Here is a 142837-nt window from a genome sequence, read left to right as displayed (position 1 = left end):
GAAAGGCCACCATGTTTCCTCCTTAGGCTGGGATCATGTCAATGGCTTTATACAAACTGACCTGTATGTGCTTCCACACAATCTGTGGCTTGGGGGATGACTGAAAAGCACAGCTCCAAACATGAGTCCTTTGTCCACCTTTTTGCTGCAGGCTGCCTTATTCCTAGTATTTCTGGAGACCATTCTTGACCATACCTCTCCACAGCACACAGTAACAATTCAGAGGATTGTGTCCCACTTACTCTTCTTGGCAAATGTGCTAAACTTAAGAGTGAAGGGATGAAAGCTGAAGGGACAGTGCAGAGCAGTGTTGTGTGTGGACTTTGGACTGAAAGGTGCTACACACTTTGCTTTGGCAATGCCTGTAGTCTGTAGATTTGCTTTTTTCCTAATTTGTTCTTGGTGAAAGCTTTGCAAGATTTAATTTTCCATTGTGCTTGAAAGGAAGGAAATACAGACCTGTAGCTGTTCTGAATCACAGTAACTGAGAACTGATGTATGTAAACTTTCAGTAGCTTTTGAGGTTGTTTGGTTTTTTTTGTTATTCTTAAGGGTGCCTTAATATTGTGTATTTGCACTAAATGTTACTTAAAAGTCAACCTTGAAAATTGTCCTTTGATACTAGTTTGAGATTGTAAGATTTTGTGTATTTTCTTGTGACTTATCTTTCCAGTGGCTTTTAGAGGAAAAGCGATAGGTGCACCCCCCAAAAAAACCCTTTCATGGCTTTCCAAGAAAAACAAAAGCAAGGGCTAAAACCTGTCGGTAGATAGGAATGGAACCATGGATTTGACCTCTCCATGAAGCAGCAGCAAAAGAACTCTGGATCTTTTGTAATGTTCATCTGGGAAAAAAAATCCTGGACTCAGTATTATGGAGCATACTTAACAAAGCCAGCCTTTAAAACATTTAAAAAACATTTTAAACCGGCACCTGACCTGTGTTGAAGTGCTCTAAACTTCTGTTGCATCAACTTCAGTGAATTGCAGCCCTGTCTGCCTTGTGGAAACACTTGAATGTCATGCTCTGTGCCTTGCTGAGCCAACAGCAGCTTGCTTCAGCCAGGGTTAACTAACCATGGGGGCTGAAATAGAAGAAGGTACCTGGCAACGTGTGAAGGCTCCTTTGTGGGATGGATGGTGTGATTGATGGCGGAATGTGGCACACTGTCCTGCACAGAATGTACTATACTAAAGGAACTTGAAACTAACAAGTAAGTTTGTTCTTGGTGTGTGCACCACAGTAACTGAACTCAGGAGATCTGTTCCCTGCCCCATGGGAAAGTGCAGCCTGGTTTCTGGGAGGGAGGACCTGGCTCTTGTCTCACTGCTGTGATACCTGTTCGCTGCTAAGGCACTTCCGTGTTGTCTCAGCAAAGTCCTATAACTTCTCTTTCTAACAGGGTCAGGAAACTCCCTTGCTCAGAGCTTATTAATGTTTGCCTTGCTTTTTAGTCCCAAAGCACCTCTAAAGGAAAAAAATACAAATTCATTTCAAGCAAATGCAGCTGCATTTTTGCATTAGTGCAGCAGTAATGTCTGTGGTTGTTTCCTCTTGCGTTTTTTCATCAACTGAAATTAGTAGATGGGACTTCAGTGGTGCATCACCATCAGCCATGTCATTGCTTCAGATAAAGCTTCAGCAGCCAAGGTAGGAAGAACTGGAACATTTGCTCTATCCCTAGAAGTGTTTGCGCTGCCATGAGGAAGCCTGTGGTTTCCCTGATGCTTCCACTGTTGTTACTGGAACAGCTCTTATGATCTGCTGCACCCATTAACTGCCTGAGATATTTGTCTCCTGTCCAGCTGCTGAGTATCTTTAGAAGAAATCAAATGGGGGTATTGCTGTTTCCCCACTGCTCATAAGGGAGAAGTGTTGAGGAGTAATGGTGCTCCCTCAACTACTTTCCCTCAGTTTTCCCATGATTTGTGCTTCAGTCCAGCTGTTCCTTGGAACCTAAGCCATCAAAAAAGCTTTGTATTTATTTTGTAGGTGGAATTTTCTGCCTTTTAGTGGAAATTTCTCCTTAGGTTGGTTTAGCTGCAACACAAACCCTTGCTTTCTGCAGAAGGATGTACAGGTGGGGTGGGGGTGCTGGGATGTCCCTACCTTCCTGCTTAAGTGGTAGAGTGACATTTTGCTTGTGCTGGGGAGATGATTAGGGTAAGCTGTTGACAGCCTTGAGCAAATTATCAAATGAGTTCTCTGGAACATGAATGCATAAATTGTTGGCAAGCCCTTTGTATTGCAAGTAGGTAAAAGATGGCCTGTCACTTATGGTCACTCCTTTACTTTGTTCAAAGAATTTCTAAAGATTTGTACAGGGAACTTTTGGAAGCAGATGTTACCACAGAGGAAAATAAATACATGAGTTTTTTGGGAAGTCAGTAACCTTGACAACCAAACCTCCCTCCCTCCCTCCATGCCTGCCTTCCTCCCTCCCTTCCTCCCTTCCTTCCTTCCTCCCTTCCTTCCTTCCTCCCTTCCTCCCTCCCTTCCTCCCTCCCTTCCTCCCTCCCTCCCTCCCTTCCTCCCTTCCTTCCTTCCTTCCTTCCTTCCTTCCTTCCTTCCTTCCTTCCTTCCTTCCTTCCTTCCTTCCTTCCTTCCTTCCTTCCTTCCTTCCTTCCTTCCTTCCTTCCTTCCTTCCTTCCTTCCTTCCTTCCTTCCTTCCTTCCTTCCTTCCTTCCTTCCTTCCTTCCTTCCTTCCTTCCTTCCTTCCTTCCTTCCTTCCTTCCTTCCTTCCTTCCTTCCTTCCTTCCTCCCTCCCTCCCTCCCTCCCTCCCTCCCTCCCTCCCTCCCTCCCTCCCTCCCTCCCTCCCTCCCTCCCTCCCTCCCTCCCTCCCTCCCTCCCTCCCTCCCTCCCTTCCTCCCTTCCTCCCTTCCTCCCTTCCTTCCTTCCTTCCTTCCTTCCTTCCTTCCTTCCTTCCTTCCTTCCTTCCTTCCTTCCTTCCTTCCTTCCTTCCTTCCTTCCTTCCTTCCTTCCTTCCTTCCTTCCTTCCTTCCTTCCTTCCTTCCTTCCTTCCCCAGATTTCACCCTTACAGAAACTCAGGGAGATGGGGAGGGTTTGAAGGGAAAGCTAGGGACTTCTCTGTTTTTAAACTTTGCAAGGTGATCTGTATTAGGCATAACTGGCAGGTTTTGGGGAGCTGGGGGCTGCAAGGATGACCCCTGGAAGGGGGTTCTGAGCTGCCCTGTGCTGGTTCCAGCCAGCTCCGAAACAGATGGAAACAATCCGTTGCACACCCAAACTGCAGCTGGTCAGAGAAGCACATGGTGCTTCTGCTTGAATGTATTTAAGAAAGGGTGGTAGCTGCAAGGGACAAGAGTCACAGAAAGGAGACATAGGAGGAGGCACACGAGAAGACACAGAATGGCACATATGAAGACATGGGAGGACATGTGAGGATGCAAAAAAAAGGAGATGTGAGGAGTCACAAAAAAGGACATGAGAAGGTGATATGGGGCAGGAGGCACAAAAGGACTTGTGTGAGGACAAGTGAAAGAAAGCACAAAAACAAAGATAGTAGATGCTGAAGGAGGTGTGATAGGAGATACAAGAGGACATGCAAAAGGATATGTGAGGAGATATGTGAAGAGACATATCTCAAGTCAAGGGAGGAAGACGTGGAGGAGACATGTGGAAGGGGTCATTTTTGGTTACATGGCTGGAGATGCTCTCTTGAAAGGAGGCACTCTGTGCTGCAGCAGGTGCCCTTGGGGGATTGTGAACCCCTGAGGGACTGTGGCCCATGGAGAACTTGTGCCAGGGCAGGTACACACCGAGGGACTGCAGGCTGTGGGGGACCCATGCTGGAACAGGGGTGCAGTAAGAAGCAAGGAGCAGCGGGGGAAAAGTAACAGCCAAGAGTAACCGTTGGGCACTGACTCAGGTCTGTTGCCTCACCAAAGGAATTGGGACAGACTGAGCATAAACCACAGTGAAAACAAGGGAAGTTGAGACTGGGAAGTGGGGAGGAGATGTGTGGGACTGAAGATCAGCCTGGGGGAAGAGGAAGAAAGGTATAACACAAAATGTTCGTTTAATTGTTGGTTAGTAGTCCTTCTTCTTCTTCCCTTTTCCCTTGGCCCCCCCCCCCCCCCCCCCCCCCCCCCAGGAATTAGAAGTTTATGTTGATTTGAAAATTACAAGGACATTGCCAGGGTATGCAGAGATGCAGTCAGGAAAGCAAAAGCTCAGCCTGAGCTGACACTGGCCAGAGATGTCAAAAACTTCAAGAAAGGGTTCTTCAGTTACATTAACTACAAGCAGAAACAGAGGAGTAATACTGGCCCACTATTAAACAGGAGAGGTGAACCAGTCACCAGCAATGCTGAAAAGGCAGAGGTCCTCAACACCTTCTTCACCTCTGTCCTTACCAGTGCTGTTGGATCCCAGGCCATAGGAACAAAAGCCCAGGTTGATGCAGACCCTGACCCACCATCAGTGAAGGAAGAGTTGGTGTGTCACCTATTACAGGAGCTTGACCCATACAAATCAATGGGCCCAGATGCCACCCACTCTAGGGTGGTGAGAGAGCTGCTGATGTTGTTGTACAAGCTCTCCATAACCTTTGAGAAGTCGTGGAGATCTGAGGACTGGAGGAAGGCTAATGTCACCCCCATCTATAAGAAGGGTCCAAAGGAGGACCCAGGTAATTATAGACCCAGTAGTCTTCACTTCAGTCCCTGGGAAGGTCATGGAGCAAATCCTCCTGGGGACAGTCATGGGTCAATTGAAGCACCTGATTGGGAAAAGCCACCATGGATTTAGCAGGGGCAAATCCTGCTTGACAAACCCAATTGCCTTCTACGACAAAGTGACCCGCTTGGTGGATGCAGGGTGAGTGGTGGACATTGTCTGCCTGGACTTCTCCATGGCTTTTGTTATGGTCCCCCACAGCCTCCTCCTGGAGAAACTTACTCATTATGGCCTTGACAAGTGGTCCCTGCAGTGGGTGGGGAACTGGCTGACAGACCATACCCAGAGGATTATAGGAAATTGCTAGGCCACTCTCCATCATCTTTGGTAAGTCATGGGTAACAGGAGAGGTGCCTGAGGACTGGAGGATAGCAAATGTCACACCAGTCTACAAGAAGGGCAAGAAGGAGGACCCGGGTAACTATAGACCAGTCAGCCTCACCTCCATCCCTGGAAAGGTGATGGAACAACTTGTTCTTGTCACTATCTCCAGGCATATCAAGGATATGGGGGTCATCAGGAGCAGTCAGCATGGTTTTATCAAGGGTAAATCATGTTTGACTAACCTCATAGCCTTCTATGAGGAAATTACTAGGTGGATAGATGATGGTAGAGCGGTAGATGTGGTATACCTTGATTTCAGTAAAGCATTTGACACTGTCTCCCACAGCATCCTTGTAGATAAGTTGATCAGGTATGGGTTTGGTGATCAGGTAGTGAGATGGATCAAGAACTGGTTGAAAGGAAGGAGTCAGAGAGTTGTAGTCAATGGGGCAGAATCTGGTTGGAGGTGTGTGACCAGTGGAGTCCCTCAGGGGTCGGTACTGGGACCGGTGTTGTTCAACATCTTCATCAACGACCTGGATGAGGGTATAGAATGTACCCTCAGCAAGTTTGCTGATGACACTAAGCTGGGAGGAGTGGCTGACACACCAGAAGGCTGTGCTGCCATTCAGAGGGACTTAGACAGGCTGGAGAGTTGGGCGGGGAGAAACATGATGAAGTTCAACAAGGGCAAGTGTAGAGTTCTGCATTTGGGGAAGAAAAACACCATGCACCAGTACAGGTTGGGGGCTGACCTGCTGGAGAGCAGTGTAGGAGAAAGGGACCTGGGAATCCTGGTAGACAGGAGGATGACCATGAGCCAGCAATGTGCCCTTGTGGCCAAGAAGGCCAATGGCATCCTGGGGTGCATTAGAAAGGGTGTGGTTAGTAGGTCAAGAGAGGTTCTCCTACCTCTTTATTCTGCATTGGTGAGGCCGCATCTGGAGTATTGTGTCCAGTTCTGGGCCCCTCAGTTCAAGAAGGACAGGGATCTGCTTGAGAGAGTCCAGCGCAGAGCTACAAAGATGATTAAGGGAGTGGAACATCTCCCTTATGAGGAGAGGCTGGGGGAGCTGGGTCTCTTTAGCTTGGAGAAAAGGAGACTGAGGGGTGACCTCATTAATGTTTACAAATATGTAAGGGGTGAGTGTCAGGGAGATGGAGTTAGGCTTTTCTCAGTGATGACCAGTGATAGGACAAGGGGTAATGGGTGGAAATTGGAGCATAGGAGGTTCAAGGTGAATATACGAAAAAATTTTTTTACTGTGAGAGTGACAGAGCACTGGAACAGGCTGCCCAGGGAGGTTGTGGAGTCTCCTTCACTGGAGACATTCAAAACCCACCTGGATGCGTTCCTATGTGATGTACTCTAGGTGACCCTGCTCTAGCAGGGGGGGTTGGACTAGATGATCTTTCGAGGTCCCTTCCAACCCCTAGGATTCTATGATTCTATGATTCTATGATTCTATGAAATAGTTCCTCCTCCATCTGGCAACCGGTCACTAGTGGGGTCCCCCAGGGACTGATATTGGGTCCAATGCTGATTAACATCTTCTTAAATGACTTGGATGTTGGGATGGAGAGCACCCTGATGAAGTTTGCTGACGACACCAAGATGAGTGGCGAGGTTGACACTCCAGAAGGGAGGGCCACCCTCCAGGATGACCTGGACAGACTGGAGGAGTGGGCTCGCAGGAACCTTATGAAGTTCAACCAGAGGAAATGTAAGGTCTTGCACCTGGGAGCATATAACCCAGGAGTGCAGTTCAGACTGGGATCCACCTGGCTGGAGAGCAGCCCTGTGGAAAGGGACCTGGGGGTCTTGGTGGATAACAGGGTCAAGATGAGTGAGCAGTGTGCTGCAGTGGCAAAGAAGGCCAATAGAATGCTGGGCTGCATCAACAAGGGCATCATCAGCAGAGATCAGGAAGTCATCATCCCACTCTATTTGGTGCTTGTGAGACCATACCTGGAGTATTGAGTTCAGTTTTGGACCCTGTTCTACAAAAAGGATGCAGACAGGCTGGAGAGGGTCCAGAGAATGGCCACGAGGATGACCAGAAGACTGGAGAACCTGCCATATGAGGAGAGTCTGAGAAAACTGGGTTTGCTCAGCCTTGAGAAGAGAAGGCTTCAGAGACACCTTATCACAATGTTCCAGTGCTTAACAGGTGGTTACCAAGAAGATGAAGACTCCGTATTTACAAGCAGTTGCATGGAAAAGCCAAGGGGTAATGGGCACAAGTTGTTCCTGGGGAGATTCCCATTGGACACAAGAGGTACATTTTTCACCATGAGGACAGTTCATCATTGGAATAGTCTCCCAAGGGAAGCGGTGGGTTCCTCCACATTGGGCAGTTTTAAGTCTCAGCTTGACAAGGTGCTGAGCCATTTCATATAAACTATTGTAGTACCTCGAAAGGTTGGGCCAGATGAACCTTGAGGTCCCTTCCAACCTGGCATTCTATTATTAAATTAAATTCCCCATGTCAAGAATGTTTTGCCCATGGCAGTATATTAATTATGTTGAAATGCAAAGTGGATTAGCAACGACACAGCCAAACATTACCAACCTCCAGGTGGACACAAACTGGCTAGAATTTTCCCTCTCTGTACGTGCTCTTGTGTTGCTGCATTGATGCTTTGGTGTCTTCCCAAGTAGAGCTTTCCAGAGAAGAGCCAGCACCAGACAGTTACAGGCGTTCACGAGTGGTGATCTTTGAATAAGTTGTATTGGCAAGGGGCAAAAGCCATAAAATAGATGCAGTTTTATTTGCAAACCCTAATATTCAGGCTGTAAATTCTCACTGTGGGAAAGAGCTGGAGTAAATATTTGCTGTTGATGTGCTGTTTCGTCAGGGTGGAGTTGGAGTCATCTCTTTTCCTCCACCCTCAAACTCTTTGCTACCAGTCTAGCAGTAACTATACCACTCACCACACGTGTAACATGGTTGGAAAAAATCTCCCTCACTACTCTTCCTTCCAAACATGAGTGGAGTGAGAGAGAAAAAAGGGAGAGAGTCAGAGGCAGGGGAGATGTCAGGGTCTTGCCATTTCTTGCAACTATATGAAAAGAAAGTGTGTGTTACCCCCTTGGGTCTGAAGGGAAGCAGAGGGTACGACGGGGAAGGGCAGCTCACCATGACATGAGTGTTCCCAGGCACACCAGTGCCTGGTGCTACCAGCCAGGTGATGTGTTAGGGTCCACAGGTAGAGTAGAAACATTCCAAAGAGGTCTCTTGGAAAGGCTAAAGATGTCTTGAAAAATCATAAGAGGATAAAGACTTTTGTTCAAATGGAGGAAAAAAATTGAGAGATAAAAGATTCTCTGTGGACATTTATATTTTTTTTTAGCTGAAGAATCATCAACCTGAAATGGAAAATTCTGTTCTTTCATTAAGCTGACCTGTAGTTACCTGTAGCAAGCATAATGTGACTCTCTCTTACATTCTGCACATTTTTGGTTTGTCTCACAGAACCTCAGTTTTCATTGTTGGATTATATTGATTTTATTTCTTTTAAATTATGCAAACTTTTACCAAAAGGGAAACAGGGATTGAAGCAGAGAGGGCAGTAAAATGTTTTGCATCTTTTAGACAATTATTTTTTTTTCCTTTAAAGATCTTTCTGAAACTTGACTAGTTTTTTCTGTATTAAGAGCTTGGCACCATTTTGATTATGCAAGCTTTGAGGAAGGCATTGGCACATTGGTGATAGTGCCCTTCAATTAGACTCTGCAGCAATGCACCTTATTTCAGACTGTGAAAAACTGTTGGACTTCCTAGGAGATAAACTCAGCTCTGCTCTACCATCAGCTGCAACAAATCTCTTTATGGTTAAATCTACACTTCAGACTTGAGATATCTAAACCTAGGGGCTGGGCAAGGCAGTCACACTAGGCTTGTAAAAGCAGAAATAGCACTGTGTACCCCAGCTCAGCTGCCTGACAGGAGGCTCAGCTGCCTGACAGGAGGATGTACGGGTGTTCCCTACACTTGCATGTATTGCTGGAGAAGGTCTCTCTCTGTGGGCAGAAGAGGTGGGGAAAGAGGAGAGTGTGTCTTTTAAAGGTTACTGCTGTACTGAAGGCTTAACAGTCATAATGTTCAATTCTCTTTCACAAAGTGTGGTTTTAAGTAGTGAAAGAAGGGAAAATACATGTGTTGGGTTTTTTTCAGTTAGGGAAAGTATTAAGTACTTTAAGTCTAGAGGCTTAAATATAAAATGAAGAACATGATTGAGAAGTGTTGTGTGAAGGAACATAGTAAATACTACCACGGTTTGGAGCTTTGTAGCAAATATGGGACATAGGTGGTTATTGACTAAATGGAAAGGAAACCAGTACCATTCTGGGAGCTCAGACCTCTTGATGGGAACAGATGATAGCACTGGGGTTTTAGATGAGTTCTTACTTTTGGGGAAGGCTGGCAGGTGGCTCTCAACTGGGGAAATGAAACACCTCAGAAGCAGCTGTCCCACTCACTGTCCGGTGTCAGGATTATTAGTATGGCAGCAAATTGGAGGACAGAAGAGAATCTAAAATTCTAGTATCTAGGATTCTTCTTGTACATGTCTGATTTCAAAATAACAGTCTGATTCAATTAAAGATAGAATAAATGCTCCGTTTCCTTACAAGTGGCAAGCACAGTGTGCATCTAGGGAAGTGAGGCAGTCTTCTTTTGAGTTAAATGGAGAAGTTTGACCGTATTTTGTTTTTGAAGGAGAGTAATCTTTGCTAACGGACACTATATCATACCAGACCCAACACAACAGCTTGAGAGAGGTGAGACTGCTGCTGCTCCCTGTCCAGACAGTAGTGAGGCTGAAGACCTGGTCAGCAGGCAGACGCACACAGTGCACACATACACCCTACTTATCTATGTTACCTATGCATGACTGGCCACACAGATCACAGGCAGACACTCGGAGCACCCATGTGAATGTGGACAGCACCAACAGCCCCATCCTGCTCCCCTCGCTGGCTGGACAGGTTGGAAGTCCACAGGTGAGAATGTACATAGACATATGTGGATCCCTCCAGTAGCCAGGCTTAGACACTCAGCCCAGTAGTTGTCCCTGGATCCCAGTCTCCTCAGTTGCTGGCACCTGGACATACAAGTCCCAGGGCCCCAGCCCTGCTCCAGCTGCTAATACATGCTGTCAAACACAGAGCTGGCCAGGACTTCCCGTGTGCTTTAGCCCTTAGAGACACTCGGGTGCTCTCACACCTGGAGCTGGCCCTTAGGAATCCACTCGCACTCCTGGCTCCAAGGCCACTTTGCATGCTCAAAGGCTGGTCCACTTGATCTTCACTAGTCATTGCACCCTTGCACACCCACACTCGCTGCAGTTGCTGGCACCACAGATACGTGGTCCCTCCAACCCCTGGTCTGACCCCAGCTGCTGTGTTCCTACCCTGATATGTACATGTGCACACAGAATAGAGAACTCTTGCCCAGGAAAGAACTGGAAAGGAATTTAATAAGATGACAAGAGAGATTATGCTGATCAAGCACACAGGGAAAGGGTCAACTAAGTGCTGGACACTTCCACGTTGCTGAGTCAACTCTGTGGATTAGCAGATGGTGCTCATTCAGCACCGTGACCAGAACCTTGGGGACCAGGCAGCTCTGCTCACGGGGCTCTGATTTTTGCAAGGAAACTGTGTGTATATTTAGGGGAGGTCAAGTGCATGAGTCACACAATTTGCAAAACAAAAAAATAATGATGAGGTAAAGGCAACTAAATAAAATGTGAGATGTTTTCTAAAGGTTATGTTAAACAAATGCAATTTAAAAAAAAATCAAACCAGAGTTTTAATAAGTGATGTTAAGTGAATGCAATTATAAAACATCCAAAAACATTTTCTAAAAATAATAATAAACAAATGCACTACTAAAACACCAAAACACAGTTTTTAAAAGTGATTTTCAGGACTGTGACCTGAAATGAGCTGTTTGTAACGTGTTTGATTTTCATATTACTAATTGTGTGACTCATACACTGGAATTCTCCTATATACACACACAATTTCCATGCAATAAACAGAGCCCCATGACCAGAGCTGCCAGTTCCCTGAGGTTCTGGTTACTGTGCTGAACAATTGTTGCCTGTTGGTCCCTGGCCAATTGTCCTAGACAGGGTGCATAGCACAACCGTACTGACCAGCAAGCTCTTTAGTTGCATCTTACCCTTTTTATCCCCTTACACTTCTGTTTCCCCCCTCTTGTCCCTCCCTAAATCACCTAAGCCCCTCCCTTGTACCACCTGGTCCCTTTGGTTCCTTTGCAAAGTATCTTATATTAAATCCTGTGTGAATTAAACTGTTCTTCCCTTGCATCCCATAATACAGCCCATCCCTAGGCAGTAACCCCCTTAGTCTAAAATACGATCTGGAGAGCTGCTTCTGGTGACTGTGGTGGAGAGTTTCATGCCTGGACACTGGGGCTGAGGCTCTGCTGGCTTCTGTGATGGGCCTGGAAATAGCCTGGCAGGGTGTATTTGAGCTCCCTCTCCTGAGCTCCCTCTCCTGCCATTATCTCTCTGAGCTTTTTGTGAGTGTGCAGCTGAGCTTTGTCGTGCTAACCTCACAACCTGAACGTGGGTGATGGTTTCTGGTGGGGCCCTGTAGGCTCTGTGGCATCATGGAGAAACCAGGATGCTTTTTTAAAGGTGACCTATAGGTGTAATTCAAGCATGCCAGCATGAAGGAGAGTTCAGCATGTGGCTCTGCTCATGATACTGTCCAGAGACTGGTGGCCTGCTGTCTTCCCTGTCAACGTCTTTTTCTTCTTTCCTCCCCTTCAGATCACGACGCTTGTCTTGGGAGAGCAGGCTCCAACAGCAGCAAGAATGCTCAGGATGCCCAGCTGCCTGCTAAAGCTGACCAGAGTGGTGCTGAGCCACAAGCTCAGGACTCTGTTTATCCTCACCTTTAAATTCATGTCCTTTGTCTCCATCGTGTTGTACTGGAGAATCACAGAGGACCCTAAGAGCAGGGGCCAGCTCTACAGCTTGCCTGTTGAAATCCACTGTGCTCACTCTATGCCTTCTCCTCCCCACGCCACTGCTGGTGGGCCCCCTTCTTCACCAGGGCATGTGTTTTTTGTGGAGACCTCGGAGCGGACTAACCCAAGTTACCTGTTCACCTGCTCTGTGGAGTCAGCGGCCCGGACGCACCCTGGGACGAGGGTTGTGGTGCTCATGAAAGGCTTGGCAAACGGGAACGCTTCCTTACCCAACCACTGGGGCTTCTCATTGCTGAGCTGCTTCCCCAACGTGGAAATCCGTCACCTGGACTTGCCAGAGCTTTTCTCAGGGACTCCTCTGGCAAAGTGGTACTCGGAGGCTCAGCACCGGTGGGAACCTTATTTCTTGCCTGTCCTGTCTGACGCCTGCAGAATTGCCATCATGTGGAAATTTGGTGGCATCTACCTGGACACAGACTTCATTGTGCTTAAGAACTTAAAGAACCTCACCAATGTGCTTGGTACCCAGTCCAAGTATGTACTGAACGGGGCTTTTCTGTCTTTTAAACCCAAACACAAGTTCATAGAGCTTTGCATGCAGGATTTTGTGGAGAACTACAATAGCTGGATCTGGGGGCACCAGGGCCCACAGCTTCTAACTCGTGTCTTCAAGAAGTGGTGCTCCATCAGAAGTCTTCGGAGCAGTACGAGCTGCAAAGGAGTGAGTACTCTGCCTCGTGAGGCGTTTTATCCCATTCGGTGGCAGGACTGGAAGAAATATTTTGAAGTGGTGAGCTCCTCGGAGCTTCACCACCTGTTTAATAACACCTATGCAGTGCATGTATGGAACAAGAAGAGCCAAGGAACAAGGCTCAAGATCACATCCCAGGCTTTGCTGGCTCAGCTGCATTCTCACTTCTGCCCTGCCACGTATGATATCATGAAGAAGGACTCTGAGCAGCAGTGACTCGTGCAAGGGTCAGCTAGGTGATGTTGCCCAGGATCCCACAGCTCTCCCGCTGTTCCACCATGAATGAACCTTCTTTTGAAGTGGGGTGGTGAAGAGTCAATGATAAAAGCCATTTGTGGGGTGTAGCTGGAGCCTGTAGCTCCAGCTGATGTCTGTGCAGCTCTTTGTCTTCACTTTAACTGCCTGCCAGCAACATTTCGTTTCTCTGCAGGACCCTTCTTCTGCTCTGCTTGGTCAGGTAGAGAAATCTCAGGAGGGGAGCAAGTGCTGGGCCACTCATGGCAGTTTCCATCAGCCTTTCAGAGGAGTTAGGCCACTTTCTATGGCTGTAAACCTGGAAGAGGCCTTTGTAGAAACGCGTATCTCATTGCCTGATTCTCAGGACATCTGAAGTTCAGTCCTCAAAGCAAAAAAAGGATGGGAGAGCAAAAAACAGGAGCTGAGGAGGAAGTTAAGGATGTGCCAGAGGAGGCGTCCTGAGAAAAATGCAGAGGAAAAGAGAAAAAAGGGCTAAACCAACCTCCTTTTCTTTTCATTCCCTTCTCTTCTCAAGCTTTCAGTGAAGGAGACTTTCTCATGTCTGGTTTGAACCCGGAGCAAGATGCTGCAGTCTCTGTTCCATGTCAGAGATCTAAGGACATGGAAATTTGGTGTGAATCAGAACATGAGAATCTGAAGCCAGCTCATCATTTAGAAGGAGCTCTTGCACAACAAGTTCTGTTATAGTAGTGGCAAACTGACACCCTGCCATGAGCAGGAGAGCTCATCCAAATCACACCTTGAATTGCACCTGATACAGGAAGGGCTGGACTATCTTTTTACATTGAGTTTGTCTCCATGCCCAAATGTCCATAACTGCGTCTAAGATGCACCAGATCTTTCAGCACTTGGATGGATCCTGAAGGAAAAGTGTGGTATTTCCAAGTATTTCCAAGGTTCCAGAGAGCTTGGTAGAGAACATGTGCTGTCTAAATTCAAGTCAATTTGTGAGTCATTTATGATGGACCTCTTCAAGTAGCCTGGAATATTACTGCTATTCACTGTTCAGGAGTACAAATCTCTCCCGAGAGGTCTTGAGGAGGACAATGGAAAGCTTTATTCCTCTGCCTGAGCATCTTCCTGAATTGCAGTGGAGAAAGTTAACATGTGTCTCACAAGGTGCTGTTGTGCCTTCACGGGTTCCCAGCACAGAGGCAAGTTTGTTGGACAAACTGTGGGAGAAAACTTGTCCCTTGCCACGATGACCAAAAGGATGTATTGATGCTCTTACAGTTCCTGTCAGGAAATAATGGAGAAAAAGCAGTGAGAAACAAGAATAAGGTGGAGACCATCAGGATCGTTACATCTGTTTCCCAGCACGTTCTGAAGGGGATTGCTGGGGCACTTGAGCTTGGCACTTTGATAGAGTTTAAAACAGATGAGCAGAACATTGGCCATCCCCTTCTCCTACACAACTAAGAGATTATGATCTAACTGTAAAATTTGTCCTGCCTCCAGTATGCCTCCTTTTCTTATACCTAGAAACAGCAGTGGGGTGGTCCAGTGGCCCCTTTGATGACCACAAGTGGGTCAGATTTCCAATGTCACCTGGCCCCAAGGTGACAGCTCTTTCATGTGGTGCTTCCTGCAAGTCCTTTGAGTCTTACTCAAATGACTTCTAGATCTGCAGTTGTCTGAGGCCTCTGTTTCCCACATCAACCATAGCAATGTGAGGTTTTGCTCAGTTCAGCCAAGGCAATTGTCAAAAATGTAAAAGACTTTACATGCAACCTTTCTTGGTTTGTCTCAGGTTTGTTTGTCTCTGATGATGAAAATGAGAACGACAAATTGCCCGTCACCTCTACAAAACAGTTCCCTGTTCTTCAGGGAATATGGCCATGGGAGCTTAAGGAGGTTGTACACTTTCTAATTTTATTTTTTTTTTAACCTGAGCTTTCTGGTGTTGATCAGAGGCCAGTGCTGCTCTCATTGAAAGCTACCTGCCTGTGAGTTGGGCAGGGTGTGAGGTCTGTGCACAAGTGGCTACTCTGGAATGAAGAAGATGCTGGAGACACCCCTCCAGTAGCTGGCACATCATGCCTGTTTGTATGTAGTGCTTCCCCTTTCTTCTGCTCAGCTTTATGGTATATCCTGGAGGTATTATTCAGAATTTTTAATGTCTGCAGCTCTCCCAATACTGAATGTCTTTAAGAAAAAGACTCTGTGGAGAAACAGCAAATCTTCCGGGCTGTATAAGTGTTCTTCAACATGCTAAGTGATAGAACTGAATGCTGGTTTTACTCCTCACTGTCACTGTTCTGGGGGTTCTTTTCACTGCTTTCTTTAGAAGCAACCACAAAATTGTCAGCACTGGCCTAGTGTGTGGTCAATAAGGCAAGGTTTCTCCTTCTACTGGTTCCTTCTGTTTTGGATCCTTTGGGTGGAACAACAGAAACCTTAGTGAGCTAGGAACCCTACCAGAAATAGTAAAATGATGGTTGGTGATCATAAAGGTGGTCAGGGGACTTTACTTTGGCAATACCATGAACTGGTTACGGGTGTGTTTGGGACCCACTGCAATGAATATCTGGCTTAATGTACCACTGCTTATTCTAGGAAAGTGCCTTTTTTGATAAGTGGACTGGGGTTTTTTGTTATTGATTTTATTTGTTGTTGTTTTGGTTGTTTTGGTTGTTTTTTTGTTTTGGTTGTGTTGCTTTTTGTTGTGGTTTTGTTTTTTTTCCCCTGTAGCATCAATGTTACAAGTTTTGATAAGGAGCGGATCAAACCAAAGCAGCCTTTGGGCTTTTCCCCTTTGTCTTGTGGAAGAAAAATAAATACAGTTCTTACTATTACTTCTCTCGCCAACATGTTCCATTTTGTTCTGCGAGGCGTTGGTGGTAACTCTGAGCAATCTGTTACTTATTATGCAGAAAAGCATTTTCAAGTTGTATCCTGAAGTGACTCACTAAAATTAGGAGTGTGGAATGAACATAAGAAAAGTCGAGCATAAGCACACGTAGAAAGAAGGCTCTGCAGACCATGACTACATGCCATCCTTGGGACTTAAGCAGAGGGAACAGAGGGAAACACAGTGTGTGGTACTGATACCTAATCCAGCTAGGTATTATCCCATGATTGATGACCTGCAATCTGGCTGAAGCAAGGCATTTTAGTCTCACTCTGAAGGTCTGGATGTTACGGAACAGGAAACTCCATGGTTTTGCTTTTTCTCTGGGTGATGAGCTACAGCCTCCCTGAGTAGTGATGGCATCTGTGCTTTTGTAGATCCAAAAGCGGAAAGCTTGTGCTGCAGACATTCATTTGCCCACCTGCCTTTTAGAGCCTAATCTAGAGACCCTGGAGTCCAGGGGAGCATTTTCAAACACTGTGAAAGGATCTGGTGTGGTCTGGTGTGCAGAGGGGTTTTATTGTGACTCCTTGAGTCAAGAGCTAGGGAAACAGTTTTCCCTTGAGATGTAAAATGTTGCCTGTGATTTCTTCATTGCTGATACACAGCCAAGGATGTAGTGAGAAGGCACTAGGTATTTCTTGCCCAGTATCCTTTGTCCTTGAGCTTGTGAAGGTGCTCATGAAGCAGTCCTTTTGCTAGCCGGGGGGAATGTGAGAAATATTAAGAACAATCCTGCCAAGTCGCTGCTTGGAAGTAGAGCTATCTTTGTCTAAATTGCACATCTGCAACCCTTGAACAACATATTTAAGATAGCACTGTAGGTAAAACAGTTGTTAGGCTGTTAGGGATTAGAGGGTATTTCCTTGTGGTTTATTTTCCCCTTGCTGTTACATAGGTAAAATAATAAGCAACTCACAGTAATGCAACTCAAATTTAACTTACACCAGCCCTTTTTCCTCATGTCCAGAGTTACAGGTTTTATGACTCAGTCATTCACTCTGGTAGGTACTTGTATGTGATTTCTGAGAAATGGCCCTGTTACTTTTGTTAGGAGTGTGGTTGTACATCTTTTCTTAACCTTCTGCATTTGCTTGATATGGAAGGGTTCTTCCATAGAAGTGCTGGAGCATGTCCAAAGAAGGGCAATGAAGTTAGTGAAGGGTCTAGAGCACGGGTCTTATGAGAAGCATCTGAGGGAACTGGAGTTGCTTAGCCTGGAGAGAAGGAGGCTGAGGGGAGACCTTATCACTCTCTACAGCTACCTGAAAGGAGGTTGAATTGAGGTGGGGGTCAGTCTCCTCCCTAGTAACAAGTGATAGAACAACAGGAAATAGCATCAAGTTGTGCCAGGGGAAGTTTAGATTAAGTACTAGGAAAAATTCCTTCACTGAAAGGGTTGTCAGGCACTGGAACAGGCTGCCCACAGAGGTGGTGGAGTCACCATCCCTGGAGGTACTTAAAAGATGTCTAGATGTGGTGCTTAGGGGCATGGTTTTGTGGTGGACTTGGCAGTGTGCTCAGTTAATGGTTGGACTTGATGGTCTTAAAGGTCTTTTCCAACCAAAATGATTCTATGGGAGGGCTGTGGCCAGCCAGGGCTGTCATGAAGAGGAGGAGGATGTTCTGCAGGAAGTGGGGTGGCAATCGGGGGGCAGTTGAGCAGAGAGGGTTGGGACATGCTTCCTGCCCTCTGGAGTCACCTTCAGCTGGAAGGGTGCTGGGGCTGCACTTGCATAGCAGCAGGTGCCCTGCCCCCATCTCCCCCTGTAGAGGACAGCATTTTGACAGTCCCACCTCAAGATCCTTCTCCTGCTCAGCTTTTCCTAACTGCACAAAACGGGGCAGGGCTGGCCCTCCCTCCTCCTGCTGCTGGAGCCACACAGGCTCCACAGGCCACTGCCATTCCCCTAGGGTAGGGGCAGTGGCTGAGGTGGTGGTGCTGCCATGGTGGAACCTTCTGGAAGGCTCCGTGTGGCTGCATCCCCTCTTCTGGGCACTGGAATGGAGTGGATTTGTGGTGGGTGGGCTGTGCCTCGTTCCCCCTGTTCTTGGGATGGGTAGGAATAACCTGTCTCTGGGAGTGGCATCTCTTGCCCCTGTGGGCTTGTGTCCCCCCCTCCCACTGCCTCGTCAGCCCTTTGCTCGGGTGGCAGAGAGCAGTGCAGCTACAGCCCTGCTAGCAAGAGCTGGCCCAGTGTCTTAACGTGGCCAAATTCTGCCCCTTCCTCTTGTTGGAATTTAGGCAGTTTCTCGGGTCAGTGATTAGAGGGAATTTCCTTGCTGGTTTTCCTGGTGGCTGGGGATGATCTCTGTGCTAGAAGGCTGAGCAGCCCTTGGCCAGAGGTCTCTGATCTCTCAGGGGTCTCTGCCCCTTACCTGCATTATAGGGAAATACAGCATACTTTAAAAGCAATCTCAGCTCCTGTGGCTCAACTGTGGGAAATGCTGATTGGTTTATGGCTTCACAACTGATATTTTTTTCCCTCTTTGTGTTTTAATTACATTTGATTTTTTTTTTTCAGCTTGTGCTGTTCTTCTTTGGAAGAGCATTACTCTGAGGCAAACGTTGCATCTGTGTAGCTGTGCCATTATCAGTGCTGTGCAGGAAGTACAGCCTTTCTGCCTTGCCTTAATCCTTAACTTCATGTCTTTGCAGAAGATTAAGAAAGAGCTACTGCATGCCAGAATATGTTTTGGATTCTTGTAGCCATGAGAGGTTGTTTCCTGCAGACCTTTTCTCCAGGCCTTCCCTACCCTTATATCATGGGCACATCAGTCTTCACCTTTCAGTACTACAGACGATGATCTAAACTGCAGGCTGCATTCTGTGCAGCAGTACCTTTATGGACAAGGTGCTCAGTGGAGTCATCCACCAGCATGTTGCTTTATGTCCACTTCATTGTGGGATCCGAAGGATCCTACAACAGTGTTGGAGCAAGTCATGTTCCCTGCTTCATTTGTCCACCTTCCTATGGGATCCTTCCCTTCCTCCCTTCTCACAGGATTCCTGAGTTAGTTCAGCAACACCCCACTCAGTCCACTACTACCCAGCTGTTTCTGAGGCTGGGAATTGCTGTTTCCAGCTGCTCCCTGTGGACACGGGAAGGGGCATAAAGAACCTGCTATTACCAAAGCTGAGCCAAGCCAGGAATAAAAATTAGGCTGAGCAGCTCTGAAGTTGAGGACAGGGCACCAGCTAAGCCTGCATATGACCTCCTTCTACTGGGAAAGTGAGAAGCAGAGCTGGCTGTGTTCTGGGGTTGGCACCTAACACTTGTTATGTCCCACGCTGGACACAGGGAGTTCTGGGTTAGCTTTTGTGCCATGTTGGGCGTGGGGCTTCTGGGAAAAGATGTCTTAATTATTTCAAGAGTAACTGAGCAAGAATGCAAGCTGATCAGTGTGCCTACCTCCTACAAAGGCATGCAGGCCATTTACCTTGCACACAGCCTTGGACAAGGCAGCAGGCTAATTCAGTGTGCTTACCTTGCACCAGGCAAGGAGCAGGGGTGGAAGTCCATTTGTTTATCTAAGCTATGAGACAACCTGGATGTCAGAAGTGGGATGGCTTGACTGCAAATTTTATGGCTGGCAATTGGTGTGACCTCTGAAATGGAATGAAGGTTCTGCAGACAGGGTGGTAGCAGTTAGCCAAAATTAAAAGTTAGCAATGACACCAGGTAAGTTTGCGTCAAGAGGGAGCACTGGGTTTTCCCTGCCCCTCTCTCAGTTAATAAGCATTACATCCTGCTAAGAACCAACCAGTACATGCTTTATGACCTAGGCCCACATCATCAATAGGGGTCGATGGGTCTGAATCCTCTCTTTCCTCAAAAAACAGATATTTACCCAGGAATTACTAACTTGAGCTCAAATCTTTGCAGTAAGTGCATTTATCATTGGCAATTCCCAACTTGTGATATCCGTTGCCTAACGGATGCCTAAGAGAATAAATTCTCTTTCTGCACAACTTGGTGCATCTGTCTCAGTGCAAACCTCTGGTGGGGCTCTGAAGCAGGCAAACATAGACTGTCTTTTCAACGTTGTGAAACTGTCTCAGTACAAGTCCTTTGTAAGACTCTGAAACAGGCAAATGTTGACTCTAATAGGATGCTGCAATAGGAGGGCCTTCCCCAGCCACCTTGCAGACTCATACCCTTTCACACACAGCACTGCACATTCTGCCTTGCCATGTGCTCATTAAGGTAAAGGTGCAATCACTCATAAAAGCAGGCAGATCTCTTCTCTGGTGGAACATTAGCTTTATGGCTACTACTAACTTCGTTTACTTGTTCATCTAGAGATCTTCTGGTCCAACTCCCCTGCTAAAGAAGAATCCCCTAGAGGACATTACTCAGGACTGCATCCAGGCAGGTTTTGAATGTCTCCAGAGAAGGGGACTGCACAACCACCCTGGGCAGCCTCTTCCAGTGCTCTGTCAGCCTCACCATAACAAAATTTTTCCTCGTATTTAAATGGAGCTTCTTGTGTTCCAGCTTGTGCCCATTGCCCCTCATTCTGTCACTGGGAACTACTGAAAGGAGTCTGGCTCCACCTCCTTGCACCCACCCTTTAGATACTTGTAGGCATGAATAAGGTCTCCCCTCAGCCTTCTCTTCTTCAGGCTTAAAAGTCCCGGCTCTCTCAGCCTTTCCTCCAGGGAGATGCTCCAGTCCCCCAGACATCTTTGTTGCCCTGGCTGGACTCTCTCCCAAAGCTCCCTGTGTCTCTTGAACTGGGGAGCCCAGAACTGGACCCAGTTCTCCAGATGTGGCCTCACCAGGGCAGAGTAGAGGGGGAGAATGATGTCTCTCAACCTATGGGCCACACCCATCCTTATGCACCCCAGGATTCCATTGGCCTTCTTGGCAGCAAGGGCACATTGCTGGCTCATGGATAATTTACTATCTACCAGGACTCCCAGATCCTTCTCCTCAGAACTGCTTTCCAGCAGATCCACCCCTAACCTGTACTGATACATGGGGTTCTTCCTCCCCAGGTGCAGGACCCTACACTTGCCCTTGCTGAAGCTCATTAGGTTCTTCTCTGCCCAACTCTCCATCCTGTCCAGATCACACTGGATGGCAGCACAGCCCTCTGGAGTGTCAGCCACCCCTCCCAGTTAGGTATCACCAGTGAACTTGCTGAGAATACAGTCTGTCCCTTTGTCCAGGTTATTGATGATTATGTTGAACAAGACCAGACCGAGTATTGACCCCTGGGAACACCACTGGTTACAGACCTCCAACTCAACCCTGCTCCATTGATCACAACCCTCTGAGTTCTGGCACTCAACTAGCTCTCAGTCCACCTCACTGTCCACTCATCTAGCCCATAGTCCCTCAGTTTCCTAATGAGGATGTTATGGGAGACAGTGACAAAAGCCTTGCTGAAGTCAAGGTAGATGACATCTGCTGCTCTCCCCTCATCAAGCCAACCAATTATGACATCATAGAAGGCTAGCAGATTGGTCAAGCATGATTTACCCTTGGTAAATCCATGCTGACCACTCCCAATAACTTCCTGTTCTTCAACGTGCTTAGAGATGACATCCTGAACAAGTGGCTCCATCGCCTTCCCAGGGATAGAGGTGAAATTAACCAGCTTGTAGTTCCCTGGGTCCTCCTTCTTGCCCTTTTTGAAGACTGGAGTGATACTGGCCTTCCTCCAGTCCTCAGGCACCTCTCCTGTTACACTGGCTGTAGCTAGCAGCACTGGTAACATGAGAACACTCCTTTGTTATGAATTCATATGCCACCATTCTCAAATAGCCCTGTCACTGGATGCAAGCTAATCCTGCCAAAGGGTTACTGAGAAAATAACACCTCTTGCTAGTGTTTGTTTTGTTGTTGTTTTTTGTACGTTTGGTTTTGTGGGTTTTTTTGCAACTGATGAAGCTACTAAGCAAGCTCACTTAATTGAAATTAGACTAATGATAGAATCATAAATTGAGCATGCCTAGATTCTTTGGAAGCTGTTATGGCTCTGTCTTAATTAATTCAACAAATTTCCTACTCTAAGTATAATAGCATTATTGACCATTTTCCATTCATTTTAGACTCCTGCTTATTGCATTTAGGGATACTGAAGCTGAACTGAAGGCTAATGATGTTGCCATGACTGCCTATGTAATTTTCTGTTTGTTGCCATTACTTATCATAGAACCATAGAATGGTTTGGGTTAGAAGGGACCTTAAAGATCACCCAGATCGAGCCCCCCCTACCATGGGCAGAAACACCTTCTACTAAACCAGGTTGCTCAGAGCCCCATCCAACCTGGCCTTGAACACTTCCAGGGAGGGGGCATCCACAACTTCCCCAGGCAACCTGTGCCACTTTCTCACCATTTCTTCCTAATGTCTAACCTAAATCTACCCTGTTCCCCTTTCAATCCATTGCCCCTCATCCTATCACTACACACCCTTGTAAAAAGACCCCCTCAGCTTTCCTGTAGCCCCTTCAGGTACTGGAATGTCGCTTTAAGGTCGCCCCAGAACCTTCTCTTCTCCAGGCTAAACAACCACAACTGTCTCAGCCTGTCATCACAGGAGAGGTGCTTCAGGCCTCTGATCATCCTCATGGCCCTCCTCTGGACTCACTCCAAGAGCTCCATGTCTTTCCTGTGTTGGGGGCTCCAGAATTGGACAGAGTGCTCTACTTGGGGTCTCAAGAGAGCAGAGTAGAGAGGCAGAATCATCTCCCTGGCCCTGCTGGCCATGCTTCTTTTGATGCAGCCCAGGATGCAGTTGGCTCTCTGGGCTGCAAGTGCACCTTCCTGGTTCATATTGATGAATACACTCCCAAGTCCTTTTCCTGCTCTTAATCGATTCTCCACCCAACCTGCAACTGTGCTTGGGATTTCTCTGGCCCAGGTGCAGGACCGTGCACTTGGCCTTGCCTGAATTTCATGAGCTTGCCATGGGCCCATGTCTCTAGCCTGTCAAGGTCCCTCTGGATCGCCTCTCTTCCCTGCAGTATGTTGAACACCTCACAGAGCTTGATGTCATCAGCAAACTTGCTGAGGGTGCCCTCAATTCCACTGACCATGTTGCCAACAAAGATGTTAAACAGCACTGGTCCCAGTACTGACCCCTGAGGGACACATTACTTACGTACCTCATTAGTTCTCTCTGTTGAAAGAAACAGGCAGTCTATATTTTATTTTTTTTCTGGATAATTTTGGCAAGATGCCATCACATCTATGGCCACATTCGATATGGTGATTTGGGAATCAACAGGTGCAAAACCTGCCGTATTATTTCTTCCCACAATCTCCTCCTTTTTGCAGAAACTTGCTAATATCCTCTGACTGTTTGCTGTGGCTTGCTTTTAATTCTTCTTACCCCACGGAGTGTCTATCCAGAACTGTGTTAGAGTTATATGAGTATTTTAACTTTCTTTTATATCAGGAGAAAACTTAGTTCTAAAAAACATGTACATGAAATTGGATATTGCAGGGTTCACTCTGGGAAGCTGAAGTTGTGATGAAGTACAAAAGATTCAGTTAAGAGTCAGGTGCCACAAAGTATCTTCTGTCTTTAGCTGCAGTATCATATGGCTTTGTACCCACTGCAATTACAATTCCCCTCATCTCCAATATTTGCACATGCTTGGTCTGCCATTCTTTCCTAGCATCAGAAGGAGGAGCTCTAAAACTGTTGCTAAAATGCTAAATTCTAATTCCCCTCAATACTAATGCGATTAGCTGGTGGATTCATCCTTGTTTGGCACCACTCTGCTCTTCCATGTCTAACAGCCTGATTGGTCACCCACTGAATTTTGGCATTGTCAAATCTCACTTCCTCTGCTCTTGCTGGTAGTGCAAATCTGGAGAAAATTGAGATCTTCAGCTGTTTTCTGATGGGTCCCAAAAATACTCCTATCAGGCTGCTTGTGATCAGTGATATTGTTTAGGACCCCCAACAACCACCTGTGTATGCAGCAGCACTTTGCTGGACCTCTTTCTATTTTTGTTACTTGATTTGTAGCAAATTTACACACCCCTACAGTGTTTTTATGTTCATAAGTCCATAAGCTCACTTGAAGGGACATCACTAAATTCAACAGTACTTGGCTCATTCTCCTAAGGACAACTGGGACTGGAGCAATCACAGAATCATCCTGGTTGGAAAAGACCCTGAAGATGAAGTCCAGCCATAACCTAAATCTACCTCTTCAGTGCTTAAATCATGTCCCTGAGCACCACATCTATATATCTTTTAAACACTTCCAGGAAAGGTGACTCCACCACCTCCCTGGGCAGCCTGTTCCAGTGATCAGAGCTGTGTTCCCATGTTTCTACTTTATGTACCACAAACATAGTTTTTTTGATTACTTTAATGGCATAAGGTAGCTGAGGTTGTTATAAAATCATGCAACAAAGACAAGCAATGAAAGACAAAGAGAAAAGGGAAGGTACACCAGAGTGAATTTTCATATAGCCTGTGAAACCAGATTTGGATGTTAATGCCGTATTCTGCCCAATCTCAGGTGTGCCAGATTCTCAGTCCGGTTTAGTTAATAATAGAGGTAGATACAGGTTATGTTTCTTTCACATGTTCCCTTCTTCGGGGATGAATGAAAAAGCCACCTTGTGTTTTCTGTCACTGCTGGGGGAGATTGAGCAAATGCAGGGACTGAGAAGCCAACACAAGGAACACACAAAAAGGGAGGGCCGTGAGAAGGATTTGAGAATAGAGAATCCACCTCATCTACCAGGTGGATGCCATGAGGTTTGGGTCTTCCTCCCAATGACCCTAGGAGTGTGCACTACATGCGGGTAGGCTCACAGGATGGGCACTGGTTATTTTCCTTTCAAGACTGGTTCAAAGGGCTCACAAAACCAGAAGGAAGAGTTTCTCCCTCTGCTTGGGGTTACGTCAGCTGAATACTGTTGGCAGCTGTAGTTCCTCTTTCTGCACTGTGCAAGCACTCAATCACAATTCCAGTTTGCCCAGGGGTCCTCTTGTTGGAAGTACTGTGAATTGATCAAATATTTACATTCTTATTTGACTTATTTTGACTCTTATTCCTGTTTTCTCCAGCCTCACCAGCTGCCTGCTCAGCAGTTCAGCTTCTCTCCTCCCCACAGCCCAGGAGCTGGGTTTGTTGCTTCCCTGCACTCTATACAGGCAGGCCAGCTCAGGAGAGAGCAGCCTGTTCATCAAGAAAAAGAGAGTATTTAACAGCAAGCATGAACTCAGGCAGTCAAAGTTATAGGAACCCAAGTGATCACACTTTCTGATACCTTTGGGCAGGTGATGCTGTCAAGGATCATTTGGCTTTTCTTTTGCAATTTTATTCTTGAAATATTTTAAGCAAAAATGAATCCTTAGTTTGTGGCTGTATTTCTGTTACTTGCTGTTCACCCTCTTTTCCCATTGTAGTCAGCAGGGATGTTTCCTAATAGCTGCCTCATCCCTTTGCACCTTCTCTCCTATATTTTCTGCTCATTTGCAGGTCTGTCTAGCTTTAGAGATTAAATCTGCTAGTTGCCTAGGCATAGGATGTATTAATTAAATCACAGAAGGAAGACAAAAGCAAGGAACTCCTTATTTACATCCTTTGTTTACATTCTACTTTGCAAACAATGTTTGCATTTCTGGAATATACACAGCCATGGTTTTCCTGTAAACTTCTGATCCCCTCTGGCTAAGGCAGTTGTGTATACTGGTTACACTAAGGTTTAGGCCTGGAGGTTTGAAACCTTCTGCAGAAGTAATAATCTGAGAATTATACTGTTCTCATGTAATTATGTAAAAGCAATTCTAATTGCTTTCCATCCAAACTGAGAATGTAACGTTTCATTCTCTGACATTGCTAAACACATGTGCTTAATGATTTTCTACAGTTAGTTTCTTGCCATTTATTATCACTACTTGAACCAGCACTAAGATCTGGTGATGTTCTGTACCAGTATCACTCACCAGCGCACATCTTGTCCTATTATTTGCCAGGTTTCAGGGACTTCTGGTGGTGCTTGTTTTGCTACCAAGGAAAATACCGGTGAAGCACGTTTACAGTTACGGAGGGCAGGAAGCCCCTTTGCTCACTGCAGGGTGCCCTGGTACCCCTTAGAGGCACCAGCAGTAGATGAGAGCATGTGCTGATCCAGCAGCATCAGATTGTTTGAAGTCTTTGCACAGCAGAGTTACAACGTCTTCCATGTCTATTCCCTCTGCACCATGTTTTATGCTTTTTGTGCTTGAAACAAGCAAAACTTGTTACCATATAAATGCCATCCTTTACCTTATGCAGTAAGTTGTCTCTCTGCATTTTAGAAGTTTTGTTTGGACTAGTTTTTTTTGTTTTGTTTGTTTTGCTGCTTTGTTTGTTTCTTTTTAAAAAAATAAAATAAAATTGCATATTTCCAGAATTGCATTGGTTAGTTCAGCTTTGAAATTTAGCAAGCAAGATTGTGAAAATTATATGCAGTATTTTACAAATCTTGTATTGTCAGAAAATATGCATTAGCAGGTTTCTTTCTCTGTTGAAGAAATTCTTGTGGCACGTGAATGTCTAACCAGTCCTTGTCACGTTCTCAGAGGGTCTCAGCATCTGCCTGTTTCTACACTGGAAGGAGAAGGAAAAGCAAGACCTTCCTTTCATTGGAGTACTGAACACGCTGACAGAGCTGACATGTCCACATCAGCAAAAGGACCAGTGACCAGGACTAGGACCAGTGTACAGGGGACATCATCTTCTTTTCACTGGGGCTCTAGCCAATGGATGATGCAGGGTCATGTGTCTAACTCTAGATACATGTGGCTAAGGGACTGCAGGCATTGCTGCCTCTAATGGGAAGACAGCTGCCTATAGCACAGGCTGTTAAAGTTAGGTGAGATAAAGCCTGGGTGACTCTAGTTTGAGCAGAGGCATTTGACAAATGATCTCCAGAAGTGCCTTCCCACTCCAACCCTTCTGTGATTCTGTGACTAGATGGGGCCTGACCTGAGGCCTGGAGAGTTCCAGCAATGGGAGGGCTGGGAGTTGCTTAAGCCGCTTTCCAAAGAGCTTCCCTGGTGCCTGCGTCCTTGTTCTGGGTCTGTCTGTGGTGTGGCAGTGCTGGAAGGATCTGGGGAGGGGAGAGGGGCCTGGGAAGCTACAGAGCAAAAGGCCTAACATTTCTTGAGGAAACTGAATAGAAACTGCATAGAAGCCTAAACTTAGTGGCTGCACGGATAAGGGTGGTGTTTTGTTAACGTGTCAACGTGTAAGGGAATCGTAGAATCGTAGCGTGTGTGGGGTTGGAAGGGGCCTTTAAAGGTCATCTAGTCCAGCCCCACCCTGCAACGCACAGGGACCTTTTTGACTAGATCAGGTCAACTAAGACCATTGCCCCTTGTCCTACCAGGACACACCCTCGTAAACAGTCCCTCCTCAACTTTGCTGTAGGTACTGGAAGGCCGCTGTAAGGTCTTCCTGGAGTCTTCTCCTCTCTAGGCTGGACAAACCCAACTCTCTCAGCCTGTCTTCGTAAGAAAGGTGCTCCAGCCCTCTGATCATCTTTGTGGCCCTTCTCTGGACTCGTTCCAGCAGCTCCATGTCCCTCTTCTGTTGGGGGCGACACAAGGTTGGCCTCCATTGGGTGCAGGAGTAACTCTTACCTGATTTTGGCAGTCTCATTCCATGAAGTACCTGGCAAAGAAGGGAGTATTCCCAAATGGATGGGTATATTCATTGGTCAAAAGAGTGTGTGTTCAAAGGAGCATTCAGGAATGAAGTCTTGGGGTGAGTGGAGGCAGCTCTATGACACTCTCAGCTGAGCACTCATGGCAGTCACCCAAGCACTGCGAGCACTGGGAATTAGCTCTTAGCAAAGGAGCAGAAAAGAGAAAAGGTTTCCTACCGCGGTATAAAACATAATGTGATAATGGGGTTTCCACTTCCTTCCTTTTCTTTCTTTTATTTTTGCTCATTCGTTTCTAATGAGATGAGGCACAGCTGCATGGCCTTTCTATCAGCCAATGCATGAGCTGAACATCTGATGTCACATACTCTGTGACCTGCTCATTTTCTCGATGTGTTCCGACTCCGCCTTTCGCCGCTTCGTTTCTTTTCAGAAAAAGGAAGTGCCGGGCCATGGAGGTGCACGCACTCTCAGAGACACTAGCCTCATGGAAATCTTCTCTAGCTGAGCTGTGACTTTCGTGGTGACTTAAAAGCAGGGTCAGGTGAGTAGTAGTTGCATTTACTGGGGAATGGGGCTTGGAGTTTCACAGGAAGGCAGTGCTCAAGATTTCCTGTGTTTGTTTAGTGCTACAACAGCGCCTAAAGAGTCCTCTCACGCACTACAAAAGCAGAAGTGTATTTCTGACTGCATAGAAGTACGATTGCAGTGGAAGTTCCTCCTCTTACTAAAAATATGCAAGTAGCCTGGACATTCACTTGCTGTTAGATTTTAGCCACAGGTTCCTGCCTTCTCTACGGCATAGACTTTGTCCTCATAAGGCTGTACCTGCTTCCTCTTTCACAGCTTAACAAGCCAAAAATTATTTACAGGATTCAACTGTCTGTGGTGTGGAGGAAGGAAGGAAGAAATAGGTATGTGAAAAAAAGAGTAGGTTTGTTGTTTTTTTTGCTGCCTGTAACACCCAAGACACATCTTGGCGTTTCTCTGCAAGAGAAGAAAATGTTCTGGGAATCCGGAACTGATTATTTGAATATTGGCTGCCCAAGCCCCAGTGCCTAGTGGAGAGTGGTAGCTCCATGTTGTTGCATTTGGAAACTTGCCAGTGTGGCTGACAAGTCATTTTCTGGCTATGTGGAGAGTTTAGTGTGTGACCCAGGGTAATCCAGGGTGAATGACAAATGGGATTTTTCCAGGGGGGGTTCTCTGTCCTGTTCTCTGTCTGGCTGCAGTGGTTTGATTAAAGCTTTTGTTCTTTCCTGACGCTGGCTGCTGTGGAGCATGGGGATTTGGAGATGAAACAACAGAACAGAGGGAGGCAGGAGAAATAATAGAATCACTTAGGATGGAAAAGGCCTTTAAGATCATCAAGTCCAACTCTAAACCTAACACTGCCATGTCCAGCATTAAGCCCTACCCTTAAGTGCTACACCTACATGTTTTTTAAATACCTTCAGGGATGGTGACTCAACCACTTCCTTGGGCAGCCTCTTCCAATGCTTGACAACCCTTTCAGTGAATAAAATTTCCCTAAAATCTAATCTAAACCTCCTCTGGTGCAACTTGAGGCTACTTTCTCCTGTGGTAAATGCCACAATCCTCCTCACTGCTTCTTCATGTGCTTTTGCACTTTGACTTTTGGAGCCTGAGTGGTGGGCCCAGGAGATGCTGGTTCTGCTGCCCTTCACTTTGAGGGGAGGCAAGGGCAGAAAGGCTGATGCTAAGGCTGAGAATGTAGCTAAAATGACATCCCTCTTTGTTACTGCCTTGTTAATCATCTCTTCCTTTCCATCCCTCCCTTCTGCAGGAGGAAAAGGAAGTGAGGGTAGGGCGGAGGGGGTTTTGCATCGTGGTTGGTGACAGCTGGGATAGGTAGCACCGTCCTCCAGAGGAGGTAGAAGTGAGGGCTTGTCAAGGGAATAGGGCTCAGAAGTAACTTTGAAACTCTTTACCTGGGTAGTTCTTATCATCTCCATCTGCCTCCAAAGCTGCCTTGTATCAGTTCCTCTCCCACTATCCATCCCTTCTGTTATGCATGAAGTGCCATGAAAAATGAGCCAGGCTCTCTGTAGGGGTGGGTGTTTGATTTTGAAGGGCAGCAACTGCTGGTTCAACATCCTGGTAGACTGAGGCCTTTTGATAGGAACTGATGACAGCACTGGGGTTTTAGTTACTGTGTTTGGTTTTGGGGAAGGGCAGGTTGTATTGGAAGAATAACCCTCATCAGGACAGCAGTTCCCAAAATGTCTGTTGACAGAACTCCAGGAGCACTCATAAGCAGCACTCCTGTCTCCTCATCCTAAGATTTTTTGCATATATGTCTCATGTCCAGAATGACCTGGAATTCTAGAAGATGAGAGATAGGGTCTCTAATGCTGTTCCTCGAGTTTGTTGTGCACCACCATTAAGGAATGCCATTCGTGTGTCAAATGCTGTATAATCTTCCAAGTGGCAAGTACAACAGACATGGACAATATACATGGATGGACCTGAGGATCATTCTTGGTTTGTGATATACAGAAAGGAGAGACTGGTCCTTGTTGTATGTTTGAAAGAGAGGGATCCAAAAATAGGCAGTAATATCTTATGTGGGACCTGAAGGCCCTGTGACAATACGGAGAAGCCAGGAGGCTGTTTCAGGAATGACCAAAGGGTCATTTAGGCATGCTGCCTTGAGGTGAAGTCAGGAGAGTTCTGTTCTGCTGTGGCACTGTCCTAAGGCCTTGCCGAGGTCTGCTGTCTTGCCTGTCAATGTCTTTTCTTTCCTGCCCTTCAGATCCTGACGGTTGTCTTGGGAGAGCAGGCTGTGACAGGGTCGAGACTGCCCAGGATATCCAACTGCCTGCCAAAACTGGCTACAATGCTGCTGACCCAGAGGCCCAGGGCTCTGTTCATCCTTGCCGTTACATTTGTGTTCCTTGCCTCTGTCATGTTCTACTGGAGAACTGGGGAGGATGCTGAGGGTCAGCTCCACCATTTGACTGCACAAAGGAGGTGTGAACCGTTCTTGCCTTTCCTTCCCTGGCCCACTGCTGGTGGGCCCCCTTCTTCACCAGGGGACATCTTTTTTGTGGAGACCTCGGAGCAAACTAACCCAAGTTACCTGTTCACCTGCTCTGTGGAGTCAGCGGCCCGGACGCACCCTGGGACGAGGGTTGTGGTGCTCATGAAAGGCTTGGCAAACGGGAACGCTTCCTTACCCAACCACTGGGGCTTCTCATTGCTGAGCTGCTTCCCCAACGTGGAAATCCGTCACCTGGACTTGCCAGAGCTTTTCTCAGGGACTCCTCTGGCAAAGTGGTACTCGGAGGATGAGCACCGGAGGGAACCTTATTTCTTGCCTGTCCTGTCTGACGCCTGCAGAATTGCCATCATGTGGAAATTTGGTGGCATCTACCTGGACACAGACTTCATTGTGCTTAAGAACTTAAAGAACCTCACCAATGTGCTTGGTACCCAGTCTAAGAATGTACTGAACGGGGCTTTTCTGTCCTTTAAACCCAAACACAAGTTCATAGAGCTTTGCATGCAGGATTTTGTAGATAACTACAAAGGCTGGATTTGGGCCCACCAGGGCCCAGCACTCTTAACACGTGTCTTCAAGAAGTGGTGCTCCATCACTAATATCCAGAACAACATGAACTGCAAGGGTGTGACTGCTCTTTTCCGAGAAGCCTTTTATCCTATTTACTGGGAGGACTGGAAGAAGTTATTTGAAGCAATCAGCTCCTCAGAGCTTCACAAGCTCCTTAATAACACCTATGCGGTGCATGTATGGAACAAATTGAGCCATGAGACAAGGCTAGAGATCACATCCCAGGCTTTGCTGGCTCAGCTGTATACTCAGTTCTGCCCTGCCACAGCTGCGAAGATGAAGAGCAGTAAAGGTCTGTAATGTGACCTGTGGGCCCTTGGCTGCAGAAACATTCCCCAGCCTGAAGGAAATGGAGTGCCTTTCACCTTCTGCAGAGTTGGCTTCTAGCCCACAGACAGCTCTGTGATTTTTGTACCATTTCCAATATCTGCCTCAGATTCTACATGTTTCAAATAAACACCAGAACCAGAGTGTGGACTCTTCTGTTGTCCTTCAGTAGCCCTTGATGCTGCAGAGTAGGGCAAACTTGTTCATTGGTACCTAGCAGTTGCTCTCTATTGCTGTTCTCTCCATTGAATTTTATCAGGCCTGAAATGCCTCTTGTGTGGTTTCATCAGCTGCAGTGACCAGGACTAGGACCCGTGTCCAGGGGACATCTTTTTCTTTTCACTGGGGCTCCAGGCAATGGATGATGCAGGGTCATGTATCTAACCCTAAGGCAGGTTACACAAGTGGCTAAGTGACTGCAGGCATTGCTGCCTGTAATGGGAAGACAGCTGCCTATAGCGCAGGCTGTTAAAGTTAGGTGAGATAAACCTACTGTGGTTTCCAGGAAACCCAGGCAGAGCCAGTGCAACCTGCTGTTGATCTGATGACCATTTTAACATCTGAATGTGTTTCCTGTATGTCTAGGGCGCTGTCATTGTAAGAATGCATTTGAAATGAACCTCTTATGAAATGAGGAGAGGAGAACAAATACATACTGTGTTTCTGCTAAGTCAAAGTTCATGTGTGGAAGGCAAAATGTAAACAATGTGGGATTGTTGCTCTTTCAGATATGCAGTAGATAACAAATCTGAGAAATATGTGTATCAGTTTTAATATAGCCTTTTCCTAAATTCCATTATCTGCTGAAAAGTATAGTGTTATCATGCACCTGGGAAGGCTGATGTAAGTTTGAGCCAGTCTTTAATAAGAGCAGCAGTTAAGTTTCAGTGTTGGTCAGACACTAAGCCAAGGTACACTATTGCAGACCAAAAGTGAGTTAGTCATGAATTTTTACTCAGAATGGGTTTTATAAACAACACACTGACATACTAGAAAAAAAAGAGGAAAAAAAGAAGAAATCTTGCTTGATGACTGTAACTACTAGTCCTCACTGCTGGTGCTGAGGATTACTGGATATGCTGTTCCAATGTGGCGTCCATGGCGGTAAACAACAATCTGTAGCTCATACTCTTCTATCTTCACTGTTTCACGTGTGACTCTTTCTTTAGCCAGCAGGAAAATTACGGTGTAAAGGGCAAATTCAAACTCTGGGCTGACACCAATAAAGGTGCTTCCAATTGGCTTGACCGAGCCCTTCCAGGTGAACTGGATGCTCAAAACTTGGTCATCCTTGTCAGGCTGAAAGCATAAACAAAACAAGAATAATCTCCATCATTGCTGTGATCAGACAGATACAATTTCTGACTAGATTGTTGAGGGCATTGCAATATCCAGTCATCCTTGCTGTGCCAGGGTGCTACGGCCAGAGCACAGCCTGTTCCCTGTCCTCTGGAGCATTCGTGATCATTCTCCTCAATTAAGCTTTAGCAGTGTTGTGATTCTTTAAACACCAGCACTACTTTTTAAAATAGTTTTTTGCAAAAATAAAAGGAGCTGGATGTGAGGGCATGCTAGTATTTCTTCTGTTTATATACACCTGAACAAATTAGGTTCAAAGGAGTTGAGCCTATGATTGCATCATTGTACCTTGATTCATCACCACAGCTTTTATCTCTGGATCCATTTGTCTTATTTGCAAAGGCACCTTGCTTGTTCTTACCCTGGTTTTGTTCTTCTGAGCGACATATCCCTTGTAGTCAATTTGGTTTTGCTTTTCCTGAAGGTAAAATTGCACCCAGTTGTGCAAACCTAAGATCTGTTTACCACGCCTTGTTTCTCCCACAAAAACATGTTCAAAACCACAAGAATCAGGTCTGTAATAAACCAAAGAATAATACAGAAGTCTTTTATGTGTTTAAACAGTTCAAACTGTCAGAGGTAAAAGGCAAGAAAACGCATAAGCTTGCTTTGCATTTGTAAGCAGTTTTTACATTTGTCTGGATTTGTAGTGTTTTCTTTTGTGCTTTGCACAAAACTTGCAGTAGAATCTAGCCACAAAGTCTAAACTTGTATTTGACAATGAAGATTGCTAGTAAATGCCACACAAGATGCATCACTGCTGCTTGTCTAGATTTTAGCAAGGCTTCTGACACTGTCTCCCATGAACAGCCTCACAGACGAACCAATGAATCACAGGTTAGAAAGGTGGATGAATGTCTGTGGTTGCAGGCCTGAGATCAGTGACACAAGTGTGCTGGGGCAATGCAGTTAGTATCGGCTCAGTAAGTCTTTAAACACAATCTCTGTGGCCAAACACGGACACCGAATTTAGGCCATATTCTGATGATGTCTTGCAGTTCTGTGGCCTAACAGATAGCACTCAGGCTTTTATTTACCTAAATTAGAACAGTGTAGAGATTATCAGGGATCATATTCACCAAATATACCTGTCTCCTTCTTTCCTGGCATACAGCTGGAACCAGATGTCATAGAGCTGAGTTTTGAAATCAGCAAGGTTTGGCTTTGCTAGGTTTTTTTTAAGCAGATATTCATGAGCCAGCTGAAAGATAGAAAACCAAGACATAGACACCATTTACTTTTTAATTCAGTGTTTGCAGCGACTTTAAAAGATCTGTTACTCACTTTCATGACTTCTGTTGCTAAGACAGCATCAAGAAAACAGTTGTTTTCAACTATTTCTTCTGGAGTCACTACTTCTTCTGTACCAGTTGATGTCTCATAGTTGTCCAATAAGGAAATAAAGGCTGCAGAAAAAGAGAAATTTCCAGCATGCTCATCCTGATGAACAGGCTATATGCCTAATCCATACCTGTCATCATCAGAGACAGCCATTATAGAAAGATGCCATACAATATACCTTGACAGCCCTTAGAGAAAGACGGGGTGACTCAGGGCCAGACCACCACTGTACTTCTTTTTAAGGTCAACAGCTCACTACTGAGCTTCCTTATGGAATCAAGGGCTAAAGCAATAATGATCTTCTACCAAAACAAATCATTACTAAAATTGCAGACACAGGCTGATGAACTTCAGCTATGCTGGCAGAAGGCTTTGTGGGCATTGTTTCAGAAGAGGAATAATACAGCATAAACCTACATGAGATGGCTTGAGCTTGAGCACATGGCGACAGAGTGGGTGGATAAGTTTTCTCTTTTGCAGCCCTTTTGCCACCTGCTCCCCACTGTCACTTCATCTGCTCATGCTCTGACAGTCAGTGGATGCCAGGGGCTGGTTCAGCACACAAAGCTGATAGAAAAATACTTGATGTTAAAAACCTAAGTAATTTCCTGCCAGGTTAGTGAGCTGAAGGGACTCTTGCAGAGGGTTCAGTGAGCACCAGAGCTGCCCTCATCAGATACAGGATTGTGTGGCTCAGAGCGGAGTGGGAGGAACAGAGAAAAATGGTGCTCCCCATGATGCTGACTGTTTGATCAGCTTCGTTTAACTCTGTCTGGGGAAAAGAAATATCAGGGAAGGAAGCATACATTCATAGACATATTTGAAGTATTGGCCCCAAAAGAAATGCAAGAAGTAGTGATGGACCTAGTGCTATCTGAAAGGGCTAGAAGCTGTGAGCAAAGGAGGGAAGATGACTGGCATCTTTTTCAATACATGGAATAATATTAAAGCAGTTACAAGAGTCTCACTCATTTCATTTAGCAATGGAAGAACCGCAGATAAATAAATATTTTGGCTAAGGCACAAAAGGATGTTCTTTCTGAGGCTGAGGGTACAGGTAACCTTCATGCAGATGTTGTAGAAACTACCTTCCAATGACATGAGGCCTGATGATCCCCATCACCACACAAATGATGTCTGATTTTAGGCAAACACATAGAAATCAACACAGATTCTTTGTGTCATTTCCACCATCAACAAAAGAATGGGTCTCACTTGCAAAAGTTTTTATGCTTTTAAGGCGTTCTTCATTCACATTATGGAAGAGGTGTCTGGCTGCGCTGTCTTGGATGGCACTGGCACCTTGCTGTGTGGCACCAGCTTTTCCCTAGAAGAAACAGCAGAGGAAAACATGAAAGAAGATGTCCTTAGAGGAAACAGTGCTTGGCTTTACAATATTCAAAATAAAATGCATCATGCTATTCTTTGTTAGGAATGGTCTTTCTATGAAACACCACAAGGCATTACAGAAGAACTGCCAGCATAAAGACAAAAGACATAATCTCTGACATTGTAAGAGCATGACATTTCTCTCTCTCCTTTTCAGAGATGGTTGTGATAGCTCAGTTTAGGTCAGTAACCAGCTGTACTACTCTGCTATATACATCACAAATGAAAGAGTAGTGTAGAGACAAGACTCTCTCCCACTACAAATAAATAAAAAGGAGATTTGTGCACCTTCCTTCTCTTTTCATTTGCAACCCACAGACATACATAATGCATATAGTTGATGAGACCATGCAGTGCAGCAGAGAGAGGTTGTTTCTCTCCTGAGTCCCTGTTCCCCAAGCTAGCAAGTGTAAGTCTCCTCCATGATAACACTTAAGCAATGCAGCTCCTGTGTAGGCTCCCTGAGGCTCAGCCTTTGTTTTCTCTTTCTGATTTCATGACTGCTAGCAACAGTGATTGTCCCAGTGCCAGAGAGATGTTCAGATAGTTCAGTGCAGCTTCACCAGCTTTGGACTTGTGCTTCCTGGTGCTCTGAAGTTCTCAAAGACTTTTGGCTGGCCATGTTTAAAGGCATTTTAATCAGTGTTACCAATAAGCACATATAAAATGGAAAGGAGGCTTTCCTGACAATTTCCAAGTTTCTGTTCAAAAAAAGGGCATTCTCAAGGAAATAAGAGAAAATATGAGTAGCAGTTTGTTAACATGGGCAAGGAGTAACTAGAGTCTTTTTCTGAGAAATGGAGAAACCAGATGGGAGAAGTTTTCCCCACACACATTTTGTCCTGAGGTAGGTACCCTTTTTCAAGTTTATTAATAACAGATAGATATCCTATTTATTTAATAGCAGACATTTAATAGCAGTTTATTAATAGCAAATAGATTAATATGAAGCAACATTGAAATAAAGTGTTTGAGCACTTGTGTAAGTACAAAATTAGATCCTGAATATTCAGTGGCCTGCTGCAATTTGTGGCTCAAACACATGGTCATGTTTGCACTACACTGAGCTAGCAAGGAATGAAATGGTTGCTCATCAAATCTGATACCCCTTCCTCCCTCACAGTTCCCTGGGATTCATAGCAACAACGCTGTAACACTCCTTACCCACATCTCTGTGCTACTCCACAGTCTCCAGAAGAGACCTGGAAAATCCTCAAATTCCTCTCTTATTCTCCCAAGAATTACTATCTCCCCATCTCCCTCACCTCAAGTCACTCAGACCATACACACAATCATACACACAGAGAAACATCCATTGTGAAGGGGATGTCAGGACATCTCTAGTCCAGCTCAAAGTATGGTCAATGCTGCATTCAGACCATATTGCTCACACTGTTTGGACTTGAAAACCTCCAGAGATGGAGATTTCACAGCTTCTCTAGATATCCTGTTCTGGTTGCATTTTTCCTTGGTGAATTTAATGATGTTCCTTCCTTAGCCTATTCCTCCAGCCTGCCTAGGTCCAGCTGAAGAGAAGCCCTGCACTTGAGCATGCCAACTTCATCACCATGGTTTGCTGCCATATGCAACATTGGAAAGGTTGCACTCCATCTCCTCCTTCAGGCCACTGATAAAGATTCTAAATATTACAGGACCCAAGACAGACATCTGCAAGACTCCACTTGTAACCAGTCTCCAGGTAGTCTGGACCATTCACATGTTCTCTATACTGTTCCCTTTCCCAAGTGGTTTTTCATCATTAGGAAGTCTTGCCTATGTCACTAGTGGAAATGACAAAGCACTCTTAGCAAAAGGCAGTTTTGCAGAAGCCTTTTCCTACAGTACCATACTACCCTTAATCCTCATGTGACCTAGCAGCTGGTTACCTGCAAATCAATTGTGTAGTCTTTCCCAGGCATAAGGCGGTTAACATCCATATCCCACATCTCATTGAAAAGTTTAGAAAGTTCATGATTTAAGGCCTTCCTGTCAAGAAATTCAGAGGAACAGACATTAAAAAAGACACATGCTGTTATTTCTGCAAATCACTTCTAGGGTCTTACCTGTCACTCTGTGTTCTGAATGCTCGCTTGTCATCAGGAAAGCTTTCTCTTCCCCCCCACACCTTCCTGGCCATGCTGCTCTAAAAATCACAGAGCTTGTGGTTCATGTTCATACCTAAAGCTTGCAGGTAACCTTTATGGAAACTTAAGCCTTCCCTAAGATTATTTTAAAGTATATTTTAACAAAGTTCTTGTTAATAAGCCTTCCTGTGGCTTTCCATGCACTGAAATAAAAATTAAGACGGTGATGTTTCATTCAGGAGGACTCCATGTACAAACCAGAGGCAAGCAGGAGATTGTTAGCAGCATGCAGCAACACTACACAACAAAACAGGACACAAATAATTATCTCTATGATGTTTTTCTGGCAGCAGTCTTGTGTACAACTCTTCCTAGGTTTCTTTCTGCAAGATTCCACACTAGAGATGCTTTCCTTCACCCATATGGCTATCCTAGCATAAAGTTAGCATGATAAAGGATGCGTAAGACTGTAAATACAGGGTCCGCACAAAACTAAATGATCTCATGCACTGATCTCTGATGGACCTAGAAACCTACCCAGGCTGGTCCTTTCCTCATTTAAATGGAATTTTGTCCTGCATAATAGTGAATAGTTTTGAGAAGTCTATCCATGCATCTATCAACAAGATTTAGGAAGGGCTGTTATTGTGATGAACCACCCAAAGGTCGCTCCAGTTTCAAGGGCATTATGTACACACTAAGGCATAAGATCATGACAAAGAACAAACTGGAGAAGAAAGAGAAGTGGATTAACCTTTAAATGACTGGCAGTTGAATTAATCAGGTACAAACCAGCACATACAGTGAAGCACAGAGAAGAACTGCTTGATAATTTTTAATTTCTCCTCCAAAGCAGATATTCTCAAGAAGAGGGGAAAAAAAGTGAAGAAATCGTCGACAATGGGTATTTCTTTCAAACAGCCATTTGGGCAACTTGCCATGATTTTAACAACTGGTTCTCCTAGTCTGAATCAAGGCATCTTCAAGCCCAGCTCTGAACTTCCTAACTCATTACTGTTATGTCTTCGCCTTCTGACCAGGATGGAGATACTTGCTGCATCCTCCAGCCAGTGGCAAATTCCACGCTCTCTAGCAGAAAGAGCAAACAAATATTGTGGTAAGATCACACAGTCTTCTGACTTGGCAGCCTTGATGTGAGGCAGCTTTGAGAGCCCAAATGAGCAAAACGTCAGCCAGCCGGGCACCAGTGAAACAGAGCATTAACCAGACTCTGACTTCAAATAGTTAACTGCTTGTAGGGTGTAAATCTCTCATCTGAGCCTTTTGTGTGAGCTTATCTGTAGTTTTAGGGAAGAAATACAAGGGTCCTTGAAGAAGAAAGAAGCCGTTCAGTTCAACTGTGACTAGGGATGCCTACTCTTACCAGTTCTACTTCGGAGTCAGCAGAGACAGGAGAAGAGACAGAACTCGGCCAGAGGTTCCTGTGAGGAAGACTCAAGGATGAAGGACCCCCAGGAGAGCCTAATGGACTTAACACGCATGTGGTAACGGGCAGACACTCATGTAAATGATTTCTTGGGAAACTAATGAATATGTAACTTGTTTCTTAGAAATATTACACATAATTAAGTAACAGCTGTATATATATATCTCTCACCCTACACTGTAAGGTGCACATTTTTGGAGGAACTATCCCCTGTGCGTCCGGCGCCATGAATGAAAAAATACTGACTTAACAGTACTTAGACTGTTGGGTGAACTTTGTTTCACCTGGGAGGGTAGGAATAAAAGCCATAGCAGAAAAGAGGACATCCATTAAATGGTGGGAAATTAGAAGCAGAACAGAAAGATTTTACAAGCTTTCTGTCCTGGGCTGCACTTGATGGCTGGCTCAGAAACTGCTGGTCTAAGCTCCATATTGAAGGAAACAGAAAGTAGCAAACTGTGCTGGGAGAACTGGTGCTTTATTTTCACATGAATGAACAATTCTTTATTCTCCAGAATTGCCTGTGTAGGTTTGAGTTGGAGTTTATACAGCCTAAGATTAAAATCCTGAAAAGCATAAGCAAACTGTGCTTAACTCCTTGAGAGTTTGTTGTCCTAAGGCATTCTGAGTTAAGAGCAAAAAGCAGCCAGTATGCATTAATGCACTGGAGGATAAGCTGCAGCAGCTGAGAAGCATAAAGAACACATGCTATTCATATTATACTCAGCATTATTTAGAGTGGGAAAAGCAGCCTCCTCCAGAAGGGCAGGGCAGACAACCAAACTGCTGAGGCAGCCACACGGCAGTCTGCCTGCAGCTGGGAATCTGAGCCATCAGCTACCTCAGCTGGAGGCACTGACAGTCTCCTTTTTGCTCGGGCTCTGTGATACTTTGAGGAGATCATTATTGATGGGAACTCTACAAGATCACTTGAATTTTCAACTGGGCTTGATTAGGTGTCAAAGAAGAACAATTCCTTCTCAAAAAAAAAAAAAGCTTACAAATCAACACTAAACAAAAATGGTCATCTCACCTGCTCAGCTGAAGTCCCAAGAACAGGATCAACAAATCCACAGTAGCTGTTTTTTGAACTTAAAGCACCATCTACATTTATGTTACCGTGGACTGACCTAATTTTATTGGATCACTTTTGTCTTGGGTCTGGACCCTCCTGCTGTCTTCTCCTCTGCATCAGTTTCTCCCAGCTGTTTGAGTACTGCCACATTATGTTAAATACAGTTTTTACTTTGGAAGAAAACGTGGTGGATAGAAGTCTGGTGAACATCCAAGGTATGTGAAGTATTACAGGGGATGCCAGAGTTGCTTTTAAAAATATTGTATTCCATATATATGGTATTTGATATACATAAATTTTAGTAGGTAAGTATTTTGATAAAAGTCACCTATACAGGAAATCAGTAATTTCTTCAATACTACTGCTTGTTCTTTTCTGCTTTTGGACCATTTGTCTTGTGTTTATAAAGGACTGTAGGCTTCTGTTTCCTTGTCTAGAAATGTTATGGAGTGTTGCATAAGCTCATCCTTGCCATAAGGCAAGCTCCAAGTGTCTACTCAGAAGAGGGTCACAGCAAGAGGGTGCCTACAGATTTCAATATGCAGATTTATTTAATAAACATACTTCTATTAAATGAACTCCTGCAGTCAGGAAATGTGTCCCAAACATCCGAAGTCACTTAATTTTATAAACTAAAAGGTTTTTATCTCCTTTTTCTCTGCTGGGTGCTACCACAAAATCGTCGTGGACTTTTTCTCTCCTTTTTATTGCCCTTTTAGTTTGCAAACAGAGCAGAGCACCTGTGCAGGTTGTAACTGAAGGTTTGGATAAAGAAAAATATATCTCTGCCAAAGCAAAGAACTTGTTCAGCAACTTACATAGTCATCTTGTAAAAACTCCTTCTGGACAGTATTTATTTAGAAAAGGCCCATAAACCTAGCTTACACGTGTGAGGTGAGACAACTTCAAAGAGAAGAAGCCCATCACCTTCATGCAAATCCATGACACACAGCAGTCAGGTAAAGTTTTCCTGCAAAAGAGTTTCGTGTATTTACTCTCTGTTCTTTAATATGGCTGCATGTGTGACTCAAACCAGAGATTTTTATCATTAATTCTTAATCCCCTCCCTATGGTGAAACCTCTCAGTTGTTAGATTTGTGCTTTCACATAGAATACATTATTTCTGTGCAGGAAGTCTGGCCAGCTGGATTTTGTCCAGTTGGACTTTTGCTTGGATGTGCTTACGTGCACAAAGCACCACCCCAATAAGAAGAAGACTTAGTCTGCACTTGTAAGAGCTGAGGAAACTTTTGGGGGAGGCTCGGCAATAGTAACTCTAATGCATCAGCAGTGCAGCTAGAGCAAAAGAACCTAACTTCTCCATTTTATTGTAACTTTCAAGTGAAAGATTCACATGGTGTGCCTGTTTTTCCGGGTTGTTTTATTCTATGAAACCTTCATTCTATCCAAAACAATGCCCCAAGAAGAAGTCTTTTATTGCCATTACTCAAGACATGAAGAGAATTAAAGGGTAGGTGGTGAATCATGTGAGCAAGTAACAGTGTCAAAGCAAGAAAAACACGTATTGCAAATGGGTGAGAAGGAGCCCTGCAAAGGTTTGATTGAAATCTTCTCTGAAGTAAATTTATCTTCAGAGATCCTTTGAACAACATCAGATTTTTTAAAAAGCCTTTAATATTGACACAGAGAAGAAAAGCATTTGGAAAGCTGGATGAGCAGCACTTTACAAGGAATTTCCAATAATTTTGAAAAATTAGTTCAAATGTTGGGAAATACATGCATCAGCTTATATGGTTAATAGAAGGTACAAACAATTATCTTGATTTTCCTCTTATGCCAATGTGTGTACCTTTTATTTGAGTCCAGTGATGTTTTCTTAGTTTAAAGTCGGTATTTGAAATACCAAAGGATAAATAAGACAGGTTTCATAGGTGGAATGGAAAATGTATTGTAAAGGCATAAACAAAAGCGGGCAGTTACTTGGCAAATACACTGTCACAGTCCTGGGCATCCCAGTAATGTTGGGAGAACCGATTCTAGGTTATCAGCTATGTTTCAGCAAAAACAGATCTTAGCACCACCTTATTTTAGCTAAAACAGCTTATGATTCAGCTGTCTCACCAACGGTTTACGCTGAGGTTAGATAGGTAGACAGAGTAGAAAGAGGAAGCAGGGTTATTGCAGTGCTGCATTTCACAGAACTCCCTTTTACATGTCTCCCAGACAAATACATCCCATCACCACTGCCCTTAGAGAAGAATTACCATGATTTCTCTCTTACCCATTAGCCATGACAGGAAGAAGTCCTTCTCCTAGCAAATATACTGAGCAGGGAAAGTGGAACGTGGAGCTCAGAAATCCTTCTGGTAGTCCAAGGCATGGAGCTGTCTTCCTCTTATACGCCACTTGCCCACGGGGGACTGTCACTCACACTGACAGGCAGGGCAGGAAGGCAAGGAAGAGACAGAGGCAGGAGGTGCTAAGCCTCACAAGACAACGTGGAGTGTAGAGACAGTACCACGTCCCACGCCTCTCTCAGCACAGGCGCACTCAGACAAGGAAGTCAGGGCCACCTCTGCCAGGATCCTGCTTCCCCTGATTGCCTCAGGCCATCAGTAGGGCTGGGAACAAGGCCACCGCTGCCATCTCCCACTTGCCTTCTCAGATACTAACTTGAGATCCTTGTATCAACTGCTGACATGAGTCATGGCATTGCTTCTGGTGTTTCACTGGATTCTTTGTTAAAAGGTTTTAGATCTCTGCATGAATTTTGGGCTCAGAAATCAGCTCTTCAAGTCTGAAAGCCTCTCTTTGCCCCATCCCTGGAAGTGTTCAAGGCCAGGTTGGATGGAGCTTTGAGCAACCTGGTCTAGTGGAGGTGTCCCTGCCCATGCAGCAGGGTTGGAACTAGATGGTCTGTAAGCTCCCTTCCAACCCAAACCATTCCATCATATGTAAACTGACTGAGATGGATGGGCTATTCTAGTCTTGCTGTTCTACATACATACATATTCTACATGCTGTTCTACATATTTGAAAATAGATGAAAAGAGGATGATAAAACAAGGATAAAAAAATATATATAGATGGGGAAGAAAAATTAAGAACGTGTGCTTGTCCATTGTCGCAGATGAAATATTTGACACGGTTATGATTTAGCAGCAATTCAACATTTATTAGTGGGGTGAGGTGGATCTAAAGGTTGAATTTTAGCAGCACTTAATCATTAACCAATTTAAAGTTTAAGAAGGTGATTATGTAGAATATGTCATAATTAAAACAGCAATTTAATTACAGGTTTGAGAATGACAAGATTCACACTAATTTACTACAAGATATCCTAAATCAAAAAATATATATGTATAAACACAAAACATGCAAACCCACACGAAGATATTTGGATCCAGTGAAATGTAGGTTCCCATTCTTGTGAAGGCAAATGTGTATATTCAAACACATAGATAGTTGGAGAGGTGGATGGAAGAGGCTAACCTGTACTTAAAATTTCCTTCTTCTCAAGCTTGGAGTAAGTAGTCACAATGCATCTGCATCCCCCAGCGGGCAATAATTTAGCCTCAAGAAGTCTGACTTTGCCCTGGCCCTTCGTTGGCTTCGTTGACAGATAGCCTTTAAACCTCAAGGAGTCTATACCTGAGAGGTGTCCCAACTCAGGGGACATGCTGGTCACAGCCTGCTGTGATCCGGCAGGTCCCAAAGGGTCTTGCTTAGGACTTCTATTTATAGGGTCCAAGAGAATTAAATTTGGTCAGAACTTTTCCATTTTGTTTTGGCCACAACTTCCGTTAGGTGATTTTGGTATCTTCCAGAGTAGGCTTGTGATCCAAGCAGGAAGGAGTCTCAGGTATGTTTACCAGGCAATTGGAGTTCAGGTGGAGTTAGGGAATGCCTTAGCATCCCAACTCACAGTATTTGTACCAGCACAGGAAGGTACCAGATTGTCCCAGTCCCCTTTACTTGCAATTAAAGCAAGAACAATGTTGGGTCTGCTGCCATTGTTACTAAAGGCAGAACAATGTTGGTGTTGGCACCACAGTGCAGCCTGAGAGGGGGGAGGAACTGCACCAAAACATCTATTTACAGATTAAATTTCTGGTTGCAACTTTGTGAATATTAGGAGGTGTAATAAGGAAGAAATGTTTTTAAAAGACAGCACTTTTTAATGTTTTTAAAAGACAGGATGCCTGCTACAATTGCAGAGGGGGCAAGACATGCTGCTAGCTCACTTCAAAGTGAAGCTGCTTTCTGACACTGGTAGGGGAAATGAATATATCTCAAAACTGAATATCCTTAATTTTAACAGATTTTTTTTTCTTTGCCATTTTTGTTGCTATTTATTGCAGCTCTGGGTAAGTACAATAAATGACAAAAATACAGTGCCTGTGGTTATCAGCTGAATGCAGGCAGTCTTTTCCAAGGCTTTCATTTAAAATACAAAAGCCAGTGGGCATATTCTATCCCTAACAAAGGTGCAACTCTTTTAGTCACATTAGCAGAAGACCCCCCGATGAAAGCCCAAGCATTGTTATCACTGGAGCCAGTGGATTTAAGTTGATCTTTGATAAAATTACAGGTCAGATCAGTAGCACCGCTCCTGATTTCATAACCAAACCCGTACTTAAGTCTGTTGTAAAACCTCCATGCTATGATTTAGCTGTTGAGCTAAGAAAAACTTAAGGATCCCAAAGAGTGTAAAAAGATGCATTTGCCAACAGAAATTAAACACTGGTCAAGGGCAAATGAGATCAGTGCAGAATCTGGGTCATTCCCAGGTCTAACACAGGCAATAAGGAAACCCAAGTCTCCAGAGAGCCTTGCTAACACCATGGTTTTCTCTACTGAAGGGATCAGGCAATGCTCTGTCAAACCCATTGCACAGGGCAGTTCATGTGTGCTGCACAGGGGCTGAGGTCAGGCTGCCCCCCCCCCTCTGCTCCTCTTTTCTGTCACAAGGGAACTGGCAAAGCATTTGGCGCCGCCCCACTCACATGGAAACGGCATTTCCAAAGAAATGTGGCAATAGGCTTGCCTAAGAGGCTCTGCCTAACCAAGCTGCCACCTCAAGCATTCAGATGGTGACCTAAGCATGAATTCTCAAGCTGGAGCCTCACTTGACAGGTGTTTCCCACCAACCTCCATGGACCCTGTGCCCAGCCTGCAGCTTAGTTATCTCTCCAGTTTCCTACACCTCAGCCTCTCAATCCTCAAGTCCTTCTCTCTAGCCAATGGTGTTACGATCCCTCCACTTACTCAGGAGTTTCTGGTAAAGCAACTATCCTCATAGAGAAAAGAACTACACATCCAGGCAGGCTTTTGTTATAGAAATGCCAGGTATAAATAACTCTGTTCCTGCAGCTGTCTTCACCTAGACTGTGCGGTGACATGACCTGCTTACCTTTAGGCTGGTCTGTTAACCTGCCTGTATTTACCAGTGCTAATTCCTGGGTTTAACAGGTAAGCCACAGCCAGTTTAAAAACGTTCTCACAGCCACATGAGGTGCCTGCAGTCAGCAAAACCAGAGGCTGGGAGAAGTGCTTGGGGACATAGGTGGTTCAGTACCCCTGCATGAGCTGCGGGGCTAAGGGAGGAAATTTGCAGCAAAAACCAAATTAGAGCTGAAGAGTGTATGTGGAATTTCAGTATCAAAGAAACTTGCCTATGCCAAGCTTGTCTGACTTGAAGGACCTCATCCTATGAGACCATTTTTTGAAACAGCACATGGACCCTGATTGATGTGTATGTTTTTAATTTTAATATGAGGACTGTGAAAAATATGCATTCCTTGAGTTTGTAAGGAGAAGCTGTGCCTAGGAGTCATTGAGTTTACTGCAGGTTAAGACATATTAATTAAAGGGCTCTGAAGTGTTTCATGTTTAGCCCAGACACGAAGATGCATTTGCTTATTAGTCATTAATCTGTGCGCATCTATGTAATCCAAAATTTTAGGCCAACTGGCTAAAACACCCTTTCCTGTTGCACAGCTCAGTTCTTGTGCTTTTCAGATAAACATCACTTAATCTGCCTGGTGTGCAGGTGTTGTCTCTGAAGCAGTACAGGCAGGGGGAGTTAAGTCTTGAGAAGCTTTTTTGTTATAATAAGGAATTGTGGTGCTGACATATGGAGGTTCCTCTTATCTCGAAAAGATAGCGAGGCTTCTATTGCTGGCTAGAAAGGGAAGGTTCTGTTATTTTATACCCCTTTCTCCCCCTCCTTCAGTATTTATGGCTTTAGTACGGGGCAAAAAGGTTGTCACATATTTGTTATGATCATAGAATGGTCATGGTTGGAAGGGACCTCTGAAGATCACCTAGTCCAGTCCCCCCTGCTGGGGCAGGATCACCTCCTATGGATCACACAGGAAGACGTCCAGTTGGGTTTTGAACGTCTCCAGGCTCCACAGCCTCTCTGAGCAACCTGTTCCAGTGCTCTGTTACTCTCACAGTAAATCACTTTTTCCTTATGTTTAGTTTGAACCTGCTGCGCTCCAGCTTGTGCCCATTGCCCCCTCTCCTGTCACTGCACACCCCCGAGAAGCGTCTGATCCCATCCTCCCGACACCCCTCCTTTAGACAGCTGTAAGCATTGATGAGCTGGCCGCTCAAGCCTCCTCCGGGCTGAACAGATCCGGCTCTCCCAGCCTGTCCGCATGGGGCAGATGCTCCCGTCCCCTCATCGTCTTAGTGGCTCCGCGCTGGACTCTCTCCGCTTGTCCTCCACGGAGCGGGGAGCCCAGGGCCGGGCGCGGTGCTGCAGATGCGGCCCCAGCGGGGCGGAGAGGAGGATCACCTCCCGCACCGGCTGGCCGCGCCCCTTACCGCGTCACCTCCCGCACCGGCTGGCCGCGCCCCTTACCGCGTCACCTCCCGCACCGGCTGGCCGCGCCCCTTCACGCGCGGTACAGCCGGGCTCACGGGAGCAGCGGCACGAGTGGGCACCAGGCCGGTGCGTGTGCCGTGCGGTGTCCGGGGGGAGCGGGCCGGGAGGCGGCCCGCCCTTCCCGCAGCCGCGGGCACGGCAGCACGGCCCCTCCAGCGCTGCCGTCCCGGCAGCGGGGCTCGGCACCCGCTGAATCCACGCACGCAGCTGAGCCGAGCCGCTTGCTGTAACAACCCCGTTCTGCGCCGAGCAGGGAGCGGGGGGGGGGGGGCGGTGATGCTGCACGGAGCCACCTCGCCTTCCCGAAACGCGGGGGCTACTTGTACACGCGGGGGCGATGCCAAAGTGACCCCCGAGGAGAACCTGCCACTCGCCCCCGGTTAACTCGTGCTCCGCTTTCCTCTGCAGCGACAGCGCTCGGAAGCTTCGCCGCGCACGCTCCACGGGCGGGGCCGGCGTTTGGTCGCCCGGGGGCCCCCCTGCCCTGCGGGGTGCGTGCTGCAGCGTGCCCGCAGCGTCTCTTCCTTCTCTCCGCTGCGGAGAGGTTCTCCCAGAACCGCACTGACTCCCACGAAAACCCGCACCACCCCCGCGGGGCGGAGCGGAGCTCCCCCCCAGCCCCCCCCTCCCGCGTTGGTCGGGAGAGAAGGGGCCCAAGCCCCGGGCCCTTGGGCGAGGAAGGGGCGTCCCCTGCCGGCCCCGCTGGGCAGGGCCCGGGGCCGCTGGGCAGGGCCCGGGGCCGCGGTCGGCAGCGGCTGGGCGGGGATTGATTGGCGGGGCCGGGCGTGACGCGCGGGGCCGGGCCGGGCCGGGCCGTGCCGTGCCGGGCGGGCGGAGCTTTCCCGTCCGTCAGGGGGCAGCGATGGGGGCGCAGCTCAGCACGGTGAGTGCGGGGCGGGCAGCGGGTCCGGTGGGGGTGCCGGCTGCCGCTGCGCTGCCTTCCGCGCGGCGATTGCCATCCCGCTCTCCCTCTCGCCGCTTCTCCGGCCTGGGCCTGGGCCTGGGCCGGCTCCGGCGCCCCGCTCAGGCCCCGAGGCCTGGCCGCGGGCGGAGGGCGAGGAGCGGCCGCTCGGCCCCGGCCCCCGCGGCCCCGGGACGGGCCGTCTCGGGATTGCCTGCGCAGAGCGGGGGCCGTGGGGCGGTGCCCGCCGGGTACCCGTCATCCCGGAGGGAGAAGGAGGGTGCCCATCTTGGGAGCCTGCCTCCCCTCGCCGGCGGTGATGCGCTGCCTCTGGGACCTTATCGTGGCTGGTGCGGGCCTGGGCGTGCCGGCTTCAGCACCCACGGCCCTTGTGCGGGGGCCGCTGGCGCCTGTGCTGGCTGCCGCGGCGTGTGCCCGCTTCTCCTCTCCGCGCCCTGTGTGGTTTTGCGGTGTCCGCGCTGATGGCTTTAAAACCCGCCGGCCCGCTGTTGCGCAGGGGATGGTGCCTGCCGAGCGGTGCGTTTGCAGGGCTGTTCGTCGCTGCAGCCTTCGTCGCTGCCCGCTTCCTGCAGCTGCCTGGCGCATCCTTTCGTCGGATGCTCAGACATCTCTGGTTCTGGGTGTTATGAGAGGAGCAGGACGGAGGTGGATGCCACATGTGCTGGTTCGGGTACAGATGCTTATTAAGTTAACAGAGGAGGATGGGACAGGGGCTAAAGCTGCAGAAGCAAAGAAATGCCTGCCCCTTAAACCTCTCATCAGTTTCTAAAACAGGTGAAAAAAGGTTTAACTAAGACCGCTTAAAATAGAGTTTGAGTGAGGAGGTGGGGGAGAGGGGATTGGAGCTGAGGGTGCAAGATTTTTCTTGCCAAAGAAGCATTTGGTTTCTGATAGCATTTGGTCAGTGATACCTCGTGAGTTTAAGTGTGTTTTGCTCACCACGCCCTGGTGGAAAAAGGGCTGGCAGTCTCCACAGCTTTTCTCTCTCGCTGCCTTTTTAGTTATCCCACAGAGGTCCGTTGCCATTAATAAAAGTTCCTGGTCACTTATTTTGGGGTCTCTGTTAGCAAAGATTTTTGCAACTGGAAACTATGAGTCAGCCAGATCTTCACATAGTGATTCCTGGCTTTGTGGTCAGTCAGGTGCTTTCTCTGCTGCTGTAGATCTGATGCAGCTTCCATGGTTGCAGTGCAGTTACCTCTGTGAATACCTTGACATGCCTTGTGGTAAGAGTATATATTGATCACTTTTAACCCCGAGAATGTATTTCTTAGCAATGGTAACTTTTGGTAATAATTCAGCCTTCAGTTCTTCCCCTTTTTTTCTGCCCACCAGTTGATACCTTCTAAGTAAGGAACTAAAATAGCTATCAGAAGCAGTGGGTGTGCCGTTGCTTTCCTGGCAGAATCCCATGAGGCTTTTGCACTAACGGACCATGAATAACAAATTGCCTTCCACAAGGCTAACACTGTGTTAAAAGTACTTGTCAAAATTGAATAGACTGATCTGTTGCCTTGCTACAAAAAGTGATTATTATGCACATTTGGGGAAAGAGTGTGTTAATCTCATTTATTGAACCACTGTGGTAGTTTTCACTTTGTATCTAATGACCCAAAAATTATTTGCAAAGATGGGAGAAAACATTTATCTCTACGCAGAGGTCGAGAAGCTGACTTGCAGAGATGCTGTTTTGAACTCCACTCTCCTTCTGCCTTCCTTATCCTCTGTTACTGACTTGATTTAGTGTTGGACTTGGAACTGAGCCAAAGTTTTTGAATTCTCATTTTCAGCTGCAAAACTGCAGTTCTTCTAGACCACAGCTGTGCTTTTTTTGGGTCCATTTTAGGTGGCCACATCTGTAAACCAAGCTAGTTTATTTTAACGTATTAATGTCTTACTTGAAGCATCTGCTGCACTTTCAGCTTGCTATGTCTGCCAGGTCTCATTCACCTGTTTCAGTTCTCATTAGGGAGTTCATTTGCCTCTCTTGTCGCTTTCTTCAACAACTCCCTTCCCTCCACCCCCACCTTTTTTTTTTTTTTTGGTGACTCAGTAACAAAAGTTCTTCCTGGGGCTGCAGTAATTTTGTGGATCTGCAGGAACTAAGGAACACCAATCCTGCAAACTTCAGCTTCTTCCAAAACAACCTCTTTGGAGCTATTTTGGTATTTTCAAATAAAAGGGAAAAATTCAGTATGTGTGTGTGTGTGGCATGGTGTACCTTCAAGCTATATCCAGTGTTGATATATTTTAAACCTGTACAGCAGCATTTTAAGAAGAGATAATTTATGCTGCCTTTTTTTTCCCCCCCCCCCCAGTTTTACACTTGTCTCTGGTTTAGTAATAATAATTTGGGACCTTTTTTTTTAACGCTTCCTGAACTGTCACACTCATGAAAATGTCCTCATACAAGACTGGTCAGATCCATCTAAAACAAAGTGAAAGCTGACTGGGGAACACTTTGAGTTCTTCCAAAAATTTGGACATTGCATGCAATCTAAGTATTTGGGCATTTGTTTTTTGTTTGGTTGTTGGGGGCTTTTTTCATTTTGTTTTGCTGTGGTCATGCTTTTTCCCTCTCCTGTGTTAAAGCATTGTATGACAAATTACAGAGTTGGAGAGGATTTTTGTAAGTAGTTGTCCAGTTTATTCTTGCATCCTAAGTTAGGACCAAGACTACCTAGAAAGGTGACTTTGTAGGCTGTTGCAGTGCTTACCTAAGCTCACAAGAACAGGACTGTCCCTGGGAACAGGCACTGGAAATGAAGGCATGGGCCTCTAGCTGAGCACTACAGACTCTGCATTTGTAGCCTGCATGTGACCTATCAGCAGCCCCACAGACCCAGCACGTGCCAGTGCTGTGTGGCACTGGGCCAGGGAGGTGACATCTTCCCTCTGCCCTGTCCACACAGTTGTGTGGTCCTTCCGTGCTCTCCTGGGCCAGCGTGGCCACTCGGTGTCTCCTGGCTTGTCAGTCTGCGCGTGGTTTTGTGAACGGTGAAGGTGTTGTGGTGCTGGGGCATAACCTGCTCCTGTCTTGTGGGGCTTCAGCCCGGGGGTGAAGCTCATCCCTGCAGCAGGCTGCATGACCATGTCTCTGTCTGCCTCCTAGTGCTGTCATAGCAAAGGCCCAAAGCAATGTTGTGTGTTCTGTGGCTCCTCCTTGGCTGAGGAGCTTGTCCGCACATGGGCGCGTTAAATTCCATAGCTGCTTTCCTGGGAAAGGGACCCGGTTCTGCATGCTTGTGTCTTTGTGGAGGTGTAAGCTCTAGTGCCTGGAGCCATACTACAGGTCAGAGGGCCTGTGTGTCTGTGGTGCCAGTGCCCAGCACGAGTGTGCAATGGCCAGCAAAGATCATGATGAACTAGCCAGCAAGTAGGTGAAGTGGCTTGGGGGCCAGGTCCTGTGTGCAACTCTGAGAGTGAGATCACCAAAGACACTGGCTGCTGGAGGGGCCAGGGCTCCTGGCCAGCTTCCAGAGAGAGAATGCGGTCTGCAGTTGGGTGTCAGGCCCCCGACTGATTTGGGAGTCCACAGCAAATGTGATGGTGTGTGAAGGAGTCTGTGTGATGGAGGCTCGCGCATCCATGTGTCAGGAACCGGGGAGACTGGTGTCTGCAGACAACTGCTGCAAAGACTAAGCCAGCTACTGGTGGATCCATCCTATACACATGTGTATGTGTTTCCCGCTAACAGACCTTCATCCTGATCAGTCATGGAGGGGAACAGGATGAGGCCACTGGTGCTGTTTGTGTGAGCATCTGTCTGTGTTGGTCAGCATGGCCAGCCACATGTGTATTTGAGCGTGTGTTGCATGTGTGTTTGCCTGTTGGACATACTCAGCCTTGTTGATGATTGGACCTGGGTACATGCAGCTGCGGCATCCCCACTTTTGTCAAGCTGCTGGGTCTGTCAGCTTGTTATTGGTATGCCAAGTGCCTCGACGTTGGATTGACACCAGCTATTCATAAAGCAAATGTGTGTGCTACATCTGATGGGGTTTTAAAATGCTTCCTCTTCCTCCTCATACTAGTACAAAGAAACTGATTTTTTTTTTAGGTGGTTAGATTTTCATGTCATGCTACCATATTCCTTCTCACCAAAATAATTTCCTCTTGCTGTGCACATGGGTCTAACACTCTTTCTGTATTGTTGCAGTTGAGTCGGGTTGTAACATACCCAATATGGCTCATCTACACCACCATCCTGAGGCTTTTCAGGAATCCCCATCCTGCAATTACTCTGAAGGATCCTGAAGTGAAGTATGCATTGAGGCTGATTGATAAGGAGGTAAGTGCATGTACAGAGCTGAGCATGACCTCTTAATGGATGCTGCAGAATGCTTATAGCTTCTTAAAGCTTGGATGATGTTGCAGCAGGGCAAATACTTGTGTTATAAAGAAAATACTTCTTTATAAATAAATGTTCCTTGCCTACTATAACTGAGTTCTGCAGTTCTGCAAGCAGCTTGTTTCTAAGCAAGCTAGAGTGGATGAACAATGCTGCTTTAGAAATGACCAAACTTGTGGTTTCTGTCATGCATGTCTCGTGTCACAGAGTACATCAGCAGAAATTCCTAAATTCTGCACTGCTAGATTAGCTATGAGACAGAAATTATGCTGTCAGGCAGGGCAGGCAATTTTTTCTTTGTCAGTAGCATTCAGCATAGTAGTTGTCAAAACTATGTTGATAATGATTCCTGTTATTGGATTTAAATACTCTAATGTACTACAGGAAGAAAGATATTGTGTCCAGTTCTGGGCTCCTCAGTTCAAGAGGAAGAGAGAGTTCAACAGAGGGCTAAGAGGATGATTAAGGGACAGGAACACCTGCCTTATGAGGAAAGGCTGAGAGATCTGGGGCTTTTCAGTCTAGAGAGGAGAAGACTGAGGGCGGATCTAATGAATGTCTATAAGTACATGAGGACTGGGCAGCAAGAAGGCAGGGACAAGCTCTTTTCATTTGTGCCCTGTGATAGGACGAGGGGCAATGGACTCAGACTCGAGCACAGGAAGTTCTATCTCAACATGACGAAGAACTTATTTAGTGTGAGGGTTGCAGAGCACTGGAACAGGCTCCCCAGAGAGGTTGTGGAGTCTCCTTCTCTGGAGACTTTCAAGACCTGTGTGGATGCCTTTCTCAGTGATCTGCTCTAGTTGGTGTATTTGTGGTGAGTTGTTTTTTTGTTTGTTGTTGGTTTTTTTTTAATGTGTTTTGTCCTGCTCTGGCAGGGGGGTTGGACTCAATGATCTTCGGAGGTCCCTTCCAACCCCTAATATTGTGTGATTTAAATGATGTAGTCCTGACAGCATGTGACCTGTCTCAGCTTCTCTTTCTCTCTGTTAAAAGTAAAAGCCATTCTGTACCTTCTGGGTGGCTCAACTGGGTTTTCAGAGGAAAGTCATGACTCTTTCAGGGGTGGATCTTGCTATCAGAAGTTGGTAACTGAACTTGTGGGAGTTCCAAAGCCGCAAAAAAAGGTGAAAATCCAGATTTCCCTTGGATAAACTCACCATCAAAAGCATGAGATAGAAATCTTGGCTTTTCAGGTGTGAAGTCACACCTGAAGATACTTTTAGTGTTGACTTTTTGAGTCAATGAGCTAGTCAGAAAGTTAGAAGAAGAGTTTGGGTGAGAAGGACTCTGGAACAGAGCTTTCTTTGAGGTGCAGAGAGAGATAGCTTGGCTTTCGTTTGTTCTGTCTGTCACATAAAATTGTTACTGTTGTTTCAGGTCCTGGTTTCATGGGAACTGAAAGCTTCCCCATGGCTTGGGCTGTGTAGCATTACTGAATTTATTTCCCAATGTGTACTTACTGCATTTATTTCCTGAGGTGCTGCCCCTGCTTCTGAGATTGGAGCTACTTGGAGGTTTCTGCTGTAGCAGTTTGTAACAGAAGAGAATTCACAGTTCACTTAATACTGTTGTTGTGGTTTTTTTCTCTCATTGTGTTGTTATTTTTGTATGCCTTTTTTTAATCCTGGAATGGAGGAACAGCTCTTACATAACCAGGTCAAAACTGCTGCATGCAGTACCTTGATAAACTGAGAATATTTGACTGAATTTTTATAATTTTTTGCCTATATGGAAAATGTGTCTGGGTAACAGAAGTTAATTTTGAAAAATAATAACCTGGTGCAATAAGTGCTAGTAGGTTCTGACATCCTGCCAAAACTTTGGTGCAGACACTCTCATCTTTTGTACTAAACTTTTCCATGTGGCCATACCAGCTGTCTGGGAAAGATGAAATTAGTCAGAGTATTTATTACATGCTTCAGTTTGTATTTTACAAGCTCTTATATTTGAAGTATATGAGAACTCTAATCTAAAACCAGCTGTTACTATACAAGAACATTTTAACTTGGGAAGAGAATCGTGGCTCTCAGTGTGGTTGTGGAGCCTACACAAGACATGTATGTGGTTGGATACAGTTTACCTTCTGTTGCAAGAGGGATTTCAGTACATCTGTAGTGTTGCTTCTTTTGCTTGCCTAGCCTAGCTAAAAACTCATATTTTTAAAGTTTCTGCTGTTCCCGTGTTGGTATTTATCATTACCTTTATGTGACTGTGAAGCTCCTGGTACCTTCACCAGCAGAGCACCAAGGTGATTTGTGTTTAAAACAAAAAATGAACAAATCGGCTCCCTGTTTTGGGAGTAGCTGGGCTTTGTACTTTTTAACCTGATGTATTTTGATGATATAGTTGAGTTTCTGCCTTGCAGAAACTTTTCTTAGTGGACTGTGGTCAATGCAAGGGAACAAGAAGCTTGACTAGAAAAGGAAGTGGCAGGAACCACTCAGACTGATTTCACAGCTGAAGAAAATGGACCAGTGGAAAACTGTGTTGCATGTACTGGACTGCCATACAGTGTTACAAGTATGTGAAATTTCAGAAGGATTCCACAGTTATGTACAAGCAGTTTTTAGATGTCTGCAAACTGAAGTTTGAAAAGCACTGGCTTAGAGGATGCCTAATCATGACATATACATATCTTTTAACGCAGCCTAGAATTTTGTGTATGAAAGCTGGAAATTGAACGTACTGTTTTGTTGAGCTGGTGTGAGCAGAAGCCTTTCTTCCTTTTCCCACTGGTTTGCCTTTTACCCGCTGATGGTATGTTAACATCTGCCCAAACTGAGTAAGCTGTACCTCCCATCTGTGGAATGGAGAAATAGGGATCACAGTGCTGCTTCCTAGTGTTTAGCATAGGAAAAAAACCTGTCATCTTATGGTTAGGTGTGCTAGTGTAGTATATGACTTTACAAAGCCCACTACCTCAGGGTTTGGGGTTTTTTTTGTAATGGTAAGCATAATTAATTTGTTGCCTTTCAGTGGCTTCAGCAAAGCACCTGCAAAACCTGTTCTCCAGCAGCTGAGAGTGTGGAAAGCTCCTCAGCACCTGCAACTCGAAATAGAAATGGGTGCTGGTAGCTGGAGGCCAAAGGTGTGCAGGTGCTTGGGGCAATGCCCAGACAATGGCATTGGAGAACACAGAGGAGATGACCCCATGTTGGAAGCAGGTTCTGCGTTCTGTTTCAAGGCTACCTTTATTCTAACCTTGAACGATTTGCTGGGTGGCATGCTCAGTGTCTTGGCCATGTCACAGAGACAAGGGTAGGCATGCTTATCTAGGTACTAAGGATTTCTTGGCCGTTCCCCACAAGCCTTTTAGTGTTTCTTACAATTATCTCCTGTGGTGCACCAAAACAGTTGTGTTCAGATGCCTCTGGCTAAGCTATCTCGACTTTAAATAATGAGATGATTAACTGGGAATTCAGAACTGGGTTCTTTCTGCATGCTGTTAAAGACAGCATCTTAAAAGATTGTTGGCAAAATCCAACTTTAAAGTAATGAAGCTGGTGCTGTAATTTTCATACAAAACCAGCAGTGGTCAGTGTGAGAGCAGCAGCATTAAGTCCACATTAGCTGTCTTTCTAGGGAAGTTTTCAATGGCAGTTACTGTATCTGAATAGACATAAGTACAGAGAAGCCCTTTCTAGACTGCCACTCAATTCCCTTCTTTCTTCAGCATGTACCTTAAAATTATTTACTGTGAAGAAAGTTTCAACAGTGTGACCAGAACTTGTAAGTGAAGAATAGACAAATGTGATGTGAAAGAAATCTGTCTCCATTGGTTACTTTAAAAACAAACAAAAAAAAGGGTTTTCAGTACTTTTTAAGATGTTAAAGAAATTTTCTCTAGCAGGGATATGTCCCATAGGGCTTTAAAAAAACAAAGTCATTGGATGAGGCGTTAGGCTGTGTGCCAGTTCATTCTGTCTTTTTTTTGTTGTCTTTTTCAGTCTGTGAATCTGATTTTGAATAAATAAAACTTACGTAGTATAAGAAGTAATATTTTATTTAGACAATACCAAAATTTTATTCAAGGTATGACTTTCCTAGTGAAAGATTAGGATAATTATCCCAGCTGGACTGCACTAATTGTAATAATTTTATAATACAGTTCTTAGTCTAAACAGAGTGTTCTTTTCTAGTTTAATTAATTAAGAATTAATTAAAATTTTACAAAGAAGATATTTTTAAGTCTCTTAGCATAGCAAAGGGGACCAGGTTGCTACATCCTAATATTTTTTACATCCACTGGTGTCTTCTGAAATAATCTTCTACATTGAAGTGGTTAATTCATCTGATTTTGAGATATCAAAATCAACTTTTTTTTGGCCTTGAACTCCTGTATATTTGACCTTGAAATAAAAATTAGTCAGTTCTTCAATTCTCATCTTGTTGCCTTCTCACAGACGGCAACATAAATATACAATTTGGAAAGTTAATATGCATATGAGTAGCTTAAGTTTTGCTACTCACATTTAAATATAAATCAAAACAGTATTTGCATTTGTCTGTTTTATTTCTATTTTTGATTCAGTATTACTTCTAAAATATTTTGAGATAAAGTTGTTTTCAGGGGGTTTGAATACAAAGTTGACGTCTGCAGCATTACCACGTACAGAGGAGTTTGTATTTGCATTATGCAAAAATTTCAGTTAGGCTGTTGCTCTCCCCCAAATATTTAATCCTGCAGAAAGCCAGACTGGCTGCTTTGTGAAATCACAAACATGAAATCCAAACAACATAGCTGATTTGTTCTTTTTATTTTCCTCTTTCAGGAAGTTAGTCATGACACAAGAAGATTTCGATTTGCTCTCCCTTCCATAGATCACGTTTTGGGTCTCCCCATAGGTACGTTATGTCTTTCTTTACTGAGAATCCAAGTGGTGTTAATTATACTATAAGAGATTTCATGCGCATTTTTTTCCTACATTTTGAACTTTTGAGTTTTGAATACTGTCCACGTGGCTTGAGCTGGTATTCAGAGCTTTGCGAGATTATCCTCAGGCTGTGTGAGTCATCTGCAGGGTCTGAAATCCAATGTACTTACAGGGAGTGTACATCCAGCTTGTTCTTGTTCAGACAGTAGAAACAAACACTGTTCTTGTATTTTTCCAGTCTCAACTTCCCAGGGTGTTATTTCCATGGTGCTTGATGTCTGTGGGCCCTTTCCACCCTCTGAGTCAGTCTTCTCAGCTGCTTCCCTTCTAACACATGCTGTCTACCAGATGATCTGCTCATTTCTGAGTTTGCAGCCAGTCTCATGGAATTTCTTAATCGCCATGGGGTAGATGTTTCCTTAGGCTTTGCCATGTGATGTATTGTCTTCCATAATAGCTTAGTGCTATTGTTTGCTACTGCTTATATAAAGAAAATTTAATTGTGAGTTGCGTTTAATAGACTTCAGCTTTCACAACCTGTTGCAATGATGCTGTGGATCAGGTGCTTTGTGGTATTCCTCTGCACCTTTCCAGCATTGCAGTCCATTGTGTTTAGGTTCCCTCTTGTCTGGGATACATTATTCTCTCTAAACAGCCATGAGGGCAAGCTATTTTCCCTCCGTTGCCCATAATGAACCCTGAGGAGTGAGCTGTCTCACCTCTCTAATTGTTCTTGTCCTACATGCTACCAGAAAGGAAGCCATCTGGGGTGGGTTTGGCCTGCTGGATGCTACTGCTTCCTCCAGTGTTTTAGTAAAGACAGAGCAAACCAGCCATTTGTTTCAGCATAGCCCAACAAGGTGTGTGCCTGATCTTGCACGGTCCCAGGAGCAAGACAATTGTGCTCCTGAAGGTGCTCTCTAAGGGCTAATCTGTGGCTGACTGAGGGAGTGGTGTATTGCGTGAGACTTGGGAAACAGCAAGAGCTGAGAGCTGGTGAGGGTGGTAAAAGCATCTGAAAGCAGCAGGCTTGGCAGCTGTAGGACAGACCCCGGTGTGCGCTCCGATATTTAGCCCAGTGCCAGCATTTCACTTTTTACCACCAGCTGGAGCATGACAGGAAAAAAAGTGATTCACTCTGATGGAGAGGGGGATTGTGTGGGGCCCCACGAAGAGGCTGCCAGCTTTTGTCCTGTCAGGGCGGGGTAAAGCTGTTAGTAAGAGCATAAGGCATGTTTTCCCTTTGGGAGGAGTACCTTTTTTTGGATGCGTACCAATTCTTGGAGTCGTGCCCCAACAGCAGTCCTGTCTGTCCAGGCTCACAGTCTGAAGTGGTCACCATGGGTCTGTTCCTGGAGAACGGGACAGCAAGGTCACCCCTTGTCTGGAGGAGAAGTGGGAGGAGGCTGCTGCAGGTCCCTTCAGGTCTTCCTTAGCAGGAAACATGCCCTGCTGCTAGGCATCAATAGGCTTTGCTGAGAGGGTTGTTTGAATCACACTTAACATTGTGTCTGTGTGCAGCTTCAAGTGAGTTATGGTTGCTCATTTCCCAAGTCACCAGGTAGCACATCTTCATTCATCCACTAGCTTGCCTCACTGGCCCTCCAGCTTGGCAAACAAGCTTCTGGTAAAATCCCTTCTCTGTGTTCCCATAACAGGCAGAGGAGCTGCACCGTCTTTGAAGAGCTGCATTCATCTCAATACACAGCTTGTTCTGTTGACCTAGTGATGATAGAACAACAAAACCCAAATTGTCACTTTGGTTTCTTCAGGGTGTTGGAATTTTATAGGAAAACCATTCAAAGGAGTTAATTCTAAAATTTTTTTCATGCAATGGTAGCAATGGTAGGTAGAAGACCTCCTGGTAGACATGGGTGATCTGTGGTCAAAGCAAGAACAGACCCAGTTGTAAATAAACTGTAACAGTTTATAACTAACATGTTAATAAAGACATGTGAACAGCACTTGACATTTTTCCCATCCCGTGTCCTTATTACTTGCATCTGTGTGGGGGAGACATATCAAATCTTTTGCAAGAGCTCATGTACAGTTAGGACTTTGGTAAATGTAAATGTGTGAAGCTGTGAGAACAGATATGATTGACACCTCAAATTAGCAGTGGAGCTGTCTGTCTTTCCAGGTAGAATCTGTGCATGGTTAACAACTTTAGTAAGGTGTTACCATGACAGGAAAATGAGAGAGGAAAAGGTCGTGCCCCAGCACAAGGTAGTTAGGAGAACTCTGAGACTGCATTTGCAGTCTGTGCCAACTCAGTACATCCAGAACAAAAGCAAACTGTTTTTTTTCTTCCCTGTGTACAGGGCAGCATATCTACCTGTCTGCACGGATTGATGGAGCACTGGTTGTTAGACCCTACACTCCAGTTTCCAGTGATGATGACAAGGGCTTTGTGGATCTTGTTGTCAAGGTGAGAATGTCGTGCTTTTTTACCAGGCTGGGCAACTTCCAAGCCCACCTTGATGCTTGCAGTGCTGTCTGAAGGCTGATGTGCTGTTGTCTGTTCAGGTGTGCACCACTGCAGGCTTCCACTGTTTTAACAAGTCATCTGCAGTTCCTTACAACCCATAGAGCATTTTGCAATACTTCTTTAGTCAGTGTATCTCATGAGATGCTGCATAATTTTCTGTATTTGCATACTGCAATTTTCCAAAATGTGTGTAGACCTGCAGATACTCACACACCTTTTTAATCCATCTGAAATAAGGAATTAACCCTGCCGTAACTGTCAGTTTCTTCTGAAGCCAATGTAGTATGGTCATTATGATCTTGAAGAGTGATCCTTGTCGTTACTGATCCGATGTTAATGGCTGATGAAATTGGCAGTAATGTGATTTTGAGTCTTGGATATTCACACTGGTTTTCCTTTTAGAATTTTACTCTGAATTTTTGTTCTTCCTTACAATTGATAACAATTAATATTTTGGGAAACTAGATGTGTTTCCTACCTACCTATCTTCATGAGCATGAGGGGAAAATTTAGATCTTTGACTCAGATAGAGTTTCACAAGCCTCTTTCTTCCCGGGGTGACTCTCCATGGTTGCAGATTATGCTGTTCTTGTAGAAGTGTAGCTAGTCTCAGCTTGAACTTTTTCACATCCATAAGATTTAAAACGCAAAACTCAGCACAGTTCCAGCAGTGTTAACCCACTGATACCTGTTGGTGAACAGTTGAATGTTCAACTAGTTGGTATCCACTGTTTTTTGTTGCTCTAACATTGATGTGCAAACAGTTGACATTCCAAGAAGAAGGTCTGGTTATATCCCTTTGCAACTGAGCTGTCAGGGATGTTTCTCAGAAGTTGTTCTGTTTGAAATTACAATAGCTTTTTTTTTTTTTTTCCTTTTGAACTTGGATGTAAACCAAATTGATTGTTCTATGTTACAGAAGTACAGTGGAGAAATTGCCAGTCTGTGTCCACTCTGATCAAAACTGGGCCAAGAGTGACATTGTATTACTGTACAGAAAACTTGGTGCTTCTCCTTTATTGTCAGTCAAGTCTGCATTGATAGTATTTCTCTATGTAGTGATTGTGTTTTACATGAGGAGTTTGGGTACCTAAATATTTGAAGGACAAATGCTCATCTTCAAGCTGTGAGATTAATTTCTTCATTATTATTTTAAACAGATCTACTTTAGAAATGTCCATCCGAAGTTTCCTGATGGAGGGAAGATGTCTCAATACTTAGAAAGCCTGAAAATAGGGGATACTATTGACTTCAGAGGACCAAGTGGCCTACTTGTCTACAAAGGAAAAGGCAAGGCTAACTCAGAAGATAAGATTTATCTGGACTAAACAGTACAGAAAAAACATTGTAAAGTAGTAGTAATACTGGTCACAGTTTTTTTTCCAGCTGGGTTCAAGTCTTTGAATCATAGAATAATTTGGATTGGAAAGGGCCTTTAAAAGTCATCTAGACCAAACCCCCTGCAGTGAGCAGGGACATCTTCAGCTAGATCAGGTTGCTCAGAGCCCCATCCAACCTGACCTTGATTGTTTTCTGGGATGGGGCATCTACCACCTGTCTGAGCAACCTGTTCCTGTGTTTCACCACCCTCATCATAAAAAATTTCTTCCATAAATCTAGTCTGAATCTGCCCTCTTAGTTTTAAAACCATTTTCCCTTGTCCTATTACTACATGTTCTGCTAAAAAGTCCCTCCCCAGCTTTCCTGTAGCCCCTTCAGGCACTGGAAGGCCACTTTATCAGTAGGAAGTACTTTTATGCCGATGTAAAATATCTCACTTCGGCATAGTGCAGCCACAAACGTGTCACAAAAACCTTCTGGCAGTTTTGTGAGCAGCAGAACTCAGACACCTGGTTTTCCAGAGAGCTCTGTATGTTGTCTCTGTGTTATCCTGGATGAAGAGAGGTGTGAATACAACAAATAGAACATTTTGGGCGATTTCAGATTCTCTGTCTCAGCTCAAAAGTAGGAGATAGATATAGATACGGATATAGATATATAAAAACTACCCCGCATATCTCAGTTTTTCCCTTAAAATAACCTGCATGGGGTAAATGAACTCTCTCAGCAGATTAATTCCTTTGTGTAGAACTGTTTCTAGAATCTGGGCTTCTGAATATCACTGGGGATATGGGATGTGTGCAAATAGAAATACAGGTAGTGATGGCTTGAGTCAGGAGTAAGTAATATTCCATGTCAGTGTCTGATGTTATCATGTGTCTTCGTGTGTCTTACAACCTCTGGTCATCTTGCAGGATTTATTTTAATTCGGGACATTTTCACCTTGGTCTGTTTCCTGCTTTACAGAGGGGGAAGGGTGGCAGGGCTGAAACAAAGACAATTAGCAGAATGTTTTGGGAAGGGATCACGGGCACTGTTTCCTGCTTGCCACAATGTTTCTCTCTCTCCAGGCGAGTTTGCTATTCGGCCTGAAAAGAAAGCTGAACCAGTTTCTAAGAAAGTGAAATACGTGGGGATGATTGCAGGAGGGACTGGTAGGTATATCTAAAGATTCGCCCTTGGTTTCTGACAGCTGGTAGATGGATTCATGTTTTCTCTCATTTGCGTTTTCTTTTGCTCTTTCACATTCTTGCGTCATCGATCTGCTCTTCTCTTTCAGGGATCACACCTATGCTGCAGATTATTCGAGCAATCATGAAAGACAAAGATGACCCCACCGTTTGTCAGCTGCTGTTTGCTAATCAGGTAATTCTGTCCTTTTTTCTGTTTATAAAGTTTTACCTAAGTAACAGAACACCACTCAGCAAATGAAATTCTTGCTGTGAGAGCCTGGAACAGAAAGACAAACCGCCAGGGGAGAAGTGAACTGAAATGTTGAAAATTTCCCATACAAAAGCACTATCATGAATTGAGTTTATTTAGTGTTACTACAGAAATGCTGCTTTCCTCCCAGCTATTGCTCACTTTCCTGTGTCTCATTGCTCTTGTTTTAATCCAGTTTGTAAATGTTTTAAAACTCTGCATTCCTTTGTGCAAGTTGTTCATGTTTTGGGCAGACTTTCAGAGCTGTCCTTAGTGGAAACATGAAAGAGATTGACACAAAGGAGGTTTCCTTCAGCAATTTTAAGTCTCCAGTTTTGCAGCAGGGTTTGTATGTGGAATCTTTCTGTCTCAGGACACCTTGGGTAAGGCTAAAATTAACAGTGGTCTCCAGCAGCTCTCTCAGCTACGGGACTGGAATTCTGCATGACTATCTCCTTTCATTCCCCCAGTTCTTCATGAGTTTCTATTGCTCTTTAAGGTGTATCATACTGCTGTGCTGGACTAAGGGAATATCTCTCATCCATGGAATCCTTGCCATAGAGATTTCTTGGATGACCAGGCACCCCAAACAGTGGTGTGCTGCTGAACTGCAACACCCCTTCTTTGCCTGATGTTGTTCTGGAGTTAATCCTTTTGCTTTAAAATTTCTCCATCGTAATGAAAATTTGTTTCTGAATTGTTTGTGGTGAACCTCACTTCATGCCTGTGTTTTTTAGCTTCTTTTATCCTTCCTCTGTCATTCCTCTCTCCTCGGATAATTCAGCGTGTCCTCGTTTCCTTTGTAGCATATCTGAATGGTAAAGCGAGTTTGCTACCCAGAAGCTCTGACCCAAGGGCCAGCAGATGCCCTGTTCTGGTGCTTTAGAAGAGAAAGGCCTCCTGGAGAGCCCTGCGGGTGCCCTCTGGCGCTGGCCGGTGGGGCTGCTGCAGCGGGTCCCTGCTGAGCTCTAGCAGCTGGTGTGAAGTGCAGTCAGCGTCAGGGCAGGAGGGCCGGGACTTGCCATCAGTTAGAACGACTCATACTGGGCAGGAGCTACTTTAGCAGCCTAGGAAATCTCCCCGCAGGGAGGCCTAGGGGAGCAGTTGCCTGCACATGAGCAACAGCCTGTGTAAACATCAGCCCTTGGCTTTAGAGTGTCATTATACCTGGTGACGGTGCACATACAAAGCAGCCTTGTGCCAAACAGTCAGGAAAGCCTGTAGACTAGATTTTTTTTTAATATTTAATATATTACAATATTTTAAAACACGTGTTTTGCTGATCAGCTGTGGTGGATTAGAGATGACAATGTACATGGGCTCATATTGTGCTTCTGACCAGCATTGAATTGGTCAGACCCAGCAATAGCTTTTCTGGAACACATACTGCTGCAGAGCCAGCAACAGGCACCTTCTCAGCAATAGCTGCTGGCACATTCCTCCATACCCCCACAGCTACAGACATAGTCGTGTCCTCAGTGTCAAATTATTAAGGCTGCAGAGGATAGTACCACTTTTAGTCTCTGCCCTTATCCCTCCTTCCCAAACTACAGCTGCTCTTACGGGACTAAGGCTTTATTTTGGCCTTCAGTGCTGTTGCATCAGGGAGGAGCAGAACTTGATACCCTGGGTAATCTTTGTTCCAGTCAGAACTCAATACCCTTTTGGTTGTTTCTTCCACATCCTGTTTAAAAACAAAACAATCTCCAGCTGGCATTGCTGATGAAATTTGAGGTGCCAAAGGTGAAAAGAGTAGCATTTTCCCAATTGAATGCACAGCGTGGAAGGGTAGGGGGATATTTACACGCAGTCATGTTTAATTTTTGATCAAAGTTGCTTTTGTAATAGGAGTGCTAAAAGAAGTCTTTACTCCTCTGATGCTACCACTGATTCTCTGATCAAATGAAGGTTGTGTGTTTCGATACAGGATTTGCTTTGTTTTATTTTTTAGAGGGAAGGCATTGCATGGTCAAGACTTGGGAAAGTTCTGAGCCTTTTATTAGCTCTGCCCCAGGATAGTCATGGAAATAACTTGTATTTGGTCTCTTTAGTCTTTTAAATATAGTTGAATCATCTGTTCCATCTTGCAGGACAGTAGAGTAGCTACTCTGAGGGCTGCACTCAGATGCAGAGTTGTAATCATTGGTTTCCTTACCCTGCAGACTGAGAAGGATATCCTGTTACGTTCCGAGCTGGAGGAGATCCAGGTTCAGAATCCCGGTCGCTTCAAGTGTTGGTACACACTGGACAAAGCACCTGAAAGTAAGATCTAATGCTGCTTCCACTGAAGCTTGAGTTATGAGTATTAATGCATGTATTTGACCAGAGACATCCTATGTCATGTGCCTATTTCTGAGCTCCGTTCTTGCTCACTGAGTCACGTCTGCATGCACCCAGTAGCATCATTTTACACACAGTGATGCACAGAAACTCCTAGATATAATCAGGCAGTGTTTCCAAAGCCTCAAAGCTCACCTCTGGTGAACAACACTGCAGCATTCCTGCCATGACTATGAATGAATATTTACCATTACTTACTTGGTGACCTTCCTTTCTTCTTCTCCACCGACATAAATACAACATGTTCTTACTGTCTTGTGTTTAGAGCATGGTTAAGGCAGCTGCAGTGGTGCATCTCATGGAGATGCGGCCAAGTGCAGACTCCTGCCTACCTGTTATTTCCTGGCAGTTGATGGTAGCTGATCTTAGAATCATAGAATCATGGTTAAGGTTGGAACGGACCTGAAAGATCATCAGGATCCAGCCTTGCTGCTATGATCAGGGACACCTCCCACTAGACCAGGCTGCACAAAGCCTCATCCGACCTGACATTGAACACCTCCAGGGAGGTGGAAACCACAACCTCCCTGTGTAACCTATTCCAGCACCTTGCTACCCTCATGGTGAAGAATTTCCTCCTAATATCCAGCCTAAATCTACCCTATTTCAGTTTAAAACCATTACCCCTTGTCCTATCACTACACTCCCTGGTGAAAAGGATCTTCTTCCCAGGCAATTGCATTGCCTTTGAATTAACAGTATTTCTTAATGAAAATAATGTTCCAGCTTGGTGCTGTCCAGTTTTAAAGATGTGACATAGTTGGCTGGTCTAGGCTGGAGAGGATGAGCTAAGCTGAATGTGCCTCCCTCAGCTGTGCAGGTTTGAGGAAAAAAAGGCTAAATAGTTACTGCTGCTGTGAAAGGCTAAATAGTTTCTGTGTCATTCCATTTTGCTTTCCTTTCTTACCATTCCCCCCAGCCACATCAGGATAGATTCACACTTCTGTTCAGTGGCAGTTTGGGGCAAAGAAGCCAAATGGTCTTCTCTTACCTTGTGACCAAGGATACACCTCTGGTAGGGTGGGAGAATGGGTCTTGCCGTCCCCACGGTCTGTTGCTGTCACATCATCTTCTGCAGTTAGTGTGCTCCTGGAATTTCTAATCACTCTTCCTTTTCTTTGAGATTTGTGAATTGTAAACTGATCTTAGCACTTGTGATAAAAGTTCCTCCTTAGACCCCCCCCGCCATCAACACTGTTGTGCAAACTTCCACTACCACACGTGAAACTGGACCAAAACTGGAGATTTTGGGGTAATCTGTGGGAGAACAATGCAAGTCTCACTGTGCCCAAAAGTTTGGGTCAGCAGCTTTTTGCATCCAGGGCTGGGAATGTGATGGGTAAACCTGAATCCTCATATTCATTGATTAGTACCATGAGTGTTCCAACTTGGAAAAATGTCATCAGCTACGTTTCTCCCAGTGAGCTTGTGAACAGTGGGGTAAGGAGGGTGGATGCTGTTATTTCACAGTACTGGAGCTGAGAAGATTCACATTCTGTTCTCAGCCCTGCTTGAGATTTCCTTGGGGCTCTTAGGGAGCTTGATTAAAAGTTAGTCCTTGTTTTCTCCAAACATCAGGTTTTGGATCTTAAAGCTGAGGTGGCAGTTTTTCCATGTAGGACAATTTTATTGAGGACACTGATGTGACTGGAGTGTACTAATGCTACGGTCCAGAATGTTAACATAAAACCCCCCTCAACCCCAAAACCCCACCCTTCATTCTACAGTGACTTTTATTTATCTTTCTCCCCTTTTTTTTCCTCCTTCCACTATGTTTTTTTAAATTTTTTTTTCCAACAGACTGGGATTACAGCCAAGGATTTGTGAACCAAGAGATGATCAGAGACCACCTGCCCCCACCTCAAAATGATGTTCTGATCCTCATGTGTGGACCTCCTCCAATGATCCAGTATGCTTGCCTTCCCAACCTGGACAAACTGGGCTACACCAAGGACATGAGGTTCTCCTTCTAGAGAAGACTGGTAATTCAGTGATCTTGTGCAGAAGGGAAGGAAAAACTAATGGGGAACAGGAGAAAGTTACAGAGATGGCTGATGCACAGTGCTGGGAAGCTACATTTACATTAAAAATGCTTATTAATTTTTTTTTCTGAATCTCTGGCAAGTAAGACACTTAAGCTCAACTGTACTAAAGCTGTACTGTATGTTGCACAGAAACAACTGTATTAGGGAAAAGTGGTGAGGCCTAGTGCTCAGCTGGCTCCATCCCAAGGGAGGACAGTAGAGCTGCTTAGGGCAGCAAACGCTCATTTACACTTTTTCCTAGCACTGTAATCAAATGGCAGTAATATCCTACTTCCTAACACTGTGCATACGTGGTATTTTATTTGGTTAGAAGTACAAAAATACCTAGAATGTGCTGGATTATTCACCTTGCCTATGCCAAATTTTAATCCTTACAGTGCTGTTACAGTAGGAGGGCCAGGAGCCTTTGCCTCGTGTGCATTATCTTTGCAACATCAGAAACTTGAAGATGCTTGTTAGGTTGAAGGATGACAATGAACCTCTTAGGACTGAAGTTGTTCAAGCTGCCTTGTTAATCAGAGAGGTAGATGGCAATACAAAATTAGTTGCCTTTGTATTATGGAATAGCATCTCTTAGGTGCAAACACTTTTCCAGCTGGTCATTGTTCACATCCCTGGGCAATGAAAGAAACTACAGGATGCAGGTGGCTTTGTGCACTGCTCCACAAGTACCTGGAATTCTTTGCTTGTATGTGTGTGGAATACTGAAAAAAACCAACAAAGCAACTAACTTTTGAATTTACTTTTAAATAGTGGATGGTGCCAGCGGAATACAAAAGCAGTTGTTCTCCATGCTCTTTGCAGTGACAAAAATGCTGGGTGAAGACAGGATCTAGTTTAAGTTTCTTGTTTTCCCAGAGGTGGCTTTGGAACAAAGTGAGCTGAGGTTCATTGCCAGGGTGGGTTTCAGCAGGTGGCCCAGCCTGGGAGGAAGCAGTGTGCATGCAGTCAGGGAACTCTCCTGCCTGTCTTGCTTAGGCAAAGCTCCAAAGGGGTTTGCCTGCTAAGGGTGCATGGGAACAGCCTTAAGTCACCAAACTGACAGCAAATTGAAATGTCTTACCTAATCTAAATGTTTCCTAGATACTGTTTACTACAGCTCTGATTTATTTTTTTAATATACTTTTTTTTTTTTACAGCAGCCTTTTACCTAATCTTTAGTAAACTTAAGGCATCTTGTGTGCCAGACCTTCTGCTTCTGAACAACAGAGTTGCTGTTGAGGATAGAGCTGTCCTGCTAGGAATCTATGAAACTAAAAATCTTGTTTCTGGTGATGAAATCAGTGACCGAAAGGATGTTTAGTGATAGATGAAGTAATGTGGATGCTAGTTAGCTGCAAGTGTCAGTGTATAGAACCACTTTTTGAAAGGTTTGGGTAGGTATGAGGGGTTATAGCTTCCCATGTTGTCTTTTGTGCCTGTCCAACAGATGGGTACTGTGCACTTAAAAGGTTAATTTTCAGCATTAATTAAAAGGAGAAAAAGATCCTACAGGTAATTTAGGGAACCTTAAATGGATATTATTGTTATTAATTTTATTAATTATATACTTGCCTCTGAAGTATTGAATTTTTGATGTGTGCTTCTAACATTTGTTCTTTAATACTATGCTCCAAAGTTCAAACAATACTGAAGGAAGTTTCAGTCCCTTTTTAGGAGGCTAAAAGCAGAAATATGAGAGAAATTACCTTGCTGCTGGTTTGTATCACTGTGGGATATGCATAGCATTTTTTTTTCATTGTTGTATTTAATGAAGTTTGTAAAAAATAACTCCAGCTGGTTACACATCAACTGTTTTGTATTACTTACTCTGCTTATTCAATTACTGGCTTTTTCATATCTGTGTAAGAAATAAAGTATCTTGCAGGTGAATCACCTTTGTGTAACAGAGGCCATCATCTTGGGCTTTATAAGAGACAAACTATAATTGTAAAACACTCCATAAAGTGAAGGTTAAAGAAAAAAAAATAAGCCAGTTAGATAATTATCCAAGTGCTTATCTCTTTCTTTTGTTTGAGTTTGGTGAAAACTGCTGTATTTGGATGCTGAGTCAAGGAGTAAACTGTCTCTGCTTTTTTTCCCTATCACTCCAATCTCCTCTTTTTACCTTTATTTTGTACATCTTTCTTGTGATCATGAGGCTCTTTTAATAAATAAAAAGAGGGATTTTGTATAATCTACTGAAACAAAACTGTGTCACAGTCCCTTTCACTTAATGGTCCTGTACTGTAGCATTTGAGCAAGTCTGTGATAAAAGTTGGGTTTACATATTGGTTTTGTTTTTTTTCCTTTGAGCAAGTTCATCTGTCTTACCAAAGATGTTTTCTGACAGGACATGCTGAGTACTACGGACCTCCATGTTACAAAGCAGCTGGGGAAATGTGAACCTCCTGCACAAAAGGCATTTTGTGGAAGGGTTCCTGAGAGGGGCAGGATGGAAAAGGCAGCTGCTGCTTTGGCTTTTGCCAGAGGTGGGTCCCCTTCCCGTAGCCCTGCGCAGAGGCAGCTGTACCCCCAGGAGCAGTGAGGATGTGCTTGCTCATGGCAGGGGCCTGTCTCTGGGTGCTGCTCCCTCTGCAACAGAGGATCTCAGAGGAAGGAGGTGAGAAATGAGCTGTTCCTTCATCTCACTCCTGGAGCAGGGTCTTGAGCCATGACTTCCCCTAGTGCTGCAGCAGCCCCAGCTGTGCATCTGGTGTTAGCCCTAGGACAGCCACAGGGGCCAGAGCTGAAGCAGCTCTTGGTTCTGGGATGCATGTGGTGAAGTGACCACTTGCCCTAAGAAAGGCCTCGCCCTTCCTGGCTTCCCAGCAGCCTGTGTAGCTGAGGTGGGCTCTGGCTGCTTTAATCTTTCAAGGCACTGTACAACAGGTAAGGAAATACACACTTGCCTCAGGGGCTTAATAGTGTCCTCCTAAAGGTTCTGGTAAACATAACTTGGCTTAGAGAAAGGAGCCTTATATTGTTCCTGAGCTTTTCTCCTCTTGATCCTGCTGGAGTGAACAAGAAGAAAAGGAGTGTTGCTTGGGCAAAGCCAGTTCAGCAGCCAGGCACTCCTTCATGTTTGTGACTTCCTGCACATGCAGATCAGCTGTGAGTGGGCAAACAGCAAAGTGGGATTGGAGCAGCAGGGATCTGTGACTTTCCTTGCTTGAACAGTGTAACAGAATAGCAGTTAGGGCTCCTGGGGGTCGTGCCCTGCCTGCCACCCCAGCCCACGGTGTGAATTAACAGAATTAACCCTCTTTTTGTCAGCAGGTAGCACTCCCCAAGCACCAATGACAAGACACCTGCATCAGGCTGCTCTCCCTGAGCCTGGCACCCAGCAATCTGCCTCAGGAGCATACACAGGCATCTAGTTGCAGCAAACACCTGCAGGTGCAGAGAGAACTTCTAACCAAATCACCTCTGTTGGAAACATTGGCTGGTAGAAACAAGAGTCCTTGCAGCAGTAGAAGGGAAATGTGTGTAGAGAAGGGAATGGGAGGTTGTGCGTTTTTTTTATCCTCTCAGGATGTGGGAGATGGCAGAGAAAGCAAGGGTGCATTGGTGATGGATCAGCCAGGGAGAAGGGTGGGAGAGGGGTCACTGTGTAGCTGAGGGACAGGACAACTGTAGATGAGAGCAGTGCCCATGTAACATGCAGCTGGGGTACACTGACCACCCTGCTGCTTCTGCAACCAAGGAGTCGAAGGGGGCTGGGGATAGTGGTGCCAAACACACTCCTGGAGTAAGGAATCACTGGCACCAAGGGCTCTGCTTGAGTCAGGAACTCCTGATGCACCTAAGTAGGTTGGATATCTGTATCTTGTGATAAGCTAATCACGCTTCTTAAAGTTTCTTTAAAGTGAGGAAAGGTGTTCTGCGGTTTTTCTATACAACTATACAAACTATACATTAGCAAACCATGTCAAAAGGAAAAAAAACACCACACCAAACAACAACACACCCCAAACACCACAACTTAACCCCTTCACTTAGTTATTACTACCTTTATTACACAAATTACCATGGGGTTAAACTGTCTGAGGTCAGCACCTTACCTGGTACTCATACCTCATGGTATGGCTGTGAGTCACCTAAGCTGAGACTCCAGCTTGGCTGAGTAATTGCACACAGTCAAATTTACATTATTAAATACTTTTTGTGCATCTTCACCATCATCAGCTCTGGTACTGAGCCTTGGCAAGCTCCCAGCTTTGCTGAGAGCCCAGGCTCCTGAGCTAAAACCTACAAGGCAAACAGGTGAAGTGTGGCCCAACCTGGGAGATGTACTCTGGCTCCCAGGATAATCACCAGGCTGTGTGACATCTCTGATGTACCAGAACCACTTTGGAGGACATGAATCAAATTGTCAGCTGCCCCAATTATATATATATATATTACTATGTGTAACTTCCATAGTTCAAACTAGTCAAGACATTTTGATTGTCTCCTTGCCAATACCAGAAAAGCATGCAAAACAGCCAAAGGAAAAAAAGGCCTACCAGTTCTCAGAGAGGCAGCATTTCTACAGAACTGAGTAGCTTAAGAGAGACACACTAAGAGTTCTAAGATACCAATTTCATAGAATCATAGAATGGTTTGGGTTGGAAGGGACCTTAAAAATCATCTAGTTCCAACGCCCCCCTGCACGGGCAGGGACACCTCCCACTAGATCAGGTTGCTCAAAGCCCCATCCAACCTGCCCTTGAACACTTTCAGGGGGGGCCTTCCACAGTTTCCCTGGGCAACCCGTGCCAGTGCCTCACCACCCCAATGATAATTTCATGCACAAAGCTTTTCTGCTGGTCTCTTAAAAAGCAATCACTCCTGCTGCAGTATTGGTTACGCTGTTACTCTGAACAGACAAACCCCCTCCAAGTCAACCCTCTCCTCAGTCTCTGCACATGCTCCCCCATAGCTACATTTTCTCTCTAAAACACCAGAACTCTCTGTCCCACCTGTGTGCATTTTTCTGCTCTACACACAAAATGACAACACCCGCTCTTGAAAAACAACTATCTCAGTGACCTGCTTCAAAGCTGAAAGGTCTTGCTTCTCCTTACTGGGCTACCTTTGTGACTCAGCAAAAAAAGCCACAATTCCCGTGTGTTTTTAGTTCAGGTCACCTTTCAGTCTCCACTTTCATGCCATGGAAGGCTGTGAACACTTCTAGCACTGATGCTGCAGCTGCTTTATGGCCTTTTTTTAATGGCTGTGTGATAACAGCCTTTATTTCTCAGCTGTCACAGCTGCTCCATGATATAATGCAAACAGTAAATAGTAAAATATGAATGACCTTTTGAAATTATTTTTATGCTATTAAATCTGATTAATAAAATTGTAAGAAAACTACAGGCAGAGGAGTTTTTGCACTGATGAAACTATCCAGCTAGCTCTAAACAGAGTGAGTTTGCCAGTTTGAAAACTGATCAGGTTTTCCACTGCTGAATGGTGGCTGAAGGAAAGTAATTACAATTGTGCAACCCAAAATCTCACTTTGTCCACTAAAAGCTGAGGGGAATGGAATAAACCAGTCCATAAATGCAATCAGCTGCTAAGCTACTGAAAACATTAGAAGTTAATTAATTTTGCCTCCTCCAGACTTCTGCTCCCTGCTGTGAGTGGTCAGGAGCTGCCTCTGCTGCCATGAAAAGCAACAACTCACACCAGTGTCTCCAGGGTCAGATTTTTGTCCCCATTGAGTTGATTTTTCCCAAGTTTTCTGTAACACCTGGCACTGCCTTTTGCCACACCTTGACCTGACACAGCCATTAAACAAGAGCAGACTGCAGCTGGGACCAGCCCTGCCCCTGCCTTTCAGTCACAGCACCCAGGCCCACTGGAGCCTGGCACTGATCTACTTTTAAAGGGCAAGTAATAAATAAATAGGTTTCTCATACAGCCCATTCCTATCACAGAGGCTTTTACTCTTAGTTGGGAACCAACTCACTCCTCCAGACCAGCTTGTTTAAGCTCTGGTATTGTCCTTCCTGCTCAATCCAAATCTTCAGACCAGCACCAGTACATTTTCTTTATTACAGTCCCAGCCTCATTACAGAAAAAAAAAATCTGCCACACAGTAAACAAAGGCTGTGAGTCAAAGCTGCCATGACCTCCCAAAGGCTCAGGGCCATCAAGCTTTTCATCAGCTCCAGCCAAGACTTAATGTCTGGTGAACAAAATGTCCTAGAAAAATGACGTGCCTTTTATAAACACATTTTTCTGGCAGGTACGTCCTGTTGTTTTAAAACCTGGAGGGACTGACTCAGCCTGGCTTTTGCAGGAGCTACGGGAATGCCATGGGGAAAGTGGGGAAAGAAAGGGGTGGAGGGAATCGCGTGCAAGAAAAAAAGTGAGAGAAGCGGAGCTGAGCCCCACACAGCGTCTGGTGCTGGCGTGCAGGGAGCCACTGCTGCTAACCAGGGGTTTACAAAAAGCTTATGTACACATTGCCCACCTCCTTCGGTCCGTTTCTTGCACTGAGGCAGTTTTTCAACATGTCTCTTGCAGGCAGGAAGCTGTCAGTGCTGGTGACAAATTGCCACAGTGCATTCCTGCCCGACAGGCAGCATTTTTGCTTCTCCTTGGCAATGCTGTCTAGCATGACTCCTCGGATGTCCTTGGGCTTCCCTGGCACACCAAAGACGATGAACAAGCCCAGGCAGTCTTGTCCCACCAGGCGGCAGAACTCTGCCAGCTTCTCAAACCTGCTCCTGTTCTGGAAGGGCTGCTCTGCTTCCCGGCAGCAATCCTCCACGGGGCCGCTTTCACTACGGAGCAGCTCAGCCAGCTGTAAAGCCTGCACAGCAAGCTGCAGTTTGATTTGCTTGTCAGCTCCAGAGAGAGTCCAGATCCAGTCCACCCCAAACAGGGAGGACTGCTGCTTGGTCATTTTGCTGGTCACGATGTGTTCCTCCGCTCCCTTTTCCACGCAGAAACTGATGAAGTTGACCAAAAAGATCTCGCTCAGTGTGTTTGTGGCTGGCTGGAATTTGCTCTGAGGATCCACAAAACCAAGATAGTCCTTCAGCCTTTGAGACGCATGGACCACACCTTGGCTGAAGACTTCACAGATGACTAGAGTTTCAGCCACATTCTCTTGGTTGTCCTTGTGTGAGACCTTCTGGCCCATTTTCTGTGCAGGAGGAGGTAGTTTCCACAGATAACCTCAGGGAAGTCCCTTCCCTCTTCCAGCGAAGACTCTGTAGGTGCTGGCCTCAGACAGACCTATTAAGCATGAACATGGTTACCTGCTGCCTTCCAGATGAAGCTCACGGCAGCGGCAGAGCTGGGCTCTGTGAGCAGGCTGGCGTCCCACAGGGCAGACGAGCTTTCTCCTGGGTGTTTCCCCGCAGCTGACTGAGCAGCGACCGGCCTGACAGGCCTAGTAACTTTCACACCTACTGAATTCACCAATGTGCTTGTTTTCCTTATTGTTAATTCCGGCACCATTTCTTTAGCTGATGCTATCTCGCTCCTCTCTGATGTTATCTCCTTCCACCCCCTTTCTAGGACTATTACAGAGAAGCCACTTCATTGGCACTGGGTGTTTCCTAGAAATGAAACAACCTTTTTCTTTTAATCACCTAGAGGAGAGCGTGCCTCCAAACTAAGAGACTTGTCCAGCTTGTTTGAAGTGATGTGGGGTCTTTTTTGATGGGCCATTGCCCATCTCCCAGCATTACCTGCCACTGCTGGCAGTGGCGTTAGTTGGGCCATGGCGACGCACACGGATTCAGTTGGACTTCTGGCTCAACTGAGAAGCTCGCGCTGCTGCTGCCTGTAACTGGATCCTCTCAGGGAAGCTTGGACAGTCAACGTGCCACCATGCACGACTATCAAATACAGCTACAAATAACAAGCTTCCTTACTGTACAAAATCCAGTCTCCCTGGCTGTGAAAGCTGGGACGAATGTCATGGCTGCAGCAGGAGCCAGCCCTGCCCTGCTATAGTGCCAAATGCACCACTACGGTCTCTTCATTGGCCCAGGATCTCACCACCACTCTCAAGAAACAGGCTCTGTCCTACTGCTGCTGTTCTTCCTCCTCCTCTTCATTCTAAATGAGTAAAAAAAAGGTGCCAAGGATCTGTCATTCTCTGCCTTATTTTCTCTCATTGCTAAAAACATCATCTCTCTCTCTCTTCCTTCTTGTGGTCCTGCCATCCCAGGGAAATGCCTTCTTAGGTTACCAGGCTGGTCAGCCCTGCTGCTGGCCTTGGGTCCCTCCTTCAAGTCCTACATATTAGGTGCCTTTTCTTTCAGAGGTCTTCAAATGTGTCATGGGCCCACCTCCATTCCTTCAGGATCTTCTCACAGCTACAATAAGGGAGCACGCTGCTGCTTCTCCTGTTATCTCTGACCAGAACTCTTCATTTCCTTTCTATGCAAGGGTTCCCCAGCGCCTTATACTCTCTTCTTTGCTGACCACTGCTTCAAAGTTACTGGCAGCTCAGAAGGTTTTGCTTCTTAGCTGCCTCCAAGAGCACTATTATATTCTTCCTCCCATCTGAGGATAAAGAGGCTAAGTAGGAAACTGGATTACTTCTCCATTCCTAAGCATATATGTAATTTAAATGAACATAAAAAAGCTGGGTTTAATCTCCATAGGCTATACAATATACAATCAATATACAGCTATCTCTTCCTCATCATGGTAAACAAATATAAGTTTATTATACTCTTAAGTTTCAACATGTTCATCCTCAGTGCTCCCACTGAAATATCGAGCTGATGAACAAAACCACCAAGACGATGCTCACGATAGGGGTCCTGCCTTTTCTGGTCCCTTATCTGGGCTACGCCAAGCAAAACTGTGATCATCATTTGTACCTGCATCCCAGCAACAAAATGTAGCTTGGGGAAGCTCAGCTCCTGTTGGCAAAGGAGCTGGAGCAGCTATGACTGCTGAGGGCTGATACGCAATGACATCTGAGACCAGAGAGACAGCAGCCCTTCCTAGACAGAAGGTCCTTCCTTTGGCACCACGTGAGGTCTCCCTGAGGAGCACACACCAAGCAACAGGGGGGTGCTTTCTCATCACACCATACCAAACAACTCAAGAGGGTTCAAATCTGGACCCCAGAAACAAGTAGGAAGACTTGGGGTAGTTGATGTCTTAGCTGTTAGCTTAGTCTTTCTGCGGGCACAACCGACAAACGAGTCCACAAAACAACACAGAACTAAGGAGTCCATAAAAAAATGTGTGATTTTGCTCCTTCTCCCTCCTTTTTAAGTAGAGCTAAACGAGCTTTCCTAGGAAAATAAAAAGGAAAAAAAAAAAAAAGAGGATACATGAAAAAGGAACCAGCTTCCAGAAACACTTGGCATTTTCCACAGACTTTATTGGATTTTACATGGCAGTACACAGTAGTGATGTTGCCCTCTTCAAACACACACAAATTAAAATACCCCAACAGTATCAACTGTGCGCACATAAACTTCCTGACTTTATCCCTTGCTTCCTTATTCCACCCCCATGGGATAACCCAGGTTCAGATGATGGGCAGCTTCAAGGGGGATGACCTGGGTGGCTTCCAACCAGTGAATGCAGAAGGGGCTGCTTACACAGGGCTTAAATAAACCATCACTTGTTGATACACTTGCTAATAACACTGGACTGAAAAGAAATCTACAAGTAGTTGTGTCTGTTTCAGCACATAACTGTGTCACTAGCTCCCTTTTTTATTTTCCTCTCTGAATATCCAGTCATGCTAACTAGCCAGTGCCTATTGAGAGTGAATCTGGAGGAATACTTTTGCTCCGAAGTCTGCACCACATCTCCCCAGTGCTTCTGCAGCAACTGGGAGAGCAGGGAGAGCTCAACTTACACGTCAGTAATAACCCTATTTCAGAGTATTCACAGAAGGTGAGTCCTGAATTCACATCCCAAGCATCTGCACCCCAACGCTGACAGCAGGTATTTCTGCCCAAATAAAACAGCTCAAACACCCCCCAGACTGCAGAGGAAGAAACCACTGACAGCAAATTATCTGCAGACAGATTTAGTCAGGAATATCAAATAAAGCATCAGCTGTGATCTGTCTGTAGACAAATGGTAAGCAGCACAAAGTGTTTCATGTATAGATTATGGATTGTCTGCCTGGCTCCAGCTGATAAAGAGAAAATGACAGTGCTTGGTATTATGTATAAAACAACTGGTCAACATCAATTTTTTTATCCTGGTACATAAATAAAATCCTATACTGCACATCCTTTAAATAATCTGACTGATAGTAGCTTATCAGGTTACACCTAATATAACGCTAGAATATGCCTCCCACCTACCCCAACATCTGATGGGAGTTCCCTGGAACACCCCGAAAGAACCACTCACTCTTCCTTTCCCAGTTTTGTTAACAGTGTTTCAGAAATACCCACAAAGTCAGCACAGATCTAACATCCCTTGCACCACCCCAGCAACGTGTCAGAAACAGTCTCACTTCCAGCAGGGAGAGCAACGAAACGAGGGGGACAAATGCTCGGTAAAGCAACACAGCACCACGAGGAACAATTCCAGCTGTACTTTTTTTTTTTGCCTTCACAAAGCAAAGAAACTTCATGCCACTGTGCTAAAATACATGCAACGTTCAACACCATACAAATGACCACTGTAATAGACAGAGTTACTTCTTTTTTGTTTGCTTACGACTAGGACCTACCTCGCAATACCAAAAGTCTGACAGAAGATTTCCACTGGCTAGGTAGGATTTTTAAAGTCTGATGATCTTCAAAAGCAGAGGAGCTGTGCTTTGAGGAGGGAAAATGATGAGCAACAGGTTTGATATTTGAATTTTGGAGGAAAAGTCCCACCTTAGGTTTAATATTATGAAATAATATATTTCCTATATATTTCTCTATATAACTTTATTTTCTTTGCAACTACATCCTCTTTACATTAATCACAGCACAGAAATATTCCTTCCATACTCAGGGAGTACTCTCAACTTTAAGGGAATTTTTTAAGTCACAGAACAGTTAATAACCTTGTTTGAATGCTGTAACTACTGCTGCTGGGAACAAGAAAGAAGATGTTTTAAACATGTGCAGTTTTCTGTGTAACTGCTTAGAAGAAACATGCTTTATAATTGTTTCATCCCACATGGAAGATCATTAAACTGTGCACTTAGTAAAAAGCAACTAAAGCAAATAGTTCCAAAGGTCAGCCTGCCTTTTCCAGTAACCAGCTGGTATGCAAACTGGCATAATTTTTTACAACCCTCTCCCCGTCCCCCACACCTCAGACTTTCCATCACTCTATCTCACAAAATTTATATTTTTGCTTTTATATGTACTTCATATACTTTTTTTTTTTACTTTTTTTTTTTACCTTTTTTATATAAAACAGTATAAAAATAAGAGCAACAGTCAAGAACTACTGGGGAGTTTATGCAGGGCATGGATAACTAAAATTCTATATTGGATACTGCAGGAAGGGCAGAACTCATATTTGTGCCCAACAAATGCACTTGAAAAAGAGCAGTAACATTTTTTTTCAGCTTAGAGCCTACAAAGAGCTGGTGCACAACATCTACAGATGCAATACTTCCACCTAATATCTTCTGTTCTTTTGAAACAATATAAAGAATTATCTGAGGCTGTGAACAAGCAAAAGGAGCACTATCATACCACATAAATTGAATCGCAACACTCTGAAACATATCACCAGTTTGTACATTAAATATCATAAAAACAATTACCATTCACCAGTGTCTAGGTGTTTGTTATGGCAACTTTAGAGTAGGCACCTTTTTTTCTCCTTTTTTTTTTTAAATCCTCCACCTCCCAGTGTTACTTCTAACAAAGCAAGAGCACTGCAATGTACGTGATCTGCTGCTTGTCATGTATAATGATGACGTTTTCTTGCACAAAGGAAAGTGAGCCTTCATCAGTGCCTGATGGTTCCTGTCACACGTTGGAGTCCTCATCTGTTATACTGGTGCTAGGAGAGCGAGTTGCAAAGTCTTTAAACATTTCATCTTCTTTCAACATGTGCTAGAAAGGAAAAGAGGAAGAGTCAAGGTTCAGGCCCTCACAGCTGGCATCAGGCACCTGGGATGGCGCAGTCCTGAGCCTGGCAACAAACGGAGCTGTCAGCCCTGCCAGCCACTGCTTGGTTCTGTGGAGAATGTTTTTCACCCACGCTGGTTCCTGATCAACTCACAGCTTGGTCCCCTTTCTGCTGGCCCAAATGGCTTGGGTAGCGCAGGCTGGGGCTGGGCTTCCACCAAGAAAACAAGCCACAACCCTCACTTGGCAACCCACCACCTGAGGGCAAACTGCTGGCTTAGAGCTGGGTGCCATGTCCTCTGCCCTCCCTGGAAGGAAGAGAGTCAGCAAAGATGACCATGGGCCACCACTCCTGGCCAGGGGAACCTCCAAGCCAGCATGGGCAGGTATCTTCCTCAACCGCTACTTCTTCTTTTCCCCTCTGTCTCTGTACAAAACACAAAGGACCTCAATCGACCCCTAGTTCTGATGGGGTTTCACTATACTCATAACCTGCACAGTATTTGACATCCTTCAGTCCTCAGAGACCAGTGGTGCTTCACTCTCTCCAAAGACCACATCTTGCTAGGTGCTGAAATGGATCAAAGCAATTGCTTCCCAAACCACACAACTCAGCTGCTTGACAGAGCCAGAAATAGTGAAGCAAAGTTGCACAACTACTCAATAGCACCACTAGGTAATACTAGTGACTGACAAAGGTTTTGCACCCATGTCACAGAAACAGAGCCTATTCCACAGACCCCACTTTTAAGACTTACTGTCAAGTTGTTGATGCCTTCAGAAAAAGCTCCTATTTGCCTCACTGTCCCTTCTGAATCTTCCATCTAGAAAACAAAACAGAGATAATGGATAATGAATCAATAATAAATTAATCATGTGCCATGACAGAGTGGCAATTAAGAGCAGCATGTAATGTAACTGCTTAATGATGCCCAACATGGTCAGAGCAAGGGAGGAGCATGCCCTGTTGGGAGGGAAAAGGATAGATATGCCAGAGTAGGTCCTAAAGGCACTGCATTCACAGCTTGAACCTCCTCAGGCTGAGATACTAATTTGTTACTAATGCTGAGCAAGTGCAACAAGTCAGGCTGTTCCCAGGCCAAAGCAAAGGGAAGGCTTCCCTGGTAAAAGAAGTTTTTTTCCACTGAACCTGACAGAACAGTCAAGGACTCCAAACTGTTAGAACTGGCTTACCTGCTCCAGCCTGTCCAAATCATCATCATCATATACTCGGATATCCAGGCCAGGCTTAAAACCCTTCTTTGACCCACTTCCAGATGCCCGTCCCAGCTCCATAGGACATACATACTCTTCCACATCATCTTGCTTCTTCTTCCTCAGGCTCCCAAAATTGCTGAAGGTAAGTTTTTTTGGCTAACAAGCAAAGAGAAAATTGAGAAGAGAGTCAGCAAAGAATTAACAGATCTCTTCCTCCTGTGTTGGTGTTTCAATGATCATTGGTGTCTCAAAACCTCAATGCTCTCCTAAACAAAGATCTTCTGAATAGATGAAATACATCTGAAATGTATGATGAAAGAACAAGTTGTGTCCCTTCATTCTACCATTGCTAAACAACACCATTCAAAGGGTCCCAAATGAGATCAGAATCCCACTGCATTAAACCATGAGCACATATACAGTTAGAGACAGTCTCCCTCTCAAGCATCTGATAGTACAGACAGAAGGACAACACACCAGAGTGCTGCCTCTTGTCTGTGCACATGAGAGGCTGAGATGTGGTGCATTCATGGTAGACACAAGTGTCAAACCCAGATCTGCTGAGTCCTGCCCTCACGCTTCTTTCATTAGCAGCCAGCCTCTTTTCTCCGATCTTACTGATCTGCCCTCCAAATATGGAGAAAACCAGCACACTGGAGATCTAGAAGTTTGTCTGGAAGCTCCAGCACTGACCCAGAAGAAGAGACCTACCTTTACTTTGGCCGTTGCTGTTAAGAGGACATAGTCTGGGGACTCCATGGCTTCGCGTTTCTGCTGCTGGGCCTCCTGCCCAATGAGGAGGTTGAAATGAGTCGCCAAGTGCCGTCTCAGTAGCGTCTTGTTTGGTGGGATGTTCAGCAACTGTGCCATGGTTTCTACATTGAAACGAGGCTCCAAAACCTATTAAACAAATCACAGAGAATCCGGCTGAAGCCAGACTGTCTGATGAGGTCTCAAGGACATCAACAGGCACCCCTACCTTGGTCACTTCCTCAGATTGCTCTGGGGTTTTTATTAGGATCTTAGAGAAAGGTACAATGAAGAGAGAGAAAAGAGAGCTAAGTAGTTAAAGGATTTATAAAATGCTACCTCCAGGCTTTCCTTCTGGAGTTATAAATAAATTGGCAGATAAAAAGAAAGGAACAGATAAATTCACCCGCAACTCATATAAGGTATGAAACTGCCACAAAATGTTTACCCACCATCCTCTTTTAAGTCTGGAAAATCTGGTCAGAGGTCTGATGGAAAATAAACAGACAAAATGTCTGGAGCAGGAAATATACCTCTTAATCACCACAACAAACTTCTGCAAGTGCAAGTCACTTGCCTGGAGTATCTGATGCTAGAGCAATTAAAAATAATCCTAGTTTGACACCGAAATCACAAAGTTTACAGAAGTAACAGGCCTTCCTTACAAAATAAAAAGGTCTAGCAAGGAAGATGGTGGCTGTTTAACAGCATGACAGCAATGTACAGCATTGTAAGACAGGAGGTGGAGAGTGCCATAGCAAAATTAAACTGAGGGGAATATAGATAATCAAACCCATTGCTACCCACATGAGTTCTGCCCAAGACATTCATGTGTTGGGTGTTAAGTTTTGATAGCGACTTCTTATACAGAGTAAGAAGATATGGTGTGAGCAGCAAAGGTAGCACAGAACTTTGCTCTAGTGACTCTCAGCCATACTGTTTTTAACAAGATGGAACAAGTCGGCCTAAAACCTCACCATCAGGCCCCCATGCACACCGCTCCCCCGCAGGTTGGGTGCGTACTCTGCCAGATCCACGGAGCGCAACCACTCCATCACGCGGTGGTTGGTCCACTGGGTGACCTCAGAAGCTGTGACGTTGTTCTGTGAATGGAAGCAACAGGCTGTCAAGGAGACTTCCCAACTCAGCTGTTCCAGCCCCAGTATTTACTGAAACAAACCTCTCCTGCCCTGAAAAAAAATGCAAGCCCACTTTGTACTTGAGAAAAAAACCCTTTCTGGATTGCTACCTTGCAGCAATATAAATGTGGAGATGTTTCTGGACAGTGGGCAGGCCTGTATGATGCTTCATATCGTTTGATTATCGTGCTGTGCACTAGGACTAGTTGCAATTTCTACCAGAAGAACTGAATATTTAGCAGGCTCCATGAACTGTTGTGCTTTTCTTGCTGATATACATAATGAATCTAAATCCAAGAGTCTGGGTTGCTTCATCATCTGTTGCCCTATGCTGCATATGCTGCTTCCAAAATAAACTAATGGCAGTTTCTTGTCTGGTAAGGGGGCCAAACTCCTTTGGCACAAAAAATCTTGACACATCCATCAGGAGTTACACAAGACTCATGGCAGCAGTGTACTGAGTTCAAGATGATTTACGTGCTGGACAGGACATCAGAGACCAGGCAAACTGAGCCAGCTGTTGGCTAGGAACTGAATCGGGAGATTTGGAAAGGAGGAAATGAGTCTGGCACCATGGCAGGTGGAGGAAAGAAAGTGGTGTTCCAGGTAGTGATGATAGAGCATAAGACTGGAAGAACAATATGAGAAAATGAAATCTGAAAATGAAACAGAATTAAATAGGAAGGAAGAGACAGGAAGAGAGAGCAGAGCAGGAATAATCAGAAACATCAGGAAAAAAACAACCCTAGAGGATTCCTCTCCACAGCTTCATCGTAAAGCAGTACCTCATCAGATGGCCTCCTGCGCAAACAGTTGGGCTCAAAGTTATTTATTCTCAAAACTTGAATGGCTCTTTTGATGCTGAGGTGGTGGAGGACGCTGACAACTTTCAGGGACAGCAAGTCATCCTGTCAAAGAGTAAAGGGGAGTTAATAAACATAAATGTGTTTTTTGGTGGAACCAGTACCTGACTGGAAGAGATTGTTTTGGACCTGGGCTTAAAATGGCACATCTGACACATTCTGGGCTACGATTTTAACTGGTGAGACATGATTAACATCAAACCATCTGTGCCAAAATAAAAGCTTTCCTTCTTGCACTGCACTAGCTCCTGGACAATGTCCTTCACATAGGGTATAGAGCTTAGTACAAGAAACCTGGAGTAACAAGGAAGAGAGAGGGTAAGATGACATATCCTCAGAGATCTGATTAGAGCCAGGACAGCTTTCCAAACACAGTGCACCAGACTCAACTGGCATTACATTTAATCCTACTAAAAATTTTAATCCTTGCTAAGCATCTAGCTAAAAGTTTAGCTGAAAACAATAAATTATCCTGAAAATTGAGGCATTCTGTATCATAGAATCATAGAATGGCTTGGGTTGGAAGGGACCTTAAATATTATCTAGTATCATCATGGGAAGGTTAGAATGAAAAAAAAGAGGGAATGAAAATACAAAGGTATGTCAGGTTGGCTCCCCACAACTGCAAATGATAAATGCTTTTTGAAATGTTTTTTTTTTTTTCCAAAGTGTTGGAAAAGACCTTCAAGATCATCAAGTCCAACCATCCACCCTACAGCCTCCAACCACTAAACCATCTCCTGAAACTCCACGTCCACCCATTTTTTTAACACCTCCAGAGTTGGTGCCTCCACCACCTCCCTTGGCAGCCAGTTCCAATGCCTCACTGCTCTTTCTGTGAATAAATTTTTCCTAATACCCAATCTGAACCTCCCCTGGTGCAACTTGACCCCATTTCCTCTTGTCCTGTCACTAGTCACTGGGGAGAAGAGGCCAACACCTGCCTCACCACAACCTCCTCTCAGGTAGTTGCAGAGAGCAATGAGGTCTCCCCTCAGCCTCCTCTTCTCCAGGCTGAGCAGCCCCAGCTCCCCCAGCCTCTCCTCAGAAGACCTCTTCTCCAGACCCCTCATCAGCCTCGTTGCCCTTCTCTGCACCCTCTCCAGCACCTCTGTGTCCTTCCTATGCTGTGGTGCCCAAACCTGCACACAGTGCTCGAGGTGCAGCTTCACCAAGGCCAAGTAGAGGGGCAGGATCACCTCCCTGGTCCTGCTGGTCACACTATTCCTGATGCAGGCCAGGATGGTGTTGGCCCTCTTGGCCACCTGGGCACACTGCTGGCTCATGTTCAGCTGGCTGTCAGTCAGCACCCCCAGGTCCCTCTCTGCTGGGCAGCTCTCCAGCCACTCCTCCCCAAGCCTGTGGTGCTGCTGGGGGTTGTTGTGGCCAAAGTGCAGGACCCAACATTTGGCCTTATTGAAACTCATGCAATTGGCCTTAGAAAAATCTGATGCAGCTTATCCACATTCAATCCTTATCCAGATAATAAACTCGTAGCAAAGTCTCCCAAAACAAGATCAAGCTCAATGGAGCCTTCTGGCATCAGATCTCCAAGACTAAGAAGCAGAAACTGCCTCCTACTTCTGTATTGATGTCCAAATTAAAAAAAAAACTGAAGGAGACAAACACCAAGCCCCACGACATAAGCAGTATTTAACATTTGACACAAATGGACTCAACAGCAAAGTGATGCCAGGCAGCTGAGGTAGGTCAGTCCTGGGCAGCAGCTGCAGTTCCCTGGCAGCATTGTGCTTGTCTTACAGGAGGAGCCTTAGATGGACCCACCCTCCTCCTCCTCCTGGTGCTGTTCTAAAGCCTATACAAAACAGATCCAAAGGTGGCATATAATTTTTACTCTGTCCATGGCATGGCTCATCAGAGACCAGGAATGTGATTGATTTCTTCTCGTTATACAGAAGGAATTCATATTAGTGATGTTCAGTTTGCATTTGTGTCTCCAGAGAACAAAGGTCTTACCTGAAACCTTACACAAAGGAAACATGCTGGGTTGGCTTCACCTGACTGGCAGTAAACTAGGGAGCTGATGCTGTGGTAAGCATTTTGATGGTGATAAGCATTTTGAAATACATTATGCAAAAGGTATTAATTGCAGCCTGTTTTCAAACAAGCTGGCTCTTAAAACTGCAATTTTCTTCAAAGGAAACTGCTTGGGTTTTCTCCACCTAAGCATCCACATGAATAGGCAAGAAGACTGAATGATTGCTCTATGAAGAACAAAATTCCACCTACTTCTATTAATTAATAACAACCTGAACAGCAAAAGGCCCAGCTGCATGAGCTGCAGCCACAGACTTTGTAGTTTTATGTACTTACAAATGTTGCCTGAGCACATCAGTGTCGTGCACAACTGTTAAGCACAAGATTGCCCATTTCTCATGCATGAGTCTGGGCTCTCGCTTACTGTGCTCTTCCACCTTAAGATAGTATCTTTAAAGCCAGAAAGAACAGAGGAAATACTTACAGGTAAGTAGTAGCATCAGGCCTCCTGTTCTCTTTAGGTTACAGCTACTACATTAACTTAACACAGGACACCCACTACAGTTTCAAAGGGGCCTAAAACTGCAATGAAGCAAACAGACAAATACAACATCCTGGCATATCCTTGTAGCAGCAGCAATGCCTCTGACACTCTGATCTCCCTCAAGCTTTTCCCTAGAAACATCCAGAAAATTCAAAGACCCAGTTTATGAGCCATTAAACAGTTTTGAAATTATTGTCAGAAAGTCCCATGAGACACATGAGATGTTGAGCTGTTGGGGAGAAGCCTGCACTTTTGGCACACTACATGTATGTAGGTGTAGCCTTGCAATAGCAAGGAAGAGTAAACTCCAACTTCAGCTTCCCTTCAGTAGAACCAGTCATCTGGGGCAAAACTCACATACAGAGATGGTGACCACGTGGCACTTTTATGTTCCTCTAAAACTTTTAACACAGGCCCAGAGTAAAGTACAGATGGTCTCCTGGTGCCAACTTTCTGTTTTAGAAAGCTACAAGCCAGATTGCTATGATCCAGTTCCCTGCCTCCCTATGGACACTGGACACTGGACTAAGATGCCTGTTTAGTCCTGCTCTCCCTGGACTGACATGAGAACGGCTGTGATGTGAGAGCTGCCCAAGCTGTCACAGAGCCCCTCAGGCACCCCACTCATGGGGCCAACCAGGATTTGGCCAGAAGCCAGTCTCAAAGGAGGGCTGAGGAAAAGGGAGTTGGCAATGGTGGTGCCTCCTACACAGCCCCAGCCAGCTGCAGCCTGGGCCCCTCCTCTCCTATATATAGCAGGGGCAGGGAGTGCATCTGGGGCCAGGGCTGCTGCCAGGAAAGGCTCAGGGGCAGTTGAGAGGAGGTGAATGTGGGAAGGGGAAAAGGCTGTTCAGAGAGCTGCATGGCAGGGCACAGCTTCTAGTGCTGCAGGGTGCAAAAAAGGTTGTGGAGTCGACCCAAAAGGGAGCAGGAAGAACATGGAAGCTGGGATGAAGAGGTTGGAGGGTGTTATATAAAACTGATATCTATGCAGTTGCAGGAATTGGAAGATTTAAAACATGTCCTTCAAGTCTCATCTAGTCTTTAGTGAGCCAACTCAATGTACACCAGTGTGCATTGAAGCGGGGAGAAACTAAGAACATGAAAAATATGCTGAGAAAAGAAAAGCCATTTACTCACCACGCTCATGTAATGGAGCATTCGGCCGTCCACCTTCCCTTCATCAAACTGGGTCTTGTACTGGGGGAGGCCAATGTCATCCAGCCACCCTAAGGCAGAAACAAAACACTCATGTGAGCGTGATAGCCAAGTCAGCACCAGTTAGTGTTCTTCTGACTCTCTGGGCCCCAAATTAGCCACAATTAAAAACCCCTGTTTGAAGTTGCTGCTTCAGCATGTAATAAAATCTTACTGGTAACCCAGTGGTAATCCAGTTTTCCATGATTGTTTTCCTCTTCAGAACCGAGTGCCTGCAGAGCAAGCTGAAGCTTCTTCCGATGCAATGGGTGCTTTATCCCAAGCTCCTGTGAAAGGAAGGAAAGCACCAAACCTAGAGACAATACTGTATGTTATATCTCCCTTTGCTGAATTACAAATGGCTTCAGAGAGTCACGCTGTACAAAGCACTTGCTGGTGGCTTGGCAGGAATATTTTCTATTATTGCTGAATATCAGGTCCACTCATTGTGGTGGATTAATTTCAAAACGTGGTGGATTCCAAAATGTTGGCCACAATACTCTCACAGCATGTTAAAAAAAACCCCAAACATAAAACATGTTAGCATTTAGAAAAATACTTAATGGGATTAGTTCCTTCCATTCCATTTAGCAAGTAAGGTTAAAAGAATTATTTAATTAAGAGAACATGAAGGTCCCAGGAATTACTGAAATTGATTAATACTTCAAAACCTATAACAGCTTCTCCAGTTTAGTTGCAAGTGCAGCCATTCCAGAATCTCTTCAGTCCCTATCACCAGTGCTTGCTAATTAATGTTACCTCTGATAACACTATGTCCATTTCATGCTTTACCTGTTCTGTGTAACTACAACTTTGAATTAGCATGGCTCGTGACACTCTCTCATTAAGAAAACAGGGTTATTATTTGGTGAAGATAGTGACTTTTAAAAGCTGAAAATTCAAATGTTATCAAACACTGGGGATTCAAAGTATTTATTGAATCAAATTTTTAAATGTTTGTAGTTTTAGAAAACAAAACATAACAATTCTATAATGATTCAAGACTAAGAAACTGATCACCTTTGTGTGTAACAAATCCTCATTCCTCTGTGTAAAATATGCAGAAAATATAGTCAGACCAAAAAGGCAGCTTTTTACACCTTTCTCACACAGGCACAAAATAACTCTACCATACACAAGTGCTAATGAATCTACAAACCTGTATGACAACGAGGCACTGTTGTGTGCATATTTTTTAAGTGGCATACCTGATTGATATGGCCATGCTTAATGAAGTTAAAGCACACATTTGTAATTACTAGTTTCATTACAAAGCACTGCATTTCTATGAAACTTCAACTAAAAAGAAACAGGCTGGCATTGCTGCAGATGACAACATTTTAAAATTAATCTTTTAAGGTGTTTTTTTACTGGATACACCTTACAGACATGATTTACACGCAGAGAAATAGCAAATTTTGGTAAGTTTAATTGAAAGCAGTGTTTCCAGTATTTCTCACCTTTTCCAGATCCTGCTGAGAAGCCTGTAGAAGCGTTTGCCCAGACAGTATCCAGTGTTTGCCATTATTAATGTAAGAGCCCAGCCCTTGGTCCTGGAGCCAGTTGCAAACCTGCTCCTTCGTCCACTTTGCAAACGGCATGTCCAGCTCACTACAGAAGATTTTACCAAAAACAGACTGATAAACCCTGTGCCTCAAATCTCCTATTCTCATACCTAATGATAGAACCAAAACCTAAGCCTAACTCATGAGCATTTTTGTGGGAGCTGGGACAACGTCTGCGGGAGAACAGTGCACCATGCTCAGCTGCTGGGTGAGCCTTGTGAGGAAGAGGTGGTCTCTGCTTCTGAACTGTCAGCACCACAAATCACTGATCGCTCCTGACCTCCTGCCACTATCACAATTAACAGGGTCTATTAATACCACTGAAATAACCACCTCTGCTGCTAGGCTGGCTAAAACTGTGAAGGAAGGCCATCATGTTTTGCTTTAGCCTTTAGCCCCCAGAAGCACAGCAGGAAACACACCGGAGTGTCATCACCACGTGCATGCTCGCACCCTGCGTTGCACGGCCTCGCAGCTGCCCTCCTGAGAAGCCATGAGTTAGGAAGGCTCCGCTGGGCAGCAGGACCACCCCCCCCTCCAACCTACTTGAACCCTGCAAAGACCACCTCTCAAAGGAGGAAACGGCCTGGATCCGTCTGCTTCAATTTGCCAGGAGAGGGGGCATTTCATTTTGGCATTTTGCTTCTCCTCGGGGCCCCATGCTCGACTGAAGCTGCCGGGACACTGTGCACTGCTCGTCTTACTTGTGAGACTGCCCCAGGTCTCGAGACCAGCCCAGCCGCGGCCCTGCTGTTGCTCTTGTCCCTCCTCTCTTGAACTCCGTCTCGGACATGTCATCTGGGTTGAAGGTGGTGGACTGGCTTCTTTTAAGTCTAGTTGAAAGGAAGAAAGCATAGTCACAATTAGGGAAAGGCATGCTGCTACTACTGCAACCAATGCAGGCAAGATCTCCTAGCTACAGCTCTTCTACCTGCCACCTACTATTAGCATTTTCAAAGGCCACTGGAGTTCCTGTTTTTGAGACAGTAAACCACAGAGGGGGGGGGGAAAGGAAAGATGTGCTCCTAACAAAGCCCAATGCAAGCCTCAGTTCAGGAGAATGGTAATTTCTCATCTTTTACTTACCTTCCAAATAGCCTCTTGATCCCCCTGGCCTTTTTCTTGGAATCTGGAGAAGGTGGCATCATCTGTAGACCATCCGTTTCTTTTGAGCGAGGGGGCAAGCCAGCCAGATCCAAGTGATCTGCAGATCCCTTCTCCGTTTCAGCTGTCAAGAAACAAAAGCCCCATCAGACCAACTGGCACAGGACTGTAGAGACACACTCCTGAACCTGGGAATGATTCTTGCTAAAACTATTGAGAGCTGCCATGTTAAGAAAACGGGGCAAACAGGAATGGGAAAATCTGGGAGACAGCACGTGTTCCTCCTTCATGGGTCTGACTGGGAACACCCCAAGGCAATGTTCTGCACCATTTAAGTGCCTTGCATTCAAGGGGAAGGGGGAAGCACTTTGTGAATCAATCAGTGAATTAAATTCCAAGTTTACTCCTCCTCAGGGAGTGCTCCTACAGTCCTTTCACAGACAGAGCTGAGGCACATGGATGCCTGGAAATAATTCAGTGCTGTGGAAGGGAACCAAACCAGAAGTCCCCAAAACGCAGAAAAATACGTAATTCCTCTGCAGGCATCTTCTTTCCTAAGAACCTGCATTATTCCATAAGTTTCCCATCCAGGAAATGCCAGCAACTCCTGTCCCAGGAGCAGGGGTGCCCTCTTCCCCTCACTTCTGCAAATTGTGGAATACTTTGTTCCCCTGCAGAGAAATGCCAGGGACTTTGGGGTCTGTCTGAACTAGATTTTCTGAGTGATGCACTAAACATCTCTGATTAGTGACTTTACACATTGCCACCCAGCCTAAAAGCATTAAATCTTTGACCTGTAGTTGTTTTCTACGACAACAAACCTGAGGGCTCCTGTCCCGAAAAGGGAAGTTGTCACAAAAGCTAAACTAACAGAGAAGAAAACTATTTTAAGATAATTTAAAAAGAAAACCGAAAGAATTGCAAGATCTACCAGGCTATGTAAGCAGAGATGTGCCAGCAAGTGCCAGATAGCTGGATAAAACTACCACGTGGAATTTATGCCACCTACTTGCTGAGGAACAGTGACAGCATGAGCCTGTTCAGATGAAGCAGCTGTGGCAAGGCAGCCTGCAGCAGGCTGACAGTCAGGCCTGTAACCACTTTTACTGTCTTTTAACATAGCTGTGTAATTCGATGAGCATCATTTGTTTTTGAAATGGATTCTCAGATTCCCAGGAGAAAACCAAACAAGTTATATAAATCACAGTAGAGCATATATTGCTGGGACATTTGGCCTCAAGCCACAGAGTTAATGCTGAGGCAGCCACAAGTGCCACGAACAGCAACAAACTGCAGACTTTGCCAGGGTATCTTTCTGCTGGGCAAAGTTTAGATGATCCAGCCATAATACGTTTGAACATGTCCATTTTTTACCAATGCTTTAGGTGTCAAACCTTTCAGTGAAGCAATAAGGTCACATAAAAGATGATTTCTGGGCACTTTGCCCCGAAAGAAAAGGAGGATCTTGCCGGCGAGAGACAGCACTGATGTCGAACCAGGCTTTTGCATTTGTGTCTTCTGCTTTTCTTGTGTAAGAAAAAGTGCTAGCTTAGAAAAGTAACTTTTAGACAGCATTGTAGAGCGAGAATACCAGGACAAGTTTGGGTGCATTAGTAGCGGAGATTTGCGGGTATTGCAACATTTGCTTCCTGTGCCTTGCTCCCCTTCATGCACTGACACAACTCTGACATCTAAGGAGACACGTGGGAAACGGAGAAGGCCCGAAGCACCTGGTGTCTTCATCAGCGAGGGGCACAGGAGGTGGCTGTACAAGCACCCTGACTGACACAGCTCTGCTGGCTAAGGCAGGACCCTGCAGGTCTTACCTGCCCTTGCCAGAACCACCCAGGGCATGCTCACATCACAAGACTTGGTTTTCCCTACGTGATCGGCTCCATCCTCATCTGCTGCAATTACTTCTCATTCGTTTGTTTTATAATAAATACAACCACTTCCTAGAAGAGGAATGATGTCTCCTTCCCCCCACAACCCCCCTAAGTGAATGCTTGGGAAATAGACCTCATTCCCTGCTTGGCCACCCTCTAACCTGTTCCAGGGGCTCTAGGACAGATGACAGGACAAAGGTGCCTCTGGTATTTAGACACCACCGATTCTCACCTGCTACCTCTGTTTGTGGGTGACTTTGTGCTCCAAGTTACAGCAAAAGTCTCTGCAAATTAACCCGCAATCTCTCTCATTAGTAGCAGTTACTGACACATGGCACAGCTGACTATCAGCAGAGGGCAGGCGTTACAAGGAAACTCCTTTCAGCGACGGGCAAGATTTTTGAGGCAGAGCTCTGGTGCCTAGCTCTTGTTTTAGAAGTGTGTGGCCACAGCCAGCATTTAGCAGCAGTCACGAGACAGCGCTGGCACAGGCAGACATGCAGGATTACTATACCTAAGGTAGGTGCACTTGCACTTCGACTGCGATCTTCAGATATCCAAACAAGGCACATAACCACACGCAGCACAACGGGAGAGACCACGCAGAGGGACAAGGTAAAACACAGTTCAAAACTTACGTCAGCAAAACACAAGACAAAAGGAGGGAGGGTACATAGGACACATGCGCTACACACGACAGTGAATTCACACAGAGATTAGGATTACCAATTCATTGTTAATCCCCCCCTTCACAAAACAGAAACGCTGTAGGGCTCTGCGGTGGAGAGGGTTAAACAGCACCGCAGTCACTTCGGTGCAGGGAGGTCACTTGCTCCATGACACATTGGGCAGGTGACTCACACGCTCCTGTGAGGCGACAAGTATCTGGGCACCAGCTTTACAGGTGGAAGCACTGAAATCTGGACAACATAAATAACTTACACAAATTCACAGGACCCTAACCTAGATGGCCCATCTTCCAATCCTTTATGGCAGCACCATGTCCTTTGCTTTGTTAGACAAAGTAATTTCAGGGTGAAACAAGTGATTAGACAAAAGCACACATGAAATAAACCAAAGCAAAGAGTCTAACCTTCAGAATAGACTGTACATCTATTCCAAGTAAACTAGCAATTTCCCATGCTGTACGTCACAGGCAAATATGGGCAACGTCTAATAAATGTGTAGGTGTGTTACTTCTTTTGAACAAAGGTCTAAAGTTGTCTTTGAGTAAGGAAGAACAGGAGACTCTTCTGCTCAGCAAAGCAGAAGCTATCTCCCTTCAGGCTTCTGAAAAGCATTGCTAAATTCCTAAATCTCAAGCAAGAGAAAGCCAAAAACTTTAGCAGTAGTTCTGATGCACAGACTCATTTGATGCTTCAGCTGGAACAATGGAAACACCACTACAGCAGAGCAGGGAATGCAAGGAGGGTTTCAGTTGGTGGCAACAGCGACTTCTGCATTAAGCAGAACATGTTGTTTACTTCTTTGCCATGTGCAAATGTCATCAAATGACAATACAAAAACAGCCCCCACCTCCACGTCCAAAAATCAACATGAGCTTGAATAACTTGTCAATCCTGTTCCTGTTGCCACCATCACTTTTGCAAGACTGCTTAAGTACACAGAAAATAAAGAAGACTGAGTGTTGCTGCCTCATATCTGTACATCTGAAAATCTTATAAAGGACAAACTGAGGATGAAGCCAGGGAAAAAAACCCCACAAATCCCATGTATGAACTACTGCCAGACAGCTAACATTTCAAAACAGCAGCAATACATTACAAGGTCCAAGGGGAGACATCACAGCAGAGGCTGAAACAGATCAAATACTCCATTACATCAGTGAAGATTTTTCCCAGAGTTTTTTTTGTTGCTGTTTGGTATTTTTCAAACATTCTATTTAGAAAAAGTGCCACCAAGTCACAGTGAGTCTAAGACTGGCCTTCCTGCTTCTTAGGACTTCTCGCTGCTGTCTAAGACTCTTCAAAATACACAAAATCTGCATGTAGGTGCACAATACTTACCTAGATTGGGGGCACTTGCAGTTCTCTTGTTATTTTTTATCTTGAAAAAGCCTCGTCCAAATGAAGACCTGGCTTTCCGGGTACCAAAACTATCCTCGTCCCCTGTGCCACCATGAGAAGGAGACTTGGGTGGGAGCGTTGCGAAATTATTACCTTCCATGGGAGGTTTAACCTGCTCAAGTAAGGGAAATACAGATTCAATATCAGGGAATTGCAAAAGGCCTTTTGAGAGAGACTGCAAGGTGAATGCTGACAGATACCCTAGAGAGTCCCTCTCATTTGTTACTACAAGAAAAAAGAATGTAAAAGCCATAAAGGAACACATACATAAGGTTTTCATTTGATTATGTTCAGGACTCAGGTTTACTCTCCCTGCCTTCTAAGAGTAACATGTCTTCTTTATGCTGTTTTTGGGGTTCTGCAAGGCTGGCTTAGATGTATAGAAAAGGTAAAAAAACAGTCCTGCAAGGCTTTGAACCTTTCCAACTTTCTAGGATTTCTGTCTACCCCACTGGTAGCCGTAGGGGCAGTGGGAAGCAAAGTGAGAGACCCCCACAGTATAGCAGTTCTCTGCCAAGTTTCAGACAGCCTTTTTTGTCTAACACTGCTCTGCAATTTCAGAATTAATGGATTGACTATGTCCACTGCCAAAGCTGTGGACATTAAATATCAAGCAGTGAGTGTGAATACCAGGACAGACATCAGACACACCAGTTAACAAATTTTAAGAGGTAGTTTTAACCTTGCTGGTTGTTTCACTCTCTCTTTAAAAGAAGGATGCAAATCCATAAACAAATATTATCCTTCAGCTCTTGCAGAATCGATGCAGCATTCAGCCTACACATGGTATCTGAGGTATGTAATCTCTGCTCAGGTTTTCCTATAGGGAATAATTGTTGCATGCCAACTACTGACATACAGTACTGCAGGGTAACTGTTCTGCAATGATAGTCTCTTTAGGAACACAGTTACTACTCAAAGAAAGCCATGTAGAAAGCCAAAGGTTTTTATAGAGCCACTAATCAAAGTTAATTACAGAGTCAGTAAAGTACTTAATAGTTAGCTTTGCTAATTAGTGGTAGAACATGTGGGGGAAACATTAGCTTAGATGGCAACCTTATGCTCAACCAGACTGAAAGATAATCCATGTGTGAGAAGACAGGAACGTGCAAGACACTTCAGGCCTGACACTGAAGTGATGGTGACAACCATCATATACTCCTCGCTATCTTGTCTGCAGGTCTGCTATTCCCCCTCTGGAACTGCAAGCTGTAATTTCACACAACTGAGCCTTCCAGCACCCGCTCACTGTCTGTGTCCATGGACACGCATGGGTGCACGCACACACGTTACCTCTGCTGGCTTCTGTGCAGGGTCTCTGTCCTGTTTGGGAATGATTAAGATGTTTAAAAACTCATTGTTTGGAGCCAGTATTCAATTCATGATGGCTATGCTGAATTGAATTCTGACTGAAATATCCTTCCCTGACTTTTTTTTTTTCAAAAAAAACCCCACAAAAACCCATAAGCCTCTTCAGAGCTGTGTTTCACAGAGATTAATTCTTGCTTTCTTTGAGGTCAGTGAGCTGACATGAAAACACAGTTGCTTCAGTTTACTTTGTAAAGGATTAGCCATGTACAGAATTAGCCACATGCAGTCAGTTAAGACACTAATGGGCACAGCTGACCAGAGCAGGAATCAGACAGGGTAGAAGCCAGGTAGATAAAAGCATCCACAGCCTTCACTCCTTGGCTGCCCAAATGAACCCTAACCCATGAACTTTAGCTTTGGTAACATTTTCAGTCCTGTCAACATCCCTTCTTAGCTGTAAGGCACAGCTCAGCAGCCTGGGTATCAGAGAACTCTGGAGCTTTTAGCAGTTTAGGCTGTCAAAAAAGAGCAGAGGAATTACCTTGATTTGATGACATTGTTAGAGGGGAGCTGCTTTTGGTAATTTCTAAAGTGACCTAAACTGAAGCTATCACCAGACATACAAAAGCTCAGTATTTTGTTCCCAACCATCTAAAACAAAGTCACCCAGATTGCATTTTATAATTCAGTAATTATGGGGCCTTCCAAAATTATTAGCCTTAAACTCAGGTAGGGAGTGTTAGTGGGACTTATTTTCTTCTTGTCTTAAGCCAGAAAAGCAAATGAACTAAAAAATCAAAAAACCTCATGACGACCCTCAGGTAAATGTCTAAATTTCTCATTAAAAAAAAAAAAAAAAAAGTCTATTTTCCAGGACAGATTTTATCTTTTAATGAAATCTGGAAGATGTCACATGTATGTGACCATTGCTAACACATTATGTGAGAAGCCCTACTCTGACTCAGAATTTCTCAGAAGGCAACAGAGCACCAACAGGGTCACTGCCAAAACAGTGCTACACATCACCCCTATTTCTAAGGGGATGGGAGGAAGAGAGAGACCAAACCAACCACTTCAGATGTCTCTTTTCTCAAACTGCTCAGACTGCTGGACTTCTGCAGTGAAGAAGTTCTGAAACAACAACACAAAACCAAGCCAAGTTACTGGAATGAAATCTGCCAAGACAAACATGCTCTCAGGAATCAGCTTTAAAGAAAGCTTTACAATACATGATGAGATATACTAAAACCAAATACATTTTGAATTGAGGCAATCAATGCACTAATCAGAGCCCACACAATCTGACAAGGTACTGTAAGTACTTCCACATCATAATTACTGCTGCTAATCCTTCAGAGACATCATGCCCACCTTTGGATATTTTTGGCTTCTTATTTAATGTTGTATTTTCAGAAGCATAAGCAGAAGTTACACAGGCAAAGGAAGTGATACAAACAAAAGCTATGAAAACTGGTATTTTTAGCAACGGGCTTCTGACTAATTTAGTCCTGAATTTTACAAAGTTACCTATCTTTATACCAATGTAAGGGGAGGAGAATTTGGCTTCAGGAATATTCTTGTGGTACTGACTACATCACTCAAAATAAAACCAGCTGCTGAGCCTCACACTGTGTATCAGACAAGCTCTGTTGACTTAGGCTACTTACTAACAAATTGCTTTGACTCAACTTCAAGCTCATAAATAGCCCCACTGATTTCCCTAGGGAATTACATCTATATGGCAGAAGTTAAAATTATTTTCTCATCATGATCAGTTGATCACGTTTCCCCCACTATCAAAAGAACAAAGCAAACCACGTGCACATGTACTACAGTAACTTGTAAATTTCAAATATATTGACTGTCTACAGCCCAATTAGAGATGCTTCACAATGTTAAAGAAATTAACTGCACATGTGCACAGATTAAGCATTGGAAAATAATTATCACAAAAACATAGGGCATGAGCAGAAAAACTACCATCCCTAAATATCATCTTGGGTAGAATTAGTTGACATGTGTATATAAAATATGTGGGGTGTGCTGGGGGAGTGTTCAAGTCGACAGTCACATATAAATATGTTTCCTAAACAATTTTTATTATGATACCTACGCTGGACTATCACACAGCTGAGTCTCTGGGGAGGAACCTGTTGATCTTCCTTCACTGTAAAAACAAACAAAAAAAAATGTAAGGCATTTAGGGATCCCATCCAAATACCCTGCTGATACAGACACCCTATCATCTCAGCCTGCTTCAATCCTGTTTTCACTTCACTTCAGCTGTTAGGATACTAAGACATGGCAATTTTTTCCCCTCTGTGGTGGCGAGTCTTGTAAAAGATAAAGGACAAAGGTGAGCTTAAGACCTCCAGGAAAGATGACCTGCATTGTAAGCTGGTGACAATACCGTACTATTCAGCTTAAATAAATGCAGAGGTTACAGCCTGTGCAGGGTCTGCAGCAGCACGAAGAAGTCCAGGTCACTGGCTGCCTGTGAGTCACCTACAGTGCCACACATTTTGCTGCAGGTTAGTGCTTTGTTTCTTTTTTTTTCCAAAATGGGACACAGATTAAATCCCTGCTCGTGATGGCTAGAGCTGCATGAGGCACAGCACAGCAGAAATCAGCAAAGCTGGTATTCTGGATAGGATTCTTTCTTTGACTGGAGCTGGAAAAATCACACATGAACTTGTGCTTGCAGTGATTTTTCACATTGAGATGGATGGCTGTTTTAAGCCAATCTTTCCTTGCCTCTGGATTCTTAGTATTTTATAGTAATTTGGATAACGGGATTTGGACCCAGAAGAAAACCCCCTAGCACAGGCTTTGTCTAGCTGCAAGTTCAGTGTGCTTTCCAGAACTCCCTGCAGTGCCAGTCCAGATCTGCAGGGGCCAAGTTTCCTCACCCGGGCCAGGAGGGTGCAGGCTTAGAAACACTGGAGGGAGCTGACAGCCACTTCTCACCCAGGAGGCTATCACTGGGTTCAAGCATGGATGCCCCATGGGTGCCACAGCCCCGGGGTGCAGCCACATCCCCACCTCCACTTCTCTGGAACGCTGTGCGTAGACATTTTGCCAGGATTTCAAAATCTCAGGCAGGGCTCTCAAAAGAGCAAGTGAAGAAATACCTGTGCATTTCTTCATGCCAAAGGATGGCAACAAGGATATTTCTGTCTCTCATATTTTGAAATGCTGCTTGGGATTGCTTGTAGGGCTCCATTAACAGCTCAAGGCTAGAGCCGGACAGTCCTTTTGTTGCAGTTTTGGTGGTACCTTACATCAATCTTTACCAACTGTCAAAAATGTCTGAATGCAGATCATTAGGAATGCATTGCTGACACTATCTCAGCCAGATCTAGATGATGTAAAGCTAGATAAAAATAATGATTCCGTGTCCTTCATTACATTAGATCAGTTTTTCTCTCCTTCTGTTCATTTATTGCAAAGCAGCTGGTATAGAGTATGAGTGCTTCTAGAAGCAGCCACAATCAAATTAATGCTTGATTACTGAAAAAGATTTAATCTCTGCACTTTAAGAACATAAGATTAGTTTGCTATAGCTAGTCAAGTGAATGCTAGTCTTGTTTAACTGACTTAATGATTAGACAATATAATAATTGATAGACTATTAGTCTATCATTAAATCTGACAGAATTTCGGATTTACAGCTGAATAATACATGGAAACAATAATACCTCATTTCGCTTACAGGATCTGGCCTGGGCTGTGTTTTCAGCTTCTCTGCAACAGTTTCTGCGCTCTCAGATGTTGATGAAAAAGAAGGGATTGAAATTTGTAAAATACTGGTGTGGATCTGTAAGGAATTCTACAAAAAATGAATATGTTACACTGTTTTGAGCTGAAATTAGCAGTCATAATGAAAAAAAGAGGAACAGATGAGCTATGAAAAGAAGGACCTGAAGTATTATTTTTCAAGTGTTTTTTTTTCTTTCTATTGTAATACAATTATTTACTGCTTGAAAGATGGCACTGGAGATAAACCATGAATCACTACACAGATAAACTAGAGCACAGACAAAAATCTCACAAGTCTCCCAAAGCTGCCTGCTCAATCTCTCTCTGCCACAGACCACATGAAGGGTAGTTCACTTTTCATGTTTGCTCCCGTCCTTCACCACTCAGAGAATACTAAAAATCTGCTCAACATTTCATTTTTCTTTGTAGTGGGTCCATGCTGCTTAGTTAAGTCAAGACCCTGCTCTGACTCAGAACTTTAAGGCAAGAGATCTATAGTTTTACTACCAGAAAACGTGACTGTAAAAATTAGAGATTGCACCATAACCTACTTACTGTTTAAGTGAATGGATGCAATGATGATTGTATCTCCTTAAATATGACAGGATATATTAATTAAGTTCCAACATGCTTACTTCATGTTGCTGACAAATTAAATGCTGCTCCTAAAACACTTAGGTTTGATATGAAAAGTAATTTCTATTTTTGATAGAAAAAGTAGCTTAGACCCATTCTCATAATAAATACAACTATTTGCTGTCTCCTGATCCCATTTGATCACTAAGAAAAATAAATTTAACTGAACTCAAATGAAACTCCTTAGCAGCTTTCCCAAAAAGCCCCAACATATTCTCCAAAAAGGGACATGACTAAAAACTGTGCAACCCAGAAAAATAATCTTTTCAGAAACTTGAGTTTTGGCATCTGGAATATGAATCCAGCACAAGAAATGTTTTCGAGGACTGATGGCATTAAATAGTAAGAAAAAAAGATACCTCTTCATGAACATTCATGTTAAACTCATCTTGAATTGGAGATGCTGTTACTGGGGTTGGGGATGGACTTTTCTCTGGGTCAGTCAGACTTGGTGTATCCAATAAAACTGTGGAAACAGACCCTGAATTCAAGAAGTCTTCACCGTCACTTTCCTTGCCTGAAGGGAGAGAAGATGGACACTTGTTGGCTTCACTTCTGGATACATCATGACCCCCACTCACACACAAGGCACAGCCAGAGTGCTCATTAATGGGCCAAAAAGGGAAGCAGCTATGATTTTGATTTTTTTTTGAAGACAGACTAAAATAGAAGAAAGGCAGCCATTGTCAAATGTCCCTTTCCAATCCAACCACCACAACATAGCATGGCTGGAGCAAACAGAGGACATACATCTGACAGCAAAAAGCCCAGCAAAATGCCCTCAGGGCATTTCGTGGGATCAGTTTCAACCAGCTGAATAAACTGGAGTAGTTACTTCCTGTCCTGTGTTCTGGAATTTCATACTAAATACTTCTTTTCCCTTATTTACTAGGGAAAGACCAAGGGGTCAAGTCTGAAACATAAGTTATCCCTGTGGTAACTTCAAGTTATCCACAGGAAAAAATGCAGTTCACTGCACAAGAGTCTAACACCATCTTTTATGTGACTGCGTTATGTTTGCAGACTGCTATGAGCTGAGTGTCCCTCATTTAGCTAATGCCCACAGCCCACACCAACCTCTGGCATCCTCTGCTCCCCAGGAAAGATGTGCTGCTCCTGAACTGCCTCAGTACTACCAAAAGGCTTGGATTTCCATACTTAGCTTCAGTACCAGAGTACTGACACCAACAAGAAGAAGTGAAAGGCTCCTAGAACTTTCTAAAAAGTTAGTACAACTTAGCACTCATTGCCAAAGATCTGATACAAATACAAGCCAAAGTCTGTTCACAGCAAAAAACTCTCCTGCCCACTTTTAACTGCCTGAAATCTCTGTCCATGCTTCATGAATTGACCATCAAGTGCCCAGAGACTCTATGTTTTAACATCCTTCTGTCTTGGAAGGCAGAGCACTGCATGAACGAGTGATACCTATTTAAAAAAAACATTCCTCTTCTTCTCCAACACTCAGCATGGTATCTTGCTCTCATCATCACCTTTCCTCTTCCTTCACTGATAATGTGCTCTCCCAACCTTGTGGGTCAAAGACAGGGAGCTGTGTCCTTAGTGCCTTTCAGTGGTTTTCAGGGAGGAAATACCTGTACACACCAAGATCCAAAGCCTACAGACAGTTTGCAGCTCAGCATGCTCTGGCACATGCCAGCTTCCACCTGAGCTTGTGTTCATGACTTTGGAGTAAGAGAAGCTGCTTCCTGAACCCACCGCTGCACCCACTTCAGGGCTGCAGTGCTTGTGAAGGAGCAGGACAGGCAGCTGTAGACCATGGTCGAGGGCTTTCATGTGGCCCTGCAAAGGAGCCAGCACCATCAGGTGTGGAGGTCAGGATCTCCTTGCTGTAGTCGCTGCCTCCCTGCAGGGATAGCCTCTCAAAAGCAAGGCAGAAGCAAAGACGGGCACCAGGAATCTCTCTTTTCCTTGGGTCTCACCCCCGGTATGTCCAGACGAGCTCTGCTCTCCACTTTTCATGCCTTGGCCCAAGACACTTGATCCAAGAGCCCAAACATGAACTCACCACCACAAAAATACATATTTTTTCTCCTCATTAATTTCTGGCCATCGACAATCTTCACTCTTTGAAAGGATCCCTGAGGCTCCTACATCTCCCTCCCAGAAAGGTCATGCACCTCTAGGTGCCCACCCAACAAAAGCCACAAGCCCTTTTCTGTCCTAAAGAAGGTCAAAGTCAATTTGAGGTCTGTGGAAGGTTGGCTTGGCCTTCAGAGGACTCAGTGACAAAGCAGGTTTCCATAACAAGGTAAGAGAACGCCGTGACACACAGATTTTAAGTTGCACATATATTATATGTCCACACATTTATCAGGATGCTAATGTCTAAAATTTGCTGGGGACAGGTCTTTCAGATGACAGCAACCTATAAAATGCAGCTTGAGCACTGACAGAACAGCATGATGCAGGGGGAGCAAAACCACCAGGCCCAGATTATAGCTGTAAAGGGAGATGCTAATTTTGTAACATCGATGTGTTTTCATCTGAAAACCCAGAACCATTTCAGTGTAATATTCTACATGTGTTTCTTCTGATTTTCTTCTAAGGGAGGAGACAGATAGGGTATTCAATGCAATTACATCAAACTAATGACCACCATTTACACACCTTTGGGGATCAGAAGCTCCTGGATCTGGAAACCTCCACCAGCCTTGGAACGTATGGAATGGACCATGACATGTTATGGTATACATTATAGCTACTATTTCAGCCACACAGTTTGGCTCATTATATAGTGGCAGAGCAGGCTTTTTTCTTTGGGGTGTGTGAAAAAAAGAGTGGTATGAAAAACCAGCCCAGCCCCTAACTGCAGGAAGGAAGGAAGGAGAACTATTCCACAGCTGCTGCACATGGTGCTTTGCAAAGGCTTCTTTACATGCCAAAGACACGAGACAGCCCTGGCAGCACATCCACTTTGCTACAGACATTTTTGCATCTCTCAGGCACAGCTATTGCAGCATGTGCAGCAGCTGGGGCAGTGCTGGTTTGGCTTGTAGGAACGTGCATGCTCAGGCACTGCTCTGCTCAGTACCAACCCCTCCCCAAGAATACACGCAAGAGAGGGGAGCAGCAAGTTTTACAAGTTACTGTAGGCGTTTCTGGGGGCTATGGAAAAAGCTTGAGAGCTTACATTCAAACTTATTTTACACGGGGGAAATATGCAATGTGACAATGATAGTTACTACTGCCAGATGGTCAACAGGACAGCACCCAAATGTGCAGCTGTCTGCACAAAAAAGGCAACCTACCAGTTCACAGCAGTTGAAGAACTGGCTTCTACTCTACCTAAGACAGGCCTCCAAAGATACCAAGTCTAAGAGTTGATACAATACTATGAGATGGCACCTAGAATTTAAATGAGAGTTTAAATTTTTTTTATTGTACAATACCTTTTTTACCTTGAGCCAATATCACCATGTCTTGAACTTTCTTGTACCTATTCAGAGATTGCCGAAGCTCTTCTATCTTCCGATCCTAAAATAAAGGGAAGTTGTGACTGTGCTTCTTCCTTTAGCAAATCAAAAATAAGGAATACAAATACTAGATATTCTTCAGTTGAATTGATTGTGAGACTAAAAGAAGCGGGAAGTGTGGCTGCTACAGTATGCAGAACTCTGAGAGGCTCTGAAATATCAAACCTTGTATTTAGCAAAAACTATAATCTGGTTAATCACCAGAATCATCCCAGCCTTGAAAGAGGATTTCAGATCTCTTGTTAAGTCAAAGGTAGAGTATAACAAATTTGCTATGAACAAAAAAAGTAGTAATCAAAGGAATTAGGGCTTTGTTGATCAAAAGAAAACACCCTATGAAATGTGCATGCATATGAATGCACAAAACCATACATGAAGACAATTTATACTTTACATAAAGCCCTTTTGGAAGCACAGCCTGTGATATCTGGTAGGACTTGTAATGGAGCACTTTACAATTTCAGAACACAGTGTAAATTGCAGTCACACTGAACTGACTAACACCACAGTGTAAGGACTCTGTGTACATGCAACAGAGCTCATAAATGCTCAGCTATACTCCCTTAAGGACACTGCAGTGCTTCTGAATACAGCCCACCATTGATTCTTACAATTTTGATTTTTACTTGAATTGTGCCAAGTTCATGTGTGCATATTTTCTTAGAGATTTAACTGAAGAAATAATGACTTTGCTACCTTCTCTTCATTTGCTGCCATTAGAGATTCTACCGCCTTCTTCATTTTCTGTACCTCTATATCTAGAAACACAATACAGTTATCAAACTCAATTTAAATATGACAGTGTAAGGAAATAAGAAAAACAAAAAACCTAGAAGCAACTTGGTATTATCTGAAAATAAACTTACAAATTGAAAGACAAAACACAAACCACTTAAGTTATACTTTTAGATGGAAAGAAATAGAAGAAAACTTTTTCTTCAAAATATTTTTTCTGACATTTTTGTCAATGAAACTATGAAATTCAGGAAAATTCCTTACCCACCCCCCCAGCCTCAGAAAAATGAAAAAGTCAGGAGTGAAACTACTGCTTCACTTTCACTATCTCCCTCTTTCACATAATCAATTAATTGCAAAACAAAAGTCCAAAATATAAAATACTATATTTGGAGTGCAATAAAACACATCCTCATTACAGCAGTCAACAAACACCCCAAATGGCATCTCAAAAACCCACCATACAAAGCAACAGGATTAATGGATATGATGAAGAAAGCATTGTGCAGTGATGCTTAGTCTTAATTCAGTATAGACGTAGAAATGTGGACAGCACAATGGAATGATACAAGTACTTGCTGTGATGAGCAGTCATGCTAGAATACGTAATGTAGTTCAGACTTGGAAAAGATCCCTAATACAGACATCAGTGTTCTGTGCTTCATCTATAATCCTTATTTACAAAGAAGTAAAAATACATGGAAACATGTATGTTTTAACAAGGTTAGATTTCAGGGTTCAAATTCAAAAAGAATGGAGATAATCTCAACTTTTTGATAAAAATCTACCTTGCACAAATGAAGCAAACTTTTTGTTACATAAACAAGTGGCCAGATTCACAGACAAGAAAGCATTTTATCAGGTTTTAGCTTCCTAAAACTTCTCAGAAAATAGAGTGGGAAGAATACTGTCCTCATTAATGAAACGCAAGAATAAAACAAGCTGCTTGTCAGGCTTTCTAGATTAAAGACATTTAGACACAAGGGGCTAAACGTGCAGCTGATCCAGTTCCAATGATTTTCACTCAGTTATGCTAATAGAAAATCTGGTTTACTGGATTGTGACTGCATTTCATTGAGAGGCAACTGTTTTGTGAGCCTCCATGAGACCAAATCTTTCTTTGCCTATCAGTTTTTCTTGAGAAAACTTGGTATTCCAAATGTGGTGTATCTACCCTTACTCTCAAATTTTACTGTAAGTGTAACTAAGGGTTATAGATGGTGCAACCTAACAATGTTTGTTAAAGCAGTTTTGCAAACACATGCAGAAAGCTATTCTGGAATGCACTTCCAAAATGCAAATGCTTGTGGAAAGACACCAGAAACCTTACTTTTATCTTTGAGCTTCTTTCTACAATTTTCATCTGTGCAGGAAAATCCATTGGATTTGAAATTAGCATGAAGGTTATGACATTAAATAACTTTCAAGACAATATCAATAGTTAGGGAATCAACTATTCCTCACCTATTGCAGAAGCAAGCAGTTCACAGTTTTGACCTGAAATTCCCCAGTGCTAACATTCCTAAAGAGCCAAAACAGTCTCACTGCTCTCATACACAACTACCTTTCTCAAGGATGTATTTCTCAACTGTATGTTTTCACTTGTAAGGCTTCAGAAAAGGCTTATGCCACTAAATTACTCTTAAACTAACACTTTATTGGGAAAAGCCAGCTAAGTGGTAATGGATGCATATTTGTTCAGAAAGCACAAATCAGCTAATGGGACAGATAATCAGTGTTATCTGCAAACAGTATAACCCTTGTATTTGCTTCAAGGCAGAAAAAGCATTGTTCATCATGGCTGAAGATCCTCTTCTGAGTTATGCTGAAAACTAAACTGAAGCTCAGAACCATACAAGTAGTCATAAACACAATAAAGCCAGTCCTTGTTCACATTTAAATGTTCTTTAAAAAAAAGGAATCATAGTTCAGTGTGGTCACTTTTAGTGCTCTCACACAGTGGTTTTTAAAACAGATCATTTTATTAAATAAAATCTGACTTTTTACACACAGAATTTTCCTCCTCAGGTCAGGGGAAGAAACTGATTAACCTCTCGTGGCTTAAAAGCACAATCTTCAAATCATCAATAACTACCAGTGAGATATATTCAGAAATGAAACTACAGTAGGTCAAAAAAGTCTGTGGAAAATTTTTGTGAGGCTTTAAAAAGAATTTATATTTTTAAATAAGTTCCCCATCTAAGTTTTCCCCAAGTAAATAGTGATTTTGTGTCTTCTTTGCAAGCAAACAGAAGAATTACCTGTAATGTAACATTTCTCTACTAATTCAAGCTTAGTTTGGACTTGGACTTATCCAGTGCACAAATACAGAACCAGTCCTCAATTTCATCTACTTACAGCTGGGACCACACTCAAGATTTGCTGGTACATATCCTACCTTGGTTTGCAGTATGGCCTTTCCTCTTCCTTAACAGCAAGGGATGTACCAGCAAAGTACAGCACTGATAGCCCTTCTCAATTTTAAATTAATTTAAGGATTTGTTTGCCAATATAAATGGCATATTTTGAGACACAAGCCACGTAAAGGGCTAACTAGGGATTACTTAGGCTAGTTTAAAGTTGATTAAGAACCTGCTATGATGGTATGTTCAGCATTTGCATCATGAATACCCACTAAATATGTCAAAAGTAGTAAACATGAAAGCAGAAAGTACATTAAAATTTGAGCTTTTATCTATTATTTCCTGTACAACCATACACAGAAACATGACCTCAGATGTGGTGACTGAGGAGAACATGGTGAGAGAGTGTCTCTTCTTACCTCTGTCCAGTATTTCAATTCCTTCTCCTTTCAGCTTGCAAACCAATTTTTCTTGCAACCTTTTTACCTCGGCTTCCTTCTGCTCTAGTTTGCCTTTCAAAGCTGCTAGCTCGTCCTGTAACAGACAGAGAATCACTCAGTGACAGCTTCTACAGGCATCTGAGACATTTCCAAAAATGCCCTCCTATAAAGCAGAGTGGACAAGTCCTCAGCTGGTGGAAACGACCAAGGGCCCCCTGACAATTTACACAGGCTGTCACCAAACTGACTCTGAACATCATAACTGATTGTTGAGTCCATAAGGGGGCCAAATCAGGGGGCCAAATTGTGGGGCCTGTAGGCCAAGAGTGTTGGTAATGTATAATTAAAAAAATATTTCACATATTAATTTAAAAAAGAAAGAGTAAAGCAAAAAATGTTTTCTTATTTATTTAACTTTGCAGAGACAGAAACAGTGCAGGTAGTAAGGCTGAAAATAAAACTTGTGAGCACTTTTTTTTTTGCATTTATAGGGCATTTTCCATATTCAAAGCTGGACAATTACGGAACTGTGCTTACACCAGGCTGAGGACAGTTTCAGAATAACCAATGCTTCTATGAAAGAAAAATCAATCATGACACCATCAAGCACATAAACACATACTGGGAAGCAGTTCAGACAAAAATGTGGCACCTCTGCTACAGTTTAGGTTTGCTGATCAAGCATCAGGAAAGGAAGCTTAAGAAAGATGAGATTGATGAGAATAAGACAGATGGTGTTTGGGGGAGTTGGGGTGTATTAGATAAATGCTGTCAAATTTTAACTTAGATCTAACCATCTGCACTAGCAAGTGACTGGCATGGATCCATGCATTTAACTTTGAAAAACTTTAGTCAAATCCTACCCAGTTTAGTAACATGTTTCTTTGATGTCCGAGGATATCTTGTGCAACAGCATCATCAAGACAGGACCCTCAGTGCAAATGTACCCAACACTGAAAATTTAATTTGTTTGGTTTGTAAACAAAACAAAACAAGGCAAAACTCACAATTTTGGCATATACAGCTTCTAACTGAAGTTTTAAATCCTTAAAGGAATAAACCAAGCTAGAATATAGTGGCTTAGGTATATTCTTGAGCTTCCCTCAAAAGATCTGTTGCAAATATATCGTGATGTCTGTGACCCCAATAATGGCCCAGACTACATAATTTCTGGAATTGGTTCTTGTTTGCTCTAAAGCATCATGAAAAAATAGATCAGTCTTAAAATTATCAAAAAAACAAAGCTTCTTCCAGAACACTGGTTGGGCAATACAATCCTCCAGTGCTCCAACCCAGTACTGATTTTGATGGACCCATGCTTCTCTAAGACCATCTCTCTCTGTCACTTGAGAAGCTGCTGTTTTATCCGTGGGCAACTAGAGCTGCATGTGGTTGTTGATGTGTATTTCTTCCACTGAATTAGAAACACGATATGTAAATTTACATGTGGGAGAGGGGACAGTATAAAAGAATCACTGTTTCTAGCTAGTTTTCTCGAAAAAGTCCCATTTGCAATAACGGAAAGGGAGTAGTTTTAACCCAAGTCTAATCCTGTTATATGTAACCTAAGCAAAGCTCACCAAGCTAAAATCCTCTCCCATTCAATATAAAAACTGTTTACAGGGACTATCTAGGGAAAGAGCTTCCCACATCTAACTGGAAGGGGCACACTGCATACCAACACACAGCAATTAAGAACAGAGCATGACAGCACGATGCAAGACAGACCGTAAAACGCTGAACATGAAGGATTCAAAACAGGCCCGATGATACCCAGAAACTACTACACCTTTAGGATCTGGCTTTTTTGCTCCATCCGCTGCTTTTCATACTGCATCTGACCCACTTTGATTTTCATACTAGAAAGTTTGGCCATTAAAGACTGGTAACAGAGACAGAGGAGTGAGAGAAAACTAAAGATAGAAAAGAGACAAGGCTAAATGGCAAAGAGAAGTTACACGCTTACAGAAACAGGCTTCTAGAGTTACTTAGGTGAATGCTTCAGAAGTGGCTGATTTTTAGTACAGCTAGGAAAAAATAAATGCTCACCTTTGGTCTTGCCTATGGCACACACCTAATTTATTGCAACGAGTGTTTTGGACACATATATGAAACAAGGGTCTAAACAAGTAATAAATTTACTGTTAACAGCCAGCTGCATGGTAGGTTAACCCTCATTAAAAATCAACATCCAGACCTGAAGACCACGCAAAATATTTGAAAATAGCCCCTCTTCTTAAGTGAGTACCATGAAACCCCTGGGCCTGAGCATGCTCAGGATTTTGCAGGGTGCAGGCAAGGACTGGGAAAAAGAGAGTAAACTTCTGCGGCCTGACATAAACCCACCTCTTCCCCTCAGCCTCACTTACTTTGGTAGTTTTCATTTTTTTCTCATACTGGAGTCTTTCAGTGTCCATTTCTCCCACTCTCAATCGCAATTCATTTATTTCCTGGATCAAATCCTGAGTGAGGGCAAAAACAAGACCAGAAACAACAATGAAATTCCACCAATAAAACACAACAGTAGCTTCCCATTTGCAGGACTGCAACAACACAGCAGAAATAAAAGGCACTCCATACTGAAAAACCCACCACCCAAATTCATAGCTAAGTCCAACAGTTCAGAGCTTCCTAGATGTCCAGGGACTGTTTTTCTCTGTGTTACTGCACTGAATGCAAGAGGGCAGAGGGACAAAGGGAGACATAATTTAAGTTGTGTTTCCTGTGCTGAAGGCCAAGAAAAGCCTCCTGCCCCTCTGGCTGCTCAACCACTTGGATGTCCACCCACTACAAGTGGGTAAGGAAAACCATCACAGCCATCCTTCAATATGCAGCAGCTACATCCTCCCCAGTCCCTACACCCCAGGCTTGCTGGCCATCACCCCCTTTTCAAAATACAAACTGATTACAGCATAAGTCCAGGTTTCTGTCACTCAAACAAGGCCCTCTAACTGAGAGTTGAATGGAAGAGCCATCACTGATTTCTACAAGCACAAAGGCATATGCATTTAAGCATCAATGGTGCCACCATGTCTGAACTTTGCAAACTCAGCCTGGTTTGGAAGACACTCTGGAACAACCACTAGCCCACATCTGAGCTCTCCAGAAGAACAGCTCAACCTCCTGGCCATCCTCCCAGAAAGACCTACCAGGTTAGGAGGTCAGCCCTGTGGGCCCACTGGCTCTGCAGCCCCTTCCTGCAGTGGTCAAATGAACCGTGAATTTGGCTGCCCCAGAAAGGTGCAAGGCACTCTTTCTCCAAACCTCCCTTGTCCTCTAGATGGGGAAATGGGAAATGTCTGGGGGACAGCCAGGACTGAGTGTACCTGCCTTCTAGCCCCAAATCATATTTTCTGAGCTTACAAGCCTCTATTATTTTGTGCTTAATGAATCTGATGGCAACAGAGCAGTATCTGTATTTCCTTAGCAAGATCCAAGCTCAATTATCAGAACTGAGGGTAGGAAGGCTCTACAGAGAGACTTGGACAGGCTGGATTGATGGGCCAAGGTCAGTTGTATGAAGTTAAACAAGGCCAAGTGCTGAGTCCTGCACTTGGGCCACAACAACCCCCTGCAACACCACAGGCTTGGGGAGGAGTGGCTGGAGAGCTGCCCAGAAGAAAGGGACCTGGGATTTCTGATTGACAGCCAGCTGAACATGAGCCAGCAGTGTGCCCAGGTGGCCCAGAAGGCCAATGGGATCCTGGCCTGTATCAGAAATAGTGTGGCCAGCAGGACCAGGAAGGTGATTGTCCCTCTGTACTTGGCACTGATGAGGCCACACCTCAACTATTGTGTCCATTTTTGGGCACCTCAATACAAGAAGGACATCGAGGTGCTGGAGCGTGTCCAAAGAAGGGCAACAAAGCCGGTGAAGGACCTTGAGAACAAGTCTTATGAGGAGCTGCTGAGGGAACTGGAGCTGTTTAGTTTGGAGAAGAGGAGACTGAGGGGAGACCTCATTGCCCTCTACAACTACCTGAAAGGATGTTGTAAGAGGCAGGTGCTGGTCTCATCTCACAAGGAACTGGTGATAGAACAAGAGGAAATGGCCTCAAGCTGCACCAGGGGAGGTTTAGATTGGACATTAGGAAGAACTTTTTCACTGAAAGGGTTGTCAGACATTGAAACATGCTGCCCAGGGAGGTGGTTGAGTCACCATCCCTGGGTGTGTTTAAAAGTTGTTTCGATGTGGTGCTTGGGGATATAGCTTAGTGCTGGACTTGGCAGAGTAGGGTTAATGGTTGGACTTGATGAGCTTAAAGGTCTTTTCCAACCTACGTGATTCTATGATTCTATGAACTACAGGAAAATTAAAATCTAGAACATTTTTATGCTATTAGTTATTACTACTGCTAACCTATGATATTCTGATTTGGGCACACCCGCAATTTCTCATTGATTCTTCAATGTGTGAGCTTTACAAAGCACATCACTCTTCTAAGTATAAATGTACAGGGATGTCAGTCTGCACGACTACATTAAATGAGTTGTTTCTTATCAACACCAAGTGTTCAAGATTTCTAACAAATCTATGTTCCAGGTCTGATTGTCAGCTTTGACACTCTGATGATTGGTTTGTTTGGGACTTTTCTCTCCTACAGCTATCATTTTTGCTCTGGCATAACCCAATGTCAAAATATGCTGTGTAGCTACATCTGCTGAGGTTGTTGCCCATGTATTTATAATTTGAACTGTGTGACTCTTAAAATACCAAAGGAGAGGGCAACAGTTACTCGTATTCAAAAGACCTCTCTGAGGTAAAACAAATAACAAATGAAAACTCTTCTCCTTTGATGAAAAAAAGAAGGTTAGCACAACCCATATGAATTAACAGCAGTGTCAAGATGCACTCAAAATGTCACAGGAGACAAAGCAATCTTTCAACCAAAGACCAAGAGTGTAAGATTTTGGAGTAGAAATTAAGTTTATCTGCCTAATCTGTTACGGGCCTCATGGGTAATCTTTACCACTGGTAACCAGTCACCAAAAATACTGTACAATTTCTGAAGGGTTAAATAGAACTAAAGAACAGTCCTACAAGCATGCTTTGCCCTAAAAATATTTTCAATTTCTCTCTTGCAAGGGCAACATTAACTCATGTCTTAAGTTATCTACAACACAGTAACTGCAAATCATGTTCATTCTCATATTTTTGAGGCAGGGGAGTACATTTAAGATATACCAGATTCCATATACAGACCCTCATCAGTAAAAAAGAGATGGTCAAGCCTTGAGTAAACAAGCAGAGGAAAAAGAAAAGGCTTAAACAAGGCAGTTTCCCCTACTACTGAATTACTATTTAACTTTGGGCAAGCTACCTGAGGTTGAGATTGACAAAAGCACTGTGGTTCCCTAGGAAATCCTAATCCTCCTAGTGCATTTCACTTTCCTGCTTTCTGCCCTGAAACCTGTACCCTTGTCTTCCACAATTCCCTGTTCCACTGATTTTGACTATGAATTTTCACAAGGACTGTGCCTTGCTGCCTCCTGCAGCAGCCTCAGCAAGGAGATCACAGCATTGTTTGAAACCTGAAGGCGCCAATCATTACAAGTGCTTATGACCTGAAAGGCTTTTGAGACCAGTGTGATGTTTGAGGGGTGTGTCTCCTTGTGGCACTCAGGATGTTGTGCAGGCTCATCAGGATCTAAGACCAGACCAAAATCTCACTGGATTCCCTGGCTGATGTCGATGAATCAGCAGCAAAACAGTCACCCACACGGTGGCCAGTGTGTGGCTCCTGCTTTGCTTACATTTAATACCTTCTCTTTGGGCACCTATAAATGGGTTAAAACACTTGCCTGGGACATAATGCATCTTCCTGTCTTAAAAACCTGCAAAACAGAAAAAATATAGTCCTTTCCTCATCCAGAGTCAGATCCCTCCATGCAAACACCCAACAGCTGTTCCTTGCATGGATTCATGAATGGCGCTGATGGGGTGTGACATACACTCTTATTTTCCAAAACCTTTTCCTTTCCTGCTCATATTACTTGCACTCTTGACAGCAGGGACAAGAAGGCATGAAAAACCCAGTAACTTTAAGCTTTGGGGGTCAGAGGCTTCCTTAATGGCACTGGAAACACAAACTACATTTGTCATTTTACTCCACTCAGGAATTCATCTGCACCAAGGAGACGGGTGGCGTTTGAATTCTGAAGAATTCCCCATGAGTAAGCCAGCCTACCCTTTGGCTGCTGCTTCAAAGACCGTGTCTGGTTATGGACTCCTCCCTAAATAAACTCCCTAGTATGATATTTTCTTAAATAAACTCAGCCCAACTCAGACCACCCGTGCTCCTTAAGGAAAATCATACTGGTGTCTGCTGAGAAAGTGGAAAGACTGGAATGATTTAAAGAACAGAACAATTACAAATTTCTATTAAGTATACAATTAGCTTTGAAAAAGCTATGTCTTTTTGAACATCTAGACAGTGAAGTCCTAGAGCACAAAGGAAAAAAAGCTTACAGATCTCGTGAAGTATCTGTTAAGAGAAAGAATGGTGAATGCGAGAAACCTACCAAGCTGGAATGGGAAGGTGGAAAGACAGACATAAGTAAAAAAAGGAGAATATGAAGGATTTAATCTAAATGGTAATTCTGTAGGAGACAGTAGGTCCACAAAAGTTCTTTTAAGGTGTCAAGTGCTTTTTCTTCTTTTCACTTTTTTCCCCCTGAATAAAAACCGAAGCAATATTCACAGTTTTTCTTTCCCAGATTGTTTATGAATTTTTTTTTCCCATTTTGAACATTGTATGTAAATGCCATGACATATTTTATGGTAGAATGTTTTAAATATTCATTTAAATACTTAGCTTTGCTGAAATAATTGATCATCTACACAGGAATGTAACGAGATCAACACTGATTAGAATATTGTGTACTTCTGAGTGAGTGCTGCTTCTAAAATACCTGTTAAAGAGATTTTGCATGGCTAATTAGCCATTCATTTTTTCCACTAAACAAAATGGAAATGAAGACATATTACCCCTTTTATTAGCGTCTAAGCCTAAGCCTCTCTAGAGCTTTAAAGTGTTGAAACAAAGAAGAAACAACCCAATAATTTCTACCAGACTATATCAGTCTGGTTTTCAAAGGGAAGGAGGAACATTTTAGTAATAGCTCTTGAGTTCAGGCATAATTATCCAGGCTATCAATACATATAGCTCCATAATCCTCACCACTACTTAGAAACTTAGGATAACCTAAACCGAAGGCCTTCAAAGCCTTAAACAAGAGTTAAACCCTCTTAGTTTCTGCTAAGACCCGCAGGACATTAACCTGCATCTCCTGAATGCAACCCAGACGCTTTAATTAAGCTAGGACCTTACCTAGACAGGTGGGCCTCGATCCCACAACCTCCTCGTTAACAGCTGGATGCCCCAAACCAGCAGGCCTCCATCTACAAGACTCCGGTACTCTCCTAATGCACACCAATGAGCTTGCAACTCACCATGAACTTCACTACAGAGTCGATAGGAAGAGGAATTAAACCTCTATAAAAAGGACTACAGCCTAACGCTTTAGCACTCAGCCATCTTACCTGTGACCTACATAAACCGATGAATATTCTCAACAAACCACAAAGACATTGGCACTCCAAACCTTTGGAGCATGAGCCGGTATAGTCAGAACTGCCCTCAGCTTACTCATCCGAGCAGAACTTGGACAACCAGGAACCCTCCTAGGAGATGACCAAATCTACAACGTAATCGTAACCGCCCACGCTTTCGTTATAATCTTCTTCAAGGTTATACCAATCATAATCGGAGGATTTGGAAACTGACTAGTCCCCCTCATGATTGGCGCACCTAACATAGCATTCCCCCGAATAAACAACGTAAGCTTCTGACTACTTCCCCCATCATTCCTACTCCTTCTAGCCTCCTCAACAGTAGAAGCAGGAGCAGGAACAGGCTGAACCATAACCCCCCCCTGGCCGGCAACCTAGCCCACGCAGGAGCATCAGAAGACCTCACCATCTTCTCTCTCCACCTAGCAGGTGTCTCCTCCATCTTAGGTGCAATCAACTTCATCACAACCACCACCAACATAAAACCACCCGCCCTTTCACAATACCAAACACCCTTGTTCGTATGATCTGTTCTCATTACCACTGTCCTGCTACTCTTCTCCCTCCCTGTCCTCGCTGCTGGCATCACCATGCTTCTAACCGACCGCTACCTAAACACCACATTCTTTGACCCTGCTGGAGGAGGAGACCCAATCCTATACCAACACCTATTCTGATTCTTTGGCCACCCAGAAGTCTGCATCCTAATTCTACCTGGTTTCGGAACCATCTCACATGTAGTAGCATGCTATGCAGGAAAAAAAGAATCATTCAGCTACACAGGCATAGTATGGGCCATACTATCAATCAGATTCCTAGGCTTCATCATGTGAGCTCACCACATATTCACTGTAGGAATGGACGTAGACACCCGAGCCTGCTTCACATCTGCCACCGTAATGGTCGCAATCCCTACGAGAATCAAAGTCTTCAGCTGACTAGCAACACTACATGGCAGAACCATCAAATGAGACCCACCTATACTATAAGCCCTGGGCTTCATCTTCCTATTCACCACGGGAGGCTTAACTGGCATCATCCTAGCAAACTCCTCCCTAGACATTGCCCTGCACGACACATACTACATAGTAGCACATTTCCACTACGAGCTCTCAATAGGAGAGTAACTACCTTTTAAGCATCCTTTAGGTTATCTTATTTTTATCAAAGACACTAAGTGTATTTTCGAGGTATTTCAAAGAGAAAGGTCTTCATAGCTGCCTTGCAGGTAAACCTCTTGCACAGACCCTACAGAGTTGTGTGGTATGTTGTGGTTCCCATGCTAAAATCACTTTTCTGGGAACAGAGGTAGATGTCATGTCAACCTCACTGGTGTGCTGAGTTGTACTATTAAGTTCTGGAGAAACTGATTCTTGGGATTTTCCTGGAAAAAAAAAAACTGGGTTTACCCACCTGCTTTGAGGCCTGAGCAAGGTTCAACTACGAGATCTGCAGAGCAGAGAGGGCAAATACCCCAGGAGAGCACTGCCCGCCATGGCAGCTCTGCCTAGCACTGTACACTGCTGAGACTAGTAACTGCTGGCCTCTCAGTTCTGAGCTTCTGTAAGGCTGGGGTTTGAAGTCAGGCTTCAAAATACCCTTGCACTGTGTCACCTCATTCTCTCCCTACTGAAACCAAAAGTTCTATCTTTTACCGTGCTGGTTTTTGTACTTGCAATGGGCTTGAGCATTTGCCTTACTAAGAAGACGACAGTTTCAAGTTGGGACAGGAGGGTGCAGTATGTTGATGATTTGATTTAAATCCATCCTAAATGCCATCCCTCCTGTGATCTGATGGCAAGAACCAAAACTGGTTTTGGAAATCTTTCTTTGTGAAACCAGAGTTTACAAAGAGGACACATTTATTTTAAGAGAGACATGCTTTAATCTTAAAGATGAGTTCCCTTCCTGCTTGAAAAAAAATAATCATAAAAATCCCAGGAAATGTTCAGGTAATGTGAAGCCACACAGCTTTCACAATTTATTCAGTTGGGTTTTACTCACCTCTGTGCCTCTGAATCTGTCCTCATAGTCCAATCTATCCTTCTCTACAGATGTAAGCTTTAACTTCAGAGTGGAAATCTCTGCCATAAGATCCAGCTTCTGAGTTTCAAGGGTTGTTCTGCTTAAAAGCTCCTGATTCAAGGTAAAGAGGAAGGGAACAGAATTATTCATCCAAGGGGAAGAAATCAGTAATTTATTTCTAAACCTAAAGGCCTCTTTCATGGGGAAAAACATCACCCTCTTCCTTGCACTATCTGAAGCCCTGGGACACAGCTATTACCCATCTGACAGACTCCAGGCACCTAAGATGCCTCTGAGATCACGGGGGCACTATCACGGGTTGGCTGTCAAGATGAGAAAAAAATCTTGTCTGTCATCACAGTTCCTCTGGGCATCAAGGAGCTCTGAGTGGAATCCACCCTTCCTGCCAGAGGCTTTAATCCATGTCTCTTTGAAGTTCAGTGAGGAAAGGCTCAAAGAAGAGCAGAACTGGATTCCTACAATATAAAGCAGCACTGACATTACTAAGTACAAAGTCTTTAAAGCAAATATGGTAGAAGATTATCACTTCAGAGACATCAAGGGGTGCAACACCTTGAAGTGCACTGCTCTCACCAAAGCAAAATGCAATCTGTTGAGACAGAATGAAGACAGATAGCAAGACAGACAGCAAGACAGACAGGGGGTTGTGAAATACCTGCTGCAGCATCTCTTCTGTGGCATTCAGCTTCTCCCTGTGCTCCTCTAGACAAAACTCCAGATCTCGAATCTTTTCTCCTTGGGCCTCCACCTGGTCTGTAAGCACACTTACCTGCATAGCAGAGAAAAAGGGTTGCACGTTTAGTACCTTGCATCCATGCTATATGTGTCACCTGAAGCTGTATGTTGCTCACTCTATGTGAGCAACAGTGCTGGATGGGCCAAAGATGAAATGGGACTGCAGTGGGAGGAGGAGGAGCAGGGCTCTGCAGTGGACACATCATGTGGCAAAGGCGACAGGAGAGGAGGGAAAGCTCTCCCCTCACACTTACTGGAATTTCAGCTGAAGTTCTGGCAGATGCACTGCAATTCTGCATCTCCTCTCCTGACTTGTCATGAAATTTTTCACAAGGGGTGGCTGCTGCATTTTACAGCCAACAATTACGCCTTTGCTGTGACAATACATTAACTAAAGCCCAGTAGGTCCTACCTTAACAACCAAACAGCTAAACCTCACTGCATATAATTTATTCTCCTTTCCAAGTATTTGCACACAGTGTACCATAGCATACAGACACTTTTCAGAACCATTAAAGCAAAGTAGGTTAAAACAGACTGAGGCTAGGCAAGACCAAGGCTACACCATTGAGCCTGCAAACCAAGTCCCATTTCACTGTTTCTGAAAATGAATTTTCTGTTTTAAACAGGCTCTTTTGAGGAAATCTGCAGTACAGCTGGGAACACAGGCAAGCTGCCTAGAGCAGCACTTGGCATTGTCACAGCCTCTAGGCCAGGTCTGCACCACAGGATGGAAGGATGCCTGTGCAGACCAAGGCATGCCAGGTAGTCTCAACACCAACAGCAAGAGTAAGCCAGCTGGCAAGAGCACCCAGGGCTAACCCAGTCCAGCCCATTAGCAGGTGAGCAGAACCCCAAGGAGCTGCTTGTCTTCTCCCCCCTTCTGGCCAGTTCAGCAGCTTTTGCCACCTTTCATGAGGACAAGACATCTGCAGACAGCAAGTGAACAGTCATGGAAGATGGTGATCTTAAGGACACACATGAATGTAAGAAAGTGGTTGCTTTGCAGACCAGCTCAGCTAACAAGGCTCAAAAAGAGATAAGATCCACAGAAAGGCCTTTAGGTTTTTCCTGCAATCTAAATTCACACCCACCCTTAATCTGGGTTAGCTCTCAGGTATCAGCAAGCCTTCTGAACACTGTCGAAGACAACACAACCGCAAATAAATCCTCAGAGGTTTGATCACATACTATCAAAAAGTCACAGGAATGCAAGACCAGAAAAAAAATTATTTAGGTGATGATTACTCACTTGCAAAACAAGAGATTCCTTATCATTTTCCAGACGAGCCAGCCTTTCTTGATAAACATCTCCATTCCCAGGTATGTGTCCATTAGTCTGAAAAGATAGCAAATACTGTGTAGTCAGCTATTGTACCATGTGTAATTCAATGTTAGCAACACACTCAAGAATTATTTTTAGTCTGCACAGTTCAAGAACAGATCTACAGTATTCTCCAGACTCCAGAGGGTTACAAATAAAATAAATTGTCAACAAAAGATACACAACCACTATTCAGGACAAGAATTGTTCAGGGTCTTAAAGACAAGAAAGGAAGAACCTTCTGGTGACCCAATTCTGCAAAATTCACTTACTGTGCATTCAGCGTTTTGTTAACAAAATTCGTGCTCAATGATACACTCTGCTAAGCCATACTTGCAAAGAGACAAATACCCTTAGACATTCAGCAAGTGAAAAAAATCAATGTACAATCTATAAAATGTGCATTATGCCTCTTGCAAGTCAAACACTTTTTTTTTTCTAAAACACACAGTAAGAGACATTCTTTTACATCAGGCACATTTGACTGTAAAGGCATCTCTTTGTAAAGTTGCCTGAGGCTAAAGAGAAGCAAGAATACATGGTAGGGCTATCAGAGAGTTCAGACGAATCAGCAACTTTCTAGAAGGATTTTACTCTATCCATATTCAAAGCTGTCTCAAAACACTTTGTGATGGACATCACAATCAGATCTTGGATCAGAAAAAAAATTCTTGTTCCCATTGCTGAACAAATTGCTTAGAGGAGTCCGAGAAGCTGCTGGGCAATCGACTGTGCTCAGCAGAGACTCCCACCCATGTTAAGAGGCCTTGATATCCTTCTAAGGATGTGATGAAAAGAAACTGGGTGGCTGAACCTCCTGCCCCAGTGAGTCTGCAGCACAACCCTGCCTGGAGAGGCCACCACCACTTAGGAGCTGCGAGCCTCAGGCTCCTGCTTTGAATCTTCTTTTCAAGCAGCTCATCTGCCCTGATTTCAGAGGATGCCTCAGGAAACCTGCTGGCTAAAACTCCTTCTCTGAGTTCCTCCCCACACCTTGGGTGGCAGGAGAAACTGCCTCATTTGAAACAGAAAGAACTCCCACCAGCACCATTGAAAGATCAGACACAAAGCAAACAGGAGGGGGTACAAAGTATTTGACCTCACCTTAGCGCTCCCAAGAAACCAGGCTGTGTACTGGCAGTTTTTAAATCAGTGTGCCGTGTCTCCAAAGCACACATAAGGAAACTGTGCAAGGTGACCACAGCATCTCCCCTGAAATCACTAGGTCTACAGCAGACTAAGAAAGCATGCTCTCTAGTAATTTGTACCAATACCCCATATCATAATGATACCCTGTATCTGAATTATTTAGCAGTAAATTACTAACCCTTCTGGCCATCCAGACACTAAGCACCAAGGCAGGAGTACTCTAACCTTCCAAGCTTGCCCTGTTTTTCCCCTGCCCTCTATCAGAATTTAGCTCATTCCATTCAAGATGAGTGAGATATTCAGTTTCCTAAGACTTAAATTCGGGTGAAATAAGTCAAAGAGCTTCCAAAATTAACTTCTCAGCTGCTTAACTAGCAGATTATGCTTTAAATTTTGTAACTTGACCTGTAAGTTACTGAGGCTTTTGCATACTTTTGCTGTTCTGTAGCTCCCTTCTCATCTGAAGTCCTCCAGTACATCTCAGGCACTTATTCAGCCTCCATAAGAACAGCATCTCTTTTTGTAATATACAACACATTTATTAATTCAATGTGTGTGTTTGATGTAGAAAAATTATATTCATCCCTCACTACAAGCAGGAAGCTGAGGTGCAAAGACACCTCTCCACCCTGCCTGGGCTAACATGACAGTCCTTGTCAAAGCACTGACTCCCCAGCCTCCCAACCACCACACTGGAGCCCTACCCATTGAACCTTCTGATACCTGTAGTCTGCATAACCAGACACAAATTCACTAAAACCAAAGACTGTGTGAAGAAAATACAGGGAGGCAAGTAATGGTTTCACGCTACGATGAAAATGTCGTTACGATGCTGTGAAAACCAATGAGGTGTCAAAACAGAATATTAGTCATTGTGCATAGCATCTTGCCAAGACACCTTTGGTGTTAAACTCTGCTCACACTAAAAAAAAAAAAAAAACCAAAACCAAAAAACCAAAACAATCCCCCCCCCAAAAAAACCCAACCCACCCTATTTTGCTCAGCACATCATAGTTGGCTTTAAAATAGGAGTATTTAGAGAGTGAGAACTTCAGGCTGCAGCTGCATATTGCTATAAGAAAGAGGGAAGAGGTGACTAGGAACTCCAGACAGGACTGGAATAAAGGTTGTTCTCCCACAGAATTGAAGAAAAAGATGTCTTTGCTGATTGTCACCAGAAATATTTTTTTTAAATGTAGATAAAACCAGGCTTCCTGCAGTACACTGGAAACAGAAAACTTCGCCTAGAACCCAAGGGCACTTTGCTTCTTGCCTGAAACGTTGTAACTTCTGCGTAATACCTAGGGCTGACCCTTCATTTCAGGTATGAAAAAGCAAGAAAGACACTGACTTTGGTTTCAGTGAGGAAAAAGATGGAAGCTGCAGAAAGGATGACACAGAAAGGCCAGGGCAACTGTTTCGCAGAGCTGGCCCTGCGTCTCCTACAGTGGTACAGAGATCAAGGACCTGCAGGCAACAGCCACACAATGCCTTCCTGCATCTCTCCTCTGCACTGTCTTCAGAGGTAAGAAGTTGATACCTGGCATGATTTTCTTCCAAGAAGAGATGAAACACATGAAGAACAGGGCAATGATGGCAGTGGGTGGGACTGAAGCGAAATGGAGAGGGAAGGCGCCCAGATACTGGATACGGGAAAAAGTGCATTGAGAGATGGGCAGAGGGAGCCCCAACTGGGAGGAATGGGCTGCAGAAAGGTCTGAAAGAAGTCAGGAGACCCGGTGTGTGCACGGGCTAAGCAACATTGGCTGTGACCTTCTAGAGGAGCTTCTCTCCCCATGGGGACCTGCAGACTACCCTGGGACTGAGCCCAGCAACTACTCACCCTGAAGAGCAATGGCTCTGCTCTGGGGGGAAAAAAAAGAAAAAGAAAAAAAAAAAAAAAAAGGAAAAAAAAGGGGTGGTGGGGAGGGGAAGAAAAGCAAATATTTAATTCAACAAGAGCTGCAAGCATATTTGGGGCACTTGGTAGTTCTGGATCAAATTTGTATAATCAAAATCAATACAAGATTAACATAGCTTACTAGCTGTGTAAGAAAAGCTTTGCCATTTTCCAAAGAAGACTCTTATTCATCAGCAACTTTAAATCTATCTTCAATTCAGTGGTTAGACTTGGCATGTGTTTTCAATTTAGGGATTAATTGCAAAACACTGTACGGGAACAGAATGCAGATTTACCAATATGGACCTTAATCCTGAAAACAAAAGAACAGTTGTCATGATGGCACTAAAGCTCCACAGAAGTCTGAGATTAAGCATTGACTTAAAATGCCTTATAAGATCAGATCCAGTGCACTTAAAATCTCTGTGAGATCAATCCATGGCTAATATGTTAAACACACGTGTAAGCTTTGTCTGCAATCATGTAAGTGTAAAAATCCACACTGCTCTGGAGGGAATTATTCCTGTAATAAGTAGATGCATCTCCAAAGTTTCACAGCTTGCCTGCCTTCAGTCTTTCATTCCTTTTCCCTGTAAGTGAGTTAGCATTCCAAACTGCAGGGAAGTTTCTAATAGCTGCTGTTTGAAACCTCCTAAGAATAAAAGTGGTAAAAAACCCCCACAATTTCCTCTCAATTGCTGAATTCTCCTTTCAAAAATAAAACTTTTTTGTCCTACTGCAGCTGATACCCTCATTTTCTCTTCTGCTTTTGGGATAAAATAAGCAGCACAAATTTCACTGCTCTCAGTGTACATGCAATTTGATTTGTATAGAAGGAGCTGCCACTCCACAGCATTATTTTCTTATATGGCAGATTGCACTGACTGTTTTGACCACCACAGTCCAGTCAGGCAAGTGAGCTGTCCCCGTCACCTCTCTCCTGACCATCTGGAGTTAAATTTGAGCTCATCAACATGCTTACGTTGTTCAGGTCATTATAATACACATTACCTATGCTTAGTTAAGCACAGCTACTGCTGTTCTACATGTTCACTCAGTTTTAGAGAGTCTCTTGCAAGGGGGCTCCTCCAGCCTTAGCTACCCCAACATCCCTTGCTGTGCCTCCACGTTTTCCAAGCAAAGTATTAGCCACTATTTCCCCCCAGTATTACCCACGTGATAGAGCCATGACAGCTTTACCCTAAGTATCAGTTCTGTCCCACAGTCTTGCTGTTAAAATCTAGCTGAACACAATCCGTGCCAGTGTTTAACCAGCTTGTGTGGGAGCCCACCACTGCCCTCCCAAACTGGCACCTCCTGCATTTCACGCCTCCCTACTCATCACTCTGGGTATTTGCAGCCTGCTCCACACGCTCAGGCAGCAGGCTGGCAGACTTGCTGATAAGCTTTTCCTAAAGTTTACAGATAAGTTCCTCCTTACAGAATGAGAAAGGGGGGGAGGGGGGGATAACACAAACAAACAAACCACAAACCCACACAAAACCCCACGCATTGGATTTTGAAGGCTTCACTACAATCCAAGTGAATTCTGAAAGACAGCCAGCTTAAGACAGACCTTCACTCAGAGCAATTTACCTGAAGCATTTCCTAAATATAAATAACACGGCTGTTGAACAGGGAAGATGCAACCCCTTCAGAATACTCAGTTTCTTCACCAGCAGCTCAGCCCATACCTGACCCAAGAGGCAGACAAAGCGCTCATCCCCTAGCAGCGCTGCCCAGCTCGGGCTTGTCACTGGAAGAAATGCCAGAGCCAGAACAAACACAGATAGCCTTACCTTATTTAGCCAGACACAGTGTCCGTGAATGTCCCAGCTATACTCCATGCTGGTCATGACTACCTTCGCTGCAGCTAGGGACGCAGGCAGCCGAGGCTGGGAGCTGCAGCCCCAGCTCCCCAGGCGCCGGGTGCCGTCAGGGCTCCTCTGAACCCAGACGGAGAGGTTAAGGGACGGCAGGTCTCCAAGGACGGAGGCGAACGTGGCAGCGGAGCGGGAGATGTGGGAAGCGGAGCCCGCGAAGCAGCAGCGCTCCTCAGGCGGAGCAAGCAGCGCGTCGGAGGAATTAACACATCAAAGCCCGGGAAGATCAACCCCGTCTTCTTCCAACCTGAGCCTGCCGCCCGGATCCCAGCACACAAAGGGCAGGCGGAGCAGGATGCGGGCAGAGAGGCGGGGAGCTGTGCGGACGGGACTGGGAGTCAGGGCAGCCGCAGGCTGGTGGCAGCTGCCCATCTCCGCCCCGCTCCTCGCCGAACAGTGCAACCCCCTCCTCTGCACCCTCCCAGCCCTGCGGAAATCCCCCAGCCCAGACGCACAGGAGAAAAGAGTGAGCCCGATCCCTTTATCTGACCGCCAGGGAAACAGGAGGGAATCTTCTTGTCGTGATGGGGTATTCATTATCAAAGCTGGAAGAACGCATGTAGTTCACTTGTAAGACGCCAAGAAAAAAAAAAAAGAGGAAGGAAAAAGTTGACTCAACTGTCCCAGGTCTCAGGAGTGGCTTGTCTCAAGCTTATGTCATACCGAGGAATGTTGCAAAATTCAGCAGTAACAGCCAACCTCCATCCTCGTGTTTAAGTTTCAATTTGCACAGAAACAGCAGCAAGCCTAACAAATCCTCAGTATTTCTGACCACAGAGCCTAGCTCTGGGAGTCCTGTGATTATCTAAAAACCCACAGCTTTTATTACTGAAAAGAAACATTTACAACTACTGTTGATAGATAAAATCTCAACAATATGAACTCTAAATAACCCTGAGCAGAAGAGAAGAGCAGAAGGGGGAGCTGTTAGTTGAATTTTTTAAGCCAGACTGATGCATCTTGGATCTGCATGGTGATTTTTGAGGGCTCTGCCATGAGAGCTGCCCTATGCAGGACCACAAGGCTTGTTGTTACTGCCAATGAACTCATCCACGATTCCATGAAGATGCCATGCCAAGATGTACTGTAAATGAGCCTGTATTATCTTCCACTGTTAAAAACACACCATTCTGGATGATCACCTTTAGCAAGAAGCAAGGTCCTGTGTTTCAAGGACTCTGAGAGGTAGATTTCTCATGGACAAGAAGTATTGCTGGGAGGCAGTTTATGATGACAGGCTGAAACCGTATCACAAGGCTCCTTTCATATTGCAACTTGAGGAGGGATCTCAAATGGGTGTTTGGTGGTAAATACCCATGTGCTACACATTACCATAGGACCTTTTGATAGCTAAACTCAACATAAGCAGAAGCCGAGCCAAATGAATGCACTGTACACCCACACTAAGACAATCAAACAACAAACTCTGGTTTGAAGACAAGATTTTTTCATGAATAAGAAATATGAGATGACTTCTGGCTAACCAAACTGCTTCCTCTACTTGGGAATCACCCTGTTGTCCAAATAGGCCAACATTTATCAGTAAGATTATAAGGTATGTTTATCCGTCCAGGCAAATTTCTTTCTGCAATGTAGTATCTCCTCATATGAACTTTCATTACTCCCAGCCACTTTCTGAAAGAACCCGCTCGTTGAACAAGTGTCAAAATCTGAAGGTGGTCTGTGAGATGACAGATCTGCTATTCACAACAGCAATGCTCTGGATTGTACAAGCCACTACAGGTAGGTACCACAGCTCAAATTAACTTTTCATCATTTTCAGATCAGCTTGAAATGTTATTCAAGAAACCTTTGGAGGCCACAAATTTTGTTTTGCTTTAATGTTGTTATAGTCAACCCCACAAATTCACTTCTGAAGTGAAAAAAAATTATATATGTATTCAAATTTAGAAAGTCACTTTCAAAGCTAATACTTCAGTTGCACTTGTCATGGATTTTAAAGTAGTATTATCCTGGCTTTTTAGTCCTAGGGTCCTTTAAAGAGAAGACACACAACGGGACCTGTATACACAAGTTCAGATCAGAAGCTTGGGGAAGCTGGCTCTAAAGTGTGGGAAGGGACGGTTCACCCACTTCTACCCTTCACCCTCCTTTTTCTTCTTTCTGGGAACCTTGTTGCATAAGAAGGATTTAAAACAAACAAAACAACACTGTCAAGAAAAATAATAACCAAAAAGAAGAATGTCTCATTTGATTCCAATTCAGAAAAACTTCAGCAACATTCATGACTGGGAGCAAGCTTCCTGAGAATTACTTTTCAACAGATGAATCTATCAGCTTCCAGCTGGACCCAACAGGGCTGTCTTGATCTTGCAAAAGACAGAGTTTCATTTAAAATGGTCTTGTTAATGATGATGATGTTACAAATGACTTGCAGGCTGTCTATATTCAAGCCAGAAGCTCTGTTTTCACAGAGTACAGTGCATGTTTTATTAAAGCATACATCAGAATACATTAAGCATTTCAGTTGATCAGGAAAAATGTGAAAAAGTCCAGAATTTTGGAATATTTATGATCTGGCTATGGATTTCAGGTCTGGTGCACAGTGAAAGCACACAGTCCCAACATGTCTGAGCTTAGAAAAGGCCTCACTTCCTTCCCAGACTTGGAACAATTTGCCTCATTTGCAATTTTAACCATGACATACACCTGCCCTCAGTTTGCACAAGGAGACTTGAGCAGGGTTTCAGTGACACAGAGATTGGATTTGAGTTGTAGACAGACAACTAGAAATTATGTGTTACAGTTAAACTGGCTTATTTGTGCAGCACGATCTGCACTTCCAACTTCTTTGAACTCACCCTGGGAACCATCCTATGGCTGCTCTTGGAAGAGCTCAGCCAGATGTCCAGACACTGTACGTGTGCTCTGGTGTCACATGGCCATCTGGCATCCACCAGTTAAAAAAAATCAGCATAAGGAATTTTTAACTCTTTGGCCCTTTCTGAGTACTTGTATAGACTTCTCCAACACACCAAGAGAAGCAGTCACTAAGCAGCAGTAACGGGATACAGGGCAGACAATTCTTATATGGCAAAATTGAATGCTCTGCCCTGTTTTACAGAAGTGAGTAACTTTGGGAGACTGCTGTCATACCCTTTTCCCAGGGCACCAGCGGTTTCCCTGCAGGAGCCAGGAGAGGATTCTTCTCTTGTGACACACTGTTTGGCAGTAGCAAACACTATTTTTATTTTCCTCTGAGACACGAAAGACTTGCTTACAGCACTGGATGAGATGTGACACACCAATTCTAACAGTTTTGAACAGCCCGGTGGAAGCAGCTTAATGTGTGGAGGATTAGGTGGATTTCAAACCAAGGAGTTGTCTCTCTTTCCTTGGTAAGGACAGGCATAGCTGCAGAAAGCCTTCCTGCACATCATCCAGGCACTGCACCTCACACCTCCTGCTCAGACAGGGACCAGTGACACCTGGAAATCCAACGTTTGTACCACAGTAGAAATTATAATGTTCAATCTTTCCTACTAGAGGCTTTGAGGAAGTCAGGCAGTACAAGTGAATAGTTTGAGGCAGACTGAGGAGAAGCATAGATGGAATAGCTATTTTCTGCAGTCTTTTGTACACACAAAACCCTCACATCTTTTCCAGTGCTCAGGAGGCACTAAGCTGAATGACACAACAGAGCCCTTCCTCAGCCCACAGCCACAATGAAAGCCATTGCTGTCTCATTGCCACGCAGTGATCCACGTCATGCAGGTCTGGAGGACCTTGTTCCAGATCCTAACAGCCTGGCATCCCTAAATCGCACATTTGCCGCCACGAGGGGCAATAATTGGCCTTTACCTCATTAATCTCAACAGCCATTACAGCCTCTGGCCACACCACTGGGTCCCCTTATGCTAGAATAAGATGTGGTGGATCAGCATCGCTAAGCACGGACTACTGATGTCTATGCACACCATGGAGAGAAGTCCATTTTTCAAGGCTGTTTATTTGGCATATGAAGATTTATTTTTTTTTTAACGAAGGCCATACTTGCATGAAACCTGTTATGTCCCTGGATTTCTGCTCCGCACAGAGCACAGGCTAGTTACAGCGATGTTCACTGCTGTACGTTACCGAGGAACGAAACGCTGATGTCAGCAGGAACTCTGCACGTTTTAGAGATCTGACTTGAATGTCACTCCCATCTCCTCCTCCTGATCTCAGTGCTGGCTGCGATGCTTTGACAGTGGGGGCGAGATCCAAATCCCACTGGAGGCAGCAGGAAAGCTCCCACATGCTTCATTAAGTTTCAGGCATTCTAAAACGAGTAGTTCAAAGCAAAGCAAAAAAAAAAAGCTCTCCCCTCAAGCCATTCTGCAAGAGTTACATCAGTGAGCCCAGCTGTGCTCACCCAGGTCCCTGTCCTTTCCCTCATGCCACCACACAGCACATCAGGTCACCCTGCACCCTGTGCCTGGCCCGCGCTCGCAGCCCCGCACCCATCGTGGGAGGCCGCTGCATTGCCTGCTGCCACCAAAGTAAACCCAAAATAAAACCAAAATAGAGAGAAACAGGCTTCTTTGCATGACCAGCTGCGTGTCCAGGGTGAGTGAACTCTTTCCGAGGGAGGGTGGGATGCCTCTCCCAGGAAGGCTTTCCATCCTGTCAGCAGCAATGCATCGGCTGTGTCTTGATTTCAGAGTCAGGGCGAAGCAAAACACAGAACCAAATTGCTCTCTGTTGCTTCCCTTCCAGGGGAAGATAAAAAAAGGAAGGAAGAGAGACTTCAAGGTTGGAAATCAGAACGAGAACAGGTTTAATGGAACAAGGTAAGGGATAGTAACAAGTAGGAAAGTAATGAAAAAAATACAAATATATATATGCATATATATAAACATGCATATATAAAAAACCCAATGTTAGTGGTAGCTGATGTGAGTCTGAAGGTGCCTCATGGCAGAGTAAACACAGTAAAAAGGGCCCAGACTCTTCTCAGCAAAAGATAAGAGTCAGATTCTGCAGAGCATGTGGCAAGCTGAAGACAGAGAGTCAAGAGCCTCTATCACAGATGTCCACCATAAGAGGGAAAAGGAGCCAAGGCCCCTCTTCCCTGTCCTTTTGGCATTTTATAGGGTACGACAGAAAATGGGAAGGAATATTGCAGTCACCCTTTTATCCCTGGATGGACAGTTTGACTTGGTGATCTTGGAGGTCTTTTCCAACTGTGACAATTCTGTGATTCTCTGTTCTGCCCCCTGGACCTCCTTGGGGTCTTAAGTAATGCCTTCTGTCTCTCTTGTGCTTGGCCATCAGGGGTTATCACGTTACTGCTATGAAAGTAGTTTTTGCCTTCTCAAACTATAATAGGCTGCCACACCAAGCCACCACTGTGAGCTGTCCTGCCTCAGACCTTCATCAGATCTGACATCATCACTTCAGCAACAAAGCATTACCTTGGCCAATGCCAAGGGTGTCAGACAGGAGGTACAATTGCTCTAATACAGATTTGGAAAAATCTGCAGAAGCACACACCTGCTGCTGCTGTAGCTGTTACAGCTACAGGCTGACTTAAACCCTTAAACCTTAAACCTAAAGCACAGCCTCAAGAAGTAAGTCTTGACTTCCACTGCTGGTGCTTCCCCAAAACCTGTCACACTCACACCACCACAACACAAACCCTGCCACAGGCCATGAGCACCCATATTTGGGTCTGCTGGGAAGTCACCAGCCACAGGGCACCTCGAGGCAAAGCCAGTGGGTCCCTTGAAAATTATGCATGTCATTCACATTTTGATAAGCACAACGTTTTATTTCCCAGGTCTTCAGGCAGCCTCCATTTGAGCCACATGTTGGGTTTGTTTGGGGTTTTTTTTTTATTCTTTTGGGAAAAGAACAATCTTATCAGGTATAATTTAGTGTATTTTAAAGCAAGGGTGACAAAACTGGTAGATTCACAAACACAGAAGATAAAAAATTGGTTTGATTTCCAGGTTAAAGGGTTGTTGAGCTTGTACCACTCTCTCCTGTTATAAACCAGGTAAGGAAGCTCAGTAACAACATTGGTCCCTGTAGAATATATAGTGCCAAAAATGTGTTTTAGTGAAAAGTTCAGATTGAAAGCAGCTTTTTTCTTTACCCGACTTCAGTGTCTGATTCCTATAAAAATGTCTTACCCAAACCTCTGAGGTGGAACTCAATGACTGAAAACTTCTTGCTCCACGAAACGAGGCATGCTGGTACATTAAAAAAGAAAAAGCACAGGCCAACCCACTGCACAAGGTATTCAAGTTACAATTTTTTGAGGCCTCACAGCAGCATCTCCAAACCAAAATCTCTTCCCTTTGGTTCTTTGAAACCTGCTCGAAAACTTTTAAATTCCCTGCATAAAACACAGCCCTGCTGCTGGAGTTGGTTTAGTTAACACATAAAACAGGAGCATTACAGGTGAAACGTACCATTTGACTTTGGAGCCACACAATCAGAGTCTCTGCTGTCGAGTCCGGGACCTGGCAGCGCAGCCCCTCTCTCTCATCTGCTTCCATCATCTCCAGCAAGCCCCGCAGGTCCTCCACTAGGTGCAGTGCCCGCAAGCTCCCCATGAAGGGGGAGGTGGGGGACTGGCAGTCAAAGATGCCATTGGAGTACTCCAGTGCCTTTGAACCTGGAGGAGCAAAATTGCAGGTGGTCAGGCAGAAGGCAAGGAGGTCAGACACCCAGCAAGGCTGCAAAATGCCAGGTGGTGCTGGCCCCCAGAGGCCATTTATCTGAACCAAACACAGCATTGGTGCTGGATTATGCCCACACCATGAAGCAAAGTCAGTCACAGAATCATTTTGTTAGGAAAAGACCTTTAAGATCATTAGGTCCAACTGTTAACCCAGCACTGCCAAGGCCACCACCAAACCACATCCCTAAGCACCACATCTACATGTCTTTTAAATACCTCCAGGGATGGTGACTCAAACACTTCCCTGGGCAGCCTGTTCCAGTGGCTCACAATCCCTTTCAGTAAAGAAATTATTCGTAATATCCAGTATAAGCCTCCTCTGGTGCAACAGAAGGCCATTTCCTCTTGTTCTATCATTTTTTACTTGGGAGAAGAGACTGACCCCCACCTCACTACAACCTCTTTTTGAGTAGTTGTAGAGAACAATAAGGTCTCCCCCCAGCCGACTTTTCTCCAGACTAAGCACCCGTTCTCTCAGCTGCTCTTTGTAAGACTTCTTCTCCAGACCCTTCACCAGCTTCATTTCTCTTCTTTGGACACATTGCAGAACCTCACCTTCTTGTAGTGAGAGGCAATTTAGAAAAGGGCAAGCCCTTGCTGGTGTGCTACATGGATGGCAGCTCTAGCAGGAAAGAGGTGGGCTGATCCAACAGAGGACATGTACACCACAACTGTGTGCATGAGTCCTACAGAGGGAACAGGCTCTGATAACACTTTGAGTCACCCCATGGGGACTGTGTGACCCCAGTTAGGCACTGACGGTGACATTTTTTATGTAGGAATATGTTATGCTACCCCAAGGCACTGGAAGCTTTTTGAAAGAATAAAGAAAAATATGAAGATAAAGACCAAACCACTTCTATTCAAGAATAATTTTTAAACCCAGCAGCTTGACACAGTATCACTGGCATTTGCATGTTAATAAAAAGAAAAATCTCTAATTTCCATAAACTCACAGTACATATATTTGACCTACATTAAAAGTTGATAGATATTAAGGAAGGAAGGAAACTCTGAATTCAGGATTAAGGTTGATTTAAGTCAACCTAGCTAATTCCAGCTATAATTTCAGCGTGCTGATTTGTGACCTTAATACTGTAATGCCTCAGCACAGTGAGATGTGTTGATGACAGAGCATCATTTGTACTGTAAACTTTTGGAAACTACAGTGATAGGCCATATATGCACTTCCACAAACTTTCATTCATCTCATCTGGCAAGCCTCAAAAATGCAAGTATTCTGCTAATTCCCTTGGAAAAAAAAAACAAAGAGAGAAAAATCCCCACAACTGCATAGGAGTCGCTATCCCTTTATTATATTACTTCATAGGTCTGAACAGGCACATAGGTAAATGAAGTCTGTGGTGACTTAAACATCCCAACATAAAATTTTATTTTTATATGAAACCTCATCCTGCCACAACCAAGTTAGGCTCCTGGAAACACAGATACATGATCGGATCCAAATATCAGTATCTACTTATGGAAATTACTAAAGTCAGAGCTTACATGTATTTTTAGAGATCATTTTGAGCCAACTGAATCCACCTTACATATGTCCTTAATATCTTTAGGAAAATTGCACAGAAAAGTAATTATTCAAACAAAGCACACACTGTATGATGATTTTTTTTCCCTAAGGGAAATTATTTTAAGTGCAACTATTAAAGACTTCATAATTGTGTTGCTGTCCTTGCAGAACATTTTTTTCAGTTAACTTCTTGCTACTTTGCTCCTCTGTCTCATGACTTGTATCATTTTCTACCTTACTAGACCCAACTTAAAAACAGAGGTGGTATACTTTGTGATGCCTCTCCTTGGTCCACTTAAAATTTACAGGTACTTCTAAAACATTTAAATGCTCAAGGCAGGTCCAAACCAAATGTTTGGACTCGGCACATTTCAATTTTGAAATATGGAAAATCCAGTTCTTCTTTTAACTCCATAGAGTTGGGAGAAGTTCGGAGTACCCAGAATTAGGCAAACTTACTCCTCCTGCCCTTACAGCAGCTCTTTAAACACACTCAGCCTGGTTTGAAAAGTGCCTCATCCTTGGATTTCATGGTGCTGTATGTACCAGCTGAACTGTATCACTCAACCTCTTCGAGCAGCATTTTGACAGCAGTTAGAAGAACTACAAACCATTTAGCCATGTCTGTCTGTGAGAGCCTGTGCAATCCCTCCACTCCATTTATTTTTAACTGCTAAGCTATAATGCAAGGCATCAAACATAATTATTAGCACATTCCCTTTTCAGCCTGAAACTCTGCTGTCCAGGTATGAGAAAGTAGGACTGAAACAGCTAAACAAACAAGCTATCCCAAGTGTTTACCTGCTATGATGCCATCCATCTGCTCCAGAGCCGCAGCAAGCATGTCACTTGCATCACTCATCATCTTTTTTCTTCTCAGGAAGGAGCAACAGCTACACCATAAGGAGCAATAAAACACGGGTAGTGCGAGTTGGATCCAGAGCCTCACACCTGCAATTCAATCTGCAAAAGAGAATTTCATTTTACTGCAAGTTCTATGAATTCAGACAGCACGGTCACCAGACCAGCAGGAAAACTAGAGGGGGTCATTTGCTGGCCACAAGACTTGGAGGTCTTCAACACCAGACGTGAACTGGCATCAAAGAATCAAAGAACCAACATGACGAGCTCCTATGGTTGGTCAACCTGCAGCCTGCTCAGCCCAGGGGTCCCTGCCTCTGAAAGGACATCCCACAGAGCACCTCAGAAATACCGCGTGACACTCCAGGAAAGCTCATATAGAAGACACAGGCCTTCTATTGCTAAAAGCAAGCTGCAACTCAGCAATAAACCATGTGTCCACCTGCTGTATTTTATTTCCCCCCCCCCGTGCCCCCCCCAAGAATTTGCTGGTATAGAAAAACAAGAGTCTGACCATTTGTCCAAGATTTGTGGTTGCCCGACAATCCAGAATTCCTGGGCATACAACTATTTGCTTACAGGCAGGACATCTCAAATGCCCAGGACTCACTGGGCACAGTATGCACGCACAGACTGTCCCCCAAAAAACACTGCTCTGAGCTTAGCAGAGATTCATGACATAATGATGCAATCTGATCTTATCCTCAAACTTTAAAAAGTTAGATGTAGTCCCCACAGAAGTATTTCCAGCAGAGCCTGGAAAAGCAAACTTGCCCTACGTGCTGTCTGGGCATGTGAACTAGCAGACCAGAAATCCTGATGGGCTACAAGTTAAGCACATGCATATGTATTCTTTGCTGAAGTGGAGTTGCAAAGGTCAGAGGTGTCCCCGATGCCTCCACCCCAGCACAGTGGACACATAAGCCACTGAAATAGCCCAGATTGCTGTGGCTTTAATCTAGGACATAAAAGACTACTTCTGCTAAAAATACAGTTAGAGAACAAAGCTAAAAAAAACACCAGAAAGAAAAGCTTCTTAACCTTTTGCATACCCTGCCGTTTGGGTTTTGTATTAGGCAGCACCACTGCTGACATTTGCCCCAGCACAAGCAATTAAGAAAGTCGTTCAGAGCTTCTCTGGCGTAAGTCCTGGAAAGGAGTCTACTAAAAAAACAAAACCGAACAAAATATAAACTGAATTTTCCCTCCTACAAGTCACCTTATTGGTTTGACCCAGCTGGGAGGTAGCTCTTGTTGGGAGACTGCCAAATAGTTCTGCTGAAACGCTATCTTTAAAACACCAACAAACATTTAATCTTCCACACCAAAACTTTTATTACATAAAGTAGGTTCAAACTCGAAGGTAACTTTAAAGGACAGTAAAAGACTACTGCACTTTTGGCAAATGCTTTGCTTTATTATTTAGTTGCCAGTGCCAGAAAAGCCAAGAGAACTTTAAGAAGTCAAGATATGTGTACATTTAGGTGTTGCAAATCTTAACACATGCAGCAGCATCATAAGTGAAGACTTCCAACCTTCAAGATGGAAGCCCCCAAATTTAATCACAATGTAAATAGTAAACTTAAAGCAGGGCATCTGCGTTGGATTTCTCTCTGAAGGCAAAGAGCAGGAAGAGAAACCCCAGGGCGGCTGCTGCCCCAGGCAAAATGCAGATTCTTCACAGCTCTAAGTGGAAAAGGGCCAATGCAAAGCATCCACAAACCCTTGGCAGCCAACTTATGTTTGGGAACCAGGAGTGCCCACAATCTTCCTAGTATGCATAAACACCTGATGGGCTTAGCAAAGGAGATGGAGCCAGATTCTTCTCAGTGGCACCCAGTAACACGGCAAGATGCAACAGACACAGATTAAAACCAAGGAAATTCCAGTTAAGCATTTTTTTTTAAAAATGGGTTTTTTACTGTGATGGTGGCAAGCACTGTAAAGAATTGCCCTTTCGGAGTCTCCATTTTTGGAACTACTCACAGACAGTAAATACCTTGCTCACTGAATACCTTGCTCACAGACAGCGTAGCCTGCCCTGGGCAACCTTGCTTTGGGCAAGGAGTGGGCTGAAGACCTCCAGAGCTGCCTTCCCACTTTGGCCATCATCAAGCTCAGCACAGCTCACAGTGAAGCACTAAATACAGCACTGAGGAGGACACCTAGGCAAAGCCAAGGTACAGGCTAAAAACGTGCTAAGGAACAGAGTGCTGCCTAATCACATTTGTTCACAAGTGAACCTCTTGTTCCTCACCTTCTGTCTAGGAAAGACATTAATTGGGGCCAAGTAACTGCTAATTTACATTTGCATAATAAAGCCATGGCTCATAGGCACACACACACAAAAGTCACTATCCTCATACCTCATCTAGGCAGTCTTACCTCATGTTTCCAAAAAAAAGCACTCCTTGCTGTTCCTAAACAAGGGTTTTGTCCATGGTTATAAAAAATCCCTAAGACAGCTCTACAGAAAGGAGCAGCGGTAGCAGATGGTGGTACCAATGGCATGCAGGAGAGCTCCAGCATTTACCCCACTGTTATCAGGGCCTACGTCCAAGGAAGGAGAGATGTCAGCCTGCACAATGTTTCCTCCACTGCTGTTACAAAAGCAGATGTGCTGCCAAAAGCAGCAGTGAGAAATTTTAAGATTAAATTTAGTGAAGCAGGACCATGCAAATACATTGATGTCCAAAAAACCCTTTCACCACTCATGGATCATCTGTTAGCAGCCTGACCAAGCTACAGCTGAGAAACTAGGAGAGCTGAAATAAAAAGAACAAAAAGCTCCTAAGCCAAACAGCTGGAGATGACGAAACAAAAGCCCATTTGGCTGGTTGTTTGGTCCTAAAAGTGGTCATTGAAAACTAGCCTGCACGTCCTGCTCTGGCCACCTTCCCAGAACAGTCCATCACATCTAGCAGTCAGGAAGCAAAACTGCTGTGACAGAAAAATACTATTGGAGGCATCCTTCCCTAGTAAGGGCACAGAATGGCTTTTATTCTTTGCACACTATTACTGGCACACGGGGAAAATCAAAGATCTCACACACCAGCAGACCAAAGAACCAGACTACATGAAGCAAGGAAAGACAACAAACTGGAGCAGGAGGGGGGTAGAAAGGGGAGGTGCAGAGAGAGTCAAATAAACACAATTATTAGACAGAAGTCATAAATCAGCAGCCTTTGTGGATTACAGGAAAGACACAATACTGAAACGCCAGCAGACTAACCCCTGTGCGTGCTGAAGGGCACCAAGACTGCCTCTGACTTCACAAAGTTTGTGAGGAGCAGGGGCTGACCACTAACACAGCAGACCTTCCCAAGAAATATGTTCCTCTCTTCATTTTGCTTTTTATAGCTTTGGTCTGACAGAAATAAAGCTAAGAGAAAACTCAGGGTTTCAGGGTTGGTTTCTTTTTGTTGCCAGTGACTAAGGAAAGCTACACAGTCAGGTAACATGAACAAAAATCCATCTTGAAAAAGCACAATGAAGCTCTTTAGGAAAATAAGGAATAGCTAGTATTTCAGATGATGTCAAGCAGTTTAAATTCCTTTCATTCACAAAAGCAAAAAGAAAAATAAATCATTTTAACACAGACTTATCTACAACATGACAGATGAATGAGAAACCAAGGAGCACACCAGACATGGGGAGGCAGATGCGCAAGAACCACCCCTGGCATAACGGCACCGAGAACACACCTGGAAGGAAAGTACTGACAGTACCCTGTCTGACAGGTCATTTAAAATAAGTTTTCCCTTGCCTTCCAAGAAAATTATGACTTACCTTCCTCTTTCCTTCAATACATATAGTCAATGTAAGATGGGGCAGGGGGAGTGTTTTTGCAGAAGCAGATCCCCCCTTCTAGAGCTCCCAGCTGAATACCTTGCTCACGCCGGCAAGAGCAAGCACCGCCTCATCAAGGCTGTATTTACCATCCACCGTTAAAAAATAAACCAAAAAAACCCAAGACAAACACAGCTATCCATCAATTAGTATAAATCTTATTACTAGTTTGCATTTCTACCACATCCCTGGCTGTTATGGAGAAGATGATATTTAGTCTTACTTGTCTAACGTCCCTTCCTCTGGTTCGAACACGCCAGCCGGTTGCTAGGGCTATGCTGTTCACTTTTCAGTAGGTGGAGATTTTTTATTTTTATTTTTGAGTGACATACAAACCCTCTGGCTACAGTGCTAGTGAAGATGTATTCCAAACGGCTCACAGAGAAAACAAAACAAAACAAATAAATCCAACAAATCCAAGGAAAAGCTAGCAAAAAAACCCAAGAAGCTTTGTGAATGGGAACTGCAGGCTGCTGGATGCAAAGAGGAAAGCTGCATGCATATGGATTCCAAAAGCAGATCTCTAATGATGATGGCAGACTAAAAAAATAATAAAATTAAAAAATGCTTAAATGTTTTACATATGTAGGAAATTACAGTTTTCCCCACCCAGAGGCTCTTTCTTCCTCAGATCAAACAACGCACAGACAAGCATCTAGGGGGAACACCTTCAAGACATTTTTTTTGTTATTTTGAGGCGGTTTCATCCTGGACATCCACCTGCAAAGCACACCACACTTTAAAACCCAGAGGTTCACAGAGCTGAGGAGAATCAGCTGCCTGCTAGCAGGTCTGAGGGCCAAAAGGACACAGCGTCCTGTGTGCAAGCTCTTCAGGGAAGGGCAGAGGTCAGCCTTTTGTCCCACTCGTCTTCCTCTCTGTGCACATGCTCTGCAAATGGCTCAGTGTTTGGAAAGAAAGCATCAGCTACAGATTATTTTTATGATATGATGCAATAAGATGGATCACTTGATTTTCCCAGCTCTCCCATTCCTACATAACACTCTTTAAATTAGGAAATTCTGATACACAGGCATGAAAAAATCCTAATTAGGGCTTGCTTCTGAGAGCTGTAGAGAGCAAAATAAAGGACCCTAAGAGCATGCTGTTACCCCAGAGCAGCCTACCACAAAAATACAGCAAAAAAGCCAACAAACTGCAGTCATAGGGAGGAGGAGGGAGAGAGCCTATTCCACAGCAAAATTAAGACCCTAAATTTCACCTTTCTGTCAAAATTAATGTCCCTGCATTCTTGGTCTTAGATGTATGAGAAAACTGAGAGGTCCAAAGCATCTTCCTGATTTGTCCCTCTCGGCTCAAAACAGGGAAACAACACATCCTTAGCAATTAATTTTAAAAGGCAAAGCTCTGTTTCATGAAGATAAATGCCATTTCAGACCCATTATCCACATCTCTTTGTGCTTTTTCTGGCTGGCCAGAAGAGAAACACGAACACACAGAGTTATTTGCAAAATACATTTAAATCACAAATAAAATGGGCTTCAAATAAATTCAGTCTAAATCTCTACAAAAAATTCTCCTGGGATGTTTTGAAGATAACTAAACTACAGTGCCACCAGTCAGCAGCATTTTAACACTTAATAATAAATATATTCAGGTAATTTACGCTAGTCATTAACATTTCTTTTAACATAAAAAAGACTCCATTTCATACCTTCTGTGCCTGAAAGAAGAAACTAAAAAAGAAAATGGATCCTTATTTAATATACTGCTCTGCTGTTTTGCAAGAGAAGAATAAATTAAATGTAAGTAGTAACATTAGGAAATGCTGGAAATATCTCAATGGGAGTAGTGTAGAGAAATATCTTAGCACAAGGCAGAGAGAGGAAACTGAGTAGGTCTCAAACTCATTATTTGTGCTGCCTGACTCAAGACATTGCCCCCCCTGCCCTGTGGTGAGGCCATGGCCACCACATGGAGGCAGGCCCATCTGCTGGGAACACCTCCCTGGCTGGTCCCAGCTGGTCCCAGCAGACACCTGGGGTCTCTTGTCTCACCATGGCTGAACAGCCATTGCACTCAGGTGAGACCAGGCACATCCTCTGGCTTCTCCCTGCTCCATATCAGAACAGCTATGAGGAGCCCCATCCCCAAAGTGGGAGCCCAGTGGGGCCAGGATCAGCATCCTCCAAGAGCATGCAAAGAGAATAAACATTATTATGACTAAAAAACAACCAAAATATTGGCAAAAACTTACTTAAAGTGATCATGTCTATTTATTTATATATATATAAATAAATATCTTCTTGAATTTGCTAACATCAAATGACAAAGCAACACCATTGCAGGACTAAAAAAAAAAAAAAGGCAACAAATGTCCCTTTGTTTCCTTACTCTAGAGCCTTCCTTTGTTCCCCTAATTTCATTATTTCTCTAATATATAAGAAACATTATTTATTTCCTTTCACTGATAAAAATGAGTGAAAGCACACTGAGGCTGAAAGCCTATTCCACAGTATGTAAGAAATGTCTTGAGGTTAAAAGTATCAAGCCATAGAAAAAGATTTAAAAGTACTTTAAGAGCATAAAGCACAAAAATCCTTCCAAGATATAAATGTTTATATCTGGGGAAAACTCACCTCAAATTACGCAACAACTTCAGTTACCAACCAGCTTAGTCGTGTTGTGCAAGTTGCCTTAAAATCTGTGAAACATGTTAGTTATGATGCAAAAGCTAAGCCTTGGCAAGATAAGCATCCCTCAGGTACCCTGACAGAGAGGTTATACACAGCAAACAGCTTATATAAACACCCAAAGTCTCTGAGTCAAGGTTTATGGCTTAGATTCATATCCAATTAAAAACAAACCATTTAGTTTGTCCTGCAGTATTGAAATAATTCCGGTTGTTTCTCTCTGCTACCCCATTCTCCAGTAGTTTTGGGCTTTTTTGTTGTTGTTTTGTAACTGAAAAGAATTTATATATATATAAAAAAAACCACAACAAAAAAAACAGAGCAGATGACAGGTTACATTGTTCTGTGATGCACAAGTGAGCTCTGTAATCACTGGATGACAGGGAGGCAGGCAGAGCTACAGCAGCTTACCTGCAAAGCAGCCATGCAACACAAATACCTGCCTGCAAACACTCTTCAGACTCACTTTCACTCTTAACCTACAAGCAGCCCAAGGTCAAACAGAGGCTTGCAAAAATACCCCCCACATATACTTCACTTCAGAGTGTTTAACGCTTTACTGGTTAACTATTTAGTAAATGCTTTCAATTACTCACCTTAGAGAGCCTGAGAAATCAGTGTGTTATTTTATCACATTTCGCTTGGGCCCACTGATTAGAAAAACAATTGAGATATTCATTCCTCACTCCCAGGCTGCTAATGCAAGCAAGGAAATGCCTCACATTCCCCAGCAACATGTTACTGACACACTGTGGCCACAGTGTGAAACAAAAGAGGCACTGTTGGGTAAAAGTCCAAAAGATAGCTCTTCAAAGTTTCTTAACCATCAAATCCTGAGCGCAGGTCTGTGTTTAGATCCAATTTCATACCTCGTGCCACTTTTTTGTAATGGGCCAAATCCAAAGACCAAAATCACAAACTTCCAAACTCGAAAGGGTTCAGCTTTGGATTTTGGACCTTTAGGTCTCGGAGTTTCTAGATCCGCAGCTTCAGTGTTGCCACTACAACAAGCAAAAGTAGAGGGCATCTACCATCAAAAACCCAGAAAGTGAATAAAATACATCTACCTGGAACAGTATTTTCATATGTTTAACTACCTGTAAAGAACAATGGAAAACCAGTAATTTGTAAGCATCAATTACTGCAGCATCAATTGTTACACGGGCAAAATTTTCATATAAAATCCCAGCATTAGATCCTTACTCTTTCTGTCTTCCTCCAATCTTGTCTTGAAAAAACTAAGTATGTGCTTTGTGTGTGAGGATATTCTGTTTTATCAAGACTCATGATATCTGAGAACTTGAGGTTGGCAGTATAACCAATGCACCACTGATAGATCAACAATGCCCTGATACAGCACAATTCACCATCTCTTTCTTCTTGGTCATTTAAAAGTTGGCCAGGGAAAAATTCAACATGGCTGAGGACTTTCTTTTTTTTTCCCTCATGTAATAGGATGGGTCTCTTAAAATGGGGTGAGGGTGGGGGGTAAAATAAGAAAAAAAAAATAAATTGTAGGCCAGTTTTTACACTGGTTTTGTCTTGCTTACCTCAAAAACATTCAGATCTTTGAATTTTCTTCCCTCCTAAACTAAAGCCCTTTACCAACAGCTCACACTGGAGCTTTGCCAACAGCTTATGTTTAGGTAGGACACTTAGGAATTTGAGTCTACATCAAGAAAACCTACTTTAGGTAGTACATGACCTTAATCACTTTTAAAAACGGACCTTCTCCCTTTTATATTTTTGGAATAACAGGTGTAGGTACTGTACCTTTCAAAACACAGATTTAAAATTTTGAATTCGTTCTCAGCTTTGAAAAAGACCAAGTAATTCACGTGCAAAAGGCATCCTGAATCTTGCAGTTTGTTCTCATCAATGAGAAGGCAAAGGTGAACGTACTCACCTCTGTGTTTTGACAGCTGCCACACATGCAAACCCACTGTTGGTTGGAGCAGACAAGAGCAATGCACTATCCAGCTGAAGAACAAGAGGATGCCTCTTGCCCAGGAAGAGCAGTGCTGTCAGGATGCTCCTCCCACTTTCCTCTGGACCGTCCTGCCCTTCCTCCAAGATCACCCGCCTTTGCTGCCCCAACTCCAGAGCCCAGGATACAGAAGAAGCACTCACAGCTGTAGCATTTTTCCAGCACTGCCCATGCCACACTTCCTCTTGACCGGCTTCTGTGCCCCACATCCCTTCCCAGGGTACAGCCTCCAGCCCCTAGGACAACACAGCCCCGAGTCTGATAACTAGGGATTCCAGTAACACTGGAGTAAGCAAAGCTTTTAATTTTTTTTCAGCCGAGAGGCAGAGTGCTGTTGATTTTGTCTTGCTTTTTCAGCACTGAAGTTTCGGTGCCAAGAAATGAAGGACAAAAGCCATGTGCTCTCAGCACAAGGAAAGAGTCCTTCTCTTCCTAATGCTGCACTGGTGAGCAGCAGGCAAGCAAATCCCATCAAAAAACCCTGTTGTAACAGTGCAACTTTAAGGAGCCACATTCTGTCCACACCACTACCTGACACTTGGCATCTCTCAGCTGGGGAACTGTGTGTTCTGCCTACCCTTGGGCTAGCCTCCCTTCTCAGCACAAAGGGAATTTGCAGCTAGAACACAAAAACCAGTTTCCTTGCTTCCTGCTCCTTTTTCACGAGAGCCTGTTCCTTCAGAATAGAGGTATTATCTCCATCCCATCTCAACCTTTCCTACTGTCAGGAGACACCTACTCACTATCCCTTGCAGAAAGATGTTTTCATGCTCTGCTGCCCTTTGGCCTCCACCATCACCCAAGGCTAAAAACCTTAGTGGAGCAGGGGCTGTGCTGTGCCTGAGGCTTAGAGGAGCTGGCAAGTGAAAGCTATGGGTGATAGGAGACTGGGAGCTATACTGGGGCCAGCTAAAGGGCTACATGGATATTACTGTCCTGGTTAAAGGGTAAGGGGGTTTTCACCAGCAAGGTGAAGGGAGGCAGCAGGTCAGCATCAAGCCAGAGCTGTGACTTCTGCAGAAACAGAGCATGAAACAAACCTGATCCCAACCCTACTGTCTTCCCTTTCTTCTGGAAGCAGGAAGAGAAGGGAAGCTGGGAAGAAAGGAGGTGGTAGAGAAAAAGGTGATTCCTTTCTGCTTCTCCTCCAGTAAGAAAAAAAGACCTAAGAACGGGAGGGAGCAGCCACTCTTCATCCCGTAGCCAAGTCTCTGTGCACATGTAGGAGAGGGAAATATCCCACCCATCACCCATGGCTCCATCAGCAAGACAAGCAGAAAGTGCCAGCTTTACAACAGAGAAAGATGCAGCTCATGAGAGGAAAAAAATCTTAGTCAGAAACAAGACATACTTGCATCAGTGCATGTTTGGTGACCAACGGGGGACAGAATTGCAGGTGCTACAAACCCACCTAGATTTCTGTGGGATAACAAAGTTACTGAGACTGTGTTTACTTGCTACAGATGATCTGCGAAGTATGAAAAAAATTAAATGATGTAGAACAATGCAAAATGCTTGTTTCATTAGATACAAACTGTGGCTTATTACTGACCTTACTAACAGTAGGCTGTCTTAAGCAGACAGAGCTTTAATGCACTAAAATGGAGAATAAGGTAACTTTTAAGAGTGAGTCAAGAAGTTTTACAATCCAGTTGCAGCAGTACAGTGGGAATACACCTATAAACCACCTGGTTTGTGTACCCAGAGCAGTCTAACCAAACCAAAGGGGTGTAAAGCCTTCTTGGGCAACAGAATAAGCAGTGGATGGGTTAGTACACATGCCCCATGCTGCCCAGGCCAGTGGTGCCATGAATCAAGTCAAGAAGTCAGAAGCAGATTTAGGTCTGTCTAAATCATACGGCAATAATGTAGAAATACTGTTCCCTGCAAGAGCTGAACTGCCTGTCTCCCTTACCCAGTATCTGCAATGTGTTTATGCCAGTCTACAACTCTGATATGCCAGTCAGGTTAGCAGACTCTGCTGGAAAGCCAGTTTTACACCACAAATCTTGCAATATCCTATTTCCTGCAAAGCTCAAGATCTCATGCAGACATAATTCCACTAAGATCTTAGTTTTCATTGAGAAAGAAAAAAAATATTCTTCAACTACATGGCTGTTGAAGGAAGCTTGATGTGATCTGAGAATATAGAATCATATCCTGAGAGTCTGAACACAGGAAGCCCCTTATTTGACATGTAATATGGTAAGGCCCAGAAGGGGTGTGGAGGGGGGAAGCAGGATCACTTGACTTTTTTTTTTTTTAAGTCTGCAATGAAGAATAAAAAAACAGCACAGGCTGCTTAACTGTTTCCCTTCCCTCAACCTACAGATGTAATTAAAATAAAGCTTCAAAAGCAATACAAGTAAATTAATACTATTTTAATTAAAAGTTGGGATTTGTAACATAAAAAGATCAAAAGTAACCTCACAGCTGTTTCATAGCTGCATTAGAAAAAAAGTGGTTCTTGTGTAACTTCATAGTTTTCAAACTTTCTGAAACCACTGTTAACAGAAGATAGCAAGGATGGAACAATACATCCAGGATTTAAAGCTTTGCCTATCCCATGATTTATACACATCTAATTAGCTTCACCTGCACACCCAGCCACCCACACTTGAGCTCTGGGAACTGCTAGTGTAATTCCTACAATTAAAAACTTCCACACCAGAACTCTTGTTAGACAAAAGGAAGAAAATCAATCCCCCTCCGCCAGCACAGTTGAGCATGTTTCTACAGGAGTGGATTCCCAACCCTAAGCAGCTCAGATCCAACAACAGATGTCTCCCAAAGGTCAAGGTATTTACTAGAAATCCATAATTC

General features: G+C 44.3%; 6 protein-coding genes across 22 annotated transcripts in view; 3 read left to right on the top strand and 3 right to left on the bottom strand.

The window, feature by feature from the left end:
• LOC127379956 (lactosylceramide 4-alpha-galactosyltransferase-like) overlaps positions 1–15796 on the top strand; it is a 21370-nt gene extending 5574 nt beyond the window's left edge. Inside the window, exon 2 of the mRNA XM_051608277.1 lies at positions 11832–15796. Within this exon, the coding sequence (XP_051464237.1) occupies positions 11877–12959 (1083 nt within the window). The 5' untranslated portion in view covers positions 11832–11876 and the 3' untranslated portion in view covers positions 12960–15796. The remainder of the gene's footprint in view (positions 1–11831) is intronic.
• An 8832-nt stretch (positions 15797–24628) lies between these two features.
• LOC127384111 (lactosylceramide 4-alpha-galactosyltransferase-like) lies at positions 24629–31549 on the top strand. The gene is made up of 2 exons (XM_051618139.1): positions 24629–24634; positions 30261–31549. Exons 1-2 carry the CDS (start codon positions 24629–24631, stop codon positions 31377–31379), a joined length of 1125 nt encoding a protein of 374 aa, XP_051474099.1. The 3' UTR covers positions 31380–31549.
• Positions 31550–32179: 630 nt separating this feature from the next.
• ENDOU (endonuclease, poly(U) specific) lies at positions 32180–42417 on the bottom strand. The gene is made up of 7 exons (XM_051608002.1): positions 42344–42417; positions 37382–37481; positions 35322–35433; positions 34050–34171; positions 33854–33966; positions 33127–33280; positions 32180–32705 (listed from the first exon to the last, which is right to left on the bottom strand). The coding sequence occupies exons 1-7, from the start codon at positions 42352–42354 to the stop codon at positions 32448–32450; spliced, it is 870 nt and encodes a 289-aa protein (XP_051463962.1). The 5' UTR covers positions 42355–42417; the 3' UTR covers positions 32180–32447.
• A 5343-nt stretch (positions 42418–47760) lies between these two features.
• LOC127392317 (NADH-cytochrome b5 reductase 3) lies at positions 47761–68937 on the top strand. The gene is made up of 9 exons (XM_051636089.1): positions 47761–47840; positions 52039–52170; positions 57009–57081; positions 59432–59538; positions 60759–60888; positions 62010–62093; positions 62219–62304; positions 64524–64623; positions 66502–68937. The coding sequence occupies exons 1-9, from the start codon at positions 47820–47822 to the stop codon at positions 66672–66674; spliced, it is 906 nt and encodes a 301-aa protein (XP_051492049.1). The 5' UTR covers positions 47761–47819; the 3' UTR covers positions 66675–68937.
• A 3991-nt stretch (positions 68938–72928) lies between these two features.
• REP15 (RAB15 effector protein) lies at positions 72929–73887 on the bottom strand. The gene has a single exon (XM_051636409.1). The coding sequence runs from the start codon at positions 73861–73863 to the stop codon at positions 73159–73161; it is 705 nt and encodes a 234-aa protein (XP_051492369.1). The 5' UTR covers positions 73864–73887; the 3' UTR covers positions 72929–73158.
• Positions 73888–76053: 2166 nt separating this feature from the next.
• PPFIBP1 (PPFIA binding protein 1) lies at positions 76054–131584 on the bottom strand. Of its 17 annotated transcripts, none has more exons than XM_051609858.1 (29): positions 131465–131584; positions 128861–129066; positions 117438–117524; positions 116106–116219; positions 115409–115540; positions 108201–108293; positions 107621–107713; positions 105811–105925; positions 104359–104391; positions 102990–103051; positions 102210–102294; positions 99156–99313; positions 98100–98230; positions 96515–96568; positions 95472–95532; positions 94384–94413; positions 93031–93202; positions 91518–91550; positions 89100–89241; positions 88718–88846; positions 87909–88059; positions 86624–86735; positions 86392–86480; positions 82632–82754; positions 81685–81810; positions 80669–80857; positions 79934–80113; positions 79498–79563; positions 76054–78724 (listed from the first exon to the last, which is right to left on the bottom strand). In XM_051609858.1, exons 1-29 carry the CDS (start codon positions 131526–131528, stop codon positions 78638–78640), a joined length of 3117 nt encoding a protein of 1038 aa, XP_051465818.1. In that variant the 5' UTR covers positions 131529–131584; the 3' UTR covers positions 76054–78637. The 17 variants fall into 17 exon arrangements, with proteins under 17 accessions (XP_051465818.1, XP_051465874.1, XP_051465828.1 ...); XM_051609914.1 differs by having other exon boundaries at positions 98100–98164; XM_051609868.1 differs by having other exon boundaries at positions 102219–102294.
• Between the last annotated feature and the right edge of the window lie 11253 nt (positions 131585–142837).

Source organism: Apus apus, chromosome 1 (assembly GCF_020740795.1).
Source record: "Apus apus isolate bApuApu2 chromosome 1, bApuApu2.pri.cur, whole genome shotgun sequence".
Classification (NCBI taxonomy): Eukaryota; Metazoa; Chordata; class Aves; order Apodiformes; family Apodidae; genus Apus; species Apus apus.
The sequence above is the reverse complement of the archived record's forward strand: the minus strand, read 5'-3'. Positions and strand labels throughout refer to the sequence as shown.

Bases quoted from the DNA above. Each gene is read 5' to 3' on its own strand.
- LOC127392317 (XM_051636089.1), top strand. From the start codon at position 47,820: ATGGGGGCGCAGCTCAGCACG. The intron at 62,305-64,523 runs GTAATTCTGTCC...CTTACCCTGCAG, and splicing joins AGCTGCTGTTTGCTAATCAG to ACTGAGAAGGATATCCTGTT. The intron at 64,624-66,501 runs GTAAGATCTAAT...TTTTTCCAACAG, and splicing joins ACTGGACAAAGCACCTGAAA to ACTGGGATTACAGCCAAGGA.
- PPFIBP1 (XM_051609858.1), bottom strand. From the start codon at position 131,528: ATGATGAGTGATGCAAGTGACATGCTTGCTGCGGCTCTGGAGCAGATG. The intron at 115,541-116,105 runs GTATTTCACAAC...ACCTTGAATCAG, and splicing joins CAGAAGAGATGCTGCAGCAG to GAGCTTTTAAGCAGAACAAC. The intron at 86,481-86,623 runs GTAAGATTTTAT...TTTCTGCCTTAG, and splicing joins GGATTACCACTGGGTTACCA to GGTGGCTGGATGACATTGGC.
- ENDOU (XM_051608002.1), bottom strand. The intron at 34,172-35,321 runs GTGAGACCCATT...CTTTTTCTGCAG, and splicing joins AAGCATAAAAACTTTTGCAA to CCTTTATTTCCTTATTGGAC. The intron at 33,281-33,853 runs GTATATTTGGTG...GGTTTATTACAG, and splicing joins GCCAGGAAAGAAGGAGACAG to ACCTGATTCTTGTGGTTTTG.
- REP15 (XM_051636409.1), bottom strand. From the start codon at position 73,863: ATGGGCCAGAAGGTCTCACACAAGGACAACCAAGAGAATGTGGCTGAA.